The sequence below is a fragment of the Adiantum capillus-veneris genome, chromosome 7, assembly GCF_014529385.1.
Source record: "Adiantum capillus-veneris isolate H3 chromosome 7, ASM1452938v2, whole genome shotgun sequence".
NCBI classification, from domain to species: Eukaryota; Viridiplantae; Streptophyta; class Polypodiopsida; order Polypodiales; family Pteridaceae; genus Adiantum; species Adiantum capillus-veneris.
This window is the reverse complement of record NC_140937.1, coordinates 96447375-96591553: the sequence shown is the minus strand read 5'-3', so window position 1 is coordinate 96591553 and position 144179 is coordinate 96447375. Positions and strand designations below refer to the sequence as shown.

Sequence of the window (144179 nt, the reverse complement as noted above, 5' to 3'; positions counted from 1 at the left end):
TCACTTTTGAGTCTAGCTTGCCTTCATACTACTTTGTGTCTTGGGATAGCACATTGTCTACACGTTTTCTACTAGACGAGCATGCAGTTTTTCACATGATGCCACGTAGTGATTTGTTTTGCTCTTTCTCTAGTGGGAGACTTGGTTGTGTACAATTTGCTGATGGTTCAACATACGACATAGAGGGTGTTGGAGATGTATGCATGTCCTTACCTAGCGGTGCATAATGGCTCACGCTACGAGATGTACGTTATGTACCAGGACTCAGCCAGAGTCTCATTTCAATGCATCAGTTTGCAGAGTAGTGGACATTTTGTACTACTTAGAGAGCGGTCATTTTAGATGCATAGGGGATCACTGGTGATAGCCAGAGGTGCTAGGAGTGGTCTGGTATACCCTTTGCATATTTCTGACACACGAGGCGGTGTAGTCTCTGTGTATTTGCAGCCATGTTTGGAGCGAGAGACGAGGCATGTCTCTTTTGCGGATGTGTTGCATGGAGAGCATGTTGTGCATTTGTCTTGTGGTGACGTTCACACAGACATTGGTATCTCTGGGGATGCACACCTTGGTCAGTCATCTGTTGAGATGACATCAGTTGACCTAGAGATTGATGCATTGTTCTATGATGCATCTGATATGTTTGAGGACGACAGTGTCCTTCAGACAGCCGTGTGTGATTGCAGTGGTGCTGATTATTTGGTTTTGCAGTCATTCTCAGCAGATATGCCTTTGCTAGATGATGCTGACATGGTGATGCATAGTCAGGTGGTTCCTGATGAGGATGCATATGGCACCGAGGTTGCTGACAGGGATAGGTTGGCACACATAGTGCATGTTTTGTCAGCTTTTGGGTCTCTCATGTCTGACCTTTTGGTCTTGAGACCTGATCTTGCTTATGCGGTCGGTGGGTTTGCAGTGGGAGTTGTCAGTCGTGCGATGACTGACACTGGCATTGTGCATTGTGGAGCCATGTAGGTCATCACTCGATACCTGCATGAGGAGTGTCATCGTGGCTCTAGTCCTAGTGGTATGCATGTTGCATCTACACTAGAGCATGTTTGGAGTGAGCCAGTGGGCATAGGTTGAGAGCTGTCTTCTCCACCTCTTGTATATACTAGTTGTAGGCTAGTCTTCTCACCACTTATCGGCACACAACCTTTAGTGGGAGATTGTTAGGTAAAGGTGGTGTGCCTCACCGTGCTTTGCCGTGTTTGCCAGCCAGTGTCGACCGCCCACATTTAACTCCTTATTCTTTATACATACAAAAGAATAAGGAGCTCTCACTCACATTCTCACATGGTGCTCACACAGTGAGATTTGGAAGCTCCACCCCACATTTTGTGTCCTACTCTCTCTCTCCCTCTCTCCCCTTTGCACTCTCTGCACGCGCATTGCATCCGCGCACTCACAAGAAAGACGGCACATATCGTATGTGTGTCAACTATAGAGCACTAAATACGATCACTATAAAAAATAGGTTTCCCGTTCCACGGGTAGAAGACCTATTTGATAAGCTAAAAGGATCGACCTACTTCAGTAGGATTGACCTAAAAAGTGGCTATCATCAAATAAGGATAGTTGATCGACATTGTAAAGACTGCATTTCGCACTACGTTTGGTCTTTACGAATACATTGTCATGCCTTTTGGCTTGACCAATGCACCAGCCACATTCAACCGCTTGATGGAGAAGCTATTCATGCCTCACCGAACCTTCACTAGAGTATTCTTTGATGATATTATCATCTACTCTAATTCATTAGACGAACACAAGCAACACCTCCATGTAATATTTCAAGTTCTAAGAGAGAATAAACTTTATGTTAATCAAAAGAAAAGTGATTTTTTCTTGCAAGAGATTCAGTATTTAGGTCACATTATCTCTCAAGATGGCATCCAAATGGATCCATCAAAGTTAGGGGTAATAAAAGGATGGCCTAAACCAAGGAATCTTCATACACTAAGAAGCTTTATAGGTATGTGTGCATACTATAGACGCTTCATAGAAAAGTTCTCACAAATTGCAGGACCATTACATGACCTAACAAAGAAAAGTGTTAGGTATTCATGGTTTGCTAAGGAGAACAATGCTTTCGAAAAGCTTAAAGAAAAACTTATCTCTCAACCTATGCTTACACTACCGGATCTCTCAAAGCCATTTGAGGTCCAATGTGACGCTTGTGGTGATTGCCTTGGAGTTGTTTTGCTCCAAGAAGGGCACGCCATAGGCTATGAAAGTCGAAGGTTCGACCCTGTTGCAAGCTCTAGGCATATATGAAAAGGAACTCCTCGCAGTTCTACATGCCTTAGACTCATGGAAGCACTATTTATTGGGGACTCCTTTCATTCTACGAACGGATCACCAAAGTCTTAAGTACTTCATGACGTAGACCAAGCTTTCAGACAAACAAATGAGGTGGGCAAATTTCCTTTCGCAATTTCATATTGCTCACATTGCTGTCAAGCATAATCAAGTAGCCGATGAACTCTCAAGACGGTCGAGAGTGAATGCGTTTTTCATAGCAACTCACAATGATCTATCTTCAATGATAGATGAGTATGCTATTGATCCGGATTCTAGAGATGTGATTTCAGCCCTTGCATTAGGGAAGAAAGAGGAACCATTTACTTTACAAGATGGTTATCTTCTCTATGGCAATAGACTATGCGTTACTAACTCACTCCGTGAGAAAGTAATGTATGAATCTCATGCTCCTCATTATGCGGGGCATAGAGAGATTCATTCTACCCTAAAAGGGATTGAAACATATTTCTATTGGCCTACCATGAAAGCAAAGATACAAGAGTATGTTTCTAAATGTGTGGTATGCCAAAAGACGAAGTTTGATAGAGGGAAGCAACCTGGATTGCTTCAATCTTTGCCAATCCCTAATTCACCATGGGAGAGCATATCCATGGATTTTATTTTTGGATTTCCTAAGTCTATCCATGGGAATACGGGAATATGGATGATAGTAGACAGGTTCAGTAAACAAGCTCATTTTATACCTGTCAAAAAGACTATCAAAGCCCATCAAATGGCAACCCTCTTCATTTCACAAATCTTCAAGTACCATGGCTTACCAATGTCCATAGTGTTGAATAGAGATCCTAGAATGACCAGTAATTTCTGGAAGGGTCTCTTTGAGAATTTAGGGACAAGGCTAAACTTCTCTTCGGCCTACCACCCGCAAACGGATGGCCAATGTGAAATAGCTAACCTAACAATTCTCGATCTAGTAAAATCTTATGTAATGGAAATAGATCAAAGATCCCAATGGGAGAAGTACTTACCCTTAGTGGAGTATGCTTACAATAACATTGTACATACTTCCACAGGAAAAGCACCTTTCGAGGTAATTGAGGGAAGATCAAAAAGTCCCTTGCTACTTAAGGTACATGGGAAGATCTTCATTGCAGATGAGTATAGCCGAGACCTACAAGAATCTTTCCAAAAGATTAAGGATGCTATCTTTATCTCACAGCAAAGGCAAAATGCTGCTCCTGACAAGCACAGAAGAGCCCAAGCCTTTAAAGAAAATAATTGGGTCTTATTAAAATTTCCCAAGGCTCGATTAAGGCACACGACGGGCAAGAATCCTACGGGTCACCAAAAATACTATGCTAAGCTAGCAAAAAGGTACTATGGTCCCTTCCAAATTCTTAGGCCGATCAATGAGATGGCCTATCAACTCAAGTTGCCCAGCCATTGGCTCATACACAATGCTTCCATGTGAGCCTACTAAAGCCTTACAAAGGAGAGCCACCTCAAGAACCAACTATTGAAGACCCACCAGAGATCGAGGACCAAGAAGAGGTGCTGCAGCCCGAGTCCATTCTCCGACATGAAGACAAGATACTAAGTTTAAGAATTATCCTTTTGAAGATGCTAGATGGATGCAAGGCATACAACTAAAGGATAACCTAAACCTTATCAATGCTTACAATGCTTCCCTAGAGTAAGGAAATGTACAAATGTTAAAAATGAACAATTTTTTTTTCTTATAAGACTCTCTTTTTCTTTATTGTTCACAAATGTGAAGTAGTATGCATGCTTAGATCAAGTTTGTGGAGACGACGTCTCCCAAACACCAAGTAGAGCTTGTCACTCTACTATGGAAGATTGATATAACTAATGTGTAGACATGCTTGTGGCAGCTTAGACTCTCAAGCGCCAAATGGACTAGTCATCCATTCTGGAACGATGTCGTAGGGTAACATAGGGATCCTCTACCCGCTAGGAAAAGGACTAATGAATATGCTTTATCTTCTCTACCCCATAGTCGAGGACGACTATGATTTCTAGAGAGAGGTAATGTCATAATAACTAATATCTAATTCTCCTGAATGATTTTCTCATGTTAAACTAATCATTTAATATGGGGAAGTGCCAGAGGAGAAAAAGCTAGAATATTGGTTAAGCTGGCAGACCGGCCACAATAGGGATCCAAAGGAGGGAAAATAGGAATCCAAAGGGGGGGCCATCTACAAAAGAGCAATGTGCAACAATGGGCTTAAAAGACCCTAAGGTTTAGCCCATTAAGACTTCCAAAATGCTAAGGTTCCAAAATTTAAAGGTTGTGTCCAATGGTCAAAGGCTTAGGAAATTGGATGCTTTGTGTGTGTCCCAAAAAGTCTTCTCAAGTGCTACAAAGGAGGGGGCGAGCCCAAGAAGTAGGGGATGAGAGAGAAAATCACACACACACACACACAAACACACAAGCTCCCTTTACACAAAGGGAATGAGGGACACATGTCTGCTCTCTAGCCCAGATGCCCACAAGGTGTACTCAAATCCTATTGGATGGCCTTGGAGGTGGACCAATGAGAATTAGGCTAGATTAAATCTAGTTTAATTAATTTAAAAACATTTAATAAAAGAACCAATAAGAATTAAGCTCTCTTGAAGACTATTGGACAGTCTCCCAAGGGGTCCAATGAGCATTCCACATCCCAATGGCTTGCCTGATTCCTATTGGCCAAGAGGCAAAGGGGTCCAATGAGAGTTTAGTTGAATTAATTAATTACCTAAAACTCTCACAAAAGGGGAAAGGGGGACACATGTCAGAAGGCTATCACTTATGCTGCTTAATTCCATTGGCTAAGGTCCAATAGGGTGTGAGCATGAGCAAATAGCAAGAGGGGTCGACCAAGAGAGAGAGAGGGATGTTTTTTCAAAGGCATTATCACCTACACACTCACACTAGCTCAAGTGTGAAGTGAGAAGACTCTCTCTCTCTCTCTCTCTCCTTCTCAAGCTTTAATGGAAAGCTTATCACCTACTCCAAGCTTGGAGAAGGGAGGCCTACACCAACAACTCTTGGCTTTGTGATGCAAATCCAACCAAGATCCAAGCTTCAATGCATGCTCATCTCCTCTACCATGCCAATTACTAAGCTAAGATATGCTAATATGAGTGATTATGTGAGGAGATGTACATCTTTCTCGTAAGAATACTCCTTCTTCCTCTCAATCTACTCTCATACCCCGCTAGCTCTCACCATCTTCGAAGGTGTGTGAGGTCTTGGGTCTGAGACCGTGAGGAAATTGATGTTTGTTTGATAAGTGTTTTGCTTAGTACATGAAGTTTCCATCTTCATTGCACTAGCTAGTATTGAAGGAACACAAAGAATTGTATTGTAAAATGTCTCTCTTGATGGGAGAAACCATAATACAAAGCCTTTTGGAGGGGGGACCGGCTCCATGTAAATCCGGTCCTCAACCGTTGTCAATAGATTAATTTCTCTCTCTTTTGAAGTATTGTTCATGCTATCTAACTAGGTGTTATGCTTTTTGTTGCTCCCTCCACCCAAGCATTCTCGTTATGCTCATCAGGAATCTATTCTAATGAAATGCTCACTATGTTCATGCTATTTTCCGCTACACACAAGTTGCTAGGCCATTAATCACCAAGGTCACAAGGAACACAAAGATTTTATTGTAACAAAGTCTCTCTTGATGGGAGAATCTATAATACAAACGCCTTTTGGAGTCGTGACCGGCTCCAAGTAAATCCGGTCCTCAACTATTGTCAAGTTCTCTAATACTCTCTCCCTTGCAAAAGTATTGTTCATGCCAAGTTAATTAAGTACTATGTTTATGTCGCTGCCATCAATTAAGTTCACCCTCTATGTTCTCAAAGTGATTTCACAAAAATGCTCACCTTAATCCTCTTAATTCCGCTATTCTCAAACTTCATAGGCCATTCCCAGTGCACATGTTGACTGAACTTGTATGTTCAAGTTGGGCAAAGTGCAACTTCTTGGAAGAATTATACAACCCAACAATCTGCAACATTTGGGATTTCTTGCAACGGGAGGTAAGTATCCCAATAGGGTTTCAAGGTATGAATGTTTAAGAACAACACTAGTACCCAAAGCTCGGCTACAAATCCGAAATTTATTCTAAATTTTGACATGCAAAGGAAAGTACGACGGGCAAGGTTTCAATATTTTAAGCAAAATATCTTGTTTCAAAACGGTCACGAATCTAGTAACAATTGGTAATGTTATCCAATTGCAGTAAGGCAAGTACATGCAAGGCATGTGACTTGTAAGATAACGGTATTTGAGAGGGTCGATTAGTTATGGAAATTCATGAATCCGGCATGCATTTTTCTTTTTGGTTCAAAGTTTTGGATCTGCTAGGGTATGGCTCCTAGACAAATTTGTCAAACCCGATGTAGTCATCAGCACCCCGGTGTCTTTCAAGAGTACTTGGCAACGAGTTAATCTAAGCAATATTGGACATGTATGCTTCGTTAATGCATTATTGTCGTTATTTTTATGCTTCCAGTGTGGAATCATATATGACAAGGTCGACAATCATCAGGGTTAATTTTCTTTTAACTATGTTTAATATGAAAATGCCATAAGATGCACCACGGTACATCAATTTTCACTAGGGAGCAAGGCTCCATACAAAGATGCTAAGAACCGGTTTGTGTATTATGTCGGCCAGTATCTCTTTGATATGTTCTCTTTGTACTATCGAGAGGAGGGATAAGCGAGGCTTCCAAGAGCACGGCCCCATATACATGTATATGCATTGGGTGCATGTTCACTCCAAAGCAATTACAACTTGCCAGATTGCAAGCAAAATAAGCACACAAAGTACATTGAAAGCACAATCATGTCACGGGATGCTACAACTTTCGATGCCCCAAGGGCAGTGGTTACAAAAACTTGGTAAGTAGCTTAAATTTAAGTTTCATTTTTAAACTTACTCCATCTTGCAGGATTTTCTACAATGCCAACTTGACAAGAAAATCTTGCTTTGTTCAAGCAGAATTTGGCAATTAGATGACATTTGATTGCTACACTTCAGGAGCTATCTCTTTAATATTGAAAAATCTCATGATTCTTAACAAGCTGCATGATTCGACAAGGTTGTTCCTCTATAAAAGCTCGACAATGTAGATTCTCTTCTGGCTTTGAGATTTGTGTGTCAATAGGAACACTTGTTAGCTATGAGCACTCAGGTTGCAATCTGTCTCACCTTTCAATGAGCATGCAAAGCAAGGCTTCACTTCATGACAACTTCCAAAGTTTGGAATGTGCTATTAGCATACAAACTTAGGGAAACTTGGCAATATGTCTACCTAATATTTTCTTGGAAGTCGGTATGAACCAAGCCATGATGACATGCAAGGTGCATCCGATAGCTCTAAATTCCTCAGCAGACATGGCTATGAGCCACATTCAAGTGAATGTAATTGCTTCTAGAGGGGCAACAAGGTTAGACAATTTCAAGTTCTACTTGTATTTCTGTCTTTAAAATTTCATTTGAAAAGGATTTCTCTGCTATTCAAAGCAAAGTGCTTTGATAGACTTACTACAAAGCAAGTCTTCTATTACTTGCCACAATACTATCCATTGACTTAGGGTCAAGGATAATGACACACAAGTTTGGCAATAAGAGGATATAAGCTCACAGTTATGGTTTGAAATGACCAACTGTGATGTATCCATGCCAGTAGACATCGTGCAAGGCATGTATGGTATCTGCTCACATTGTGGAGACCGTCATTAAAGCCAAGGGCTTATCACACTATTTTTTTGATATGCATGCATGGCATGCCATTATTATGGACTCATTCCACTCAAGCATGGTTTATGCTTCCACTATAATATCAACTACTTTGTTCAAAAAGAGTTGATGCTCGTATATTTGCTAGTGGTTGTGTATATGACTATAACGGTGGGCAATTTTTGTGCACAAGGTCCTGACAATATAGATGATGCTTTCTGTGGATAACAAGTAGGCATGGCCTCGCATCAAGCAAATAATTTATGGGATGACATGAATAGACTAAGAGAGCCTCAAAGTAGGTGATCTCATGTTTGAACACCCAAGAAACTTTAGTATGACTACCTTGTTTGGGCTGTTGAAATTTTTTCTCTTTTGTTCATGGAGAGATACAATTCCATCAAGATTTATTTGCAAAAGATTCCAACTTTGAGACGATCTATGCTTAGTTGCAGCACTGAATGTGTCTCTACTAGTGGTAATTTTAGGGGTATGACCCACCTAATATACAATCACTCCATAAGTATTGAGGGTCACAATTTAATATCCTCACAGTTGTACTTTCAAGGAAAGAAGTTTGCAATCTGCCAAGGGGTAGTGGAAAAGTGCAACTTCCCAGGTTGATTCCAAGCACTATAAGCCACAGTAGACTGTGTTGGTCAACGTTGGTTGCTAGTTTAAGCAGTTTTCATATAGAGTCTAACCAAGGGGTTTAACATTCTAGATTTTAACCAAGGGTTTGGATTGCAAAGGCAACACACATGGTTACGAGTATGATACTACTTGATTTTCACTAATCTTTCAATTAGTGTTACTAAACCTTTTAAGGTGGGAGATTTGGTCATGTGCTTTTGACTATGGGTAAGTGAACGCTATGTTCAACCTTTAGATACGCATGTGATTTGGTTTTATTCCATTTTTTCATATGTTTTGCTTGAATTCTCTGAGTAGGATGTGTCAACTCGAATGCTTTCATCCATATTTCTATTCAGATACATGACAAGGTCATGCAAGAGCAAAGTATTTTGGGAGCGTAGTGTCGAAATACATTTCTGCATTATGCAGTTATGGACCTACATGTAGGGTTTTTTTTGGCACATGTTGTCACATGGGATACAACATGGTTTAGGAACTCATGGAGTTCGGTTTAGCCAATGTGGAGCAATGATAACCATGGTCCCTCTCACTCATGTCGTAGAGTGTTTACAATTACCTCCACACACAAGTACATCTCGTACCTGAAGGATGTTCTTTTTTTGGACATCCTCATATGAGACATATTCCACATGTGGAGAATACGAGTCTCTGGGAATTATGTGTCTTGATAGAGTTCCTAGGTGCTGGTCAAATCCATTTATTAGACCATTCTGAGCACATCATATCAGAAACAATTTCAGTGGAAAAAAATTGTTGGATACCTAGTAAGACTTGTTAAAGTTATAAGTATTGTTAAACAACTCTAACTATGGTTATTTATACACATATAAAAATGATGTTCAGTTAATGAACAAGTTCATTTGGTACCTAGATGTAATGGATTTTCACATTCTATTGGTATTCTATTAGGGTCCAAACATGTTAGCATGTTTTTCACATGGGAAGTATTTAATTCTTTCTCGGTGAGCTGTGAGCATAACATTAGCTATACGCATTGGAAAGTACAATTATGGATATGCAGGTTCGGATCCATTTTTTGCTAAATGCATGCACACTAGGTGTTATGGGCCGTGCTCTTTAGCAAAGCCTTGATTTGGAGCGGCATGCACATTCATGACATGAGTAGCTTCTAAAGCATTTCACACTATATGTACAATATCTCTATGAGATTAATTGTGGATATACCAATCACCAGTAGAGGTCATGGATTGGTTTGGTGTCTACTTGTAGATTAGTTGACTAAAGTCAACCAAGATGGTTGTTCTTAACATTGTTGATTAATCAGCAATGTTGCAAGGAATTGTGATCCCTGCTTACCGGTCATTTTGGAGGACTGTTTGTGAACGGTGGGGATACACATATCAGTATTGCCAGTCATCCATAGAGGATAGGTAGATTTCAAGTGTTAATCTTGTGCTAAAGCATATGCGTAGTGCGTACGCTAGCACCAAGCAATCCAATTAGAAAATTTATCTCTCTAGTTGGAGTTTGCTTACCATGAGGCAAAGCATGAGGATAGGCAGATTGCAAGTGTTAATCTTGTGCTAAAGCATATGTACAACGCGTACATTAGCACCAAGCAATCCAATTAGAAAATTTATCTCTCTAGTTGGAGTTTGATTACCACGAGGCAAAGCATGTTGCGAGACTACGTTTAGTCCCTTCGTGTTTACATCGGGATCTCAACCTCAATCAACAATTATAGTGGGGTTGTTTATTGATGAAGAATGATATTAATTCAAGGACTTATACGTTGCTTCTGAGTTATGTCAACCATTTACTTTCATGGAAAGTGAAAAGAGATACTCTTTTCGATACATCTTACTTCTGATAACTTGTTTAGCATACTCAAGTGAGTTCTAAATGGAGTTTATACGCTACGTTGGCAGATATGGGCCGATTACACAAGACGGTTGCAAAGGGACAACAATGTGGAAAACCGAGATGCTCTTCGTGATTTCATTGAACCTCCTACTAAACCGTGTTCTTGTCAAATGGACAGGTGATCCATGAAGGATGCAACTACAAAAACCATTATTGTTCTTAAGAAGAAGTTTCCCACTTGTGTTTTAAAGGATGAAACACTTCTCCAAGGGTCGGGGAGTAATGTAAGGCCAAGTGCAAATCTAGGGGGGTCATGGACTGCTAGATGTGGTTAGGGGATTTTAGATATAGATGGCCAAGGGCTTATATAATAGGGTGGTACGATGGAGACTCCTCAAGGCAATTCCCTTGGGTCTCACAATTGCGGCTTTAGGATGGGTGTTGAAACATATGGATGTAAATAATACTTTTTGAATGGAGACTTATAGAAAGTTGTGTATATGGTGCATCCACAAGGTTATGTGAATATGAGGCTACATGACCTTGCACATAGGTGAATGAAAGCACTATATGGGATGAAGGAAGCACCTAGAGTTTTTCATGAGAGAATTATAGTATTCCACTTGTCTTTGGGTTTTGAGATGTCTGATGCAGATCATTCAATATCTGTGCAAAAGAACGAAGCATGAATTGTGGTGATATGCATCTATGTGGATGATTTGATTGTTGGAGGTGATAATGTGACTGAACTAGAGGGTGTATATGCCCTACTGATGCAGGAGTTTGAGATAAAAGACTAGGGAGACATGATATTTCTTGGGCATTGAAATTGTTCTCACAAAAGAGGTTGTATGGCTGTCACACATATAATATGTTTTGGATATGTTGAAAAAGTATGGTATGGTTGATTGTAAGCCAAATATGACGCGTCCCCTGCGTCAACCAAGTAACTAATAAATCACATGCATTTTTCATAGCTTAAACAAATATAGATCACATGTGCTTTTTAGAGCCAATCAGTTGTGCAACACTTGGATGCTTAACAACATCCAGCATGAGGTGCGCTTTTGAAATCAAATCAACTGCGTAATGCTTTACAAAGCCTATTTAAACTATAGCATATAACCTGCACATCAGTTTTAAAAGAGTAGTCCGTGCGATAACCTGTTATGAAGCTCAACCTCTAGCATAGAGTAGTCTATGCGATACAGCACAACTTGCTATGGAGCTCAACCTCCGGCATATAACTTGCGATAAAGTCATAGCAACCTAAATTGACCTTTTGTGTCACAACAAGTAATCTGCACAAAACCAGCAATTGGCAAACTTTTGACAAAGCACTTAGGAAGGCTCCATAGCCACTACTCTTGTGTTGTTCATTGCCTCATCTTGTCTCTGATGACAATGGAAGAATTCAATCTATGCAAAAGGAGCTTGAGCATGGGGCGAGGAACAACACAAAAGCAATGGTGATGGTAGACATGATAGCAAAAGTGAACACAAGAATTAATTTGATGGTAGAAGAAGGAGAAGAGATAATGATGTAGTTCACAATAGACATGATTGGCATGATGATGGAGATTGTGGTAGACATGATCGGCGACAAAGAGACAATTGCGCAGGGAGGCTGAATGTAGAAGGGATGTTAGCCAAAAGTATGGTAATCGAAGGACTCACAGAGAGCGTGATGTATGGTGATTGAAGGACGCACATTGACAAACGAAGCTCAACGCCAACAACTTGTAAAGGTTCAATATTTGCATCCAAATATCCATGTCTATGCATTTTCTTCGAGCAAGGAACGAATCTCGTTCCTTATAACTTAAAGGATACATAATGCTAACTCTCCACCATACTTCTGTACGACATTTTTGTATAGCGTACACTATATGGCATGTAGTATGTGTCATTTTCTTATTGCATGACGAAAAGTTTAACTAGTCACATGGTTTTCATGTAGCCTAACAAAACAAAGTTTTTTGCTCTCACTTGAGACACTTACTTGATGGGTAACTAGGTTAGTATTGTAATTTAATTTTTACATATCTCTACACTACAATCTACTGTATGTAAACATATTGTTTCTAGCCTACAACAACCATCAACACTATACCGCATCAACAAATTTCTATGGCAAGGCCAACCAACCTAGACTAGTTTGAGTAGTTTTGGCATGCCTAAAATCCTAATTCACATATAGTTCACTTTGGGTTTACGTCGAGCTCACATCTAGTTCACACCACCAAATGCAATGCACATAGCTTGCAGAGATCATATGTAGTTTACATCTAGTTCTTCACATCGACTGTGACTTTTGCCTGAGTTCACATCAATTTCACATTGTGATCAATGTGATCAATGGTTGTAATCTCCGTTGACCCTTAATGCTGATGGGCAACCACGGATTGCCCCCAAAAATGCACTGTCAATTACTAACTAAGTGATCATGATCGTAATCTCCATCGACCTGCGACTCTGATTTTCAACCATAGGCTGGATACAACACCAAATCTTTGTGTTCCCATCCCTTTTCAGGACGGGCAGGCATGCTTTACGCATCAACATGTTATTTGCTTGTCTATTAGCAGGGCTATGTAGCATAATGGTAGAAGAGGCCCTTTTATGCTAGCAGTCAATAGCTCAATGCCTGCCCAACTTGGGCAAGGGGTCATGGTTGCCCACACTTTTTGCCACTGCCAGCTAATGCTTTTTGGCCGACTGGCTTCTACATCTATGTGCCCAAGCTTGGGGACACGATGTGTCCATAGCCATAGATCCCCTCCAAAGTTGCGCTGACACTTACTGAGGAGACTTGGATAGCCACGACACTAGTTGACACCTCCTTTTTTGGAGAGGATTTACAGTCCCAAATTGTTGTTGACCGTGGACCATCCAATCCATTTTGAGGAAAAATATGGAATGGACAAAGTTTGACCTCATGACATGCATGTCATGGAGTGAATGTCTTGCCACTACACTAGCACGCATGTTTTGTGTAATGGAATTGGCCTATTTAATTTGAGAGTAGCGGAAATTAATGAGAGTACTTTTGAGAAATGACTTTGTGAGCATAGCGGGTGAACATAATTGAAGATAGCAACATAATCACAGCAATTAGTTAACTTGGCATGAACAATACTTTTGCAAGAGAGAGAATTTAGAGAACATGACAACAGTTGAGGACCGGATTTATGTGGAGCCGGTCCCCCCTCCAATAGGCATTTGTATTATGATTTCTCCCATTAAGAGAGACTTGTTACAATACAATCTTTGTGTTCCTTCTGACCTAGGTGATGCAATGAAGATGGAAAGCTTCATGCATCACAAACATAACATAAACTTGAAGAAAGATTTAACTATCCCAAGCCTCAGTCCCAAGACCTCAAACACCTTCGAAGGTGTAGAGAGCTAGCAGGGAATGAGGGTAGGGAAGAGGAAGAAGAAACATTTCGTAGGAGAAAGAATTAGTTCCTCACTTATCATAACTCTTGTTGCTAGCATACATAATAGCATAGTAATGAAGAAGAAGGAGATGGCAAGCTTAAGAATTGAAGCATGGCTCTTGGTTGGATTTGCATTCCATATCCAAGAGTGTTGGTGTAGGCTCTCAACCTCTACTTGCTTGGAGAAGGAGAGGGAGCTCTTGCACTTTGCATAGCACACAATGAGAGTGTTTGTGAGTGTGTGTGGGTGAGTATACAACCCCCTAGCTTTCTTGGGTCAACCCCCCCTTGTAGCTCATGCTTGAAGCTCATTGGACCCCTCCAGGCCTAGCCAATCACAAACAGGAGGCATTACAAGCAACAAGGGTAGCCTTGGGACAAGTGTCCCCCTTTCCCCTTTGAGAGAGAGGACTTGATAAATGAAAAATAAATTAATTAAATATCCTAAATTATCATTGAACCCCTTGGGTGGCCAACCAATAAGCTTCAGACACACCATGAGGGCAACATGAGGAGGAACTTGACAAGTGTCCCTTCTGCTTTCTTTGTACCATGCATGCCTTGTGTGAGTGTGTGGGTGTTCTCTCTCATCCCCCCTCATGTAGGGCTTGCCCCCTCCTTGTAGGGATTGCATATTTGACTTTTTGGCACCTCAAGCCCCTCATCCATAGGCCCACTTCCCTCCACAAGCTTGGCCCTTAAACACTTTAAGCTTGGGCTGGGTTCTCACCTCAAGTGCAACCCTAACATTTCAAGCATGTCAAGCACCTCATCTCAAGAACCTCAATCATCAAGCACCTCAAGCACCTCAGTCATCAAGCATGACAAGCAAGACTAGCACCTCGAGCTGGGTCGGGTTCTCGCCTCAAGCTCAGCCCTAGCTTACCTAAGGTCAAAGGACTTTTACACACATTATTGGAGGTCTTCAATGAAGCTAACCCTAAGGTCTTATGCTCCATTGTTAGCCTTGTTGTTTGATAGACCATCTCTCATTTGGGCCCCTTTACCATTGGCCCCGTGTTGAGATAGATCTATAAGCACATGTCTATATCTTAACACTTGTTCCCGTTTATTCTCCCACATTAAGTGACCAATTTAATATGAGAAAATCATTTGGGTTGGTTAGATATTAGATATTAGATTTTATGACATTTTGTTATGCGAGGAAACATGTAGCACAATATTAAGTAGTTTCGACATGCTTGTTATATTAGTTCACACCGAGTTTACACCAAGTTCACATTTAGTTCACACCACTAAAACGCAATGTACATACCTTGCAATGTTGACACCTAGTTCACAAAGAGTACACGTTTGCGTGAGTTTACACTTAATTTACATCAAGTTCACATTTGAGATCAATGCTTCTGACCTTCACAAACACGCTATGTTGATTTTCAACCATAGATCCCCTCTAAAATTGAGGTGTCATTTAAAGCGGTGTAGATTGTGCGGAATCTACATATGCTTCCATCCTGGCTTAAGCTGATTGGCACAAAAGTTGAAGCTCGGTTGTCTGGCCCCACAAGTCTTCGAGCGACATCCACTCCCGGGACTCAGAGCTTCCACACACTTTTGCAGCATTGATCGCGGGACACAATCGATATCACGACGATGCTTGCAATATCCATGCGATCTACCCACAATGCCTTCACTCATTTGCCGATAATTGTGAGTCAGTTTAAGGTTCAAGGTCTTTTGTGTAGGTGTTTTCCACAAAACGTGAGTATGGGCTGGTAGTGGGTGTAGTTTGAACAGACCCTTAGGTTAGATACACACTGCTTATGAGCCTGCCCATCACTTTCGAGCACAGACGGGTATGTGTTGCTCACTTTTGCAACACTGATCGTGGGGCAGAGTCGATCTCACGACGACGCTTGCAATATCCATGCATCGACCCACGATGCCTTCGCTCATTTGCTGATAGATTTGCGTCAGTTTAGTCTTTCGCACAGGTGTTCTCCACAACGTGAGTACGAGCGGGTAGTGGGTGCAGTCTTAGGCTGGATACACACTGCCTATGCGCCCGCCTGTTTTTTGTTGTGCGTCATTCTTTGCCAGTTGTCTTCCACGTACGTACGCCCAAGTACAGACATGCCGTGTGTAAGGCAGGTTTCACACGAAGTAGCGAGACATGGTTTATGCTGTCGTAAGCGGTTGTATCGCTTTGCACTTGAAGGGAGAGAAAGAGTGCATTTCGAAGGAGGGAGAGTGGGCAAAGTTGAGCTAACTCGGCCAAAATTGGTAGAGTTGGCAGTTTGGACCAGCGTTTCGAAGAGCAGACAAAATAGTGAGACGTCAAGTAAACACTTCTTGACCTTCCGTGTGAAAGCTCTCTGAGTAGCCTTAAGAGTGCCTTCCCTTAGAGCAGCTAAAGCTGTTGTTATGAAAAAGGTCCTCGAGTTTATGACGGGCCCTTTGAAAATCCCTTGCAAGCTCATAGACTGCCAAACATCGTTGTATAGAGAAATGACCTGCAATGTGGAGGGGCTGCACGATTGAGGTGACCAACAGTGCATGCCAAAATTAGGTTGGCGACGAAGGCAAGCCGGTAAAGATGCTCAACCCTAAATGTAGAGGGTTGTTCAACCACCCTCGTGTCCAGCGGCCGTTTCAACCTAAGAGGCGATTCCAATGGACTATGGGTATCTTAGCAGCCGGGCTAGGCCTATGAGAAGGCGCTCTTAGTGACGACGCCTTGATAGGGCAAGTCTAGCGTAGAGATGCGGTTTCGACTCTTAGAAGGGCCATATTAGGAAGGGTCACGCTTCTCACCAGCCCGCAGTAGCTCGACCATGGCAGATTATTGGCGCTTCCAAGACGGAGGGCAACCTGTTTCGGCTCATGTGAAGAGGCCGCGAGCAGATTACGGTATGTCTGGTGCCGACACATGCAATTCTGTGTCAATTCGATTTTATTTTTACATCTGCTTTCCATTTCGACGCACACAGCTTCAGATCGCGCCCTTTTTTCTCTGCAATTTTTAGTACATGAGAGTGCCAGTTGTCTTAGATAGGCATTGTCTTTTTGGGTTCAGTTCTGAGCAGCCCTTTGAAAGTTTTTTCCGCTTTAAACTGACAAGGAAGCTCCCACTGAAGGTGTTGGCACTTAAGGGTTCCCTCCGCCACCCCACCCCACCCCATCCCACCAGCGCTTGTTATTGGCCCATCAGTCATTCCTGTTTGGATGTTTTTTTGGATCAAGTCCACTCTCTATGTGCGAGTCAAGGCTCCTTGATGCCCAACATCTGCTGAATCTTCTGTCTTTTTAGGGCTTCTTACATCTCACAATGGTTCTTTTGTATGCAGACGACGTACCACTTACTGGATCCATCTACTTACCCAGAGAAGAGCCTCGATTTGATACTCGAGATGGTCGTTATCCATGGATGGAATCCAGTTCTCTTGGGATGGGTCTTGATGGAACTAGAAATACGGTGCTGTTCTTGTTAAGCAAGCAACACTTTGCACTTGATAGAAGAACTGTGAAATATTTTGTAGTGTTGAAGGTAAGTGCTTTTGGGAAATTTGTGCTTGGCAGATGGCTTACGCTCCAGGTAGCATTACCAGCTCAGATATGTCAGGGGCAGCTGGAGCTCCATACATGGGTTTGAATGGAGCAGGGCAGTTTGGGGATTCAAAGTTGGGTATTGCATCTTTGAATGATCCATCTTTGGCACCTCAAGGTGGTCGTATGATGGGAGGAATGGATCTTGGGGTACAACATGGTTTGAATGGGGCCCCCAAGCAAGATGCACAACTACGTGGGCTAGCAGTCCCAGGGATGGAAGCTACCCACACTTTGTATGTTGAAGGTCTTCCTGCAGATTGTTCCCGCAGAGAGGCAGCTCGTATCCCTCTTTGTTTATGCTTTTTGTGCACCTCTTGTTTGTTGTTAGAGGCTTGTAATGTGTGGATGTCTATAAATCCTTTTGTTGAACCTTGATATTGAGTGTAGACATATTCCGGCCGTTTCTTGGGTTTCAAGAGGTTCGTCTGGTTCGCAAGGAGGGAAAGAGGGTGAGTGTTCGGGATGTTGTTCTGGGTTCTTGAAATTATTTCCTGTAGAAGTGAACCAGAAGCTGCTGTTCTATATTGACGTTTAAGACAGTTTAACTGTAAGTGATTTTTGTAGAGCTTAAATTTTTCCTCTTCTACGGCAAAGAGACTCTTCTTGACAAACAGGGTGAAGCTGAATGCATGTCTAGATTTCGGATTTTACTCTCCATAGATTGTCTCCTTTCACATGCATTTAATTCAATGTGACATCTCACCAAACACTATATGGGAGTCCTACATGTAGCATAGGGCTTTCATTTACCCTTCTTGTATTTATTTTACTATCTTTCAAATTCAGATTTGAACTTTTGTCTTTTGATTCCGTAAGTGGCTGAAAACATTTGAGATACTGTATAGTCAGGAGCTTATCAAGTATTGGAGTTTGAAAATGGCCGCTATAACTAAATTACTCATACCTGTTTTCAGGATGGTGATCAGTTTATACTGTGTTTTGTGGACTTTACGGACCCAAAGAGTGCCTCTATCGCATTGGAGGCTTTGCAAGGTATGTGTTTAGGAGGATTGTTCATGAGTTTGTGTTATGTTGTCTATGGTTTTTCCTCGGTTTTACTAATGTGGGCTATCTCTGTTTGAGTTTTCTTATGCTTGTGAGGTATCACAAGGTACTCCTCGTAGATATGGTGGCTGTGAGTTACGTATATTGGACAAAATTTGACGTCAATGATTATGAGTTGTCACTAAATTCGTTTTCTTTCTGCAGCATTTTATGGTGTGTATTGTATCTTCAAGATTGAAGTACTGCTCTTAGTTGGACTTGGAGGAGTGCTAATTTTGTCATTTTCAGTATTTATTGTCAGAAAACACTGCTTTTTATTCACAGGAAAATTTATTTTATGTCTTGTCACATTCTCACCAAGCCTGGTGAGGTTGATCATTAATATTGTACTAGCTTCATCTGCGGGTTATGTGTGGCTATCCGGTGCCAATATTGTGGAGGGAATATATAAATCTTGTCATGCGTTGAGAGCTTCAGAGCCTTTCGATACATAGCTGCATATTGCCAGCATATTGCCAGCAACTGAGAGATGATTAACGAGGGAAAGAGAGGGGAGAGTCCACAACAGGCGATGGGAGGGAGGAAGCAGTGTTTTGTCAATGTCGGTTAATTTGACTGGCCGCGTAGCGATGTGGTGAGCTGTTATCGGATAAGCTTTTGAACTTAACATGGACCCCGTTTCATTTGGTGAAAGACTGAGTGTTCATGTGGAAGGGGTAAGATCGTCAGCATGGCTAGGATCCTGCGATGCCAGCGGGCAATTGTGTTGTACCTTTGCTGTCTGCATAAGGAGTTGGCTTGTCATTTTGTCAATTTTAAAGCGTCGATATTGGTTATTGCGACACTCGGTCGGTTGTTGCACAAATCGCTTGTGCTGTTCTATTCTTGTAATAGTGTGACGGTTGACTTCGATATTTTTTGTCTTTTGCATGAGAAGGTTTATGTTTTGCTCAATTATCACGTAAACAACTGTTTCAGGGTATAAATTTGACGAGAATGATCGTGAGTCGCCTGCGCTACGGTTGCAATATTCTCGCTACCCTGGATCTCGTCCCGGGGCACGTGATGGGCCGCGGGGGCCTCGTGATCGCGACGCTAACCGACCTTTTCGACGCTGATTGAAGTGCAGAGGAGTTTAGGCTCGGACGCTTTTGTGAGCCCAACACCGCTGCTAATCACCGCTCAGTTATAGTTAACTGTAGTGGGTGAGCTTGGCGATTGTGATGGCTTAATTTGCCAATTCCAAGAGTAATATGAAATGTTTAACTTCAGTGCTTATTATCTTATTAAGATGTAGCTGTGTTATGTTTGTGTCACTTTTGGTAAGAAATATCATGAAATATATTCATATGAAATTCTGGTGCTTGCCATTGCCTCGCTTATACTGGCACATTTTTACAAGGTGTAGGTGCCATCATGAAATGTCTATGGCTTCTGTGGTGGCTAGAACTTTGTGTGTCATTTTGTGGGCTTATTTTCGTCGATGGGCAGTGTTCTACTACTGGTACAACTGTTGTTTCTGAAGAGGTTTACTATTGTGGTCATAATAGCTGTAGTTTCTCTGTCGCCAGGTAAGACAGGCCATGTTATTTTCTGTTCTCACTGTGACTTAGATTAAAGTGAGGAGATCTGTGCAAGTTCTTTTGCTTTGGAAGTTTTTTGTTGCACCCTGTAATGTCCTTGTGTGATGTAGTATTGAAGACTACTGGTTCTCTGGTTGCGAGGCTTCAGGACAGGTTTGGTAAGGCAAAACATGACACAGGTAGTTGTGTCCGGAGTGCTGGAGGTAAAGTCTATTGATCTTGCTTTGCATGTCAGTATTTACAAATTCTGTTAGTACCACATTGATTGATGGGCATTACAGTCGTGGGTTCCCTTTGCACTAAAATGGCAACACCGGCTGCAGTGCAGTGGATTGGCAGTTTTGATAGAGTAGACGGTCGTGCAGTTCTTTTGTATGTTGGTACCCTTCGCACTAAATGGCAACACTGGCTGCAGTGCAGTGGTTTAGCAGTTTAGTGGAGTAAATGGTCTTGCAGTTTTGGCATTTCATAGTTGGTTAGTTCTGGGGTAGTCGCTACGAAGATGAGTCGTAGATTGGTGGGCAGTACGCGAAGAATGTGTGTGCAAGGTGCGTCTCCCTTATGGCAGCATGGTAGTTTGGTGATTGTTTTCTTGTGTGGTGGCCAAGTGCCGTGATGCTTACTGTATTCATGCTGCTGCAGTGTATATGGGTGAACTATTTAGTTTTTGATCATCTCTGCCTCAGTGGAGATCTCCAGTGGCCTCATTTGCCAATAGGAGGTGCGTCACTGTGCATGCAAGGTAGTTTGGTGATTGTTTTCTTGTGTGGTGGCCAAGTGCCGTGTTGCGTACTGTATTCATGCTGCTGAAGTGTGCATGGGCGAACTATTTAGCTTCCGATCATTTTTGCAGCCTCATTTGCCAGTAGGAGATACAACGTGCTAAATTTATGCCTGCTAGTTAGAAGCTGTGCAGTTAGAGCAGCTGGAATGTCTTTGCAAATGTCCACTGTGTTTCATGTTCCACCAATGCACTTCAGTCAGAGTGGAGGACATCCAGGAGGAGTGTTCAGAGGAGGAATTTAGCCTTCAAAGGTTGTTACCTTCAGCCTACCTCCATCTAAAATTTTCTAGGCCGGCTGACATCATGCCCCGAGTGGCCGGTTCAATCCCAACCAATGGAGATCGCCTTTCATCCAATCAATTTGTGCAATAACATCATCTCCCGTGAACCTTATGCTCTCATAGCTGCACTATCATCAACACCTCATCTTCACCTATATCTTTTGCCATAGTACACATCAGGACAGGAGAATGAAGCAATAAAGAGGCACAAATGATCAAGAGAGCATCAGGTTCCCATCTCTTGCTTGGGTCAGAGAGTTCTCCCAAGAGAGAGAGGGAGAGAGGAGGTAGAAAAGATGAACAGGTGAGGGGCAAGAGATTTGATGGGTGCGTGCACTACAACACTCAATTTTAGACTGTTGAATCCCAAGCTTGCTGTTATGATACATGAATGTTATGTTAGTTTTTTGGGATGAAGCTTGGAAATCATATAAGGAAATATCAAAATAACTAGTCTTGCTTGGTTGGCCTTGCTATAGGTATTATAAGGATTGGAGATATAAATTAAGGGATAAAGAGAGTAAAATATTGTAATGACAATTCAACAGCTTAAAAGACAAATAGGTTTTTGCCCAAAAGTAGAAGATTACATCAATCATTAATGAGAGGATGAATTTATCCAAGGAGTAAGAGTGTTGTGTTGTTATCAGTTATGTTGATAAAAAAAAGGTCAAATATAATGTAGAGGTTTAGGACAAAAATGACTAAACATAGGAGTTATTGACTACACATGGAAGAAAAATTGACAGCATACTGACATGAATATCGTATCTTAAGGATAGAGTAATGCTAGAACACTATTCTAAATGAGGCATAGATATTGGGGATGTAGTCAACCTTCTTTTTTTTTGGTAGTACATGTAAGTCTTGTAATATGGTGAGTGAGCTTGCAAGATGTTATATCTTTTAGAGCCTGTGGCTTTGTACCTATCTACTAATGAATGGTTTTTTTAGTATTCGAGCTATATGTAAAGTTCTAGAAGAGGGGAGTTGTTCAAAAAAGAAGTTTTAACCAAGGGCTTGAAGCGTTCTATGTGGCTATGCAGCTTAAAAGGTGGATTTTAAGTGTGTTCAGTTTTTTGATGTAGTTGCTAGGAACGTCTATATTTATATCTATTTTTTTGATTTTTTTGATCTGCCATGATGCGATAGATTGTGTATTTGATGTTTGTTGTTTCTTGTTGCTTGGATTGTCTTGTGCAATGATACAATCGCTTCCAAAAATGGTTTGCACATTGTCACACAATTGCCAGGTAATGAAAAAACAAAAGAGTGATTTATTTGCCACGTCGACTAGAGCAACAACAAGAAGACTCTATAGCATAGCATTCATAATTCATTACTAATTTAAAATACCAAGAAGAAGAATGGCCGAGTAATAGGTCGATAGTTCATCCACTTAAAGCAATAAAGATCTAGAATTGAAACAAGGTTTAGTTGGATATTATATGCAAATCCATACTTGCACTTCTCACTGATGTTGTGTGCATGATATGCATGGCGATAGACATGCACTCGCTTTTTGAGGATAAGTTCATGAAGTGTCTTTGCATGTGTATCATTGGAAGTTGCTATTGAAATATGAGTAGTAATCTCTTATGCTCTTTGCTTGATGTCAACTTCATTAATTTATGAGATAACATGGAGATCCCCTCATTTAAAACTCATACCGTATAAGTTGGTGATGAACGTGACCTAGAATTTGACTTCCATGTAAGGTGTAGCGATGTATGAAATGTCTCAATTGATCGTGGCAGAGTAGCATGCATTAAACTCAACATTCTTTCCAAAAAAATTGTAAATTCGTTGTTTGGGCTATATCCTTCATTTTGTGGAGGTGGCTTCGTTTATTTTGAATGTGACGCATACATTTGATAAACCCCATGCATCAACCTCGACGATCAAATCCTTTAAACAATATCTATGCCACGATGTAGTGCCGTCAATAGCCATTGGACGTGTAAAGGAAAGTATATCCCAGATGGCCGCCTCTTCATTTGCATGGTTGTGTGTTCTTGTATACTTGTTAATATCACATTGCAAACCTATAGTTGTTGTACGGTTTGCCATTAATATTTCTTGCTTCAATTGGAACATTAGGAGGTATCACTTTTGTAATACATATAAAGAAAATAACATTGGATTCTCACTCTGATATGGTCATTAAATCAAATATTTCCATTGTATTGCTCGTGCCTAAAGAGAACATAAAAGGAAAAAATGGCGACTTAATTGCCATGTCTCTGAAGGTATAGTTGCAACTAGAGAGTTCATTGTACATGAATGAAGCCACACAGTTCACTAGCATATTGTCATTGTTAAGGTCTATGAAATTAAACTCGTGTGTGCGAAATGTGCTATATGTGCGCCATTGTGATGGCTTGGCTATTATATGCAGAATTAAGAAGACTGTTCTCTACTCGATTCATCATATCAAAAGCCCGCAGTTCAGCGTGATGTCGGATTTTTTAACCTAGAATATCTACAAACAATATGGATAACCCTAGTCTTCTGTGTGATCTTTTGACCATATACCTGTACCTCTATAGTTCAAGATTGTTCTCAATACTGAAAGCAAGCACATCTAAGATGATTGAAGTAGAAATTTCAGAGCGTATGGTAACACTAATTGTTCACAATATCAATGGATTATCTAGCAGTGGCGTCCTTTTTAGTAATTTGCATGCTAAAACATGCATAGTCTTTGCCACATTAATTAAAACGTAGGCAACACTGAGCAGTTGTACATGCAATTTTATAGAAAATAACCGTTGAATGTAGTCAAGGGTGTGGATGGCAATATATCTTGGCGGGATTTATCTTTCTTGCAAGAAGCACAAGACATCCATGTATATTTAACTTGTGTGCAATCCAATGCATCAAGCAATAGTACTGAAGTATAGGCAGTAGAAGTATGTAGCTTGGTTGTTGGGTATTGTTGATTATCGTGGTACGTAAAATTTGTCACTGTGTAGAATGTACATATTTTCAAATTGTCGGCAAAAATTTCACACCATATTGCCCAATCTCTATGCAATGCAATTACTTCAAACCATGATCTATGGTATGGGTGTTGAGCTAGCTTCAATCTGGTCATAACTCGGTGCCTAGCTTTTTTATGCTTGGATTGTAGTCTTGCACGAGTGTAGATCCTCATTTTCAGACTAAGACAAGACATCGTAGTGTTTTTTGAAAATTTATGTGCATCAAAATAACATGAAGGCCTTAAGTATCTAGTATTCAAGAGAAAATGTAGTATCCAACACATGCGATTTTGACATAGCATACAACATCTATGAGAACATGTGGCGACAACAAATGACCAAAAGTGATATCAAAATGCAAAATTGAAAGTGGACTACCAACCTAATATCTGAGTAGAAATCTCATCGAAATGTGACACAGAGAATTAGTTTTTTCAAGCTACCAAAAAAAAAACATACAACCAATTAAACTTTTCATCATGCAATAAGAAAATCAGACAAAGTCTAAACCAAACAGTGCATATCATGCAAAAGTGCCATACATAAGTATGGTGGAGAGTCGGCACTATGTCTCTCAACCAGACTTAGAAGAATTGTAAGCCATGCCCTGCTCTATAGATTAGTTGCACCATCCAAGCAAACTCATAGACATGGAGATTTGAATGCAGATGGAAAACCTTTTGGAAGTATTGCGTACAATAGTGTTTTGGATGCTCCCAACCTCGAGTCACAAAGTTTACCATGAAGGTAGACAAAGTTAGCTACAAAACCTTTTCATATAGAGAAGTTGTGGGTTTAGACATACAAAGAAGGAAAGATTTTGATATGAATTGGCAAATTTAGTAGCTCAGTCTAGTTAACAAGAAGAAAATGACGACCTGTTTAGTAGAACACTTTTTGCTATACTTAGTAAGATCTACTTGCTAAGCCAACTCGTCTTCCTAACAATAGGTCACTCACTGTTTGTTAATTTTGGGGCTTTTAACCCGTGTATTCTCAAACTTACAATCAATCTATTTTCACCCAAATTAATTTAAAGTCTTCAATATTTTATTGAGTTGTTTAGCTGTATGTGTGTGTATGCGTGCGTAAACACGCACGCGCGTGCACACACACACACACATACATGACGTTGGTTGACCCTGAATTGTTGTAGGATTAAGAAGTATATGTAACACTATTATATGCTGATTTGACCACAAACTATATGCATTATGGATACATAAGAGACCCACATACATACTTCACATGTTGATGCTAACAATATGAATTTTTAACACATGTTGCATGATGCAGTAAAATCTTATATCTGGGAATTCCAAGTCCACCAACAATCTCTCTCTCTCTCTCTCTCTCTCTCTCTCTCTCTCTCACACACACACACACACACACACACACACACACACACACAAACAATAAAGACCTCATGTACGAAAATGCATGACGCACATGCACACATACCCATGTTCTATAGAGAGAGTTAGACCATCACCACTAATTTTTACTATTATTATATGAAATTGTATCCAAATTTTTTAAGCTTATACCAATTTATTTGATTCACAAAAATAGTAAGAGTATGATTTGCACATGTACACACACACACACACACACACAAAGCACACTCTCACTCTTATTTTTATTATTATTATTATTTGTTTATGAAATTTTTTGGATGTGACTTTCACTCAACCCTCAAATTTGAATGGTGGCCCTAGTTTGCATTTTGAAGGCTCATTAAAACTACCTTTTCACTAGATGCACAAAAAAGAAAGTCATATAAGTGCAACCGTTGAAGGCCTTGAAAAAGCTCTCATTTTCTTTCTACACAAATTGGAAGGGTATAAATAGGATATCCAAATACTTTTTTGAATATCTTTCACTATGTAGTGCCTGCATTGACAAGGAAACATGTAGGACCATCACCTATACTTTTTCTTTTAAAACAAAGACGAAAGATGGGAAACTACTTTCCCTACCCTCTAAAAACCTCTCCCTCTAGCTCTCATGCACACCAAACAAAAGAAGTTTTGGAGACACACACACACACACACACACAACTCCCTCCTAGGCACTGGTTTTTAAATAAAAGGGTATTGCTAAAAGAGGAGGAAACAAATTGCAGCTTTGTTGTCTTTTATGATTCTCTCTCCTTCTCACATGTACACACATACACTCTTACAATATTGTCTCTATGCCAAACAGAAATTGTTGTATCTAATAATAGGTCACTCTACTCTTCAACAGATCGAGGACATATGAGGATAAAACGAGAAGAAGAGTGATGGATGCAAACCTTGAGCATACACAAGCTTGAGTTGTACTACATAGTAGAGCTTGAAAGACTATTTGCTTACTTTCAATTTATCATAATTCTATGATAGCTACATATGTTGTGAAACCAATCAAAGTATAAATTGTAGCACTATATCAAAACATCTGTGAAGTTGTGACAAGAAGTAATTCCATGTTGCAAATCATCTCCAAGACTATGATGTCCAAGGGGTACCTTGATGATTGTTTCATTCATCGTTTTGTCATCAATTTTAAATTTGATGAAGAAATTATTACAATTTTTGTACAAATGTTTTCATATGTATTCGCACACCCCTGGGTACATGTGTGCATGCGTGCGCGTGCGCGCGCACGCACACACATACACACACACACACAAATTAAAACACACCCTCACTTGAAAATACACTATACCTACAAAAATGCATGCACATGTATATACTCCTGTGTGCATGTGCGTTCTTGTGTGCGTGTGTGCACACACAATCACTCATTCAAATGTAAGAAAGCAAAGCTAAAGATTATAACTAGATATACTTCTAATTGACAGGTGCACACACACACACACACACACACACACACACACACACACACACACAATAAGAAATTTTGACATAGTGCATATGTATATTGGTTTATTTTTTAAATCCATGCAAAATTGAAATTTAGGGTTTTGTGATAAATACAATAGAGGATTTTATACTACAAACGTGGTGATGGGTTTAAATCTATAAGCTCCATGGACACACCCTCTACATTTATAGACATGCATATTCACAATAACATTTTTGTTGTGAATTCCATGTCTTGACTCTTGAGAAGATGTTCTCAACTTGTGTGATTACAAAATAAGAGATTGCTGGAAGTTCTACTTATCAAGATAAAACTCATCTCTATTAAATGGTGATTCTTTTTTGCTCTCGCGCTCTCTCTCTCTCTCTCTCTCTCTCTCTCTCTCTCTCTCTCTCAGAATGGATAATTTACCTCATTATTGGAGAATACAAGATGCTATGCATTGCTAGATGTGACAACTGTAACACGTGGATGGGAGGCGCTTTACACCTGTCACCCATTCAATACATGATTAATTCTACCTATGTGTTGTCTGGTTGGTTGGCAGGTGAGTCTCTCATCCCTCAGTAGGAATGCTTGTGGCAGAAAGCATCTCCTACAAAATCCAATTTCTTTGTGAATTTATCTTTGTAAAATTGATTAATGCTATGCTCTTTTGTAATTTATGATTCGAAAGATAATTTATTTTGTATTGAAACTTCAATCTAAATTGTACTTAAGCATATGATTCCAATTGTGGTTAGGATTAAATACATTAAACACGTGCACGTGCGCGTGCACGCACACACACACACACACACACACACACACACACACACACACACACACACACACACCTTACACTAGTTGACCTCGAGTTGATACATGAATAATAACACCAACAAAATGTACTAGCTAGACAAAACATATGTACACAAATACTCCACATATATACACAATCTTTTCATGATACTTCTAACTATTTGATTTTGACATACGTTGTTATGCGATGCAAAAAGATCTCGTATTAGGAAGCACCACGTCAACCAACAATATCACATGAAGTGTATGAAGAAATGATTGGTTTAATTCCTTGCATGTAGCAATCCAGGCAATGATGTTCTACATGAACTGGCTTTGGTAACAATACAAACACCATTACTGCTTTGGTTGTTTTTAACTTTCAAGGTCTACCTATATGCCTCCCATGTACTCGAAAACAATTCCTAATTCCGGTGGGCTAGGTATTCTTGGGGCGGCAAGTTTTTATTTAAAATAAGGCACTTTGTAGTGCTCCAATATATTTGGTATCTCAACCACTTGGAAATGTTGAAGTTAAAGTTATATTTTATTGGGTAATTGCAATTTGGCATATGCTAACTCACCCTTGGTAAACCCCTATGAACTGGCTAACCCTTGGCTGACAACTTCCCAAAATTTCTACCAGATGTATACCACACCCACACACACCCTTGCTTATTAAATATAGATATTATTCTCTATTTTGGCTCTTCTCCAGTCACTACCTTTGTCTCACTCTATGAGCTGACAGTATCGATTCCTATATCTACGCTATGACGGCATTCTGGAAGTCCTTGTGGGATCCCTTGGTTTGGTGATACATCGTGGTGTTGCCCGCCCTTCTCAATGATAGTCGCCCAGATCTGCTAAATACAGATCACATGTACTTCGACACGAGCAATTACTGCTAACCACCCACCCACTCACTCTATGTGGTTTGGTGCATGCATTATACATCTTAAAAATATTACCTCACTACCTCACTCATAATCTAGTGATTACATCCTAAGCTAGTGGTATAGCTGGTAGGGGCTAGTTTTAACTAAGAGCCCATTTGGCATTCAATTCTAAATACTTTATATGGTAGGTCAACACACACACACACACACACACACACACACACACACACACACACACACACACACACACACACACACACACACACACACACACACACACACACACACACACACGCACTGGAAGTCGAGCGTGCATAATTACAACACCCCCACTGGTTGGTTCTCGCAGATAAGCAGCCTATCTTTATTTCCCGTTCTGGTTCGGTTCTGTCCCGCGAGTGAATGCAGGAGAGAGCACGCACACATAGACATTAGGTACTCGCATGCGCTCACACATACCTACCCATAACTCAATCTCCCTCTTCTCTTACTGATAGGATGGGGTTTGCTGCTCATGATACGCAGGCTACGACTCTGTTCATGAACTCATTCTTGCTGATACGCTAGAGCATACTTTTCACCTTGCTCAACACACACACACACACACACACACACACACACACACACGCACACGCACACGCACACGCACACGCACACGCACACGCACACGCACACGCACACGCACACGCACACGCACACGCACACGCACACGCACACGCACACGCACACGCACACACACACACACACACACACACACACACACACACACACACACACACACACACACACACACACACACACACACACAACCTAGAGGATGGTTCAGCTACTGAGGATCTTCCATGGTGCGTTCTGCCAAGATGACCTTCCTATTGGTACATGCAGTCCATATTCGTTGTACTACAATGGAGGCAATTCTGGCCACAACCAATAGCCACATTTCGACGTCAACATAACAGGTAGGTGCCTATGCACCTACTCAGATGGGTAACATGCTTTGGAAACGGTACAAATCTCTAATGTTTGCAGGCTCACTAGATATATAATAGCGGAATAACTTTGCTTTGATTGATGAGGCATATTCCTAATACCGGATAATGATAATGTTTTGTACTTTCTGATACAGTTTTTGATACACTTTTTGGGTCCTATAATGCATTGTTTGATGCACTTTTCAAGGTTGGTCTAACTGATTATTTTAGCATACATAGCTAGTTTACTGCATCATAAAGAGAATTGTTTGTAGACTTCAGAATTTGGTGATAGATTTTTTGACTTGAAAATAACACGTATGTACTAGTTGCTAGAGCATTAAATCTCAGTAGAGATGGCACTGATTGGAAACTTGAAATATTTTCCGTTTTACAAAGGAGATGCTACCGAATTTTTTCTGATAGAGTTCTTTAATACCGGAAGCTGGAGTGATGCTACCTCCCTTCTATTTTAATAATGATTGTAGACTTTATAGGCTGACTTTACAGAAGAAATTAAACATCCCCCGTATATGGTGCATACAACTTCCATTGTGCTACCTCCATGAATTGTAGCTCGACACTCAGATCTAGTGTACACAGATTGGGGTATTTTTGGATTTTTACTTAATAGCTTAAGATAGTATCGATCTTTCGAGCTCAATCAAATTATATAAATATGCTTATGCCTCTGGTAAAGATTTTCGAGGAAGTGGTAATGACTGGAACCTTTGAGATACAATCTGTATGTAAAGTATATGTTGTCCAACTTAAACATCCACCTAGCAAAATGGTCTTTTACACATGTACTTCTATCTTTGTATGCAGGTAATCACTTCTGATGAAGGTAAGTATATAGTGGTGACTTCACAATTACAAAGTACTTTTTGATGCTCTTGGATAAATGCATAATTTCTAACACAAATGTTTTACTTTGAAATTAGTTCAATTAAAAGAGCCTTAATCCTCAAGTGGGGGTCTCGGAAGAGATGGTAGTAGACTGGACTTTTGAAAATTGATCCAATTTACAAAGGAGATGCTGTCCAAGAATTAAATGATGCAAACATTAGCATAAATAAATGGCTCAAACTTCATATTAGATCTTCGTTATGGTGGTAGTTTGTGTTGTAATTTTTGACACCAATAACAAGGGGAGGGAGTCGTTGACACCTGTCTTCCCAAGTAATGCTAGTTCTGACAGGCTTGTGTTTCTTGGATGGTGGCAGGTAAGAGATTCTTTCCTTGGGATTACAATGAAAACTACAGTAGTAACGGAAGATTGTCCAATTTACCAGCTAATGTACCAGTTGGATCCTTCTACATGTAGATGTAGTGGAAGCTCATCCCAAAGGATGGGCACATAAGATACAACACTAAGATATTATATTGTAATAATCAAATATCAAATTTAGGATATAAATGATTGTATTATCCATTAGATACAAAAAGTTGTATTGGTGTATATGAAATGATTTATGACATCTTGTTTTAAAACATTGTTATTTAATATATTATTTAATACAATTGTTTAAGTATGGTTCAAAATGAGGGGATTTTTCATACTTAAACACACACACACACACACACACACACACTCTCTCAAAGTTAGAAGACCCCCCTCCCCCCCTTTTTTTTGGTGGGTATCTTATTATTATTTGCTTAGGAAATTTTGTTGGATGTGACTCTCACCCAACCCTCAAATTTGAATGGTGGGCCTAGTTTGCATTTTGAAGACTCATTAAAACTACCTTTTCACTAGATGCACAAAAAAGAAAGTCATATAAGTGCAGCTATTCAAGGCCTTGAGAAAGCTCTCATTTTCTTTCTACACAAATTGGAAGGGTATAAATAGGATATCAAAATACTTTTTTGAATATCTTTCACTTGTTTTGAAATGTAGTGGTGCATTGGCAAGGAAACACGTAGGACCATCACCTATACTTTTTCTTTTCAAACAAAGACAAAAGATGGGAAACTCCTTTCCCTACCCTCTAAAAAATTCTCCCTCTAGCTCTCATGCACACCAAACAAAAGAAGTTTTGGACACACACATATACACACACACACATACACACACACACACACACACAACTCCCTCCTAGGCATCGATTTTTAAAGAAAAGGGTATTGCTAAAAGAGGAGGAAACAGATTGAAGCTTTGTTGTCTTTTATTATTCTCTCTCCTTCTCACAAGTACACACACACACACTCTTACAATATTGTCTCTATGCAAGACAGAAATTGGTGTATCTAATAATAGGTCACTCTACTCTTCAACAGACTGAGGACATATGAGGATAAAAGGGGAAGAAGAGTGATGGCTGCAAACCAAGAGAGCCTTGAGTATACACAAGCTTGAGTTGTACTACACAGTAGAGCTTAAAAGACTATTTGCTTACTTTCAATTTAGCATAATTCTATGATAGCTATATATGTTGTGAAGCCAATCAAAGTATAAATTGTAGCACTATATATCAATCATCAAAGTACCCCTTAGACATCATAGTCTTAGAGGTGATTTGCAACATGGCATTACTTCTTGCCACAACTTCACAGGTGTTGTTTAATTCATCGTTTTGTCATCAATTTTAAATTTGGTGAAGAAATTGTTGCAATTTTTGCACAAATGTTTTCATATGTATTCGCACACCCATGGATACATGCGTGTGTGTGTCATATGTGCGCATGCACGCGTGCACGCACACACACACACACACAAGCAAATCAAAACACACCCTCACTTGAAAATACACTATACCTATCAAATGTAAGTAAGCAAAGCTAGAGATTATAACTAAATATACTTCTAATCGACATGCGTGCGCGTGCACACACACACACACGCACACACACACACACACAGAGTAAATTTTTTTGACATAGTGCATATGTATATTGGTTTATTTTTTACATCCATACAATGAAATTTAGGGTTTTGTGATAAATACAATAGGGGATTATATACTACAAACGTGGTGATGGTTTTAAATCTATAAGTTCCATGGACACACCCTCTACATTTATAGATACATGCATATTCACAATAATATCTTTGTTGTGAATTCAATGTCTTGAGAAGATGTTCTCAACTTGTGTGATTACAAAATAAGAGATTGTTGGAAGTTCTACTTATCAAGATAAAACTCATCTCTATTAAATGGTGATTATTTTTTGCTCTCTCCTTGTGTGTGTGTGTGTGTGTGTGTGTGTGTGTGTGTGTGGATAATTTACCTCATTATTGGAGAATGCAAGATGCTACGCATTGCTAGATGTGACAACTATAACACGTGGATGGGAGGCGCTTTTCACCTATCACCCATTCAATACATGATTAATTCTAACTATGTGTTGTATGGTTGGTTAATAGGTGAGTCTCTCATCCCTCAGCTAGGAATGCTTGTGGCAAAAAGCATCTCCTACAAAATCCAATTTCTTTGTGAATTTATCTTTGTGAAGTTGATTAATGCTATGTTCTTTTGTAATTTATGATCATAAAGATAATTTATTTTGTATTGAAACTTCAATCTAAATTGTACTTAAGCATATGATTCCAATTGTGGTTAGGATTAAAACATAAAACACACCCCCCTCAATTTCCTAACTAGCCTTTGGTCGGGCTAGTATCATATGCTTAAGTGTCAATTTAGTTGAAATTTGTTTAGAGAACTAACTGTTTACATGTATTATTTAGGAGAAACATTGGTTAAACTTGGATATGCTGCTACTAAAGCTCCTATTCCCATTCCTCCCATTGGTACACAATGCATTTTATTTTGTTTTAAGGGTCCTGATTTTCACAAGAAACTCCTAGATTTTGAAGAATTATCATGTGAAAACAAAACCCTGTCTGCTCTTAACATTGCATCTATAAATGATTGGATTTCTCTTCTCGTAACATCACAAAAACCCCACTGATTGTCTTGAGACATTTAATAAGCTATTAATCTCGTTATCATTAATAGATTTCCAAGATTCATGTGATTTGAATTTTTACTTTTCATCCCTACCTAATATTGTAAATAAGCTTTTACAAATAAATGGTATTCCATCTATTCCTATAGAGCTTAAATCTCAAGTGGAAGTTGTCAACCCTCTCTTGGATTTAGACTTATTGGACCCTGAAGAGAAAGAAGCATTGTCTAGTCTAGCTTTTCATTCTTCTGACTTATCTCCTTCTAAAAACATCTCTGTAGCCTTCTCTAGTTTAGTTCCTTTACTTCCTTCTAAACAAGTGGAATTGGACTCTATTTGACTTGATCACAAGCTATGGGATTTTGAGCTCATCAATCATAGGGCTCCTTTCTCACTAGAATCCTTAGCCCTTATTTATAGCATCTCCCCTGATCTTGTAGAGAATTGTAAAGCCACTGCTATCCAAGCAAAGCACTTACTATCTTTTGATTTCTTTTTTGAGCTTAGCCAAATCAAGCTTTCTGATATAGATTCTTCTAAATGCTCTAATTTGGCACTTATAGCACGAACAAAAGGGCCCAGTAACCAACACAAATCCAAGGATCCAAAAAAATTCCTTGAGAATTGTTGGAATACCTTTAGACCCTTTTTAAAATGTCAATGCAAGAGGGCAGACCCTAACTCATCTTGCACAGCCTCTATCCTTTGGCTAGACCATCTTTTATGGTTTATCTTCCAAAATTTACCCAAATTTTTCTCATTCTCTTCTGGACCAGCACAAGTCTATGCATTCATTGGGTGGGTAGCAACTATTTCCATTGAGGTAAGTACTGCTCTTATTGTGTACTTTTGGTTTCATGAGCATATGCTAGAGGCAGCCCGTGGCCTAGTCCTCTATAGTCCCAATACTCCATTACTCCCAAAGCTAGTGAATACTCCTATTGCAAACACCATTGAGTCTATTCTTAAGCCTTCTAAAAACAAAGAATCATTCAAAAGGCTTCCTTATACCCCTAGAAGTATGAAATCCACTACCAAAAATCCAAGACAATTTTGTGGATCAGAGGAATTTTGAGAAACTTCGAAAGCTTTGGATTTAAATGATGATGATGAGCAGGTTCGCTTCTTAACTAGAAAAGCTAATCATCTCTTCTCTTTTTCCACTAAGAAGAATCGTAGTAAGAGATTTGTTCATGTCCTATTTGTTAATAAGTTCTTTGATTTCTTATCCCCTGAAACTGTGTTTAAAGAGGCTTTGAAAGAATTTAATATTAACAAAACATTTAAGGAATTAAACATTGGGTTTGCATGGAAATACACTAAAAGCTTATCCAACTTACTATACAAACCCTTAAAAACTTTTTGCAACTTCTCTTTCCCACTAGTAGAATGTATTTGTTCCACTTCAAAAAGATTCAAACCATTTCTCAAAACTTTTGATAACTACAGTTGCCATGTAGTAACTACAAACCAAGAGATATGTAGACATCCATTGCTTAAATAAGTGGTTAGTAAAGGCTTAAATCATATTCCATATGAACCAGTGAATCCCAAAGCAATCATTAAGAGATATCTTTTCATTTTGATGATTTTATTAGCATCAATGCATTTGTCTTAGATAATTGCTATACCAAATTAGGTTTCAATGTAGTCAAACCAATTAAGGGAATCCCTATGGGATATTCTTGTTCCCCATTGTGGTGTAATTTGTATTTGGCATGGTTTGAATTAGATTTTATTCGACATCTATCGCGATTAAATTATAGTAATAGACTAAGATTTCCTTATCTCATTTAGGTTTATGGATGACTTGTTGTTTATCAACAATGAATTTGTGTTGCAAAGTTTAGGACTTACAAATCACACTGATCACACAGATGTGGGGACCATATACCCATTGGATATCATTACCATAAAGAATACCACAAACACTTATATTTCACTTACTCTACCCTTTAATGGTAATTATGAAACATCGACAACTTGGAAAAAAGAAATGCTTCCTTGTTCAAGTGTCTCATTTATACATGCTCTTAGCAATAGACATAAGAAAATGGAAGATAAAGTGTGTATATCTCAAGTAATGCCCATTATTTATAATCCATCACACACCTCAATAGCATACACGGATGTAATGCATCTTATATCATAAAGAATTACAAGTAACATTCTTGAATTTTTGAAATAGAATTTCCTTGTTTAAAGATTGATAAAGATATGCTAATAGCATTTCTTGGTGGGGGGGAGGTCCACATGGTGGACTCACCCCCCACCATGTTGACCTTTCCCTAGGGATGGGGGAGGGCCACACACACACACACACTAAACTGAAAAAGACCTCATGTACAAGAATACATCATGCACATGCACACATACCTATGTTCTATAGAGAGTGAGTTAGACCATCACCATTTTTTTACTATTATTATATGAAATTGTATCAATAAATTTTAAACTTATATCAATTTATTTGATTCACAAAAATGGTAAGAGTATGATCTGCACATGTACACACACACACACACACACACACACACACACACACACACACACAAGGTTTTGACGTTTTGCAACCATCACTCTACTCTTCAATAGATTGAGGACATATGAGGATAAAAGGAGAAGAAGAGTGATGGCTGAAAACCAAGAGAGCCTTGAGTATACACAAGCTTGAGTTGTACTACATAGTAGAGCTTGAAAGACTATTTGCTTACTTTCAATTTAGCATAATTCTATGATAGCTACATATGTTGCAAAACCAATCAAAGTATGAATTGTAGAACCATATCAATCATCAAGGTACCCCTTGGATATCACAGTCTTGGAGGTGATTTGCAACATGGCATTACTTTTTGCCACAACTTCATAGGTGTTGTTTAATTCATTGTTTTGTCAAATTTTAAATTTGGTGAAGAAATTGTTGCAATTTTTGTACAAATGTTTTCATATGTATTTGCACACCCATGTGTACATGCGTGCGTGTGCACGTATGTGCGCATGCGTGCATGCGCGCACGCGCACACACACAAAAAAAAAAGAAAAAAAGAAAATCAAAACACACCCTCACTTGAAAATACACTATACCTATTAAATGTAAGTAAGCAAAGTTAGAGATTATAACTAAATATACTTCTAATTGACATGCGTGCGCACACACACACACAAACACACAATAAGAAATTTTGACATAGTGCATATGTATATTGGTTTATTTTTTACATCCATACAATGAAATTTAGGGTTTTGTGATAAATACAATAGGGGATTATATACTACAAACGTGGTGATGGTTTCAAATCTATAAGTTCCATGGACACACCCTCTACATTTATAGATACATGCATATTCACAATAATATCTTTGTTGTGAATTCAATGTCTTGAGAAGATGTTCTCAACTTGTGTGATTACAAAATAAGAGATTGTTGGAAGTTCTACTTATCAAAATAAAACTCATCTCTATTAAATGGTAATTATTTTTTGCTCTCTCCTTCTGTGTGTGTGTGTGTGTGTGTGTGTGTGGATAATATACCTCATTATTGGAGAATGCAAGATGCTACGCATTGCTAGATGTGACAACTATAACACATGGATGGGGGGCGCTTTACACCTATCACCCATTCAATACATAATTAATTCTAACTATGTGTTGTCTGGTTGGTTGGAAGGTGAGTCTCTCATCCCTCAGCTAGGAATGCTTGTGGCAGAAAGCATCTCCTACAAAATCCAATTTCTTTGTGAATTTATCTTTGTAAAGCTGATTAATGCCATGTTCTTTTGTAATTTATGATCATAAAGATAATTTATTTTGTATTGAAACTTCAATATAAATTGTACTTAAGCATATGATTCCAATTTTGGTTAGGATTAAAACATAAAACACACACACACACACACACACACACACACACACACACACACACACACACACACACACACACACGAGCGGATTGGTTGTGACTTGCCAACGACACAACTAGTCTGTAAGCAGCTCCACAAGCACACGACACTCGACAACTCAACTACCCCGCATTGGGTGACTCCTACACAAGCAATTGCATCACAAGCATATGGTGACAACGTCAAACATACAGGTAGGCACTAATGCCTACTGAGATATTTGGATTGTTGATCTTTGAACATGCATTTGGACTGATTGATGTAATAATATGATGAAATCATGGTAAAATATCTCAATTTTATGTGACTCTCGGAATGGGTTATGTGCTGCAAACATAGAATACAAGTATCATAAGGAAAAAACAAACATTTTTTTTGAATAGAAGTAAGTAATGGTTTGCCCTTGACACAATGTCTACCTTATCGACAAAGCCTCACCTGCGTTATGGATTGAAATGACTTATATACAAAACATTTGAAGCGTAACATCAGCTGGAACATATGCTTATTGGTTTTTTTATAAAATAATGTTAAAACAAACAAAGTGCTGACAAAATTTTTAGGATTTTCAAAACAAATAAATAGTGTGCTAGTTTGCTTCATTTAAAGTTCTTTTCATACGGTTCTTAAAAAAGAGAGGACAATATCGTCGACAAACTACATTGATCAAAAATTATGAATGGAATCAAGGAATGCAATTATAAGTGTGGCTGTCTTTTTTACTTGTCTTAACAACAACATACGATTTGAATGATTAATTTAAGGAAAGAGGAACTGCTACCTAGGCTGTACAAGGCAATTATTTGCGAAATATTATGTATGATAAACATAACATTTCATAATTGATTGTACATCTTCAACATAAACTTACTCGCTTTTTTGATAAAATGTTGCTAAAACAAATGAAACGTTGACCAATTTCTTACAGATTTATAAAACAAATAAATAGTAAGTTATGTTGCTCCATTTAAAGTTCTTTTGATACGGTTTTATTTTTTTAAGAAGAGAGAAAGGATAGTATGTCGACGACAACATTGATCAGAAACAAGATAAACGGATTCTAAGAGTGCAATTATAAATGCGTTGGTCTTTTTGATTGCTTGTCTAAACAACAGTATACCATCTGAATGGTTGATTAAGGAAAGAGGAAGTCATACCTAGGCAATAATATGCAGGTACTTGCAAAATATTTTGTTCAATAGACATTGCACTTCATAATATTTTCACTAACAAGAGCTCATGACATGTTCATATATAACATTGCATGTTATGGGATGATTCTTATAAATCATTTTAATTGATGGCTTGGTTTTTTAGTATATAGTTTTAAACTAAATGGTTTACGGATATCACATGAATAGATGGGTTCTTCATGCCAAAACAATAACCATTGATCTCACCTATAGAAACACAACTAGAATGCATCTATGCACATGCCTAGTTTAGGTGTGGTAGCTATCAATAAGAAACTCGCATTAGAATGTGCCAAAAATGTTCAGACTACTTGTATAGCCGAATATCGCACAACCAAATTCCTCCTCCTGGGACTAGATCTTATTTGGATAAAAATGCTAAGAAAAATTTTCTTTATCCAGAATAAGCTTCATTATGTGTACACTTGAGTGCGTGAGGGGGTCTTCTTGGGATTGACAATGATCACAAGCGGTTTGGGTATCCCTGTACCTGTCTTCCCACAACGTCAAAATGTGCTCTAATACATATGTCTTGTTAGATGGTGGCAGGTACAAACTTCAACCTTGTTCAATTCAAGTTCCATTGTCACACCTGGTATCTAAACCTGATGTATTGAGTTTTCTATGAATATCAAATGAAGTTATTGTCTCATGTTTTTCAAATGTATTATCTTACTGACCTTGCTTGTGAGCTTCAACAGATTTCACTTGCAGCTGTCGACTCCAAAAGATGTTCTAATTTCTCTCTGATCGCAAGGAATAAAAGTCTATCTACAACTGATCGGCGGGCAAAAAATACAAAAAAGTTACTCCGCAACTACTGGAATACGTATCAACCATTTGTCAATTGCTCATGCAAAAAATAGGATCCCAGTTCAACCTGTAATGCTGCTATATTATGGCTTGACCATTTATTATGGTTTGTGTTTCAGAACTTGCAAAAGTTTTTTCCTTTCAACTCTAGTCCAACAAGTGTATGTATATATAGCATGGGTAGCTTCTATACCTCTAGAAATACGCCATAATGTGCTATTATATTATCACTTCCATAAACATATGCTTGAAGCTGCTCGTGGGTTAGTACTATATTCTTCAGGTAATGCTCTGGCCCCTAGGTTGGCTAACACACCTATAGCCAACACCATCGAAAACATTCTTTGACCAATGAAAGTAAAAAAACCCATGAAGAAAATCACACATACCGTAGGAAGTGCATCTTCCTCAACACACAAGAAACCTCACCAATTTTTGGGAGGTGGAAGATATCAAGAGATGCATTAAAAACTTTGGTTGCGAGTTTTTTCCAAAACATATTAAATGCACTGGGCATACCAAGAACATTAGACTACCTCAAAATTAAGTTCGACTATAAATATTCTAGGAATCTATTAAGCACATTTTATAAGCCTTCTAATATAATGTGCACTACATATTAAATGCACTAGGCATACCAAGAACCTTAGCCTACTTCAAAATTAAGTTCCACTTGAAATATTCTAGGAATCTATGAAGCACATTATATAAGTCTACCTTTTCAAACCCCATTGACTTATCTATAGAATGTGGTTGTATTTCTTATAAAATCTTTTCTAAATTTTATCAGAATGTAGAACCATTTGGCTCACATGTTTTCACAACAGACGTTACCATTGGAAGACATTTTATGTTACAAGATTAGTTCCTATGAACCCTGTGGAAGTTGCTAAGGAACTTATATCCCGATGGTCAGAAATTTGCAAAATTATTGACAGAAGTGTGCCATGAGAATGAAACTGTACATTAAAAAATGTCCTGAAAGAGTTTCTCCTAAGCAGGAGAGATTAGTGTTTGTATCTTGATAGGTATACGTTGATGTTTATGGGATGAAGCATAAGACCTTGAACGAGCATATCATGATGCAATAGATTTGGATAATAAATATGATACTTATGGGAAATAATCTAGAAAAGTCAATGATTAAAGAGAGCAAGCCACATCTCTTATGAGAGATAGAGTGGGACTTGTTTTGATTCTAAATCCCATTAACATTGTAGAAGAGGCGGCAAGAAGAGTTACACAACTCAAAAGACCACCTCAACAACCAAGGAACCCATTGTTTCATGATTGCACCAAGCACATCAAGGTGCATTATAATGATGTGAATGATAGCGCTAAAATCTTAAGTCAAGAGGATAAAAAAATATTTTTTGACTTTTTCAGTCAAAAGCAAAAGGTGACAAAGGTATAGGTTGAAACAAGAAGGGAAAAACATGTGCAAGACAAAACCGATGCCGATTATAAAGGGAAAAAAATGAGTTTTAAATGTTGTGGTAAACTCCCAAGATTGTGTGAAGGAGAAAAATTGTTGATTGTTACCTAGCACAATCTACCAAAACAAAATACAAGAAGAAAAAGACTTATATGCGAGTCCAAAAAGGATGGGCCCATAATGTCAAAGCTAGAATAAAAAGGAAAGTTTATAAATTTCAAGATGACTCTTAAAGAAACTTGAAAAGGCTTGAAAGTGAGAATGTGAAAAGAAAAGTTGGGATCATCATGATTTCAAATGACATAATTAAGATATATGGATTGTGGTGCAACAATCCATGAAAGATTTGGTAGGGCAAAAAGTCTTGCGATACATGAAGAACTTTAAGCAAATAAATATTGCAAACTCTAGAAAAGAACCAAAATTGGATTAGATAGCCATATATTTCTCTCCAAAGCAAAAAGAATTGCTAATCAAAAGTCTTAAAGAGTATAGAGACATATTTTCTAGGTCATATGAGGATCTCAAGGGTGTTGATCCAAAAATATGTCAATGCACAACTAAAAAATGAGAAGATGTTAAGTCAAGTCAACAAAGGTTGTATACATATGATGAGACCTTTTCTTAGAAGATAAAGGCGGAGATAGAAAATCTCAAATAGCTAAGTTTATTAATAAGATCAAGCATACAAAAAGTTTGCGAATGTGTAATAACCTTAAGAATGTGAACGCATTTGCGATGAAGAAAAAATATTATCTCTCTATAAGTTAATGTGCCTTAGAGGCATAGGGAAGGAAACACATAGTTTCTTGAATAGATCCTCTAGTTTTAACCCACTAGACATTAATTCTCAAGACCAATATAGAATGACATTCTCAATGGAATGGGGCATCCTTGTTTATCCAGTTATAATGGTTTTGCTTGAAAAATGCACTTGCTACTTTCCACAAACTAATGAATCTTTCTTTTAAAGGATGTGTATATCTTCTTACAAGTATACATAGATGACTGATGTGTTCACATTTTTCTTGAAGGGATCATATTGATCATTTGACACTATTTGAGAAATTTCAACTTTATAGAGAAACTACTTTAATCTTGAGAAAACTACCTTAATATTTAGAAGTATGTATTCATGGTGTCCCAAGGCAGAACTAGTGGGCATAGAGTGCAAAAGAATGGGATTTCTAGAGATATAGAAAAGCAAGGTAATGGTTGATCTACCTTGACTAACTTCAATTGGAGAAGCGCAAGCTTGATGGACATTGTGGTTGGCTGTCATATATTTATTTTTATATATTCCATAGTAGCTAAGATTTTGGATGACCAACTTGCTAGCTTTAGTTGGACTAATCAATGTGAGGAATCTTATCAAAAGCTTAGGACTAAACTAGTTTTTGCTCAGATATTGAAAGCTGCATATTAGTATAAAGTATTCCATGTCCATGTATGAGTGTCAAATTTTGCAATTGATTGTACTCTAGCTTAATAGTGTTGAAAGGGACTTAACCACTATTGAACAAGAGGGCTTAGGTATGGTATATATGAGATTTCAACATTACCTCCTCGCAAATAAATTCACATTTTTCATGGATCACCAAGCTTTGTTGTATTCGGTCAGCAACCCTTGCAACATGGGTCCTATAGTTAGAGTTGGACTTTGCTATTGTAGAGAAGAAACAAATTACACACCAAAAAAGGGCTGACCATCTTTATAGAGCTTCTTTTAGAGAAGATCCACATGGACTAGATGATGACATACCAGATTGTTCCATAGTTGTCATAGTCACTAGTTACCTTGATGACTATTTCACAATTTAACAATGAGATTCCAAATAAGACTAAATTGGTGACTAATTGAAAAACAAATTGCAATTATTTTTTCTAAAAAATCAATATGAGAATTTGTGTTGATCTACACAAAGTCCCTTGAGCAAGATTTCTATTTGCAGTAAGCTCATGCCACGCTTATGGGTTTTTGTCATGCCAAAGATCAAATTGTGAGAAGATTGAGATGGTTTGGTGTATATTGATCTACCATAAAGTTGGATGGTAATGATTATGTTAATGGTTGTGCTCAATGTTAATAGTGACCACTTGTAACAATGCCACACTCTTCCAAATCTCATCAATGCCAAAGTGGAGAAAGTACGTGATGGAATATCTGTCTAACCAAAGTGGAGAAAGTACTTGATGGAATATGTGTCTAACCAAACATTCCCTAAAAGCATGGAAAAAATAAGACAAAAATCTATGAAAACAAATGATCAAAATAACACATTGATAGGAAATCAATCGTATAGCAGGGTAAGGATAGCCAACTTATGTGTTAGAAAGGATGGTGCCATTTCTTAGCAACCATGTCCACAAGATCTATCATGATGATATGATGTGGTTTCCTAGTCTCTTTGGAGGTGCTAAAGAGTCCATTAAATGTTGTGATGCTTGCCAAGGGTTGGATACCATAAAGATATGGCATTATGGCATTGTTATATCCGATGATGGAAGCTCAAGATTTTTGCCGAATGGGGCATAGACTTTATTGGGCATATTTAATCTCCCACCAATAAAACTCAAGTCCAATACATTATTGTAGAAGCTAACTACTTGACAAGTCTAGCTACAAAAAGGAGGATATTTATTAGGATAGCCAAAGTGAAAAATATGAAATTGAAGTTTTCACGCACTTTACATGCTTTACTATGAAGACCAGCCTTGTGCAACTTACACATTACACATTGTTATGTATGTCTTTGGGTTTATACACTGGGAGAGATACATTCCATGGAGGCTCATTAGGACTTATGTATGTTATTCTCCTTGCTTTGAAGATGTCATGATTACCTATTGCATCACAACAAACAATGGTGGAGGGAGGTCAAAGATTTTTGCCTACCCAAAAAAGATTTGTTACATATTTGACATCCATTGGGTGATGTAACACCCATTATGTACTCATTGATGTCACTCATTTCTATTCCTATATAAGAGGCATATTTGTACACAAATTTCAAGTTAATATACACAATTTTCTCTCTTTGTCATGGAGAATGGTACTCTTAATTATATGCTATTACCCAAAATTTGCCAAAATTTTGCCAAAATCCTAACACGATCTCTTGCCTCTAATCTCTTGTGGATGCAAATAGTGCATGGGGAGGGGTAGAGAAGAGTGGGGATGGTGTAAGACCATCACAATTGTTGACATGTCCAAGGACACTTGCCTATGATCTCTATGTAGATCAAGCACAATGGTCACTAGATCCATTTCATCCTCCTCTTGCATAAAATTATAAACTTGGATTCTAATGGTTTGTGCAGATAAGCAATGTGTAACCCATTGCGACGTGTATATACATCTGGTGGAACATTAATTTTTTTCTATTTTTGTTGAAATATATATACAATATTAGAACCCTTGAGAGAAATGTGTAACCCATTGCGACGTGTATATACATCTGGTGGAACATTAATTTTTTCTATTTTTGTTGAAATATATATACAATATTAGAACCCTTGAGAGACAGTGATAGACCCTGGTGGAACATTACGTTTTTTTTCTATTTTTGTTGAAACATATATATAGTGATGGAAGAAAGTGCAATCAAGGCATGATCTGACACATGTCTACCATCCCAAGGAGCTCGTTCAACACTAGGGAAAACCACTAAAATTGACAAAGTTCCGAGAGCCTCCACCATTATCAATAGACAATTTATCCAAAGAAGTTGGGCATATCTTAAATCCCTCTATAATGTTTCAATTTTCCTTTGGAACTAGAACATGTTCCATCACGTAAGCCCATAATAGGTCCGTTTAGTTTGTCCTCAACAAAAAAATTATGCAAAAATTATCTTTGTTGTCAACCGCGGCCATTGGATGCACATGAGGCAAAAGTTACCAATATAGGCAAAAAACTACAAAAATTCATATATGTTATATGCCATAATTAAAAAATATTAGAAAGTGATTTGTAATGCACAAAAGGAAAATATTGCATGTGCAATGCTGCTTAGTGAAAACTAAGGTTGTATATACATATGTGCGTGTATGTACACACACACACACACACACACACACACACACACACACACACACACACACACACACACACACACACACACACACACACAAAGCTCGACGATATTATTAGTAGATTATGTCGACAAGGAACGCATCAATCACAGAAAGTGAGACAAGAGGGTTCTTGCAACTTTACCCCAGATGCAAAATCCTACTTTGATACCAATATTAGAATTTGGATTGTAGAAATGCAAACATAAATCTTGAAGAAGAAGGCTAAGCTCAAGGTGTTAGTGGGTCGCTCAATGGACATCCATAGAATAGATTTTTGGCACTAACATACTCATGTCAATACTCAAGGAAGTGACTCGGATGGGGTATGGAGACTCTTTGAAGGTGTCAGTTCTCAAGAAGTGAACCTAAAAAGCAAACACATCAACTCAACAAGCAAATCACCACTCTTAGATCAAAAAATCTGCCTATGTCCTATCTCGCCACTCTAGGTCATCACACCTTTCAATGACTAAACGGATTTGAATAGCCACGAAACTTTAAGGGAAGCTATATTAGGTATAAGGGGACCCGTCTACAAAGTCTAGTTGCAATCTGAAAAAGTAACAAAATCACGATCCATCATGTATTACGTCAACAAAACTACAATCGAACAACCCAAATAGGTCGCCCTAAGGTCTGGTAGCACTCCCCTCTGGTCAAAATGTCAGAAAACAGTGTTTTAAGCACTCAAAATTAAAGATTAGGCTTGCATATGCGTAGTCACAAACCACAACAGAACCTGAAATGCTTACATTTGATTGAAAGAGCAAGAAAAGAGGAACAAAATGCAAGTTTCAGAATTAAAATTGGATTACCCAATCATGAGAAAAATTGATTACAAATTTGAGTTGCTTGGCCGCTTGAGCGTACGTACACAGAGCTTTCTTTTCTCCAAAAGATGAGCCTCCTTTTCATACTTCGGTTATTGTCTTTTATACCTACGGCTTTCTAAATGGCCAAGGGCCATGCTTACATGGAATTACTACTCATAGAATAGACATACTACTCTGGAATCATGATTTACACAAAGTATAGCTATAGTAGCTTGGAAAAATAACAGAGTATAAATTGTCCGACTAGATGGGTGCCTGTGTGCTAGAATGGCCAAACACTCCCCCTTCCTAGCTCGTGTTGTTCCTTGAGAGGACCATTTGCAATCTTATCATTGGGCATGTCGTCAAGTTTGTCTTTAAAGATGGTCTTTGGCTTTGAAACTACTTTGTAGTTGATGACACTCCCCCCTTCCTTGAGTGATTTATATCTGATAGGTTTTGGTTGATAGTGAGTTGGGGGCTTCTATTATTGAGGCAATTTTGCATTTTTGCATTCTCCTTTTCTTTTGCTAGTGAAGATGGCTATTGGTGTTTCCTGCTTTTTTGGGAATTGAGCGTCTTTGGGTCATTGAATGCATGATGGATCTTGCCCTCGGGTTCCACGACAATGCGAGTCCTCTTGCGATATTTCACCAACTTTGAAGCACTGTGCGAGCTTCTCTCTCTTGCTAAATTTGTCGCTGATTGTCTTTTTTTTTGCATGCCCTTCTTTGAATTGTCACTATTCAATGGAGCTTTGTTGTTGTCTTTGAAGATAAGAGTTGCTCTCGACAAGCATGTGGAGACCTATAGTCGGGCCTTAAATTGACTCCCCACTAGCCAAAGGTAGGGTCATCATGTGTCTATCCATTGAGATTCATATGAAGCTTCCCACAAAGATCTAAGCTTCCCTAAAATTTTCAATTATTGCAAACAATCTAGTTATCGAACAACAAGTAATCTTGCTGATACCATTTAAGCAAAACTAGCCAACGAAACTCATACAATTTAGATATGGAAGATAACCTAATTACGACATACAATTTAGTTATCAAAAATCATCACACGTGTATTCAAGTATCAATTTTGAGGCTTAAACTTACCTCTCTTCGCAATTTGGTGCTGTATCAAAACAAGAACTCCTTGGCTAACACCATTGATCTTCTCATATGTTCTGCAAACCTACACAAAAACACCCAATTAGTGAGTAGCATTATGTGGTCATATTGGTTGTGGACGAAACAAATTGCTGACATGCAATCTTAGATACTTGCAACTAAAAGAGCGAGTTGTTTGGATTACTTGTTGTCACATATATTTGGCACTTGAGAGTACCCAAGATCTTTTATAAGAGAGCAACCTAACAAGTAAAAACTTTTACATCTCAAACAACTACACATTGTCGTAACAAGCTTACAAAATTAAATGTATCTCAAAAGTTCCAAAACGAAAAGAGCAACAACCAGAAGTTACCTCATTACACAACGATTGACACCAAACCTGAAATTACTAAAATCTGATAATGTAAAGAGCCTGCTTGGAAAAGAGCACTTTGTTGAATTCTCATTTAAAAAACGTGAACGAGCACACTATCTCATAAGTCATGAAATACTAAATGCTTGGCTGAAAAATTCCACGTAGAAATGCACAAAATACCAAACGCACTACCTTCTAACATGACTCAAAATTGGTCCTGCATAAAAAAGCATAATTAAACATAAATCTAGCACATGCTGCTGATCAATGACAAGTTATGCCGAAAACTTGCATTCTCTACAACAAGTTGATACACACCATCTCACTTGATCCATAGCTGTAAAAAGTAAACAATAGCACTAGTTAGAGCTATGCAATACATAAGATCCAAATCATTCCATCCGTAATCCTTGAAAATTAGTTTTCAACCAGATAGATCAGTATTGCAATGCAAGCATCAACAAGTTGTCTATGCATCTGTTTCTTTTCGACATTCTTGAGCTCCCAAATTTTATACACAGACATCCAATCAATATCATCTTTCTTTGGAACTATCAAGGAAATACACATAAGCATCTCAAGTGTATCCACCTTTAGGCATTAATGAGTACAGGTTTTTATAGAATTTTTCTTTAAGAAACCTCTTTCACAAGATACATATGACACTGGAAGGAAAGAATCAACTGCCACAACTTTAGTAAGTTTGGATAAGTACGTTGCCAATGAGCATTAGATGCAAAAAGCTACCATGCATCCTTCATAGACATTGTCTCACATGCATAATACAACGTATCTGTGAAAGACAAAACTTCATCTCTACATCCTTGCGCATCCACAAGGGAGCCTCCCAGCTTCTCCAACAGTCTACTCAACCATTCATTTACTTTCTTCTCTGGCTCCATTGAGGACTTGGAGCTCTTAGCATCCTTTGCATAAAATTGTGGAGAAAACAATTTCGTAGCATTCAAGAAAAATACATAAGGAAATCGATCATTAACACAATCAATTACTTTCTGGACAAAATTCCTTGCAAGCTGCTTACATGTGTCTACATCACCACCTTCAGGATCAATATAGTTACCTTCTTTATCTTTGCCAGGTATTCTCTCATATGCCAAAGTATGCACATACTCCACCCCCATTTCATTTACATACATCCATGTCCCATTTGCACTGTCTGACATAAACTTGTTCAAAAATTTTGTACCTTTTGCAAAATTATCCGCAAAGAACTTTCGTCTCTGCGAGGACAAAGTGATCTCAATATATGCACTTATGGAAGCTATGTCAACATCACCTTCTTGAAAATGTTTGCTAAGCACATTCAAATCATGAAGTACATCAGCAAGCAAATGAATGACAAATAGAACCTTGTATATGCATAACTTTTTATACCAAGGAGGGGCTCCCTCTTTCCAAAAAGTAAGAACTCCTGGCATCAATGCAGCCAATCTCTCCATAACATTTCCATGAGAAGGCCATCTAACATCATGAATCTGTAAGACTTCAAGAACATGTAAGTTCATCTCTTTCAAAAGATTCTGAAATCCTGTATGTCGTAAACTGGAACCATGAATCCAAGAGTAAATCTTATTTGCAACTTATCAATATAAGACAAACAAGGAAAACACTTCGATGCATCAAGAATAGCCAATGCTTCTCTATGTGCAATGTCGTGTGTGCTGACAAGATGAGGGATGTCTCTTCTCAATTTTGCCACTAAACCATCATGACACCCAAGTATTGAGCTATCATTATCAGTTGCAATACCTACCATGTGATGTATATCAAGACCCAACTCATGTAGCACTTTCTTAAGTGCATCATACTTTGTTTGGGCTGAACCATCTGCAACAATAACCGGCCTTGCAAACTGTGTTTTACAAACACCCAAGCCAGCACATGACAAAAAAGAAATGTAAACAATGAGATGTTTCTCTAAACCTCTGTCCGTGGATTCATCAATCATCAATGAGAAGAAAGGACTTTGCTTCACTTCACCTAATTGCATGTTTTATAAATAATCAGAAATGCAAGAAGAAAAGTCTTTTCCTGCCATGACATTGGTATATGAAGAATAATCATTTCTGATAGGCATGGTTTGCACATCTAGAGCATATGCTAAGTCACATACTTTTTTGTACTTCTTGCATGCAAGGTATTCTTTGGCAACAAAATACATCAACTTCATGCAAGTCATGACTCTTTTTTGTACTTTGCTACTCAAGACTTCCATATGCTCTTTGATTTGAATACCTCCCTCATTAAGCACTTTCAATGTTGCAAATCTGTGCTCGGGGGATCTTTTGTGCTTGCAAATAGCACCTATCTGAATTGTTTTGCAGCCCTTTCCTTTTCCCCATGGCCCTTTCTGCTTGTATTTCTCACACCAAATGCATTTCATAAATTCCTTATCTTCAATGACAAGACGTTTCAAAAATTTGACTTTATGCAACCATCCATCTCCAAACTTCCGAACTTTCTTTTTCTTACTAGTGTTTGGTGCATTTGTTTCCACATTACTAGAGGTTGGATTAGCAGATGGCATACCATGTAGCTCCATGTCATCTTGGAATGCATTCCCAGGGTCCTCCATATCAATGTCCTCGTCATGCCCTTCGCAAATTCTTGAGGAGCCAAAAATCTCCAGCATAACTTAACTATTAGACCCCATGTCTTGTACATTTCTTTCTTGTCTCTTATTGTTGCCATAAGAGTCAAACAAAGTTCATTGCTTTAGCTAACATAAGTTAAAACAAAGCATGTTTAAGCATTATAGCATACATGAAAACAATGGCTATATGGAGAAAATATTCATACACCACAAGAATACCTTGGATGAGCTTGAAGGTACTTGATGCCCATGTGAAACAAGCACACCAAATGCTTCCATGTGTGAGTTTTCTTGGATTATCTTCAAATAAAAAGAATAAGCTTATCTCCTCTCTCTCTCTCTCTCTCTCTCTCTCTCTCTCTCTCTCTCTCAAAAAAAATAAAAATCAAGCAAATCTTGTTTTTTGTTTTGGTCCTTAAAAGGTTGGAGTTTTAATGTTTAATTTACTTTGGAGTTCATAACAAAGCTCCACTTCTTTCAATAGGAATGATATGAAAGCAATAAGATACACACATCTTTTTTTAATCCTCAACAGTCATGCTTATGTTTTGGCTTTTGAAAGTTTTCTTATCTTATGCACTTTTCACAGTTTCATGTTCTTAAGATATATCTACTTCATTCCAATAGGATGCATATAAAAGCAATAACATATAAAGGATTAAAACAAGTACTGACATTGGAATTTTATATTTATTTGGTTCTTATCATAACACAACTTATCTTTTGGTCTTCAAAAGTCTTGAGTTTGCTTATTTGACTCAATATCAATGTGCATGTACTTACCAAGAAGTCTACCTCATTTAAATAAGAAAAACAGGGAATCAAGTATTATGGGATGCCGAGAACATCATAACTATTTTCCTTCTCACATCTATTTTAAGACACCAAATGCACCAGGTTCAAAGCGTGAAAATAGAATGAGCATGCACCTGCTATATTACTCCTTGGCTCCCTCACACATATGTACTCAATGCTTGCCGATTTGCTCTCGTAAGGCGCATCGCACCTCTGGCGAAGGCTTTTAGGCACACCGTTCACGCACCAATACAACACACATAGCAAGACACGCAGTCGACCTTTGGATTGGAGGTTTGAAGAGCTAGGCTATTGTAGGAAACGCGTGAGTTGTGAGGTTCAAAGGAGAATAGGATATTTTGAGTTAGAAATTATTTTCTTTCACACTAAAAGATTAGATGCCGGTGGGCCTTGGCCCTCTACAAAAAAAACATCTGCTTTACAAACGTAAAATCAACCCTCTACTTTCTCAAACTTAAAATTGACCCTTGGAGTTGGATGTTTACTCTCTCAAAGCTATTAACAAGTTAGCAACATATAAATGTGTGTGTGTACATACTTGGGACGCCTAGGGTATATACTCGGACCTTCCTTTGAAGCTTTGCAAGAATCCAAGGGCTTCGAAATGAAGTCTAGACTCCTAAATGAAAGCGTCAAATGAAACCTCATATCATTGGGGAAGCCCAACTAGGCTCAATTTTAAGGCCTGCCTGTAGTTGTCGCTTTGATTCTTCGACGAATGATATGGGTAGCGATTTCCTTATTGCGAGTATGTGATGTAAAAGAAATTTATACAAGAGGATAGTGATGAGTGTTTTGAATTAGGGTCTAAAACCTAGATGACCAAAGGGAAAAAAACCCGATGGCAAAAAAGTACCTTTGGTATACGCTCTTATTGGAGTTGAGCAGTTGGACTGTAAGTACCTATTCATGTAACGTGAGTGCTTGGAGAAACAAAGGAAGAGTGTCTAATGCAAATATCAATTATGAGACACTCTATATGCGTACGAGAAATTTGTCAAAACAAAAGCATGCACTGTGCTCCGAAAGTTCACTATGTGTAAAACTACCATATCACGTGCGTTCAAGAAATGTTTGTAAAACCCCTTATCTGTGAATTTTGTTAGGAATATAATATACCCTTTTCTTTTAAAATCTCTAAGTTTTTTTCAAATTTGAAAAAACAATGCCCTTCTATATATATATTTCTGTAAGTTTCAAGAACGTTAAATACCCTTCTGTTGAACTCACGTGATAGGTTACATTTTTATTAGGTGACCTCCCTGAGGCAGTGTGAAAGATGGAGTTGATGGGTGCTTCAAGGAACAAATGTAGCACATGTGACATTAAAGGATGTCGCAATAGATTCCACATAGGGTTTTCAGTGTAGAAGCTTCTCGACTCATACCTCAATGTGCTCAGTGCATGAGTGTCTTTTGGACCTTCTCCTTCACTTCACCAGATTTAAAATACATAGGCTTCAACTCCTATACCATCATGAGTGACACAACATAAATATGCTCAACTCTTCCAGCTTGAGTAGTACCTAAAATAACTAAGACTCTTAGACCAGACATAATATTACTTGAAGCTTTAGGACTAAAGCCTCGCTCATTTAGTGGCTTCGCTATCCGACTCTGACTCTTATGCTATGTATTTTTAATGGCGACTTGGATGTACGTGCTCAAGCCCAGAAACCCAATTCCATAGGTTCTTAAGATTTATGTCTCTTCCATTGTTTTGGTGTTTGGATGCCACCATTTTGTCTAGTAGGTTGGCATACTTCTGCTCTTGATTCATTTGTTGTATATTGACTCTGTTTTGTGAAACAGGTTCTACGATTGTAGTAGGGACTGATGGAGCATTTGCTTTATCTGCCATGAGAAGCGGTTGTAGTAGATGTTTGTGGGTTCTTTGTGATTGAGTTTCCAATAGCAATTTTGAAACCCACCTTGTTTTTATTCTCGATGTGACCATCTTTTGCATTTGCCTCTTTTGATCTATTACTTGATGGACACTATACTTTGGTATCCATATCTAACTATTTCCATTGTAAAAGCCTTGCTTTTGTAGTAGAAGACGATGTGTCCTTCTAGAAAGTTGTGTTGTGATTGGTTTCTGTTGGCTCTTGGTTGTGATTGCTTGCCTTTGGGTGGAGCCTTGTGCTACATGAGTGATCTTAGTTGTTCCAGGTTGAGCTACTACTTTTGGTAACCATATTTGAGATTTACCTTCATAAAATCCTTGTACTTCAAGTAGCTTGGATGGAATCATCCGTTGATTCACATGTCTTTGTTGGGTAGCTTGGTAGACGTTTGACTTTGGTATCCATAGTGTCACATTACTTGTTTCTTTGAAGATCTTTTCTTTTGCTTTTGTGGTTGATGTTTTTCTGGATTGAGGTGTTTTTCTTCAGTTGATAGCTCGACTTTCTCTTTGTACAACTTTTCTTTTGAGGTGATTAGATACATGCTATTACCTTAGGCTTAACATTAGTGCTTCTTTGAAAGTAGCCTTGAGTAGTGATTTACTCATTTGATGCTACCCACCCTATTACCTTTGGTTGCTGAGGTTGAACTTGTGATTGGTGTATCCAAACTGGATCTTTGATCTGTGATGTGCTCTTTGTATACTAACACTTGATTGATTCTTTTTGCTTTTTCTAGAGGCTTTGTTGTGATGGAAACTTTGGTCGATAAAACTTTTTGCTTAGGTTTTAATTAATTTTTTGATGGTTTGGCTTTTGATGTAGGCTGTGTAGGAAGTTTGATGAAGACTCGTTGAAGGTAAAGTTGACTTGCGAGGTAGATCTGCTTTAGTGTCTGCTTTATCTCTACCTTTCTTTGCTATGGTTGGTTGTTTCTTTTTTACATGGACTTGAGATGCTTTTGGGGCTTTTATCGTTGTTGTTTTTTGCAATTTTTGCAATTTTTGACTATCTTCTGATTTAAGCCCCTTTTCATTACTTTTCTCAACTCTTTTTGCAAATTTGACTTCGGGAATATATTTCTATATATCTTTGCTACTCACTATTCAATTTTCAATCAAAATGTCAAATGAGGTACATGGATCACGATCCCTATTTAACCTCCCTTTGACATGAAATCTGATGAGATTTTAGTCTATGCTATTTGGAAGCTACTCCCAAAATCTTTTTGGATTTGAATAAGAAAACGTTAAAATCTCCCAAATTTTGGTCAGCCACTAACTTTGAGTAATTTCTCACAATTTTCTTCTTTTGAGTGTGTTTTTAACCATAATTTGATCCCAAACTTTGGTTTCAATCAAATGAAGCCAATATCTATCAACTGATCTCTGTTATGCCCAATTCTGTCTCAAGGGTTTTGATGAGTTTGTTGAGGCCCTTGATCACTAACTTTTTGGTTTTGGATCAAATTTGAGGTCTCTGCCATCAAATTTTCAATATTTCAGAGTTATGATCGTTTTTGCCCAAAATATGGTTTTCGGTCTTTTTTTCCTTGATCCTTTCAACCCACTTTGATGGTGATGGTTTCTACTTACCCTACTCCCATGTGTTGAAAAGAAACACAAAACAAAAATGAACAAAACAATGCAAATAAAAACCGTAACAAAAAACGATACAACACCCTGAAAGTAATGAGAAAATCGAAGGATGAAATGCTTTTGGCTATCTCACTCACAACTGTTTTTACCTCCCAAGAATAGATCTAGCAAGTCCCCGACTTCTAGACTCTATCAAGTACTAAACCCCCATTTAACTACTTTGGTGCTACTGTAAATGGAATGGAAAGACTAATCTTTGGTCACCAAACCTCAAAATACACACTAGGTCACTTACCACCTAAGGATGATTCCCCGGTAACGGTGCCAATGTTAGCGGGTCGCTGCGACGGACGTCCATAACATAGCTTTCCGGATCTAACATACTCATGTCAATACTTAGGGAAGTGACTCGGATAGAGCACGGAGACTCTTTGAGGGTGTTAATCTTCAAGAAGTGAACCTGACACAAGCAAACACATCAACTCAACAAGCAAATTACCGCTCTCAAATTGAAAAATCCGCCTATGTCCTATCTCGTCACTCTAGGTCATCACGACATTTCAATGACTAAACAGATTTGGATAGCCACGAAACTTTAAGGAAAGTTATATTAGGTCTAAAGTGACATGTCTACAAATTTTGTATGATCCATCATGTACTAGGTCACAGAAGCTGTAATAGAACAATCCAAATAGGTTACCCTAAGGTCTAATAACACTCTCCTATGGTCAAAATGTAAAACAACAGTGATTTAAGCACTCAAAACTGAAGATTCAACTTGCAGACGCATAGTCACAAACCACAACAGAGCTTGAAATGCTTACACTTGATTGAAAGAGCAAAAGAAGAGGAACACAATGAAAGTTTTGAAATCAAAATCAAATTACCTAATCATGAGAAAATTTGATTAAAAATCTGAGCTACTTGGCAGTTTGAGTGTGCGTATACAGAACTTCCTTTTCTTCGAAAGATAAGCCTCCTTTTCATACTAAGGTTATTGTCTTCTATATTTTGGGCTTTCTAAATGGTCAGTGATCAGGCTCACATGGGCCTCTTCAAATATCATGAAAGAATTATAACTTGTGCACTAGATCTGCTACTTTGAAATCAAGATTTACACACAGTATAGCGATAGTAGCTCGCAAAAATAACAAAGTACAACTTGTCGGCTAGGTGGACGCTCGTATGCTAGAATGGCGAAACACAAGGGTAAACAACGTAAGAACTTGTTTAGTTAATGCGCTGGTATAAAGATAAGAGAAGCACTAGGGTAATGGAAATATGCATAGCTTGGAGGAAAACAACCTCCTAGAGTGAGGGGGAAAAGTGCCCGATTTTCATAAGTGTATCTACACACATCACTACCATATGATGGAAATAATTTTATGCTTACAGGAATGTGCATAGCTTGTCTTATGATAGGAAGAATTAGCGTTAGTAGCTCTTGTGGTCACATCCTATGAAACACTTAGATCCTCAAAGGAGAGAAAAAGTGGTCAATGATAAGAAGAATATGGGAACTAATGAAAGGTGATCTCTCCTAATATATCTACTCCAAACATATATGTATTTTCTTGTTTGGATTGTGAAATCATTGTGTTGTTGAAGGTGTATCTTCTTGGAGTTTATGCAAGTGATCACTCTATTGAATTGTGAAAAGTGAAAATGAGGAACTATTGGTCTAAATTGATTTTCATGAATTCATGCACAATTACCAAAGGTAAACACCCTTAGTTTGTCACCACTTTTAATAAGGGAGAAATCAATCAGTTTTCATCCCTAAGCCACATGAATCATTCTTTACTACTAGCCTTTACTCAAAACTTCAACAACCACACAATATTAGGAGAGTTCACTCTAAAGGTCACAACCCACAATATCAAACGATGACAAAACAAGGTGAACTAATTATGCATGTACCTTTGACACACCACAAGATTAGAGACATGCAACAAATAGCATGTTAAGTGTAGATTAAACGCAAACACCAAGCTAGAAGCTAATTCAAATGCCAATGGTTCTCTCAAGGAATGAATTATCATTACCTGGTCACAAATCCACAAACACTAAGAGAGAGACCCTAATAAGTTCCTTCTCACACTGTGTATGTGTTAATGTGCTTCACATTTGAATTGTATATCTCATAAATAGATTGCAATTTGTATAAGTCAATTCATAAGAAACCAATGTTGAGCCCAATACCATTTGGTGAATTTGCACCAATAGATGCCTTCAAGTGCAAATTCCAATGTGCAACCCTACCTTCAACTCAACTTTATAAAGAGAAACCTATTTAGATAGGATGAAGAGGCTTTGTATATAGGTAATATCAAGCACGTAGGAAAAAGGAAAGAGGAAGGAGCGAAGGAGAGAATGTGCAAGTAGGTTTGATGAGTTTGAGGAATATGGAAATTAAGTATTACTCTGAAAAAGAAGAGAATTAGTGAGGGAATGGAAGTGGAAGGGGAGAATAATACTCATGTAGAGTGAAACTCCCACCTTCTTTCAAGTGTAGATGTTAAAATTTTGCTAAAGGTGTGCTACAAAGTCCATCTCCTCGATGTGTACATGTTATATTTTTGCCAAAGGTTTTCTACACTCTATAATGAGCCTTAATCTTTGTTTTATGAAAATTACCGTCACCACTAATATGAGTGCCCTAGTGGTACAATTACAATTTCTGATGGACACGGGCCAAAGTTTCTTGACCATTTGTACCACCCTCTTTATGTGCCTCCCTTACCTTCATCATTCCTATTGGGGTTCCCAATTACTTGACAAATTCATAAAAAATGGTTGAAATGGCTTCTCATAATAAAACATACTATAGAATCACCTAATCACAAAATCCTTAGATGGAGAGAAGAATCCTATGCAAGAGGACTTCATATATAAAACAAAGCTTATAGAGGCTGCTAAGAAATTCTTTCTCGATCAAGTCGAAGTTGCAGTTTATAAGGATGGAGGAGGCACCTGGTATAAAGCTTGCAAAGATATTGGTTGAAATTGTTTTTTTGTAATTTGCAGTGAACATATATGAAACAATGAAAGGAAAGGGTGCTCATTAAAACACAAATGCAATTAATAATTAGAAGTGGTGAGTACTTTGGCTCCTTGTAGAGACTCATAACGAGAAAGTGACCATACTATACCCAGCTAGTGTGCACATAAAATGCTGAGCTTTGAATGACCCCTCACATGGGGCTCCTTTCAAAGGTTTGAACCACTTTCTTCAAATTTGGAATTGCAAATTAGAATCATCACACTAGAAACAAGGTTAACAGTCAATGAGCCCATAATAGATGATGAGAAAGAGTGTGGCCCCAAGTTAATACTCCCTCTTAAACACGAATTAAGAAGAGAGAGAGAGAGAGAGAGAGAGAGTGAAAAAGGCCCAAGTAATATCTCTTGAACACTCAAAAGTAGGAAAAAAACATTTGACCTTGCCCCATTTTGCAAATTCCTTTCTTCCTTACATAAGGTGGATCTTGAAAGGTAGAGAGTGGTAAAGCTCATCACCAAATTTTGTAAATGCTATTTCAAATGATGTCAAAAAACTCTTTGAACAATAGCCACATGCATGAAACAAAACTTTTCATGTGAGAATGCTTTTGGGGACAGCGGATGGTCTCACATTAAGTAGGCTCATCATGCCACAAAAAATGCAAGAAGAAAAGTCAGTAATAATGTATTACTCAATGGATAGCCACAAAATAGCAAGGTAACTTGCCTTGTAAGTAGTTGCCTTCACCGGTCTAGCACGTCCGGTGCAAAATCTGTTTTAAAACACTTTAAAACAAGAATAATCAACATTTTAAAATAGGGTAGCCACCGGGGGGAGGGGGAGAGAGTATATGCACCCTTCAACAGCTTGAATAGTGCGCAAATCGTATCCACTTAATAAAAGATGGGATCAAATAGAGCCTCTGTTCTTGACCAATTTGAATTATTCATATAAGACATCCAATTTGGCTTTATAGCACACAACTTGTATCAAAACCTTGTGTGCACTCCCTGAAAAAGGAATTGGGTTACAAAACTGGATTTCTTGCATTTGGCAGATTGGTCGTCATACATGGCTTATGCAAAACTTGATACTGTGCATCTGTAAAGGGCATAAACAATGTGTCACTGGCAAAAATATGGACTTGAGGAGACTCTATTTACATGTTTGTTTGTATGCAATGGCTATATACATGGAATGGTATATCAGCTCTTCAGCAAAATTTCACAACCGTGCGGTCATATGATCTCCAAATATGGCAAAAAATGTGTTGCTCCATTTCATTACCCAGACTCACTCTTCCAAACAATGTCTTCCAAACCCTTGGAAAATTTTTGGTAAAACTGCAAACCAATTATGCACACATGACTTTTAACATATAGCAAATAATCAAAGAGCTGAAAAAGTTTCTCATTGATGAGCAAACAATACCTTCTGATACTCTAGTGTGTCACCACAGGCCTTCTGTACCTCTACCACAAACAAGGATGGAGCGACCTCAAACACCTGCATATAGGAAACCTTCAGTAATTGAAACAAAAACATCCTACACAGCTGAAGCAGTGAAATAATCATAACCTCAGCAGCAACAGAGAGATGACCCTTGCGCCCTGCCTCGGAACCTTGTAACCTCATCTATAAGACACAAGAGAAACAACCTTAACCTAGCCCCCATTGTATTATTATCAGTTTCATTGCGAAGGTCAGTTGGTTCAGAAGTCTCTCTCTCTCTCTCTCTCTCTCTCTCTCTCTCTCTCTCTCTCTCTCTCTCTCTCTCTCTACGATGTGCTATTGGTCAGATACACACATCCTCACATCAGCTAGAGATCAAGACAGGGAGATTTAGAGGAGTACCCGCTGAGTCCAAGATTTGTCAAGTGATGTAACCTTTTGGTCTCATAGGTCATTTTACGTTAATATTACATTTCATTTCATCTCTCTCTCTCTCTCGTGCTTCTCTCCTTGGTTCAAGTGCTTGCACATCGTCAACTTTGACACGGTATCAAAGCTTTGGCAGAGAGAATAGGCAGATGATGATGATGAAGCCTCCTATAAAAGCCACTACTCCAAAAGTCATTGGGCAAGAGCTACAATAGAAACCTTAGTCAAGGTGGGTGATCTTGAGGAGCCATACGTTACATTGATAGATCATGGCTCTGAGATCAATCTTATGTCCAAGAGTCTTTACATGAGGGGTAAGTGGCCAATAGACACAGACCATGGGTGGATGATTAGAGCTGCAAATAACTCATCAGGAGAGTTGTATGGGGCTTGTCCAAATGTGAAAGTGACGATTGGTAATGTGAAGGATGAGCAAAACTTCTTTGTGCAGGAGATGTCTACCTATCCTCTTATCCATATTATCCATACATCACAGCCGTTCGCATGGAAACAAAGGTCTTGGATGATGGTTCTGCTTATGCTAGGGTAAAGAGCAGAGATGGGAAGCGAGTTGTGCAATTTTTGACTGTGTGTGTGAATCACGAGAGGAACCGAAATAGTCTTCGTGAGTATCCTCTACCAAAAGCCAACAAAGAGTTCAAAGAGTACAGGGAGACAAGGGGTTTTGGCCATGTACCATTGTGAAGCGGGATTGCAATGGTACAAGAAGAAAAAGATTCTTGCTTGACCCAAAGCGAGAAGAAGCTTTTTCTACAGGTTTTCAGGGATTAACAAAGCATGGGTCAGTATGTTTTATGAAGCTTGAGGATACGAAAAGAAGTGCACGACAATATGTATATAGTGTACAGAAATACATGAAAGAAAATGGTTTCATAGAGGATAGTGAATGCATTTCAGGTTTCTTTGAACAAGTTTCTCATGTAGATACTATGCTTGAGCTTGAGGCTATAATGGACTCTAGCATGCAAGATGGAACCCACGTTGTGGAAGTATGCTCTATGGAAATGTATGATGTGATTGAGGCTTTTGAAGATCAGAAAGATTTTAATGCTAATGAAGGACCGGAAGTGAGTGTGGAGACTAAGTACAAAACGGTGGCAAAGAAAGTGAGACCAGTGGCCTTACCTTTACCATCAGATTGCAGGAAAAAGCTAGAGCAAGCTTCTTTGCAGCCGAGTCTCAAGGATCCAAAATGAACTGGACACAAGTTCACAATGGAATCCCTAAAAGAGATAAAAGTTGGCTGTGAGGAATTTCTAACAGAAGAAGAGAAGAAAAGTTTTAAAGAAATGCTTCAAGACATGGTAAGGCTTTTGCTTTTCAGCCACATGAGATAGGGTGTGTTGATCCTAATGTTGTTGCACCTATGGTGATCTTCACTATCCCTCATGTACCTTGGAATCTACGCCCAATTCCGGTTCCGAAAGCACATTTGCCAAAGTTAATAGAACTACTCAATGAAAAGATTAGCATGGATATCTTGGAGCCTTCTTGTGCGCCATATTCAAACAGGTGGTTCACTGTGCGTAAGAAGAATGGAGCTTTGCGGTTCATACAAGATATGCAACCTGTAAACAAGGTTACCATCAGGAATGTGGGTACAGGACCTATAGTGGATGAATTTATAGAGGCGTTTGCAGGAAGGTCAATTTACTCAATGGGAGATCTCTATTCAGGGTACGCAATTTCAGCTAGATGTTGAGAGTAGAGATCTGATAACTATGAAAACACCTTTGGGATCTGTACCTTACCTCAAGGAGCAACAAATTTAGTTGCACATATGATGAATGGGATGAACAAGATTCTACGTGACTTCATACCTCAAATCACAATGCCATTTCTTGATGATGTGCCCATCAAAGGATGTGAAGACACAGATAAAGATGAAGCTATGGATTCAAGGGGGTGTCGTAAGTTTGTTGCAGACCATATTGAAGATTGTGAGAAGATTTTGTCAAAGCTGGAAGAAGTTATTTTCACCCTGTCAGGGCAAAAATCTGTATTTGGTGTTAATGAAGTGTTGATTGTGGGACATATGTGCGGTCCTTATGGTAGAAGGCCTTGTCCAAAAAAGATGGATGCAATAAAAAACATGAAAGAAACATGTACAACTATAACTGAAGTTCGAAGATTTCTTGGTGCTTGCGTCTTCTATCTTATTTGGATACCACATTATGCACATGTAACAGATCCCCTTTATAGGTTGTTGAGAAAGAATTAGAAGTTTCTATGGGAAGAAGAGCACACAAAAGCCTTGAGAAAGCTAAAGAAGCTACTTCTTTCCTCGCCAACCTTGAGAAAGGTAGACTATGCATGTGAGAGACCTGTCATTGTGACAGTGGACACGAGTCCTACAGGGATAGGATGGGCAGTACGACAAGATGATGATGAAAGAAAAAGGTATGTGGTGAGATTTGGAGCCAAGATTTTGAGTTCTCGCCAACGAGATTATGCACAAGTAAAAAGGGAACTATGGGGGGTGATTACAACATTGAGGTGTGACAAGGAGTACTTGATAGGGGCATCAGTGGTTGTAGAAACTGATTGTTTGCCTCTTCTTGGAATGATCACAAACTGTTCGACTCTTGATATTGCAATGCTGCGATGGATAGCCTACATAAAGTCCTTGAATCCTGAGTTCAAGCATATTACAGGGAAAGACAATCCAATGGTACATATGCTATCTTTGGCAAGGTATGAAGATGAACAGGACATGATTATTGAGGGAGATGATGTAGGCACAAAGTTTTATACTATTGATCATGCAAAGAGTAGTCATGCACGTTTTGTGTCTTCACTTCAGTCCTTTTCAGAGGAACTATATGAGGATGAATGGATCTTGATAGGTCGCTACTTAAGTACTCTGTAGAAGCAGGATGATTGGACTGAGCAGGAGTTTAAGAGGATAAGAAGAAAAGCATATGGATATTTCTTGAGGGATGGCTACTTATGGAAGCATCCTAAACAAAGAGATGGAACACCATTGTGCGTAGTATGCGATAAGGTTACTTAGCAAGCAACAAATCATCAAGGAGTTCCATGAAAGTTTATGGGCAGGACATCGAGGTGTATGGGCAACATTTGCCAAGGTAAAAGAAAGGTATTGGTGGAAAGGGATGTATAAGGATGTGGCTGAGTTTGTTGAGTCTTGTGTGACATGCCAAATGTATTCAAATGTACGGCATCGTGATGGATTACATCCTACTTATCCATTAGCCATGCATTACAAATGGGTTATGGACTTGGTCACAATGCCTTTGGGACTTTGGCAAATGAGGTATTTGGTGCTTGCAAGAGAAGATTTGTCTAATCAAGTTGAAGGGCGTGCATTGAGGACAAAGAGTACACAAGCTGTATGTAAATTTCTTCTTGAAGATGTGATCTGTCGCTATGGGTGTGTGGGAAAGATAGCTGCAGATAGAGGAGAATTGGATGTTGATGAAGCAAGGGAATTCTTCTCTAGAATGGGCATCAAACTAGCTTTAACTTGTGCTTATAACCCAGAGGGAAATGGAAAAAGTGAAAGAGGACATCCTCCAATAATCAAAGCTTTAGCTAAGGCTTGTGAAGGTAAGCTTGGGGAGTGGCCAAGGTTACTGCCATTTGCATTGTGGGTTGACCATACAACACATAGTTCAGTCACTGGCTATATGCCTGTTGAATTAATGTATGGTCAAAAACCTGTGATGCCAATTGAAGATGTAGTTCTTACATGGAATGTATTGCCATGGGAAGATGGAATGAGTAGAGAAGACCTTCTTGCATTGCGCATACGGCCATTGGAAAGAAGGCCTGAAGACATTGAGCTTGATTTAACAAGAGTCATAGGCTCAGACCAAAAGACATTGAAGAAGGTGATTGGGTGTTGGTGTACGATAGTAGCCTTGAAAACCAGCACTCTACGATAAGGAAGCTTGCAAAGAGGTGGTTTGATCCTTATGTTGTCAAACATGTGCATGGAAATGCAACTTACACCTTGCGTGAACTCGATGGGACAAAAATGAAAATTCCCATTGCAAGAAAAAGAGTTACATTATTCAAAAGAAGAGGGGATGCTGATCCATTTGATACACAACCAAGTGAAGAGGATGATGAAGTCGACTATATGCAAACTCGGGATGAAAGTGAAAGTATGGCGTCTGACCATGAGTTTTAATGCTTTACAAATGTTGTTGTGGCACATACCGGAGGATGTACAGGTTCAGAGGGGGTGGATGTCGTGCCATGGCACGTACATAGTGTGAAATAAAAACATTTGCCTCACTCTTGACACTTCTCGATGTATGCAAATAAAAGCAATCATGTACATACTGTGATATATGTTGAAGCGTCTACTGCGGTCATTATCATGTACATACCTATCCGCGGAGTCGTGGCCTTGGATGTGGCGCATTTGCGTGCTTTCCCACTTGATAAAATGCTTAATTTGGTTTGACAATGTACATAGTCCAAGTGTTTCATGGTGGCACACTCATCTGGCCTATAAAGATTGATGCGAGCAAAAACTACCAAAAATAGCAGCTAACAAGCGTCGTTGCAGAATTGCATGGAAAGTGACCCAAAATGGTATATTGATGAAAAATGATGCTTATCTATGCTTTTTATGCTTATGCGAGTGATCCCACAAATTTAGGGATTTTTCTGACTCCGTTTGGGATTTTTCGTATCAACAATGGCATTTTTTTGGGTCAAAAATGAGCTGAAAATGACCTAGTTTTGGTCCAAAGTGGCAAAATGGCCCATAAATTGACACATTAGCTGAAAATGCCGTGGGTAAGAGAGAGAGAGAGAGCTTCTTTTTACAAAAGAAACCAGCAATTTTGCTCTACTGTACAATAGCTTCCATGGTTGCCCAATCTATGTGTGCTGCAATCCCGCCTCTTCGCAATCTTGCATCTAAGCCTGTGAGGGAGTTTCCCCTTATCAAAATGGTGTGTGGGCTTCAATATAGAAGCTCTTAAATCTCTGCAAAATCAGAAAATGGTCGCCAAGAGGTGGAAGCTCGAGCATTCCTTTCAACTATTTGATGTTACGACTATGTAATTGGGGGCGAGGCTACATGATACCATGAAAGAGGTTTGAGTTTTGATTGAGATTTGTGCTTGTATGAGCATTAAGGTTTCATGGCTGAAACTTTAGTGTTTTTAAATGGTCTTATAAAGTGAAATTGAATGTGATTTTGTGATCCTCTCATCATAATCTCGACTACGAAAACAAGCAGACTCCAAGCACGATAGGAAAGAGGATTTGTGACTTTGCTGTCACGAACGCTCTTAGATTTTCTTTCACCCTTAGAAAGAGGGTTGGTGATTCTCCACAAACGCTTTCCACAAAGTGTTTGTGACTTTCATCACGAACTCTCACAGCCAAAGGTTTTGCACCTTCCCAGCTAGACCGCACACTTTCCGACAGCGTTTTAAAACATTGCTTGCAGAACGTGGTGGACACCTTAGGGCATTGAAGAGGACCCCCATCGACAATGTCTTGGTGATTTGGAGTGAGGATTTTGGAGCTCCTTTTTTGCAAAATTTGGTGAAGGCTTGGAATTGTTCGACGCCTTTGGAGTACGAGAAGGAAGCAACAAGTTTCCAGATCTTGCACCTACAACATGGTGTTGGGCATATGGTATTTAGCCTATGCACCGACTCAAGTCCCTAGTCCAATTAGCGCCTGTGTGGCAGAATCCATGTGTAAATCCATGTGATAACATATATAGCTTTCACCTAGGATAAGTAATGTTCGGCTGCGTGTGCAACAACTCTTAGTTGTTAAAGCCTATGTGGAGGATAAGTGCTTGTGTGGCAAGATTATGCTATATCTTTTGTATGTCTCTAAGGCTCAACAATCGGATATCTTTTTAGCCTTATAAGTTAAGCCTATATTGTACATATTCTATTCTATGCTAAATGTATTGTTGTACATTTTGTATATTGAGTCTATTATTGCAAGTTGGTGATTTCTCTCTCCCTCTCTCTCTATTGTGTAGCTATGGCTACCTTCAACTTCAAGCCCCCTTGAGTTCAATGCACCCACCATCGATCCGTACAATTGGTATCAGAGCGCGCAAGTTAGGGTGCAGCTAAGATTAACTTGTCCTATCTACTTAGCCCTCCTCCTAATGATCATTACTCATTGATCATCAATTTAATTAGTCGTGAGCAAGCTCATGGGTTTGAGTCCCGTGGACGACTACTCTCACTAATCAGGCTCAATGATCCCTAAGCTTAATTAGACTTTAATTCCTTGCATTAGTGTGTATAGAGTGAGTTTTCCCTCTCGTTAATAATCACTTTGGTTTGGGTTCATTGTTGTGTGTGTGAGTGTACACAACAGCGTGGACATTATTAGGTTCGTGTGGAATCCCCCTCTTGGAGCATCTTTTGCAAAGCCTGTTGTGCTACTCCCTCCCAATTTCTTCAATCAGGAGATCGACGAGTTTTACAAGTGACAAAACCTGGAATTGAGCTCAACATTAGCTAACACAAAGGAAGCAAAACCTTCAACTTTCCCAGCAAAAGCTTGGCATCTGCTCGAATCCCAAGTTGGGTACCGTAAAAGGGCAAATAAAAAACGTAGGGCAGATTGGTGAACAATTGAAAGCAAGAGGCATTGAAAGCATCTGATACGCGTGTGCGAGCAATTAGGCTCTTCGCAGACTGCCCATGCTGGTCGATCTTTGATCGACTGTGTTTAAACTTTATTTCAGCCACTGCAATTTTAATTAGTCCAGTAGCACTCGGTGTCACGAGAACGTGGCAACTGCTAACCTTAGTTGTTGGTTTCTTTCCAATGATTTTTGATTAATTTTTGAGACCCTCATTTTGAAGTTGCAAATGGTCGGACATTGTATGGCCAATGTGAACGGTAGTTTCACCCGCAGACAGGAAGTGCTCAGCACTGGAATTCGTATAGTAAGAGGATGTCTAGGCTCAGAGCAAGATCATATAGGTCCCCCCGTCGCACTTAGCAAGTTGGTGGATACTAGGAAGTGAACTCAATAAAGGCATAAAGTCAAGGTGGGATCACCAATAGAAAGTATCCGACAGTTGGGCCACATTGCACTTTTGGATGCGGTCCCAATGAGGATTGATGGTCAGATGACCAGTGGGAGCCCAACGGAATCATTTCCTAAAATTTAGGGAACTGCTATTTTGGGCCGTGAAATGTGTTCGCGTCATTACCTTCGATATGACCATGGGAACATTTTATTACTTTGCTGGAAAGTCAACTGATGCACCAGTTGAGAGATTTTTAAGCAAGAAGCCCAATGCGAGGAAATTGCATGCATGAGTGCCAAGTGGCACTTTTTGGTCAATTTACCAAGTCTGGGAGAAGAGAACTCGTAACTGACTTTTTGGAGCAGTTTTGGAGGCTGTTAACTCTGATTTTCAGCCATTTGTCTCCATTTTTGAGCTTCCCATGACTTTGCCTAGGTCCAAGGAGCTCATTTTCAGCATTGGAAGCCATCATATGCGTGTTTACAGGGCTGTTTTTCTGCGTTTTCAGCGATATGCAGGTTTTGGCAGCCATGGAAATCTTTCCCTTTTTGCATCTATTTGTTCACAAATACATTACAAGTTAAGGGTAGAAGAGGGGGCGCTCGATTTATGCTCGGGGGATGCTTCATTGAGAACTGGTCACAGGTTAAGAGATATGGAGTGCTTCCTTTCCCTCTATGTACAATGTGGTGCTAGGAGTGATGCCCTGCACACTACACACTGCTCTCTCTCTCCCCTACGTGCAGTTATGTGATGCCCCACAAGAGGGCTCTTCATTTGACTGATGTACAGATGTGTGGGTTCATGCTTTTGTGTTAAGGCAAGAGCCTCCTTGATCAGGAACAAGGGTAGCTAACTGCTACTCCAAAGCAGGCACCGGTGAGGGTCATAACCTCACCGTACAGGTGCAAATTCAGCGCTATGTATGCGCTGTAAATTGACTGTTTTTCAGCCATACGGACCCCAGAACCATTGGGAATAGTGCCCCACTGGCAGAGGACAGTTAGGGGACTGTTTGGGGCTGAAAACAGGGCAAAAACCAGTAAATACAGCGTGCTGAATTTACTGTTTTTGGGTAGGAATCAGAGGGTTTATGCCAGTGGAAGTGAGTTCCAACAGGGGAATTGGTTTCGTGCAAGTTTTGGGGCTGTTATGCTGCCGAAATTTGGCCAAAGCAAGTGGTATCTAGTTGGATATAGACAAAGGATTCCCAGGACTCTACTTTGTAAATTTACCCTCTCAAAGAATAGAGAAATACAGAAAGGGACGCCAATTTTGGGGCCTACAGGTTGCCGGCGTCTGCTCAGAGCATTCTAGCTCTCTAGCCATGTGTGTGTACTAAGGTGTTAATTCCCGTCGCAGGTTTCCTTTGCACGTTCTCTGTGTGTGTATCTGAAGTAAAGAATTTCTGGTGAAAGCCAACGCCTACCGCCCCACCATGGGCCGGTTTCACGGTTCCGTTGCCGGGATATCAATCACTTTTTCCTCAAGAAGTGAGCCTCGGATGTTTTGGGTAAAGACAGAGAGTACAGGAACTTGGAATTACACTATGGGTGACAGGACAGATGACACCATGGAAGAGGGTTCCTCTTCACACGACAGACGGGAGATTCCGGATGTTCGCCCTACCAAAAAGTGGTCAAATTAGGGCTGATTTTCTGCAGCGTTTTTAGGGTTTGCAAGTATGAACCAAGATGAGATAGGGAGAGGTGTCACGGTGGTAGATTGGCCACTAGATCTTCTGCGGGAGTGATGTGGGTCTGCAAGGTGACACGGTGCTCGCCGATTCTCTGAGGCGATTGCTTGGATTCTTTGACGCATTGGTAAATCATCTTGAAATTTGAGCTTACTTGGTCGTGGATAGTACGCTACAGTATTGCGGGATTACGCTCGTTTGCAGAAGCAAGAGCCTCTTGCACAGGTAAAAAGTTAAGGGACAGGTTGCAAGATGCTATGTGGTGAAGTTCAAGAACTGTCCACCTATGGATGCAAAGTGGATGGAAGAGCATAAACTGTCAGAGTCACCAAATGTATTGCAGCTTTACCTTGAGGCCTTTGGGTTACAGCCTACGTATGCCCCAACCCAATGTCTACAAAGGAGGGGTAATGATACATCAAATGTACTCATGGATTCAGTGCAACACCAGTGTACAGTTTGACAAAAGTACGAAGGTCTCATTAAGTCATTTGTACTATGTTTTGACAGTCTTTCTTGCGGATACATGCGATGATAAAAGGGTGCTTACCACACAAGATCGTTTGTGGCATGTATTTATGGTATGCAATCGAGGACGTTTGCAATTTCAAGAGGGGGGTATGTCACGAGGACGTGGCAACTGCTAACCTTAGTTGTTGGTTTCTTTCCAATGATTTTTGATTAATTTTTGAGACCCTCTTTTTGAAGTTGCAAATGGTCGGACATTGTATGGCCAATGTGAACGGTAGCTTCACCCGCAGACAGGAAGTGCTCAGCACTGGAATTCGTATAGTAAGAGGATGTCTAGGCTCAGAGCAAGATCATATAGGTCCCCCCGTCGCACTTAGCAAGTTGGTGGATACTAGGAAGTGAACTCAATAAAGGCATAAAGTCAAGGTGGGATCACCAATAGAAAGTATCCGACAGTTGGGCCACATTGCACTTTTGGATGCGGTCTCAATGAGGATTGATGGTATAGTAAGAGGATGTCTAGGCTCAGAGCAAGATCATATAGGTCCCCCCGTCGCACTTAGCAAGTTGGTGGATACTAGGAAGTGAACTCAATAAAGGCATAAAGTCAAGGTGGGATCACCAATAGAAAGTATCCGACAGTTGGGCCACATTGCACTTTTGGATGCGGTCTCAATGAGGATTGATGGTCAGATGACCAGTGGGAGCCCAAAGGAATCATTTCCTAAAATTTAGGGAACTGCGATTTTGGGCCGTGAAATGTGTTCGCGTCATTACCTTCGATATGACCATGGGAACATTTTATTACTTTGCTGCAAAGTCAACTGATGCACCAGTTGAGAGATTTTTAAGCAGGAAGCCCAATGCGAGGAAATTGCATGCATGAGTGCCAAGTGGCACTTTTTGGTTAATTTACCAAGTCTGGGAGAATAGAACTCGTAACTGACTTTTTGGAGCAGTTTTGGAGGCTGCTAACTCTGATTTTCAGCCATTTCTCTCCATTTTTGAGCTTCCCATGACTTTGCCTAGGTCCAAGGAGCTCATTTTCAGCATTGGAAGGCATCATATGCGTGTTTACAGGGCTGTTTTGTTGCGTTTTCAATTGATGTACAGCTGTGTGGGTTCATGCTTTTGTGCTGAGGCAAGAGCCTCCTTGAGCAGGAACAGGGGTAGCTAACTGCTACTCCAAAGCAGGCACCGGTGAGGGTCATAACCTCACCGTACAGGTGCAAATTCAGCGCTATGTATGCGCTGTAAATTGATTGTTTTTCAGCCATACGGACCCCAGAACCATTGGGAATAGTGCCCGACTGGTAGAGGATAGTTAGGGGACTGTTTGAGGCTGAAAACAAGGCAAAAACCAGTAAATACAGTGTGCTGAATTTACTGTTTTTGGGCAGGAATCAGAGGGTTTATGCCAGTGGAAGTGAGTTCCAACAGGGGAATTGGTTTCGCGCAAGTTTTGGGGCTGTTATGCTGCCGAAATTTGGCCAAATCAAGTGGTATCTAGTTGGATATAGACAAAGGATTCCCAGGACTCTACTTTGTAAATTTACCCTCTCAAAGAATAAAGAAATACCGAAAGGGGCGCCAATTTTGGGGCCTACAAGTTGCCGGCGTCTACTCAGAGCATTCTAGCTCTCGAGCCGTGTGTGTGTACTAAGGTGTTAATTCCCGTCGCAGGTTTCCTTTGCACGTTCTCTATGTGTGTCTGAAGTAAAGAATTTCGGGTGATAGCCAACGCCTACCGCCCCACCACGGGCCGGTTTCACTCGGCATAGCTGAGGTTCGGCAACTCGGCGCCCTCCCTCCCTCTTCACACAAGCAATAACCATTTTCGACAGTCAACTTGAGGAGGCGCACAGTACAGCATCGCATTTGGAGAAGCTCCTAAAATCGGTGACCTCCTTGCCATTTGCGCTGGCGCTTGAAATCTTTGGCCCTTCGACAATTTTTTTTGAAGCTTAGCGTGCAGCAAGTGCAGAAGCGGTGAATTTTACACACACACAGAGGTTTGGCATCTGATCCTTTCCCGACTTCTAGCAGGCCACCGTCAGGCTTTGCGAATGCGATCACGAGACCTTGGCAACCCCATCTGCACCGTCAGATCATGCAAAAGTAGCAAACTCCATCGCTTCACCATTGGACGGCTTCTCAACAATCATCAAAATTTCGCCATTTCTTTTGATTTTGTCAGCTTATGAAACCTCATCTTTTCAGATTGAAATCATTTTTTGTTTTAAAAACAACTGTCCAGAAGAAAGGCTACTTCCCACGGTGTTTTTTTTCCCTTGGCTCACACAAGCCTTATTCAAACCTAGGGGCTTTTTCCCACCAGCAGAAGCTACAAGTAACAAAAGGGCCACACTCGACCCCATGCCCTTGTAAAAAACTATTTCCCATGAAGAGATTAGAGCATACCTCTCACTTAGAGGAACTAAACGCAAAGGCTTGCTCTCCATAGCAAGCAAATAACAAAAAGTGTTCGAGGATTTTTTTTTAAAGATCTTTTCAAAAGACATCAAAAGCTTTCAAATGTGAAGGGAGGCTTCATTTTTAAAGTGAAAAGATACTTCACACGAGCAAAGCAGAGGGATAGTCCCTTGGGGAAACTCAAAAGTGAAAATTGTTACATCCATGGCACAATACCCTGAAATGTATGCGCTATGCATCACATATGGATTTGATACTATATGCATGCTCTATGTAAGCGGACTAGACACTGCCCCAAAGACATTTGGTGGTAAGACCTTCCTCGCGAGCAGATTTTGTGCTAACACCATCCACATGTCGTTATGTATGCAAAATATCTTCTTCAAGAAGAAATCCAAAGGTGGAGCTATCATCGACAAAGCATGGACGAGCTGCTGCTACCGCAACAGATGGATAAGAAGACTAGGAACAAGGGGAGGTGCACCTATGAGTAGCCTCTGGCGTCTGCCCAGAATATGGATAGTCTCCCGCTTGAGGGGAGGACGCTTCAGTCTATGTGATGCCATATCAACTTATTGTAGCCTGTGTGGCAATAGTTTGTGTGACTACCAATTTGTGTGACTTTCATTAGCCTGTGTGGCAACGGATCTCTATGCAGTTGGTCAGTAGTCCAAATCCCAAGGGGAGGCTTGTTGGACATATGGTATATGGCCTATGCACCGACTCAAGGTGTGCACTGTCCCTAGTCCAGTTAGCGCCTGTGTGGCAAAACCCATGTGATAGCATGTATAGCTTTCACCTAGGATAAGTAACGTTCGGTTGGGTGTGCAACAACTCTTAGTTGTCAAAGCCTATGTGGAGGATAAGTACTTGTGTGGCAAAATATTATGCTATATCTTTGTATGCCTTCTGTAAGTCAACGGCTCAACAAACGGATACCTTTTCAGCCTTTTAAGTAAAGACTATATTGTATATATCCTATTCTATGCTAAAGGTATTGTTCTACATTTTGTCTATTGAGTCTCTTATTGCACGTGTGTACATTTCTCTCCCCCTAAGGGTATTCATGATCAACTATCAAGCATGAAAAGTGCATTGATTAGTACTCAATTGCCTGAGGAGTACGAAACGGTGTCTAGGACACTTCGGCTATTTGCTAGAATTTGATGATCTCAGCACATTTCTCATTAAGGAGGAAGCCGCGTTGATCACTCAAGGCAAAATTAGAGTTTCTGCCTAAGGTGGTGAAGCACTTGCTGCTTCGATTCCACAAAGAAGTCCAATAGCCATTGTTACGATTGTGGGAAGCGTGGTCATTTGTCTAAGGATTGCAGATCCAAAGGCAAAGACAAAAGCTGTACAAAGGACAAAAACAAAGGCAAGCATGATGAGGAAAGCGAAGGATACCAAGGGGTCTGTGGGTATGCTAGAGAATACATTGGCAAGGGCTCCAACCTTCTAGTCAAATGGATGTTGTGGCCGCCACTAGCTTCAGCCAAGGAGAGGTTTGTGAGTGGCAAAGAGGGGCAAACAGTGCTCCCTCAAAATAATTTGGACCCTTGGAGTTCAAGTTATCGGTGCTTGAACCCATGGGTTGGTGTAGCACGCTTGGACACTTCAAGCGAGAATAAATAACAACACACGAACAAAAACCTCAAAATCTCTGAACTTTAATAGAGAGAGAGCGAGTGTTGACACAGCCCGACAGAGTTCCGTGCCCAGAGGTATTGGCCCTGTAACAGACTTGGACACTCCAAGTCAAGAATCAATCACCACAACACCAAATAACCACTTCAAAACAATTCAAAGATCACAATATATTTGCACTGGCCCGCCGGCCCAAAGATTGGCGCCCCTTCGGTATTTCTTTATGTATTAATCAATCATCAAAGTACAAGAGAGCGGTTAGGGTTTCACTCTCAGACTCTGCGTCCAGATGCTCGGAGAAGTGAACCCTAATCCACTAATTTAAAAGTTACAAGGGATGCCCAAAAGCAGAGCCCCAAAAGCCTTCAGTTCCAAAAAGCAGTTTCTCTCTCTCTCTCTCAATGAGAGTCAGTAAAAATAAAGCAAATTCAATCTCTCTCTCTCAATTCTCCTTTGCGTAGCCAAAAGCATGCTTTTCCAGCTTCCGCAAATTTCGGGACGTCCGTACACTGTTGCCACGTGGCACTGGCACCAAATTTTAGGGTTTCCAACCACTTAGGGTTTCAACCAGCAGTTAGAGTTAGGGCTTCCAGAAATTAGGGTTTCTGGCTGAAATTAGGGTTCGCAGGATTTTTAGGGTTTATGGCAGAAATTAGGGTTTCTGCTGTCGGTAGCCACGTCATCACTTTGTGACATACCCCCCTCTTGAAATCATTGTAATCGACCGCGATTACGCCTGCAAAACCGACAAAAGCAATAAACCGTCTTAGCAGACACTGACTGTTAGTATCTACGTACTAGGAACGCACATGTAGCAAATCGACAGTCACATCACAGGCTATCACAGGACATCACTAGACATCACACGACATCACATGACATTCAACATTCATTCGGATCTTAGACCATGATTTATTGGCAATGTAGCTAGCAATCGCATCTAGGTCCAATTAGGACCTCATCGATGTTCGATTGACTAACCCCTATTGCAACCATGTCTATTCGAGATCAATCAGACCAAAATGCTACAGTCATTTCGTCTATCAGTTCCTGCACTTAAAAAGAAGTGAAGAACAAATCAGTATCATAATCAAGAATTCCATTTCATAAAGTCATCTAGCAGAATACTGTCAGCTCTCAGTATCCCTAAAGCTCAAAGAGACATCAGTGACTTTAGTATCAAAATCAAGGCATCTGTTGACAAAGGAGCGGAGTGACTCCCCTCTTGTGCATCCCACTGCACCAGATCTCCGGCCAAGCTGAATTCTGGGTTCCATTTGGAGTAGACCATGCTAAACCAAAAGCATCGAGGTAAAGTTTCACAATATGAGGAGTATCTGCTAGGTCCTCCTCCTCCATCCACTTCGCATCAAATGCAGAAAAGTTCTTGAACTTAACCAAGAACCGCCTTCGGACTTTACCTTTCTTCGTATCCTTCTGTGCCAAAATCTGTTCAGGAACAAGGATCTCCTCGTTTTCTTCCACTTCGGGTTGCTCATTAGGCTCCCCATCATCAGGCACATCACCCTTAAAAGGTTTCAAGAGACCCACATGGAATGCATTGTGAATCCTCCAAGTATCTGGCAGTTTTAATCGGAAGGAGACATCATTTATCTTTTTAGTAATCTGGAAAGGTCTGTAGTATCGCATACTAAGCTTTGGAAAAAGCCTGTCCTTTCCCTTTTTCTTTCTTAGGCGTGCCTTCTCAAAACGTAAGAGCACCCAATCATCCTCCTTCAATTTCAAATCGCGACGATGGCGATCCGCTGCCTTTTTCGGGTTCAGAGAGAAAGGGAAAGCCTCATTTGCTTTATTTTCAAAGCTTATGATTTTCAGCTTTTGGGACAGCTTTTGAAGCTTTTGGGGCTCTGCTTTTAGCATCCCTTTGTAACCTTTAAATACGCGGGTTGGCCTCTCATAACTCAGACCATCTGGACGCAGAGTCTGAGTGTGAGCGCTTGCCCGCACTCCTGTACTTTGAACATAGATTAATACAAAAAGAAATACCGAAAGGGGTGCCAGTCTTTGGGGCCAATATCTCCAGGCACGGAACTCCGTCGGGCTAGTGTCGAATCAATTGTGAATTGTTAACTGTTTGAAGTCATTATTTGTGGTGTCGTGGTAGATTCTTGACTTGGAGTGTCCAAGTCACAGCGTGTGCTGCAAAAAGGATTGGATCCTCCGTACAAGAAGAATCTCTGATAGCACTGTAACAGGCTTGGACACTCCAAGTGAGAATGAATAACAACACAAATAGAAACTTCAAAATCATTGAACTTTAATAGAGAGAGAGAGAGAGAGTGTCGACACGGCCCGACGGAGTTTCGTGCCTAGAGGTATTGGCCCCAAAGTCTAGCTCCCCTTTTGGTAACCTCTACTCTCAGACTTTGCGTCCAGATGCTCTGCAAAGTGAGGCCGCAAGGGCTCTTTTAAACAGTACAAGGGATGCCAAAAGCAGAGCCCCAAAAGCAATCAGTTCAAAAAGCAGTACATGAAAAGCTTGAAACTCAAAAGCTTCTAGGTCCAAAAGCCGGTGCTAATGGTTGCCAGTGCAAATCACGGAATTTTGTATGGCTGCCACGTCATCAGTCAACGCAAAACGCGGAGCGTCCGTACAACTGCTACGTCAATGGGTTCCACTCTCTCTCTCTCTCTCTCTCTCTCTCTCTCTGTGTGTGTGTGTGTGTGTGTGTGTGTGTGTGTCTCTGTCTCTAGTGTCCTCAAGGCCCCATCGAACGAGACCCTATAAGTTGGAACAACTTATAACTTTAGGGTTTCGTCAGGACATGTCACGTCATCAATTTGTGATAGTTGGAGTTCAATGCACATGCATCTGGCAAGGAACCAATGTGATCTATCTAAAACACTATGGATGTGTGCACCAATCCATTGTTGTTGGCTGGATTATGGACAGTATGTGTTTCAAAGTTGATTATCTAGGAAAGTTTGGACGTGATGTGTTCATAGTTCATGAATGGGGATTCTTAGACGTAGTGTGGTCTACAATTCAATTTTCTATGAGGCAACTCGTGCTCAAGATGGCAATCTTCTCAAGTGAGACGTTGATAATAGCAAATCCGAGGTGTATCCAACATGACAGCTGTTGCTAGAGTGTCCATGGTAACTTCTTCATCGACTTGGTCTCACTACTTATGTCCACTATGAGCTGCAGAGAGGGTGTTAAAGTTTATAGCATCTCAAGTGAACAACCCAAAGTGATCCCAATATTTATTTTGACTTTAGGTATTTATTTTACTTATTTATCAAATCTTGGGTAGGGCAATTTTCTAAGGTGAGTATATAAGCACACTTAGCCCCCATTGTATTATTATCAGTTTCATTGCCAAGGTTGGTTGGTTCAGAAGTCTCTCTCTGACTCCCCAAGGGGATGCACAGTCACTTAGATGCTTTGTACACATTTGCTCATGATACTGTTAACCTGGGGAAAGCCAAGGTTATGGTGTTTAACACCACACCACACTGGGTCAGGAGGTCAATACCCACATTTACATATGGCCAAGAGACGATAGAGTATACACATGCATCCACCTATCTTGGGGTAGTCTACAGTGGACCGGCGTTTTCATTGAGGAGAGCAGCAGGGACTAGATTGACAAGAGCTTATGCAGCCTTGGGAGGATTGGAGAGGATGTGTTCGCAGGTTCAGTTTTAGGAACCTCGAACAAAGCTTTGGCCTTTTGACACTCTAGTGGCTTCAGCTATGCTTTACGGAATTCACATTTGAAGAACCTCAATGGACCACCATGGTAGATCTGGAAGCACTGAATGGAGAGGCCTTTAGTCTCTATGGTCTCTCGGATGATTTGAGCTAAGGTATCAGTGCCACATGAGATTAATCGAGCCGAGCTAGCTACCCCCCTCTCGTGGTCAAGGCACTTACTAGATTAGTATCCTTCATGCATGGTTTATGGGACCTCCCCAGAGACAGATATGCTCGGCTAGCCCTTGAGTCATCCCAACAGCTTGCACTACAGGGGGATATAGCACGCCGGTATGGGCAGATGATATCATGGTTTCAACATGGATAGACTACCTCCGTTCCAGTACTCCTTGGATGCACCCTCCCTATCTCTCACACAAACAAAGATCACTGGACTCATAGGTCAGGATCTGATTCAGCTAGATACCAGGAGCACATGGATACAGCTGACACAAGAGTTGGGCACGAAGATGGCTTTCTAAGAGAGCATCTTCTCCAACTAACAGAGGGTGGATATGTGATCAGACCGGCCTATATGGACACTCATTTATCCCATGGGATACGATGTGCTATTGGTCAGATGCGCACATCATCGCATCAGTTAGAGATTGAGACTAGCAGATTTAGGAGAGTACCAGTAGAGGCCATAATTTACCAGTTGTGTCATATAGAGCCAGAGACAGAGTTACATCACATTTTTCATTGTCCGGTATACTATGAGATATGAGACCACTTTCATTGTCTATTCAAAGAGGGCTTTGGGCCATTGGCTAGAGTAATGAGATATCAGGATCAGAGATGCCTCAGGTTATTTTTGCTAGAGCTACGCAGACACAGGGAGAGTCACTTGAGGAGACCAAGTAGTGGGAGACATTCACAAGGGGAGATCAGTGACTTCTTCAGAGTGGGGACTCTGCAATCAGATTAGTAGAGCCCACCTACGCCAGAGGTATATTAGTTGGCAGAGCCATTCAGCTCGGGAGAGCTAGACGAGGGCGACCACGACATCAACGGAGGCTCCATCAGAGGATCAAGACTATTCTAGCACGACATGGGAAACGTCCAGTACGACTATGACAATGCTCTTCAGCGACCGATGCAATACTTTCTCGAACAACGTCCCATGCCACACATCCTCGAGCATTGATGATGATGATTTTAATTTTTCGCTTTACTTCATTTTAATTTTTTTTACACAGACATTGTATTAGGTCCACCAAGTGTTTATTATTTTCATTGGCCCGGACTTGAAATACGTTATATAGGGGTTGTTATGATGGAGGTCATGAGCGCTTCACCAGTCTGCAAGTCCCGTACAAAGGCAACCTTCATGCGTACAAACAAGCGGATAACACAAGTGGAAAGGGAGATGAAGGAATGGTAAGCAGAGATGGAAGGATGGTGGAAGGACAAGGCCAATCTTCTTCAAATGTTCCTCAACGAATGTGCGCAATGGAAGAAGGAGAAAGAGGACCTGCACGCAGAGATACAAGCACTCATAGAAGAGCTCTCAACCCTCAAGCGAGAGCTTGCTGATAGAGCACGCAGTGGACTAGAAGAAGGTGAATTCCAACCCTCGGTGATAGAGGAAATCAAGGTCACGAAGACATAGAAGAAGGCGGATGAGGCCGCGAAATGGATAGAAGTCGCTAAGAAAGGGAAAGAGAAAGAAACCACATCTATCCCCACTCCTACAATCATCAACATGACTTTAGAAGAAGAGCAACGAAGGAAGACTACAGCTTTGCAAGTACGAGTAACTGGTCTAAAAGACCGAGATGATGTGGATTGGGAAGTCAAAGAATTTCTCCGCATGATGGGTAGTGAGGCTACTCATACAAAGGCATGGAGGGTAGGGAAGAAGTCACAAGGAAAGGGGGAGACTTCAAAGGAGAGAGCTCTAATCATGCGTTTCCCATCCATGGAGGCAAAGCAGGACTTCTTGAAGAAGCGTCCTACACTAAAGAAAACGGGCATATTCCTTGGTGATGACCTCGCACTCTCACAACTCGCTCAAATGAAAGAAGTTATGCCCGAGATAATAACAGCTCGAGAAAAGGGGAAAGTGGCCTTCTACATGGATGGACGAGTGGTTATTCTGGAGAAGCGCCCTGCATGACAGCGCGAGACCTATGGGACCACACTCAAAGTCGCTACATGGAATTGTAATGGATCTTTGCGCCTTGATGTAGGGGCCTTTGAGGACAATTTCACAAGGAGGGACATCATTTTCTACTATGAGATGCATCAGGCCCCAAGGAAGTCCATGCAACATGTAAGCGGATACAAATGGAAAAAGAGAGCATCTTCTCCACCTCACAAGAGATGGGTTTGTGATTCGACCCAGCTACATGGACACACATATGTCTCATGGTTTGCGGTGTGCCATTGGTCAGATACGCACATCCTCACATCAACTAGAGATTGAGACTGGTAGATCCAGAGGGATACCAACAGACAACAGGATATGCCGCTTATGCCAGCTCGAGCTGGCGACAGAGCTACATTACATATGTCATTGCACAGTGTACTAAGAGATACGGGGCCGTTTCCACTGCTTATTCAGAGAGGGTTTCGGTCCTTTCTCTAGGGTCATGAGTTATGAGGATCAGAGATGTCTTGGGCTATATCTACTTGAGTTAGCCAGATATAGAGACACTTTACTGGGGAGAGATAGAGGGAGAGAATCCCAGAGACAGATTACAGATTTCTTTTCACTAGATATGGGACAGCCAGAGGAGCAGCCATCACTGCAGAGCTCGGCCCACACTCATTCGACCACTACCAGCATTCTCATTGACCGAGCTACGGAGATCCAGACGGCCACGATTGAGGAGAGGGGCTACACAGCATCGACGGAGACTACAGCAGAGGATTCGAGCCATACTCTCTCGACATCCAGGGTGCAGATGAGGATGGATTCTAGTAGTAGTATCTTTGTTCTAGTTCTTTTGTACCCAGACGTGGTATTAGATTCACTATTTTGTAATAGATTGGTCTCATAGGTCATTTTGGCCTTTGAAGACGTTAATATAACATTTCATTTCATCTCTCTCTCTCTCTCTCTCTCTCTCTCTCTCTCTCTCTCTCTCTCTCTCTCTCTCTCTCTCTCTCTCTCTCTCTCTCTCTCTCTCTCTCTGTGGTTCACGTGTTTCCGCATCGTCAACTTTGACAATAGCTTCCCCCACCAACAACACTCTTAGAACACTCAAACTCCCTTCATATCACTTTAGTACATGAGATTCAAATAGATTTTTCAGCCTTAATCCATAGTCAGATGGGACATGACATGAAAGCCACGTCCGGGGAATGAGGGAATGGCATCAGGCAGGCCTCTAGTGTAGTGTATCAGGGACCGTAGCCAAGGCAAATGGTGTGGGGGACAAAAATCTGTGCGTGGCCAGCAGTCATATATTTGAATTTTGACCAATTGTGCTTTTTCGTGTTAGCAACGAAGGCCTCATCATCCATGTCCCCCAAAGTCTTCTCAAGGGAATCGTGTCCTAGCAATGTGTGGGATGAGACTCTCGAGGGTGGCCAATTTCTGCTTTTTTTTGGCAGGCCTCCATCTAAGCTTTTGAGTGTCATATGCACAACCTCTCAAGTTTCATATAGTTTAGAACCCTAAACGTGCTTTTGAGGCATGTTCTCAGAATCTTTATTAGATATGAAGGGTACATTATTTGACTCTACAAAGATCTATCATTCTAATGTGTACCTTGAAAATTTGGGTAGTACAATTGTGTTAAAAAAAAATATTAAAACTCACAAAAACAAACCACCACAAAGGAAATGGCAGTTACTTGGAGGCCTCAAACATCATTATATCACCAAAGAAGAACCTCAATACAAATAGGAAATATCTGAATCCAAAAAGGTGTGACACGCCCTGGACTCTAGGCACAAGCGTCAAAGAGGAGTATAGAGGCTTAGAAGGGGGGCCTAGAGGAGCAAACCTATAGCTATATATACCTTCATAAGTTCAGAATAGTCTGAACTCACGAATTATAAGAGGGAATAAAGCACTCATAAAACTATAAAAGCAAGGGACACAAGAAAAGAAAAGAAAAACCAAAAACCAACAAACAAACAAACTAAATCACTTTGTTTGCTACAAAACAAAACATTATTAACTTAAAAATGTTTTTAGAAAAGGCATGCATAAAATAAGTTGACGCGACTTACTTGGCTTAAAACAAGTACTCAATTTTAAGCAAAAAAGGATAAGACATCTTAAAAACTTAATCCTAGAAATCAAACTTCACACAACAACTTCTAAAGGAACACATTCTTAAATCCTCAGGTAAGCTAAATACGAAATCGAAAAATGAATACTACTACAAACCTACGAAGAGCAAAGATCCAAACTTGACAATATGTGACCTCAACTTCGCTGCTTGTCCAAATAGGAATAATAAGATTATCACCTTTATCATGCATAGCTTGGACACAGCTATGACATCCCTACTCACGTCATCAGTGCCCGTAGGTGCAAGTTTGTATAGAGGTCAATCATGCTTTGAACGTACTCTACAAAACCAACGAGCTGAGTTTCTATCACCCTCCGGAGGTGATGGGCATCCTCAGCCATGATAAAGGCTAGCATTTGTTAAGCTATAGTAAAAATACTAGAAGAGCTAGAGATCAAAACAACAACGTAAGGTGTTACTAAGTCAAACAATAAGTGGGTCTTTTAGCTCCCCAATTTACTACCGATTATCTTGAACATTCCAAAGGAAGAAACATTAAAAATAAACTTACTACAATGCAAAAATGAACGAACGTTTTTCATGATTCTTTTGAATGAGTATCCTTTTTCAACTAGTAAAGAAATAAGATGGCAAGATTGAACAACAAAAGTAGATTTACTAGAACAAAGACGAGAAAATCTAAATAGTTGATAGCAAATGACACCGTACTTAGCTAAAAGAGAAATGTTCGAAGAAATGTGAGGCATACGGATGATATTTAGATTGGCATATTCTGGTTCAAGGCGCTTATCATAAATATCTACTTCTAATAGATTATCATCATCTCTCACTATCATCCAACCTATAGCTATATAGATTATCATCATCTCTCACTATCATCCATAGCAATGACACATCACCTATCAAGAGACTTATGAGGAGTCTAATGTGAGAGGAAAGCTCATCCTCATTCTTGACTTGCTAAGTTCCTGATGTCATCAAACTTGTAGGGGACTGGGATACCATCACTTGACTAGGATGGGAGCTACTGGAGCAATATCCAACATGAATACTACAAGATGACAAGAAATCGCTGCCACATGCATTAGAAGTGAATGTCAACCACGAATGATAGCTGCATGGCCGTGTCTCGAGTAAATGCTCATGTTGGGAACAAAAGCAGAGATGTTTGCCACTGACCATGAGTTCTCAAGAGAGCATCCTGCTCTTGTCAGCTCCTGAAAAACGTAGTGAAGGTTCTTGCAGCTCCTCCTTTTTGGTGGGCATAGCTGATGAACTACTCTCAAAAGGCGATGTTATGGGATGTGGGCAAAGCTGTGAAGTGGTAATTATCTCGATATATGAGAAGCTCCAAATTAAAGGCGAAGGCAAGAAACTCGCAGTCGAATATCATGTTGCACAACAATGAGATTGACATGTACATTTACTTACATCTCTGCTCTCCAATGATGACTATCTACCCTTGTTATTTATCAGGAATGACTAAAAGCCCATGACGACCATTGCCGCTCTAAAGTACATGAGGATGTCGATTCACAATCCTTCATGTGCCATGCCTGAAAAATGGAGTCATGGCAATGACAGTGTACCACATTCCCTGTAGTATTCGTATTTCTCATATCCACATTGTCACTGTCACATCGCTTCGGCCTTTGTGTCTCTCTCCTCACACTCCTTCCATAAGGTAGAAACCACTACATCACGGAGGTGCTTCTTAAGATAGGAGAGGAGATCTAGTCTACAGCATAGTCAAGACGGGTATTTGGCGTCAAGGTGAATGCAAGTACCAACATGGCCTGAGTGGCCCGTCACTCATAGGCCTCATTCTGTGGCGATGACTCCCACAGGTAAGAGCTAACAGTGAGCCCGTGGGGCAGCGTAGAACGAGGTCACCCCGAGGGGATATCAGGTGGTATAGGGTGCTTGCTTAAAGTCTTAACTGTTTTATCATCTCCCTAGACGGAGCTGTTGGTGCCCTGGTATCTCCTAGGGGGACATCTTAGGGAGAGGGGGCTATTTTGTAGCTGTGCCCAGCCTATGTGAGGTATTCTCTCTCACATCAGGTCATGTGGGCGATGTATATCCGGGCATGTAGTGCTCACAAGGTGTGTATCCCAAATTTGGCCGATCAGAACCAGATGTAATCCTATTGATGCCTGGGCAGCCACCCTACCCCCCGAATTATAGGAGCGAGGGGGCACATTGTATCATTCATTGAGCACATCCACCAGCATTGTAGCGAGGAAAAGGTGTCGTGCTCTCTAGAGTGGGTGCTCCTCAGTGCAATATGCATGAAACCTCACTCCAACAGAAGAAACATCACACAGGAACATGACTCAAACACAGAAGTGAAATATGACTCAAGACATGATATGACTCAAAACACAACTGCAGACTCAACTCAATGGAACTCGACAACCTCAAACAACTCTGGCTGGCAGCCCACACAGCTCCAAGCTCAGGACTCAAGGTACAATGGGGGTGTTGAGGCTCCAGTGTGCAAGGAGAGTGCCAATGGCGTGCAGAACTAAAGACTCAGGACTCAAGACTAGACGCTAAACCATACAAAAGTGGATGATGATGTGTCCCACCAACTGGAACCAACCACTCATATGTATCTCCTAAAGAGCCACCAACAGTTGGCCGATATCCCAATCCAGCTAAGCCTATCTCCTAAGTGAGGTGGTGGTGATTTGGCCACGGTGTCCACTGGACCTCCATCCGTAACACTTGCCACGTGTCACTGCCCAAGCGAGAGTCCGCCCAGTGTGAACTCAAGCCCAACTGCAACTAATTGCTTGTCCCATGCCAGTGACACTAGCCCTGCTACAGATTGTTGCCCGCCACAAGACCACTCACCGTCCCGGTGAGATAGAACAGTGAAACACCAGGAAAAACGCAATACACTCTAACTGAAGAAGGTGATGTTTGGAGAAGATTCTGAGTTCCTAGGAGGAAGTACCACTGAAGCAATGCCGATATTTGCAAGATATGCTGAAGAAGTAATGACCCCCGCTCAATGAGGTAAGCTGTCCACAAAGTAGAAACTGAAGACTGCCAAGATGAACAAATCCCACAAAGCTAGTGTAAATGCAGCCAATCTTGAAATACAATGGTTTGAGGGGCGTCCGCAACGATAAAACTTGTGAAAATTTCCCTGATTTCTTCAAGGCAATGCTCAAAATCTAACTTGAATGCGGAGGTGGGTGAGGGCTAGGGAAGAGGGGGTAGGTAGGGGTGAGGGGCTAGGGGAGGGGGTAGATATGGGCGAGAGGGGGAGGGGGTTGGGCTAGATAAGGGCGAGAGGAGGGGTAGGGGTGGGTAGGGGCGAGTGGGTTGGGCTAGATAGGGATGAGAGGAGAGGGGGTAGGGGCGAGGGGGAGGGGGTGGGTAGAGGTGAGGGGGTTGGGCTTGATAGGGGCGAAACGAGAGGGGTCTAGACTCTAGATTGGGGCGAGGGGGTAGGGACGGGTACCTACAGAGGCACCTTGTCCGCTATGCCCACTAGGTAGACTGTCCTCTGGTCGGCCAATGTAACTGTGAAGGGAGCAGGGCGGGTAGGTTGTAGACCTAAAGCCAACATAGTGAACTCGAGCATCAGGTTGATGCTAGATCCACCATCCACTATCACTCCTGAGAACTGCCACCCCAAGATGGACACGGTGAGACGAGGGCTTCTATAATCACTAAGGGGGGCAACGGGATGGGATATCATATAGGACTCTGATGGTTGCACCGGGAGGTGCCCGCCACTAGGAACTGCTCCCGGGTAAAGTGACTGAACAACTGCAAGGGTGTCACTCCTAAAACTCGCATCTAGCCGGAGTATGTCATAGAGAGACACTTGTTGGAAGTGTTCTTCAAGATTGTCTCTGCTGTAAGCTTTTCTTTTTCTACATGTGGTTTTTCTGGTAGCTTGATGTAGCGGGCTATAGTGTCACTTTCACAAGACACAGTTAGTACAATTGGTATGGTCCGGTTCACACTGGACGGACTCTCTAGGCTGGGCAACGACACGTGGCAGGGATACGACGGTGGTTCTAGTGGACATCGTGGCCAGGTCACCACCACCACTCAGTCTGGAGATAGACTTAGCTGGCTGACATTTAAGAGCCGTTGGTGGCTCTTTATGGTGGGACATGAGTAGTAGTTGTTGGGTCATAGAGATCATCTTCTAGATATATGGTCCAACGTCGTCGTTTTGAGTAGGGAGCCTATACGACAGAGCACATCTTCACCATAACTGCATATCTTAGCCTCGACACCCCATTGTACCTGTGAGTCCTGGGCTGGAGCTGAGTGTGCTGCCACGCCAGAGTCTGTATCAGTTCTTTGAGATAGTCGAGTCATTTGTTGTGGTCTGCTGCTGTTGTGTCTCTGTCTCTGTGAGCTCAGTTGTTGTCTAGTATTTCCTGTTTTAAGTCTGTTTGAGTGAGATAGTCACGCACATTGCACTGAGGAGCACCCATTGTAGAGAGCACAACACACTATCTGCGCTACAGGTGCTCTCATTTTGGCGATCACGATGGGACCTCAACTGAAATCTCACTCTGTGAGTACAAATCTTGAAGCTAGTTGGGTCTATCTTGCTGCGCCTTGCCTTGCACTATTCTCTTCTAGCCTGGTCCAACTGGTTCTAGTCATCTCTCGCCCTGGTCCAGCTTGTCCTCGACACTGGTCTAGTCCTCCTCGTCCCTGGTCTAGACCTCTTCGACCCTGGTCCAGACCTCCTCGTCCCTGGTCCAGCCCTCCTCGACCTTGGTCTAGTCCTCCTCGTCCCCTGGTCCAACCGGGTCTAGTCACTTAGCTGGTTTGGTCTCGTGGAGTCTAGACCTGTCTTCAACTACTTACAAGTTTAAGCTTGGTTGGATTGGTGGTCACTGCATGATACATACAAGGCGGTCAGTCGAGCGTCAAAGTGCACTATTGAGCCCTCTGAAGTACTATCACAGAAGACGACCTTTGGTACCTTGTAGAAGTCCATCAACCTCATCACCTATACCTCCACCTACGACATCACCCATTCCTTCATCCGGTTCCGCATCTTCCCGATCACCTTCTCTAGTCAAGCTCTCTCCTATTCTGCTACAACAGGCTATTGAGCAACACGCTCAGCAAGGGGCCATGGAGCCGTTAGCTAGTGTTTTGGCCAAAGTAAACATCAAGTTCCCTACCTTCAAAGGACTCTCTTCAAAAGATGCTGACGACCATGCAAGAAGGTTTGTATCTCTCTGTAGGGGTCGTGGTCTGAACAGAGAAGATACTTATTTGGTACTATTTCTATCCACCTTGGATGGCTTAGTAGACAAATGGTACAGCCAGTTTGCAGAGAACCATTTTGCAACTTGGGCAGCCTTAAGACAACAGTTCTGTGCAGCCTTCAGGCCAGGAGACTACCAGGAGAAGGTGTTGGATGAGTTGGCCAACTGGTGCTCCAGCCAGAGGAGACTTTTGCAGAACTTATGACTAAAACTAAGTCTCTGGTGGCCAAGCTCCCCCAGTAACCCGGTGAATTCATGGTTAAGAAGTGGGTGGAGAAGGCGCTCCCCAAAACTTCTCAGCAAAAACTCCGAGAGAGTCTCCGACCCGACGCCACTCTGGAGGAGTTCATTGCAGCTGCTACTAGGATAGAGGGGGCTAGGAAGCTGTTCAGCAACTCCCCTCCCATAGAGACTCCTTCTGTGTTTTCGGGAAGTAGTTTTGCTGATCCATTGACTTCTTTGCGCAGGGAACTTGAAGCCCTAAAACTACAACGTCCTCTTCAAGAGGAGAAATCAATTCCAATCAGACAAGAGAAGTCCCCACACACGAGGCTTTGGATCAAATCAAGAGAGAGCTAGAGGAGCTTCGGTCGCAACGGGAGACTAAGGCTATGGTATGGTGCAGCTCATGCCACTCTCCAGGACACCCTCCACAGGACTGTCCCCTTCGGATTTACTGCCACTTCTGCGAAAAGTCGGGGCATGAAGACAAGGAAGACAAGGATTACTACTACCTCAAGGGGTTGCGACAAATATTGGTCCTACTTTTCAACAAGGGCCAGCACCTGCATCCAACAAGGTCTCTCCATGTGGCCATCCACACCACATGCCACCTTTATTGTCAACCCCTCCAATGCAAGGTATGCAGAGCACTTTTCCATCTCAGAGCTTTTATCACACCCATGCTCCCTCCCCACCTCACACGTTCTATGCCTCCACCTCCAACTCCATGGAGCAAGGACCACCTCGTCCTTCGACTCGTCCATTGAATCGGCCCATTTTGTGCTACAGATGCGGGGAATATGGTCATTACCAAAGCAAATGCCCTCTGCCCGAAGGGTCCCCTCCCTGCTGTTATTGCCCTGATATGCAGGATCACTACAGTAAGGATTGCCCTAAAATTCGTGCATCCACGGCTTCAAACCCAAGTCAAAGCCAGACTGAGTTTGCCTTTCCCAAGCTCAATTTGATAGCAGTTAGCACTGTTTCTCAACCGCCCCCTTCTACCCACGTGGTTACCCCTAAAAATAAGCCGCCGCAGTTGGCAGAGGAGCCATCGCGCGTCCTCACCCGGGCCCAGAGAGCCACTTTCGTACTTAGCATTGCAACAAGTTCAACTCCCCCACACATTCTCACACCTGTGGATACCCTGCCTTCAGCTGTTAACAAGCCATCCCCCAGTGCCATGAAGGAATCCAAATCTTTACTCTCCGATATTGATGAAGCTTTCTCAGAAGCAGTTTCAGATCTACAAAAGATCAAGGTACCAAAGAAACCACTGCTAGAACAAGAAAAGCTTACAGCTGTAGCGCGGATAATGTGTCGTGCTCTCTACAGTGGGTGGTGCTCAGTGCAATGTGCGTGACAATCTCACTCGAACAGACAGAAAGAAAGGAAACAATAGACATCAACAGAGCTCACAGAGGCACAACAGCAGAACCGAACATATGAATCGACTATCTCAAAGACTAATACAGACTCTGGCGTGGCAGCACACTCAACTCCAGCCCAGGACTCACAGGTACAATGGGGGTGTCGAGGCTCAGATGTGCAGGGATGGTGAAGATGTGCTCTGTGCATAGACTCACTCTAGACGACTACGTACAAGATGATAGGAGAAGATGATAATAGAATGACCAACCGCTACTACTCATAGGTACCACCATAAAGAGCCACCAATGGCTCATAAATGTCAGCCATGTGGTGACCTAGCCACGAGGTCCACTAGACCAGCGTCGGTACCCTGCCACGTGTCACTTCCCAGCCCAAAGGGTCCGTGCAGTGTGAACCAGCCTAGACCAAATGTACTAACTGTGTCCTGTGAAAGACACTGTAGCCCTGCTACAAGTTGCCCGCCACAAGACCACTCACCGTCTCGGTGAGAGGAAATACTAAAAAAACTGTGAAAGAAAACCATTAGGTACTGCATCTGTACATCTTTCTTGAAGCAGGTTCTAGGCCCTAAAGTGTAGTTTAGACACACTGCACTGCTTGCAACCTGATCCATTCTTGCAGATAAGCTTGGCACACTTTGCAACAACACCTCCTCGAAAGGAGGGATGACCATAAGCCCGAGTAACACCGCAAGGAGGGATGACCATAAGCTCGAAAGAAGGGATGACCATAAGCCCGAAAAACTTGTTGAGGCTTAGGGGGTGGGGAGGGCTAGGGGGGCTGGCTAGGGACGAAGGTAGGGGCGAGAGGGTGGGTAGGGACGAGAGGTGAGGGGTGGGTAGGGGCGAGTTTGAGGGAGGGTAGGGGCGAGGGGTGAGGGGGTGGGTAGGGGCGAGTAGGGGGAGGGTTGGGGCGAGAGAGTGTGAGGGGGTGGGTAGGGACGAGGTTGAGAGAGGGTAGGGACGAGGGGTGAGGGGGTAGGTAGGGGCGAGTAGGGGAGGGTAGGGGCGAGGGGGAGGGAGAGGGTGGGTAGGGGCGAGAGGGGGTGGATAGGGGTTGGGCAAGGGAGGTTAGGGGCGAGTGGGGGTGGGTAGGGGCGAGGGGGTGAGGGGAAGGGACTAGGGCGAGGCGAGGGGGAAAGGGGGTAGGAGGCGAGGGACTAGGACTAGGGCTAGGGATGAGAGCTGGGCAATGGAGAGGGATAGACAAAGGGGACGAGGAGTGGCGGGGGATGATGGAGCTGCTCTCCTCTACCAGCCATTACTGCTTGCAAACCAAAGTCAATATGAGAAAGGATATGCCAAGGCGACACCGCCCTACCGCACAGGCGATCATCATGCTTGTCCCAGTGGAAAGCGACAATTTCATCTACTGAACAACAAAATGCAGGAACCAACACCACAAGAGGATTCTGTAGGAGCCGGCACCAATGGAGGAGGGCCTGCTGCCAGGAGCCTACAGCAGCAGGGGACAACATTGGGGAGAACATTAGTGCCTGCTCTATATTGTTTTGGTGACTCTCATGTGGATGATGGGAACAACAATGTTCGGCGCTCTTTGAGATCTCTTTGCCATAGCTGTGAACCTTAAGGATGTGGGCATTCTGATTTTGGGTAAGGTCGAGGGGGTAAGGGTAGATAGGTACGAGTAAGGAGCAGACAGCTATCATGAGCAAGACAGCTATCATGATCTTGGAATTCATCTTGCAAGACGGGCTCTGAGAAGGGAGTTTGCTAGACACAGAGGAGAGCTTTGTTCTGGTTGGAGAAGCAGACACCAAAGGGGTTGATGTTTGAGGGGGAGCGAACTCTTGTAGAGGAAATTTTTTGCTGCTCCTACATCATAGTTGACACGTACGGTCACGTACGATGGTTACACGTACGAAGACGTGCGGTACTAATCGAACTAAAAAAAAATTAGACGTACGTTGAAGTAACGTACGATGCAAAAAAAATAAATCATATATTTTTCAGAGCTTTTACTCTATTATGAGTAACTACTTAGTATTAAGTACATACAACTTAAAGGACATGTCTTACAAGTAAGAACATTAAAGATTTGGCCATGGACATTGGAAACGGCAATGTTCGAAAAAAGATGATCATGATTGCATTTGATTTCATAATTCATTACATAAGTAGAGAGTCGAGGCTCGAGAGATACAAGTGACAAAAAGTAGTACAAAAAAGTAGTGACACGTTACACAACTCATAGTCTCATGGGTGCAAACTTTAAAGCATAAAGAGAGAGTTCTAAGTGCTCATATCGCTCTCATCACCGGAGTTGTGGTCCGAGCTTGAGCTAGAGCTTGAGCTAGAGGTAGCTGCATCATCCTCATCACTACTTGCATCAGATGCACTAGATGCAAGACCATAATCTCCCTCACTAAGGATGTTGCCCTCATCATCAAACTCTGGCTCTCTAGGATCCGCAGGCCTAGAAATGGACACATTCTCCAAAGTGGTGTCCACCATAGTAGATCCGCTACCCGAGCCTCACCGCACATAGGACCTGGGTGTCCGTGCCGACGCTCTTCCACTCCCACGAGCAACCAAAGTGGAAGCTCCTCTACCTGTAGTTGCCAAAGCTCGCACAACCACCGTCTTGCGGGACCGTGTGCGAGAGACACGGCGATCAATCTCCTCCAACTCCAAGTAGAGGTCTCGAAATATTTGCTCCTCCTCTGGATCGCGATCTTTGTTGAGACTCTTAAGAGTCTCAATGGAGAGCTTGCATTCATCTACATTCACCTATTTGTCATTTACAACATGCAAGAAGATTAATGGAGTTAGCAATTTGGCATGCCAAAAATATGAGCACATGATACATCATACATATTACATCATACATGTGAAAGCATAAATAAAGAGTATGATGTAGCCAACTCAATTACCTGCCTAGCCATGGGCATCTCATGCATGGACCTCAACATGCGTAAATTGGAGCGACAATAGATAAGCCGCTCCAATTGCTTCGTAGAAAGCTTGTTGCGGATCTTGGTGTGTATAAGAGAATACGCCGACCAATTCCGCTCACATGCACCCGATGAGCAATCCTAGAGCACATAGATGATAGAAGAGAGGCATGAGATTTGAATTGTGGGAATTTTCAATTGAGAGGTGACTTATGTCACATGAATGATGAATATCAAATGATGACATGATTGAGATTATAAATTTATAATTTATGGTATGGTATTATGTATAATTATTAATATATATGATATACCTGTCCAAGAACCCTCAATGCCACCCTTTGAAGGTGAGGCAATTGATAGCCAAAACATTCCCACCAAAAAAGAGGCTTCACTAACGAATCCCTCTTCCAACACACCAAGGAAGCGAATGCCGTGCCTCTTTGGTCTCCATAGTTGATGAGCTCTTGGAGAAACTCTCCATGGTGTTCTTCATTGAGTATCTTTGGAAGGTACTTGTCGCGCTCCTCTTGAAGTGCTTGATCCGCAAAGATGGATGGCTTTTTGAAAGCCGGATGCAAGAGGGCGGCAAAGCCATGGATTGGTCGCCTCATCCAATCCCACCGCTTTTTAACAAGGAAGAGAATGTCATCTCTCTTTGGAGAGTCCTCCAACACATCACTACAAAGAGAGAGAGAAAGATAGTCAAGCATGGAAGGGTAGAACCGTAGATAGAAAAAGACAACTTACAATGTACATAAATCATAAGGTGATATGTTTACCGTGAACCATCGGGTGCTCCATCAAGAATGGTGGATCTCTCAATCTCCTTGTAAGCCTCCTCCATGAAGTGGTAAAGGAGACCTATGGTAGACCCTTCCATGTCGGTCATCCGAAGCACCTTATACAATGGCAATACCACCATGACAAGACCCTTGACCTCTTGCCAAAACTCCTCCTTCAAGCAAAGCCGTTGGATGGCCTTTGCATCTTGTTGGGATGATTGGGTCTCTTCTTCAATCCATGCTTTGAACTCATCCGAGACCATTGTCTTTTGCAAGTTGGTTTGCACATCATAGAGGCGCTCAAGGAGGAGCCACATAGCGGCAAAGCGTGTTGCAGAAGGCTTCTTCAACTCCAAGCCGGAGTAAGTGCGATATATCGCAAGTACTCTCACCTTTTTGTTGATGAAGTTGACGATGGAGAGAGCTTGGGATAGAATGTCCTTCACCCAAGGTAGGTCACCAATGTCCTCCAAGAGGAGGTCAATGCAATGTGATGCACATGGAGTCCATACTATGTGTGGATACTCCGCCTCTAGCTTTTTGGCCATGGAAGCACAATTGGAGGCATTGTCGGTGATTACTTGAATGACGTTGCTTGGACCGATCTACATATGGAGAAAGAAGGGAAAGTGAGAAGAGCCAAGGCAAAAGACAAAATTGAAAATAGTAGATACTTGAGAGTGGAATACAAAATTTTACCTCTTTTATGGCTTGACGAATGTGGCGGTAAATGAAGGCACCCGTGACCTTTTTCCCCCTTGCTTCCGCATCAACCGCTCGCAAGAAGTAGGTGCCAAGAGGGCATGAGACAAGGATATTAATGATTCTCCTCTTCTTGCGGTCACTCCATCCATCGGTGAGAATAGAGCAACCATACTTTACCCATCCGGCACGCACGGGGTCAAGAGACTTGTCAATTCGTGCCCTCTCTTCATCAAGCTTTTTGGTGCGCATGTCATGGTATGACACTCCCGTCCACCCTTCACATGGACCAACCACGGCAATAGCCTTCACCATGCGTTTCCAACGATTCGTGCGAAGAATATGAAAAGAGAGATTGCACTCAATGATGGTGCGTGCAATCTCTATCTCCGCTTGTCGTTGCCTCTCTTTGAGGAAAGACAATGGACCGGAAGTTCCACCCACCGTTTGTGCAAGAGTAGCTTGCTTTGGAGGCCCCCCACCATGACTTCTTTTGCTCTTCTTTGAGACACTACCACCCTCAGTGGAGGCCATGGTAGCGCCGCCGGATGCAACGGACATTGATGGAGAAACATCCTCTCCCGAATCGGAGAGATCATGGTCGGGCGGAACCACCTCTTCCGATGCCTTTGCAACCGCCTTGCGCGTCTTCAAGGGGAGATACTTTGCTTTGCACTCTTGGAGAATGTCGTCGGGGATATTCGGACAAGGACCCGCTTCCCCTCCCATCTTGGTCAAGTGGATGATAAGGCGGGTGGAGCTTGAGGTCATGGTCTTCGGGCAATATTTGCAATACCATTTGCAAACATTTTGCTTGTTCTTCACCCTTTCAAAGTAGCGGCAATGCTTGTTGAAGGCTTCATGAAGAGCGGGCGGCATTATGGAGAGCTTGAGGGATGGGGAGTGCTGAGAGAACTTTAGAGTAATGGAGAGCTTGAAGGAGATGGATGGAGATGAAGGGAGCTTAAGGAATAATGGAGAGCTTGAAGGAGATGAAGAGAGCTTGAAGGATTAATGGAGAGCTTGAAGGAGATGAGGGAGCTTGAAGCCTTGATGGAGTGCCAAAGCTTGAAGCCTTGGCCCTTGATGAATGGAGAGAGCTTGAGGGAGCTTGAGTAGGTAAGGAGATGAATGAGAGAGCTTGAGGGATATATGGAGAAGAAGAGAGGGTGGGCAACCTTATATAGGTTTTGAGGAGAGAGGGAGAAAAGGGTTAAAGAGAGAGCATGCTTCAAAATTCAAATTCCATGTGCCATGGCCATGGCCCATGTGGCTTTGTGTGTGTGTGTGTGTGTGGATGTGGGGGGGGGGGGGGGGGGGGATGGCACATTGGCTTATGATGCCCCAAGGGCCAAGGCTCCAAGGCCCCCAACGTTCAAGTTTTAGCTTTCAAAAACTGCCAGCACGTGGCGCTACAAAACGGCTGTAAAAACAGTCAAAAAAGTCCACCAACAGTCATTTTTTCTCGATCGGACGGAACGGACGGATCGTTCCGTTCGACGGACGTAGACAACCCTGTCCTACGTTTCTTCATAGGCTCAGGTGGCTCATTAGGTTTAGTTACTATGGAAACATTTGAAAAGGGTGTATCTGCAGGCAAAGAGTGAATAGAGACTCCATAGCAAGGCATAGATTTGGTAGCCTCCAGCCACTCCAGCAGATCTTCGTCTGACCCTTCAGGTGTAGTAGGCTATTCTTGTTCAGGTTTGGTTTCCATTGATAAGGAAACTTGCTGCACCACGAGATCCATACCACCTACTAAGAGAATGGGTTGCATCGAGGAGCCAGAAGTATGTATCCACATTGCGTCGTTTCCCCAATCATGAAGTGCTTTAGTGTGTCGCAGCCATGGTCTTCCAATGAGCAAAGGAAATCCGCCCTCAACCTGGGGAAGACGAACCACAACAAAATCCAAGTTAAAAGTAAAATCTTGTACCTGCAGAGGCACATTTTCCACTATGCCCACTGGGTAGACTGTCCGCTGGTTGGCCAATGTAACTGTGAAGGGAGCAGGGTGAATAGGCTGTAGACCTAGAGCTAACATAGTGAACTCGAGCATCAGGTTGATGCCAGCTCCACCATCCACTACCACTCCTGAGAATTGTCGACCCAAAACGGACACTGTCAGGCGAGGGCTTCTATAATCAGTGAGTGGAGCAGCGGGATTTGATATCATATAGGACTCTGATGGTCGCACTGGGAGGTGCCCGCCACTAGGACCTGCTCCAAGATAAAGTGACTGAATAACAGCAAGGGTGACACCTCTAAAACTTGCATCTAGCCGCAGCATGTCATAGAGGGACACTTGTTGGAAGGTGTTCTTCAAGACTGTCTCTGCTGTAAGCTTTTCCTGTTCTACCTGTTGTTCCTCTGGTACCTTGATCTTCTGTAGATCGGAAACTGCTTCCAAGAAGGCTTCATCAATATCTGAGAGCAAGGATTTGGATTCCTTCATGGCACTAGGGGATGGCTTGTTTACAGCTGCAGGCAGGGTACCCTATCCACTGGTGTGAGAATGTGTGGGGGAGTTGAACTTGATGGAATGCTAAGACCGAGAGCGGCTCTCTGGGCCCAGGTGAGGACGCCCGATGGCTCCTCTGCCAACTACGGCGGCTTATTTTTAGGGGTAACCACGTGGGTAGAAGGGGGCGGCTGAGAAACAGTGCGAACTGCTATCAAATTGAGCTTGGGAAAGGCAAACTCAGTCTGGCTTTGACTTGGGTTCAAAGCCGTGGATGCCCTAATTTTAGGGCAATCCTTATTGTAGTGATCCTTCATATCAGGGCAATGACGGCAAGGAGGGGACCCTTCAGGCAGAGGGCATTTGCTTTGGTAATGACCATATTCCCTGCATCTGTAGCACAAAATGGGCCGATTCACTGGACGAGTCGAAGGACTAGGTGGTCCTTGCTCCATGGAGTTGGAGGTGGAGGCATAGAAGCTGTGAGGTGGTGAGGGATCATGGGTATGATAAAAGCTCTGAGAGGGAAAAGTGTTCTGCATACCTTGCATAGGAGGGGCTGTCAGCAAAGGTGGCATATGGTGTGGATGGCCACAGGGAGAAACCATGTTGGATGCAGGTGCTGGCCCTTGCTGAAGAGAAGGACCAAGACTTTGTTGTATTTGTCGCAATCCCTTGAGGTAGTAACAATCCTTGTCCTTATGTCCGGATTTTTCACAAAAGTGGCAGTAAACCCGAAGGGGGCATTCTTGTGGAGGGTGCCCTGGAGAGCGGCATGAGCTACACCAAACCATAGCCTTAGTCTCTTGCTGACACTTGAGCTCTTCTAGCTCGCGCTTAATCTGTTCCAATGCCTCGTGATGTGGAGGCTTCTCTTGTCTAAGAGAGAAGGACCTCTCCTCTTGAAGAGCTCGTTGTAACTTTAGGGCTTCCAGTTCCCTGCGTAAAGAAGATAAAGAATCAGAAGGATTTTCCAAAAACACGGAGGGGGTCTCTATGTGAGGGGGGTTGCTGAACAGCTTCCTAGCCCCCTCTATCCGCGTAGCAGCTGCGATGAACTCCTCCAGAGTGGCGTCGGGTCGGAGACTCTCTCGTAGTTTTTGCTGAGAACTTTTGGGAAGCGCCTTCTCTACCCACTTCTTAACCATAAATTCACCTGGTTGCTGGGGAAGCTTGGCAACCAGAGACTTGGTCTTAGTCATAAGCTCTGCAAAAGTCTCCTCTGGCTGGAGGACCATGTTGGCTAACTCATCCAACACCTTCTCTTGGTACTCACCGGGCCTGAAAGCTGCACAGAACTGTTGCCTTAAGGCTGCCTAGGTTGCAAAATGGTTCTCTGCAAACTGGCTGTACCATTTGTCTGCTAAGCCATCCAAGGTGGATGGAAATAGTACCAAATAAGCATCTTCTCTGTTCAGACCACGTCCCCTACAGAGAGATACAAATCTTCTTGCATGGTCGTCAGCATCTTCTGAAGAAAGTCCTTTGAAGGTAGGGAACTTGATGTTTACCTTGGCCAAAACACTAGCTAGTGGCTCCATGATTCCTTGCTGAGCCTGTTGCTCAATAGCTTGCTATAGCAGAATAGGAGAGAGCTTTACTGGAGAAGGTGATCGGGAAGATGGGGAACCGGATGAAGGAATGGGTGATGTTGTCGTATGTGGAGGTATAGGCGATGAGGTTGAAGGACTTCTACAAGGTGTCAAAGGTCGTCTTCTGTGATAGTACTTCAAAGGGCTCCGTAGTGCGCTCGTGACCGCCTTGTATGTGTCATGCAATGACCACCAGTCCAACCAAGCTTGGGGCAAGAAAACTTGTGACAGGTCTAGACTGCACCAGACCAGACTAGGTAAGTGACTAGACCCGGCTGGACCAGGGAAGAGGAGGACTACACCAGGGTCGAGGAGGTCTAGACCAATGACGAGGACAAGTTGGACCAAGGCGAGAGAGGACTAGACCAGTTGGACCAAGGTGAGACAGGACTAGACCAGTTAGACCAGGCAAGAGGTGACTAGACCAATTGGACCAGGCTATAGGAGAACAGTGCAAGGCAAGGTCAGCGAAGCTAGGCAAGGTAGGCGAAGCTAGATAAACCTAACTAGCTTCAAGATTTGCGTCTCACAGAGTGAGATTTTAGTTGAGGTCCCACCGTGATCGCCAAAATGAGAGCACCTGTAGCGCGGATAATGTGTCGTGCTCTCTACAATGGGTGGTGCTCAGTGCAATGTGCGTGACAATCTCACTCAAACAGACAGAAAGAAAGGAAACAATAGACATCAACAGAGCTCACAGAGGCACAACAACAGAACCGAACATATGACTCGACTATCTCAAAGACTGATACAGACTCTGGCGTGGCAGCGCACTCAACTCCAGCCCAGGACTCACAGGTACAATGGGGGTGTCGAGGCTCAGATGTGCAGGGATGGTGAAGATGTGCTTTGTGCATAGACTCACTCTAGACGACTATGTACAAGATGATAGGAGAAGATGATAATAGAATGACCAACCGCTACTACTCATAGGTACCACCATAAAGAGCCACCAACGGCCTATAAATGTCAGCCATGTGGTGACCTGGCCACGAGGTCCACTAGACCATCGTCGGTACCTTGCCACGTGTCACTTCCCAGCCCAGAGGGTCCGTCCAGTGTGAACCAGCCTAGACCAACTGTACTAACTGTGTCCTGTGAAAGACACTGTAGCTCTGCTACAACAGCAGAGACAGTCTTGAAGAACACTTTCCAACAAGTGTCCCTCTATGACATGTTGCGGCTAGATGCGAGTTTCAGAAGTGACACCCTTGCAGTTATTCAGTCACTTTACCCTGGAGCACGTCCTAGCGGCGGACACCTCCGAGTGCGACCATCAGAGTCCTATATGATATCCAATCCCGCTGCTCCACTCACTCATTATAGAAGCCCTCGCCTGACACTGTCCATTTTGGGTCGGCAATTCTCAGGAGTGATAGTGGATGGTGGATCTGGCATCAACCTGATGCCCGAGTTCACTATGTTAGCTCTAGGTCTACAGCCTACTCGCCCTGCTCCCTTCACAGTTACATTCGCCGACCAGTGGACAGTCTACCCAGTGGGCATAGTGGACAATGTGCCTCTGCAGGTACAAGACTTTACTTTTAACTTGGATTTTGTTGTGGTTCGTCTTCCCCAGGTTGAGGGCGGATTTCCCTTGCTCATTGGAAGACCATGGCTGTGACACACTAAAGCACTTCATGATTGGGGAAACAATGCAATGTGGATACATACTTCTGGATTCCCGATGCAACCCATTCTCTTAGAAGGAGGTATGGATCCCGTGGTGCAGCAAGTTTCTTTGTCAATGGAAGCCAACCCGGACCAAGAACAGCCTACTACACCTAAAGGGTCAGACGAAGATCTGCTAGAGTGGTTGGAAGCTACCAAATCTATGCCTTACGGACTCTCTAGGCTGGGCAACGACACGTGGCAGGGATACGACGGTGGTTCTAGTGGACATCGTGGCCAGGTCACCACCACCACTCAGTCTGGAGATAGACTTAGCTGGCTGACATTTATGAGCCGTTGGTGGCTCTTTATGGTGGGACATGAGTAGTAGCTGTTGGGTCATAGAGATCATCTTCTAGATATATGGTCCACCGTCGTCGTTTTGAGTAGGGAGCCTATACGACAGAGCACATCTTCACCATCCCTGCAGATCTTAGCCTCGCACCCCATTGTACCTGTGAGTCATGGGCTAGAGCTAAGTGTGTTGCCACGCCAGAGTCTGTATCAGTTCTTTGAGATAGTCGAGTCATTTGTTGTGGTCTGCTGCTGTTGTGTCTCTGTCTCTGTGAGCTCAGTTGTTGTCTAGTATTTCCTGTTTTCAGTCTGTTTGAGTGAGATTGTCACGCACATTGCACTGAGGAGCACCCACTGTAGAGAGCACAACACACTATCTGCGCTACACTTGATTTGTTGTAGATTAGCAACTGCTTCCAAGAAAGCTTCATTAATATCGGTGAGCAAAGATTTGGATTCTTGCTTGGCACTGGGGGGGTGGCTTGTCAACAGCTGAAGGCAAGGTATCCACTGTTATGAGAATGTGTAGGGGAGTTGAACTTGCTGGAATGCCAAGACTGAGAGCGGCTCGCTGGGCCTGAGTGAGGACGCCCGCTGTCTCCTCTACCAATTGCAGCTTATTTTGAGGAGTAACCACATGGGCAGAAGGGGGCGGCTGAGGAATAGTGCTAATTGCTATCAAATTGAGCTTGGGAAAGGTAAACTCATTGTGGCTTTGACTTGGGCTCGAAGCCGTGGATGCACGAAGTTGAGGCAATCCTTACTGTAGTGATCCTTCGCTTCAAGGCAATGACAGTAAGGAGGGGACCCTCTGGCAAGGGGCAATTGCTTTGGTAATGACCATATTCCCCGCATCTGTAGCATAAAATGGGCCGATTCAATGGGCGAGTCAAAGGGGGAGGTGGTCCTTGCTTCTAGTGCATGGAGTTGGAGGTGGAGGCATAGAAGCCTTGAGGGGATGAAGGAGCATGGGCATGATAAAAGCTCTGAGAGGGATAAGTGCTCTGCTTACCTTACATAGGAGGGGTTGTCAACAAAGGTGGCATGTGGTTTGGATGACCATAGGGGAAAACCATGTTGGATGCATGTGGTGGCCCTTGTTGAAGAGTAGGACCAAGACTTTGCTATATTTGTCGCAATCCCTTGAGGTAGTAGCAATCCTTGTCCTCGTGTCCACAATTTTCACAAAAATGGCAGTAAACCCGAAGGGGGCATTCATGTGGAGGGTGCCCTGGAGAGCGACATGAGCTACACCAAACCATAGCCTTAGTCTCCTACTGAGACTTGCTCGCGCTTGACCTGATCCAAAGCCTCGTGATGTGGAGGCTTCTGTTGTCTAAGAGAGAAGGACCTCTCCTCTTGAAGAGCTCACTGTATCTTTACGGCTTCCAGTTCCCTGCGTAAAGAAGTTAAAGGATCAAAAGGACTTTCCAACAACACTGAGGGGGTCTCTACTTGAGCTCCTTCTATCATAGTAGCAACCGCGACAAACTCCTCCAGAGTGGCGTCAAGTCGGAGACTCTCTCTGAGTTTTTGCTGGGAAGAGCCTTCTCCACCCACTTCTTAACCATAAATTCACCCGGTTGCTGAGGAAGCTTGGCCATTAGAGACTTTGTTCTGGTCATAAGCTCTGCAAAAGTCTCATTTGGCTGGAGCATCAGGTTGGCCAACTCATCCAGAACCTTCTCCTGGAAGTCCCCTGGTCTGAAAGCTTCACAAAACTGTTGTCGTAAAGTGGCCCAAGTCGCAAAGTGGTTCTCTGCAAACTGACTGTACCACTTGTCTGCTAAGCCATCCAAGGTAGATGGGAAGAGCACTAAGTAGGCATCTTCTCGGTTGAGACCACGACCTCTGCAGAGAGAAACAAACCTCTGGGCATGGTCGTCAGCATCCTCTGTGGAGAGACCCTTGAAAGTTGGAAACTTAATATTCACCTTAGCTAGAACGCTTGTGAGCTCCTCCATGGCTGTCTGTGCAGGAGCTTGTTGCACTAGAGCTTGCTGTAACACAGGGGATGACAAGTTTATTGATGGGGGTGACGGGAGAGGTGTAGAACTGGTTGAGAGGGAAGGTAGGGGTAGTGGGGCTGGTGGACAACTGCTTGGAACGAAGGGTTGACTCTTCCTGTGGTAGTACTTCAAAGGACTTAGTAGTGGGCTTTGTCGCTCTTTTGACTGCCTTGTATGTGTCATGCAGTAACCAAAAGCCCACTCAAGCTTTGGGCACGAAGACCTTTAACTTACTCCACACTGGTCCAGACTCCACTAGACCACGGCGAGTGACTAGACCTCCTGGCTAGACCTGGACAAGAGAGGACTAGACCCAGCCTAGAGACTACTAGACCATGACGAGAGACTAGACAAGCACGTTGAAAACTAACCAGGTCGAGGGAAAAGTAGACGGGACCAAGCTGAGGCAGGCCCAGATCTGTGCAAACAAACTGAGTGACACATGGAGCTGAAACCAGGTAGCTCCTCGACTCGACTTCGACTTCGACGGAGTCCAAAAATGAGAGCACCTGTAGCGAGGAAAAGGTGTCGTGCTCTCTAGAGTGGGTGCTCCTTAGTGCAGTATGCATGAAACCTCACTCCAACAAAAGAAACGTCACACAAGAACATGACTCAAACACAGAAGTGAAATATGACTCAAGACACAATACGACTCAAAACACAACTGCAGACTCAACTCAATGGAACTCGACAACCTCAAAGAACCATACAACTCTGGCTGGCAGCACACACAGCTCTAATCTCAGGACTCAAGGTACAATGGGGGTGTGGAGGCTCCGGGGGGCAGGGAGAGTGCCAGTGGGGTGCAGAACTAAAGACTCAGGACTCAAGACTAGACGCTAAACCATACAAAAGTGGATGATGATGCGTCCCACCGACTAGAACCAACCACTCATATGTATCTCCTAAAGAGCCACCAACAGCTGGCCGATATCCCAATCCAGCTAACCCCTATCTCCTAACGGAGGTGGTGGTGATCTGGCCACGATGTCCACTGGACCTCCATCCGTAACACTTGCCACGTGTCACTGCCCAGCGCGAGAGTCCGCCCAGTGTGAACTCAAGCCCAACTGCAACTAATTGCTTGTCCCATGCCAATGACATTGTAGCCCATGCCAGTGACACTGTAGCCCTGCTACAAGCACATGCCATGTTTTGTTGACAAGAAAAATATTTACAATCCTCGAACTACCTGCTATCTATGATCTAGGTCATAGGGATCCTGATTCCTGTCCTATAACACAACCTTGTCCACTGAGCTTACACTTCAGAACAGATAATGCATTTCTTTCATAACGGGATTACCTGGTACTGTGAGTATAGATACATAGTTAGAGAGGAGGAAGAAGATGCACCGCACTCTGGCTAGTAAAACTGGACGGTGCATTCTCAGTGTGCCAGATGCACATTAGTTACTATACAGGAGTCTCATAGCTAAAGCATTTATCGGAAGAGACCTAGTATGTAATAGAAATTATCGAGAGTACCTTATAGTTGTCCCTTAGAACACGAAACCCAAGAGGCTTAGCAGTTTCTTCCATCTTTGTTATGATCTCTGAAGCTGGATATCTTGATGTAAAGTGAGCCTGTTTCCTAAGACCCTGACAAAAGAAACCTTACAGTCAGAAACCAGTATTACATACTACAGCATGCACTAGCATCAAAATGTCACATGAAATTAACAGCTAAATTCTTGTTAAAATTTAAAGGACGAATCGGACCTGGATTTTCCCCAAGACTTTGGAAAGACTCAATTTGTTAGATAAAGATATAAGGTCAAAAGCATTCCACTGAGCTGGTCCTTGCGGTCTTTTGTCATCCATTCCCACTGCAATCAGTTCCTGCTATGCCATAATTTTTTAAGACATGCTCAGTAAGGCTGTGAGGCTGCTAAGAGCCATAGCAGTGAAAAGACAAAATTGAGATACCTTAGAGACATTGAAAACTTCCGTTGCCTCATTCAAACCAACATCTATATCCTCTTTAATGTTGGGTGTTGCAAAATTTATCGTAAACCAGGAATCCTTAAGAATCTCTGGAATGGTAGCCCTCTGCCATTGACACGCCAAAAAAAAAAAAAAAAAGTTTCTAAAAACATTACTCTTCTTTACTTCTATAATCTTGTTTGTGAAAATCTAAATAAATCCTTCTCTACCTTGCACTTCGCACATGAGATTAAGATTGGTTTTTCTGGAAGCGCCCCTTTTTTTCTTTGAGTGGGTGGGTGTTGAGAAGGGGGGGATGGGTGGGTGGGTTGTAGTACATTTTTTTTACATGGACCGCTCAAGATTGATTTTGCCTCAGCTTTACCAGGTTCTTCCACACAGCATAAAGTATTGCACTATCACTAGTAGTTGCTTCAAATGTGTAAAACAGCAAGGCACAGCCTGAAGAAATAGCAAGCGCTGTGGCAATCGTGCAAGAGAAAGAACTCGGCAGTGATCCTTTGTTTGCACATCTCCACCAAGTCAGCCAGACTACTCGGCAGTGATCTCTTGTTCGCACACCTCCACCAACGTTAGCCAAACTACCCTGTATAGCTGCAGTTCCCCCTAAAAGCACTCACTAGCCTTTGACTGGCTGCCGCCTTCCAGCCTCATATCCTCATATCTGGCCGAACCTAGCTGCCCACGTTTGTTATCCATGTCCGCGAGTGTGGGTCTGCACATGGACCTCTGCACCTGCTCATGCTTCAGAGCATTCTACGAGGTATCATCATGCTTACCTCGCTTCTTCTACCGCATAGCATGATTTTTTTTGTTGGACACTGGTGTTACTACTGAGCAGATGCAACCATTCTCACAAGGCACAGCACACACACAGAGGGACCAGTAGAAATGTCAGTGCCAGCTCCCATGAAGGGCAATAACGAATTAGATAACCAATAAGAGTAGCAGCTTGGTCTTTTGATATCAGTAGGGGATGGGGCATTCCCTTATCATACTCGAGCATGCAAGACGCCCATTCTCTCTAGCACACGATTGCCTAAATATACAGTCAAAGTAGTGACAGAACATGCAGTTAGGTGGCACGAAACCAGGACAGCTCTCAGTCAGGAACAGCCAAACTCCATTGCATTCCTCACATAGGCACAAGAATTTTGACATACTAGCAAGCCGGTAATAGGCGGTGAATGTTAAAAAGGCTACTCTAGCTGTACGAAAGTGAAAATTTTTGACATTATAGCAAGCCATAGGTAGTAGGCGATGTGTGTTAAGAAGGCTACTCTAGCTGTATGGGAGTAAAAAAATTATCATGTGTCTTGATGCCTTTGTGTGTAGCTCTCACATGGGTCCCCTTGTTCGATGGCGTCCCATTTTAGCTATAAGATGAAATAACAACAAAGGTAAGATCTCGTAGTAAAAAGAAACAATGCATAGTAGACAATGGAGAGCATCAAGAAATTTGATTATCAAGATGATATAATGTGATGGCATTGTGCACCTATGCGCTCTCAAGGTAGAGCTTAGATGGCAACTCAACACAACTTAAGCCAACAAGGAATAACAGTAGCAAGGGCGGAATATCCATAGCATAGGATGCCTTGGCTCACACGATGCTACGCATCCCTGAGAGGATCTTGTTGGACTCAGAGCTCAGAGAGCAAGTGGTGGCTCTTTGGACAGAGGGCTTGGACACGCAGGACTCTCCTGTTGATAGAGTGGCCTCTGGACTTGCTCAGCTTAGTCATTTCTTTCTCCAAGAGTCTATGGCTCGCCTGGCTGCAGGGAGAGAGGAGGAGCAGTGTCTCTGTCGGGGCGTTGCTTCCTTGCAGAGGATGCAGGAGCAACACCCAAACAGTCCTGGGTTGGAGGAGCCAACATAGAGGAGAGGCGTCACGAGTTTGCTTTCCATCGACGGGCATCTCAGTGGACCCAGGTGGGTGACAAAGTGACTGGGTCGTTCTTTGAGGTAGTGGGACCCCGTCATGCGCACACCAGTGTCAACCAACCAATTGAGGAGACCTGACGGGTTAGTTGCTTCAAAGCCAGAGGACATGCATGCAGTTGCTACTGACTTTTACCGTGACCTGCTGTCAGCGGAGCGTCACGATGCATGCAGAGAGCAAGTTTGGGCACAGATGCCTTGTCTTGTGATTGAGGAGATGCGTCTGAGACTGGAGCTGCCTCTGTCACAAAGTGATGACGTGGCTACCGACAACAGAAACCCTAATTTTTGCCAAAAACCCTAAAAATCTTGCAAACCCTAATTTCTGGAAACCCTAACCCTAACTGCTGGCTGAAACCCTAAGTAGCTGGAAACCCTAAAAATCTGGTGCCAATGCCACGTGGCAGCAGTGTACGGACGTCCCGGAATTTGCGGAAGCTGGAAAAGCATGCTTTTGGCTACGCAAGGGAGAATTGAGAGAGAAAGAGATTGAATTTGCTTTATTTTTACTAACTCTCATTGAGAGAGAGAGAGAGAGAGAGAGAGAGAGAGAGAGAGAGAGAGAGAGACTGCTTTTTGGAACTGAAAGCTTTTAGGCTTTTGATTTTTAAGCTTTTGGAGCTCTGCTTTTGGGCATCCCTTGTAACCTTTTTATTAGTGGTTTAGGGCTCACTTCTCAGGGCATCTGGACGCAGAGTCTGAGAGTGAAACCCTAACCGCTCTCTCTTGTACTTTGAACATTGATTAATACATAAAGAAATACCGAAAGGGGCGTCAGTCTTTGGGGCCAATATCTCTAGGAAGGGAACGGCCAGTGCAAATCTATTGTGATCTGTGAATTGTTTGAAGTGGTTATTTTGGTGCTGTCGTGATTGATTCTTGACTTAGAGTGTCCAAGTCTGTCACAGTGGTATCAGAGCACGGCCGAATTCTCTTCTACGGGAAATCCGATCCCCAAAATTTTTTTTTTCCGCGGCACCTATGGCTTCACGCAAGGATCAGTCGACTCCCTCTGCATCTGGAGGTGCGGGCTGGGATCACAACGAAGATTCAGGCAGAGAGTATGGCCCGCCTCGGCCTACTTAGGCGGAGAGACAAGAGATGGAGCGTCGCCAATTGATCGGCGATGCAACAAAGATGATGCTCAATTTTGCGAAGGACCCAAAATTTGCAAAATATATGAGCGAGACTTCTTTTCAGGAAGTGCATGAGCAGTGCCCGATTACCACTACACCACCCCCGAAACCCGCTCTCAAGAAACCTTCTGAACACAAGCAATACTCAGAGAAGGAATTAGAAGAGGTGGTTGATGCACGGATTGCTCAGCTTTTTGACACGCAAAAGAAAGCCAAAAAGCACGGCAAAAAGCAGAAGAAAAGCATTGACTTCCCGGGTTATTTGGGTTGTCAGTCGACATTTGACAAAGCAAAGAAACAGAAGAAGCGTGTTCGATTTGAAGGAGTACCCAATTCTTCTTCTTCTTCTTCTTCTTCTTCTTCTTCTTCTGACAGTTCTTCTAGCTCTTCAGATTCGAGCGAAGAAGACAAGAAAGGTAAAAAGCAAAGCAAGAAACAAAGCTTCGGAAAGGGCAAGAGAAAGGCAAAGAAGTCTAAATCTCGCCCAGAGACTAACAGTTCTACTGAGGACTCGTCTACAGACAGCTCAGATTCCGATGACGGAAACTTTTATGCGAACAAGAAGAATTTTTATAAAGCCAACCAATATGACTTTCTCGAAGATAAAAGCAAGAAAGTCCGAGAGTTTAAGGAAGGTGGCCACTCGATCAAGTTTGATACTTTTTCAGGATACTCACATGCTTCAAAGGCTTTGTCTCTTATACAACAGCTTGACATCGCTTTCGCGGGAGGACGCTATTCAGAGCACTCCAAGATTCGGAGAGCTGCCTCTTCCTTTAAGGGGAATGCTCGTACTTGGTGGTCCACGCTTCTTTTAAACAAGACTGCGTCAATTAAATGGCTGAAATTTAAGAAGCTTTTTATTTCTTCTTGGTTGACGCAAGAATATGAACGAGATATACGAGCTGCTTGGAACCATCTTCGGATGACCAAGAAAGATACAATCAATGCTTATTGTGAGAGATTCTGGAGCTCTTTTCTACCCGCCTCTTCATTCAAGAAGATCTCGTTCAGAGAACAGATTGAGCGGTTTACCTTGGGTCTACCTACAGAGATCCGAGATCACTGCTTGGAACAAAAGTCAGCTTCTATTCGGGAGTTGATGAGTCATGCGAAGCGGGGTTTTGCCATTCACTCTGGTAGTCTCACCTACCCCACAGATGAGGCCATGACACAACGAGCCGAACAGACTTCTGGGAATGAAAGTAGAAAGAGAAAGAGCAATCCAGACAAAAAGGATGCACGACCCAAGCTTACTCCTGAGGAGAGAGCTCGCCTCATCAGAGAGGGAAAGTGCTTTGGATGCGGGGAACATGGACATATCTCCGCGAAGTGCCCTAAAAAGGCACCGAAAGAACAGAATGATAAGGACGACGACAGGTCTGAGAGTTCGAGAGCAGCTGCGGAACGTGGCAGATAGAAAAGCAAAACTGGTACCACATGGCGTGGGACTTGCACCGAATCAAATGAATGAAAGTACAAACTTTGCCGCTTTTTGGGGCAAAGTGAAGGATCAAGAAGCTCTTTTGAAGGAGCCCACGCCAACTTCTTTTCACTTGGAATTGGCGGCTCGATTTGGAATTACGCCGGACAGACTGACGCCACAGGCGGAGGTAGTTCGACTGGCACCCGCGGATGGGATGTTGCCATTACACCGGGCATTGGCAAACTTCGTTTGCAATGACACGAGTGTTCAGGGCACGCGAGTGACATTCTACTCGGAATCCCTTGGTACCACCAGAACTACGCCGTGGTTGACTACCGGGCGAGAAAGCGACTTTGACAAATGAAGGGCTCAGAGATTGTACTTTATGAACTTCAGTTTCTTTACTCATTCTTTTGGGAGAGAATTGAACGATGGATAAAGGTTGAATATGTTTTGACCTGAACAAAAGAACACCAAGATTTTTCTCCACACTCATGCCGATTGCTTTTTAGAGGGCCTGAAGATCAGACCACTGAACTGATACCTGGAAGGACGTCACCGAACCGGCCACCTTACCGTGTGAGCCGAGTACAGACTGAAAAGATTATGAACCAAGTGAAAGACCTCTTGGACAAGGGTCTTGTCCAGCCTAGTACTTCACCATATTGCTCTCCACTGTTGTTGATTTGAAGAAAGATGGATTTTGGAGAATGTGCATCGATCATACAGCTCTCAACAAATCACCATCAAGAACAGGTTACAGGGATCCTCGTGCTTTAGCAGGATTGATCTGAAGAGTGGATATCATCAGATCCGAATCGCAACGGGAGACGTCTACAAGACAGCCTTCCGAACTACCTTTTGGATTATTTGAGTTTTTGGCGATGCCTTTTGGTTTAACCAATGCTCCTACGACATTTAATCGGATGATAGACAGGATTTTTCGAGAGTACAAGCTATTTGTTGGCACTTTCTTTCATGATATCATTGTTTTCTCCAAGAATGAGGCAGTACACAGAGATCATCTGCTTCAGAGATACACTTTTTGGGACACTTTGTCTCAGCAACAGGAGTGCAAGTGGATTCGGCCAAGATAGAGACTATACGTGATTGGTCCGATTTGAAGAATGTCCATGAAGTTGGAAGCTTCTTGGGACTATGTTCGTACTACAGGCGGTTCATAAGAAAGTTTGCAGAGGTTGCTTCCCCTTTGCATATCTTGACACACAAAGGAGTCCCTTTCTCGTGGGGATCCACAGAGGTGACTCCCTTTCAGACATTGAACAAGAAATTGACTATAGGACCTGATTTGACTTTGCCGGGCTTGCAAAAGTCATTTGAAGTATTTTGTGATGCTTGTGGTCGTAGTCTGGGTGCGGTCTTGATGCAAGAAGGCTATGTCATTGCTTACGAGACTCTAGGCCGGAGATGACAGCACAGATTTATGAGAAAGAGCTTTTGGCGGTTATCCATGCTCTTACTCAGTGGCCGCATTACCTACTCGGAACGGATTTTACTATCTTTACAGACCATCAGAGTTTGCGCTACTTCTTGTCACAGAAGCAGCTTTCGGAAAAGCAGATGCGGTGGGCGAACATCTTGTCACAGTTTCACTTCCAGATTGTCCATGTGCAGGGACAGAAGAATGTGGTGGCAGATGCTTTGTCTCGAAAGCCGTTGGTTCTGGCTATTTCCGCAATACATCATAGGATCTTCGAGGATATGGTCGATCAATATGCCTGAAGGTCAAGTTTGACAGGCATAAGGCACAGGGATTGTTACAGCCTTTACCCATACCCACCCGCCCCTCGGAAAGTATTAAAATGGATTTCATTTTTTTGATCTCCCGAGAACACGGAATGATCACAATGATTTTCCGATTACATGGCACGTTTCAGACGATTGTCTCCGACAGAGACCCCAGATTTATGAGTTTGTTTTGGAAGGCAATTTGGGAGAACATTGGCACGCGGTTGCAGTTCTCGTCATCGTTCCACTTGCAGACCGACGGGCAATCTGAGATTGTCAATTCAGTGGTTTTAGATTTATTGAATTCTGGTATCTCGGATCAGAAGACTCAATGGGAAAAGAACTTACCTTTGGTGGAATTTGCCTACAATAACACGATACACTCTTCGACGGGGAAGACGCCATTTGGGATTGTTGAAAGTGCTGCGAAGGTTCCATCCTTTCTCACCACGAAAGATTAGATATTTCAAGCGGATGAATATTCGCGAGATTTGAATACGGCTTTTGCCAAGGTTCGCAAGACTTTGCAGAAGTTTCAAGAATGACAGGAAAAGGCAGCGGATCGCCATCGTCGCGATTTGAAATTGAAGGAGGATGATTAGGTGCTCTTACGTTTTGAGAAGGCACGCCTAAGAAAGAAAAAGGGAAAGGACAGGCTTTTTTTTCCAAAGCTTAGTATGCGATACTACGGACCTTTCCAGATCACTGAAAAAATAAATGATGTCTACTTCCCATTGAAACTGCCAGATACTTGGAGGATTCACAATGCATTCCATGTGAGTCTCTTGAAACCTTTTAAGGGTGATGTGCCCTATGATGGGGAGCCTGATGAGCAACCCGAAGTGGAAGAAAACGAGGAGATCCTTGTTCTTGAACAGATTTTGGCACATAACGATATGAAGAAAGGTAAAGTCCGAAGGCGGTTCTTGGTTAAGTTCAAGAACTTTCCTGCATTTGATGCGAAGTGGATGGAGGAGGAGGACCTAGCAGATACTCCTCGGATTGTGAAACTTTACCTCGATGCTTTGGTTTAGCATAGTCTATTCCAAACCGAACCCAGAATTCAGCTTGGCCGAAGATCTGGTGCAGTGGGATCCACAAGAGGGGAGTCACTCCGCTCCTTTGTCAACAGATGCCTCGATTTTGATACTAAAGTCACTGATGTCTCTTTGAGCTTCAGGGATACTGACAGCTGACAGTATTCTGCTTGATGACTTTATGAAATGGAATTCCTGATAATGATACTGATTTGTTCTTGACTTCTTTTGAGTGCAGGAACTGATAGACGAAATGACTGCAGTATTTTGGTCTGATTGATCTCGAACAAACATGGTTGCAATAGAGGTTAGTCAATCGGACATCGATAAGGTCCCGATTGGACCTAGATGTGATTGCTAGCTACATTGCCGAGAAATCATGGTCTAAGATCCGAATGAATGTTGAATGTCATGCGATGTCCAGTTATGTCTGGTGATGTCCTGTGATGTGACTGTCGATTTGGTACATGTGCTAGATGTGTGTTCCTAGTACGTAGGTACTAACAATCAGTGTCTGCTAAGACAGTTTATGGCTTTTGTCGGTTTTGCAAGCGTAATCGCGGTCGATTACAGTGCTTTCAAGAGGGGGGTATGTCACAAAGTGATGACGTGGCTATCGACAGTAAAAACCCTAATTTCTGCCAAAAACCCTAATTTTTGCCAAAAACCCAAACCCTAACCCTAACTGATGGCTGAAACCTTAAGTGGCTGGAAACCCTAAAAATCTGGCGCTAGTGCCACGTGGCAGCAGTGTACGGACATCCCGGAATTTGCGAAAGCTGGAAAAGCATGCTTTTGGCTACACAAGGGAGAATTGAGAGAGAGAGATTGAATTTGCTTTATTTTTACCGACTCTCATTGAGAGAGAGAGAGAGAGAGAGAGAGAGAGAGAGAGAAATTGCTTTTTGGAACTGAAAGCTTTTAGGCTTTTGATTTTTAAGCTTTTGGGGCTCTACTTTTGGGCATCCCTTGTAACCTTTTTATTAGTGGTTTAGGGCTCACTTCTCAGGGCATCTGGACGCACAGTCTGAGAGTGAAACCCTAACCGCTCTCTCTTGTACTTTGAACATTGATTAATACATAAAGAAATACCGAAGGGGGCGCTAGTCTTTGGGGCCAATATCTCTAGGCACGGAACTCCGCCAGGCCAGTGCAAATCTATTGTGATCTGTGAATTGTTTGAAGTGGTTATTTTGGTGCTGTCGTGATTGATTCTTGACTTGGAGTGTCCAAGTCTATTACAGCCTCTCCAGCTCGAGGATCTCCATGCGACCCTCAGAGCACTTCCTCGTGGTAGTAGTCCCGAGGAGGATGGTTTGACTCCTAGTTTTTTCTTGAAGTACTAGAACTTGCTGGGCACAGACCTTTGCAGTGCTTTTCAATACATCTTGCACACAGGAGAGATTCTGGCGTGGCAGCACTCTCAGCTCCAGCCCAGAACTCATGGGTACAATGGGGGTGTCGAGGCTCGGATGTGCAGGGATGGTGCAGACGTGCTGTGTGTATAGACTCGCTTCTCAAGACCACGATGCTGGACCATATATGAAGAAGATGATCCTCCAACGGCTCATAAATGTCAGCCACCTAAGTCTATCTCCAAACTGAGTGGTGGTGGTAACCTGGCCACGATGTCCAGTAGACCACCGTCCGTATCCCTGCCACGTGTCACTGACAGCCCAGAGAGTCCGTCAAGTGTAAACCAGACCAGACAAACTATACTAATTTTGTGTCCTGTGAAAGTGACACTCTACAGGTTGCCCGCCACAAGACCGCTCACCGTCTCGGTGAGAGGAATACTGAAAAACTGTGAAAGAAAACCACTAGGTACCGCATCTGTACATCTGTCTTGAGGCAGGTGCTAGGCCCAACCACGACCTTACATGCCTCAAAAGTGGAGTTAAAAACACTACACTGCTTGCAAACGCCTTAAGACTTTGAATAGGCAGAAACCCGGTATGATTGCATAGTCCAAGAATCCCAATTGGCTAAACAGAATGAGGCTCCACAGCAAAGAAATATGCTCGGTTTGGACCCAGCACATCTTTATCTTCCATAACCATAGTGAGAGGAAAATGACCTGGTCAATGCTTGCAAATGAACCTTGCAACACTTTCTGCACAACACTCTTCTCGAAAAGAGGGATGACCATAAGGTGGAGTAACACCACAAATAAGGTTAAGCTCCGTCGTGATGGCAGAACGAAAAGCATTAACAGCAATGGGATGGCAACCAGGTGAATGCTTGAAAGCCACAAGGAAACCAGGTGAATGCTTGAAAGCCGAGGGGTGGGTAGGTAGTAGGTAGGGGGCGTGGCCTAGGTAGGGGGAGGGCGAGGGCGAGGGGCATAGTCACAAGGGACACATTCCGAGACGGGGAACAGGGAATGGGGGATGGGGCTCAAATAGATTTTTTAGTGTAAAAAAGAGGGCGGGACGGCAAGTGGGGATGGAAAAGTGGGGACGGGAAGCCCGAAAAAGGGTGTCCCATGTTACTATGGCGAGGGGTAGGTAGGGGGGCGAGGCCTGGGTAGGGGGGTAGGTAGGGGGCAAGAACTAGGTAGGGGGAGGGCGAGGGGTAGGTAGGGAGCGAGGCCTAGGTAGGGGGAGGGGGAGGGCGAGGCCTAGGTAGGGGGGGGGGGAACGAGGGCGAGGGGTAGGTAGGGGGCGAGAGTGAGAGAGCAGGGGACGAGGGGGTGTGAGGGGGAGGGTAGGGGCGAGGGCTGGTGAGGGGAGGCGAGGGTGAGAGGGGGGGACGAGAGGTAAGTAGGGGGTAGGTAGGGGGCGAGAGTGAGAGAGCAGGGGACGAGGGGGTGTGAGGGGGAGGGTAAGGGCGAGGGCTGGTGAGGGTGAGAAGGGGGGACGAGAGGTAAGTTTGGGGGGGGGGGGGGGGGGGGGGGGGGGGGGGGGGGGGGGTGGGAGAGGGGGCGAGGCGGGAGGGGTAGGGACGAGTTGGGGGGTATGGCGAGCTGGGAGAGAGGGGTTGGGCGAGTTGGAAGAGGGGGAGGGGCGAGTTTGGAGAGGGTTGGGCGAGTTGGGGAGGGGGAGGGGCGAGTTTGGAGAGGGTTGGGGAGGGGAAGGGGGACGAGTTGGGAAGGGGGAGGGTAGGGCAGGTTTAAGGGGATAGGGGTAGATAGGGGCGATAGCGCTCAAGCAGAGAAATAACATGATCACGATCACGGAATTCACCAAGCTTGAAATCACCGTTGTTGAGGCAGCTTTGTGAAGGGAGTTTTCTAGACACAGAGTAGAGCTTTGTTCTGGTCGGAGAAGCAGACACCGATGTCGTTGATGTTGAAGGTTGGTGAACTCCTGTATAGGGGATTTCTTGCCCCTCTATGATTCTTTATAGTCTCACCAGATCCAAAGGCTTCCCCCAAGGGCACACGGGGAGTAGCTTCTGTGACCCTTACCCTTTGAGTTGGCTCAGGTGGGGGAGGGCGAGGGCGAGGCCTAGGTAGGGGGGGGGGAACGAGGGCGAGGGGTAGGTAGGGGGCGAGAGTGAGAGAGCAGGGGACGAGGGGGTGTGAGGGGGAGGGTAGGGGCGAGGGCTGGTGAGGGGAGGCGAGGGTGAGAGGGGGGGACGAGAGGTAAGTAGGGGGTAGGTAGGGGGCGAGAGTGAGAGAGCAGGGGACGAGGGGGTGTGAGGGGGAGGGTAAGGGCGAGGGCTGGTGAGGGTGAGAAGGGGGGACGAGAGGTAAGTTGGGAGGGGGGGGAGAGGGGGCGAGGCGGGAGGGGTAGGGACGAGTTGGGGGGTATGGCGAGCTGGGAGAGAGGGGTTGGGCGAGTTGGAAGAGGGGGAGGGGCGAGTTTGGAGAGGGTTGGGCGAGTTGGGGAGGGGGAGGGGCGAGTTTGGAGAGGGTTGGGGAGGGGAAGGGGGACGAGTTGGGAAGGGGGAGGGTAGGGCAGGTTTAAGGGGATAGGGGTAGATAGGGGCGATAGCGCTCAAGCAGAGAAATAACATGATCACGATCACGGAATTCACCAAGCTTGAAATCACCGTTGTTGAGGCAGCTTTGTGAAGGGAGTTTTCTAGACACAGAGTAGAGCTTTGTTCTGGTCGGAGAAGCAGACACCGATGTCGTTGATGTTGAAGGTTGGTGAACTCCTGTATAGGGGATTTCTTGCCCCTCTATGATTCTTTATAGTCTCACCAGATCCAAAGGCTTCCCCCAAGGGCACACGGGGAGTAGCTTCTGTGACCCTTACCCTTTGAGTTGGCTCAGGTGGCTCATTAGGCTTACATATTGTGGAAACATTGGAAGAGGGTGTACCTTCAAGCAAAGAGTGAATAGAGACTCCATAACAAGGCATAGATTTGGTAGCATCCAACCACTCCAACAGATCCTCATCTGACCCGTCATGTGGAGTAGGTTGTTCCCATTCAAGGCTGGTTGCTAGGGACAAAGAACTATGTTGCACGACGGGATCCATGCCTCCTTCCAGGCGAATTGGTTGCATCGGGGAGCCAAGAGTATGTATCCACATGGCATCGTTTTCCCAATCATGAAGTGCTTTAGTGTGTCGCAGCCATGGTCTTCCGATGAGCAAGGGAAATCCGCCTCCACCTGTGGAAGACGAATCACAACAAAATCCAAACTAAAAGTGAAATCTTGTACCTGCAAAGGCACCTCTTTTCCACTATGCCCACAAGGTATACTGTCCTCTAGTCGGCCAATGTTACTGTGAAGGGGGCAGGTTGATCAGGCTGCAGGCCTAAAGCCATTGTAGTGAACTCAAGCATCATTATGATGCCAGATCCACCATCCACTATCACCCCTGAGAATTGCCGACCCAAAACGGACACTATTAGGCGAGGGCTTCTATAATCAGTGAGGGGAGAAGCGGGATTGGATATCATATAGGACTCTGATGGTCGCACTGGGAGGTGCCCGCCACTAGGACTTGCTCCGGGGTAAAGTGACTCAATAACAGCAAGGGTGTCACTTCGAAAACTCGCGTCTAACCGTAGCATGTCATAGAGGGAAACTTGTTGGAAAGTGTTCTTCAAGACTGTCTCTGCTGTAAGCTTTTCTTGATCTACCAATGGTTTCTATGGTACCTTGATCTTCTGTAGGTCTGAAACTACTTCCAAGAAAGCTTCATCAATATCGGAGAGCAAAAATTTGGATTCTTTCTTGGCACTGGGGGATGGCTTGTCAATAGTTGAAGGCAAGGTATTCACTGTTGTGAGAATGTGTGAGGGAGTTGAACTTGATGGAATGCTAAGAGCGAGAGCGGATGGCTCCTCTACCAACTGCAGCTTATTTTGAGGGGTAACCACGTGGGTAGAAGGGGGCGGTTGAGGAGTGGGGCTCACTGCTATCAAATTGAGCTTGGGAAAGGTAAACTCATTTTGGCTTTGACTTGGGTTCGCAGCCGTGGATGCACGAAGTTTAGGGCAACAATCTTTATTGTAGTGATCCTTCGTTTCAAGGCAATGACGGCAGGGAGAGGACCTTCTGGCAGGGGGCATGTGCTTTGGTAATGCCCATATTCCCCGCATCTGTAGCACAAAATGGGCCGATTCAAAGGGCGAGTCGAAGGGCGAGGTGGTCCTTGCTCCTGGTGCATGGAGTTGGAGTTGGAGGCATAGAAGCTTTGAGGTGATGAGGGAGCATGGGTATGATAAAAGCTCTGAGAGGGAAAAGTACTTTGCATACCTTGCATAGGAGGGGCTGTCAATAAAGGTGGCATATGGTGTGGATGGCCACAGGGAGAAACCATGTTGGATGCAGGTGCTGGCCCTGGTTGAGTAGGACCAAGACTGTTGTATTTGTCGCAATCCCTTGAGGTAGTAGCAGTCCTTGTCCTCATGTCCAGACTTTTCACAGAAGTGGCAGTACACCCGAAGGGGGCATTCACGTGGAGGGTGTCCTGGAGAGCGGCATTAGCTACACCAAACCATAGCCTTAGTGTCCTGCTGAGACTTGAGCTCTTCTAGCTCGTGCTTGATCTGTTCCAATGCCTCGTGATGTGGAGGCTTCTCCTGTGTGAGAGAGAAGGACCTCTCCTCTTGAAGAGCTCGCTGTAACTTTAGGGCTTCCAGTTCCCTGCGTAAAGAGTTAAAGGATCAGAAGGACTTTCCGAAAACAATGAGGGGGTCTCCTGAGGAGAGTTGGTGAACAGCTACCTAGCTCCCTCTATCCTAGTAGCAGCCGCAACAAACTCCTCCAGAGTGGTGTCAAGTCGGAGACTCTCTCGGAGTTTTTGTTGAGAAGTTTTGGGAAGAGCCTTCTCCACCCACTTCTTAACCATAAATTCACCAGGTTGCTGAGGAAGCTTTGCAACCAGAGACTTGGTTTTAGTCATGAGTTCGGCAAAAGTCTCCTCTGGCTGGAGCAGCATATTGGCCAACTCATCCAAAACCTTTTCCTGGTAATCACCTAGCCTGAATGCTGCACAGAATTGTTGTCTTAAAGCTGCCCAAGTTGCAAAATGGTTCTCTGCAAACTGACTGTACCATTTATTTGCTAAGCCATCCAGGGTAGATGGAAAGAGTACCAAATAAGCATCTTCTCTATTAAGTCCACAACCTCCATAGAGAGATACAAACCTCCTTGCATGGTCGTCTGCATCTTCTGAGGAGAGTCCCTTGAAGGTAGGAAACTTGATGTTTACCTTGGCCAAAACACTGGTCAACGCCTCCATGGCCTCTTGCTCAAGAGCTCGTTGCTCAATAGCCTGCTGTAACAAAATAGGAGAGAGTTTTACTGGGGAAGGTGACCTAGAAGATGTGGAATCAGATGGAGGAATGGGTGATGCCGTATGTGGAGGTATGGGTGATGAGGTTGATGGACTTCTACTAGGTACCAAGGGTCGTCTTCTGTTGTAGCACTTCAGAGGACTCAATAGTGCGCTTTGACGCTCTAATGACCGCCTTGTATGTGTCATGCAGGGACCACAAACCCAACCAAGCTTTGGGCAAGAAGACCTTTAATTGGCTGAACACAGGTCTAGACTCTACTAGACCAGGGCAAGTGACTAGACCACCGGGCTGGACCAAGGACGAGCAGGGACTAGACCAGGGACGAGGAAGGACTAGACCAAGGACGAGGAAGGCCTAGACGTTGGACCAGGGCGAGAGAGAACCAGACCAGCAGGTTGCACAATGCAAGGCAAAGTAGGCGAAGCTAGGTAAAAACCAGCTAGCTCCTCGATTTGTACCTCAACAGAGAGTGAGACTTCAGTTGAGGTCCCACCGTGATCGCCAAAAGTGAGAGCACTTGTAGCGCGGATAGTGTGTCGTGCTCTCTACAGTGGGTGCTCCTCAATGCAATGTGCGTGACATCACACTCAAAACAGAAGGAAAACAAAGAAAACAATAGATAACAGCTGATCAACATAGAGACACAACAACAGACCAAAACATAAGGACTCGACTATCTCAAAGAACCGATACAGACTCTTGCGTGGCAGCACTCTCAGCTCCAGCCCAGAACTCACGGGTACAATGGGGGTGTCGAGGCTCAGATGTGTAGGGATGGTGCAAACGTGTTGTGTGTATAGACTCGCTCCTCAAGACCACGATGCTGGACCATATATGAAGAAGATGATCCTCCAACGGCTCATAAATGTCAGCTACCTAAGTCTATCTCCAAACTGAGTGGTGGCGGTGACCTGGCCACGATGTCCACTAGACCACCGTTCGTATCCCTGCCACGTGTCACTGCCAGCCCAGAGAGTCCGTCCAGTGTGAACCAGACCAAACCAACTGTACTAATTGTGTATCCTGTGAAAGTGACATTGCAGCCTGCTACACAAGGCTCTCAGCTAGAGGATTCAGCCACTTCTAGAGAGCATTATACATGGGACCCAAATAGGTTTTGTCAAGGAGCGCAGTATCCTTGACAACATCTTGACTTTTTGGGAGGCGTCTGCCCTTGCGCACCTCCGAGGTGAGGATCTGGTGATACTTCTCCTCGATTTTGAGAAGGCCTACGACAGAGTTGATTGGGACTTCTTGGAGGGTACTCTACGTAGGATGGGCTCCTCAAATGCTTGGATCAGAGGTGTGTCAGCTCTCTACAGACGTGCACCTAGTCAAGTTCTTTTGGCAGGAGGTAGAGGAGACCGCTTCATGCTCACACGCTCGGTCAGACATGGCTGCCCTCTAGCCCCCTTCCTCTTTTTGTTCTATGTTGAGGCGATAAGCAGATTCTTGGTTTCACATCAGGTTGGTTTACGTGGCTTAGCGCTCCCTATTCGGGGCGATGAGCTATTGGATGTTGAGTTTGCAGACGACTCAGCTTTGTACTTAGAGGGCCAGGAGGCCAACCTGCACAGGTGTGAGCAGGCTCTAGAGATGTTTTGTTGTGCATCAAGCGCACTGATCAACTGGAGGAAGACAGTGGCTTTCTGGGTTGGCACTGCTCCTACACCTGCTTGGCTGCCAGGTGAGGGTTTTAGATGGATTCCCCCAGGGACTACAGTTCGCTTCTTGGGTTGTCAGGTTGGCCCGGACTTGTCTCCTGAGCAGCAGATTGCTCCCCTCCTCCTGTCCATCAGGAGGAAGTTGCTACATTGGAGTTCGGCACGACTCTCTTTGGCAAGCAGAGTTGTAGTGGCCAACTAAGTGTTGTTGGCTACTATGTGGTACATTACATCTTGTTGGATCTTTTCGAGCTCTTGCATCATCTAGGTAGAGAGGCTGATCAGGACCTTTCTTTGGTCAGGGCGCGACACTTAGATAGCCTGGGCCAAAGTAGCATGGCAGGTCATCACTCTACCTTGTTCTCAAGGGGGGGGTTGGGGATAGTAGACCCAGCACAGCACAGTAGAGCCCTCCTTGGGAAGTTTGTTATCAAAGGACTACTTCCAGGGGAGGAGCCCTGGAAGGAATTTTTGCTTCAACGGCTTCGAGCTCGAGTGCCTCAAGCAGGAGGCCCTTGGAGACCTTCCATTAGATGGATCTTTACAAAGATGAGCTGGATGGTCTGAGCAGGAGAGTGGAGGATCATTTTGTTGTGAGTCTACTTCACTCTTGGAAGCAACTGCGGAGAGGCCTGGAGTAGCACCAACCCACCTGCACAGAGGAGCGTTTGAGACAACCCCTTGTTTGGAACCCCATGGTCAACACTTAGAGAGGCCACTTGGTTGGTAGTAGGCTTGGAGGCTTTGGGCTTGGGAGAGCTGTCCACTGGCACAAGTGCAGTGGTATCCTGGAGAGTGCCTTTCTCCTCAGCTGACCATCCAGGGGTCCCTTTCTTTCAGTACACTGTTCGACTGGGAAGTCACATACTGGCAGCACGGAGAGAGGCTCGTCTTGCTACAGCACCTCATTGGCAAGAGGAGAGTCTCACAGTTGAGTTCTTGTCAACCTTTTGGGCGAGGTTGTGGGACCCAGACAGCTACGGCGAGTCACATTGTTCCAGTGGCTAGTTTCACATAGAGCTACAACAGTGGGGAGCTGGCTAGTACATAGTGGCCTTTCAGCAGCATGCGCAGCTTGTGACCATCATAGTTACCCGGAACGCGGAACGGGAACAGCGACGGGATCCCCGTGGAACGGGGGAACAGCTAGGGGTCCGGAACGGGAACGGCGCGGAACGGGAGGTTAAAAAACACCCAAATAGTGCATTTTTTAGCTCCTTGTGTTTAAATACAAGGAGTATTAGAGTGCTTTGACTCTAATACTCACAAAAAACACGTTTTGAAGACCATTCAACCTTGCTATGACTAGATGAAGATGAGAGAGAGAGAGAGAGCTTGAGAGAGTGAGAGGGAGAGACTCGAGAGAGTGAGAGGGAGAGGGAGAGATTTGAGAGAGTGGGAGGGAGAGGAAGAGAGCTTGAAGGCTTGAAGCCTTGAGCCTTGAGAGAGTGAGTCTTGAGAGGGAGAGATCTTGAGAGTGTGAGAGGGAGAGAGCTTGACCCTTGAGGATTAGCTTGTGGAGAGAAAGGGGGAGGGGGGTGCATTTTATGAGTCCTTGAGGCCTTGCACACTTCAAAAAGAAGCCCAAACATTTACTTCAATTTTTCCAATTTTTGCCAAATTTGTTTGTAGCCGTTGGCCATTCCAAGGGCATTCCGGAACATTCTGGGGGCGTTCCGGAACGTTCCGGAACGGCCATTCCGGTTTGCACTGGCCACCTGGAACGTCATACGTTCCGGGACGTTTCAGAACGTTCGGGAAGGGAACTGCCCCCCAGAACGCCGGAACGGGGGCTAGGGGGCGTTCCCCGGTAACTCTGGTGACCATCCTTTGGAGAGTCAGCGTCACTGTCTATGGGACTACCCTATGGCACAGCAGGTTTGGCTTTGGGTCCTTCGGCTGATGCCAACTCTTTCCACAACACAAGAGTACACTTGGGGGGAAAATGTTGGTCCACTCTCACGGGCCCTGCGCTACAGTTTGAGCTATCCTCCTCCAGCAAGATGATAGTGATACAAGGGGGTCGACCTACTCTCTAGCCTGCTACAGAGCTTCACCACAAAAGTGGTGCAATGAGAGAGAGGTGTGTTGGGAGCTTGTCTTTGGCCTGACACTCTGGTTCATTTGGCGGGCCCGCTGCTTCCGCATCTTCGAGGCTCGCCTTGTGCCACCAGCGAAGACTGTTCAAGATTTTTAGCTGGAGTTGATCCATACTCTCAAGGGACAATTCGAGAGACTTCAGGGCAGCTCCGACCGCATGCGGGAGTGCATAGAGGAGTTCCTTCGACTCTAGCGCTCTGGGCCTTTCTTCACCATGGTCCGGGGTGAGCTCAGATGGCACTACCGTCCACCTGTGTGTTTTTTCCCTCCTCCCATCTCTTGATTTAGCCCTCATTGTACATATGTTGTTTTTTCATTGGGAGAGTCTCCCCTTATGGTTGATGTAGATCTCTCTAGTAGAGGTGGTTGTAGCCCTATGGGCAGTTTTATTAATGAATAGAAGGATCTTTTCTTGGAAAAAAAAAGGATGCTTGGCTCATGGCAACGGCCTCTATTTATAGTGTTGAGCAAGGGTGGTAGGTTAGTGTATTTAGCATGGGAGGCTAACAACCTAACACGCCATTGACCTTGGCAATACACTGCCGCCGCCATTGGCCACCAAAAGATTGGCCACAAAATGTTGACCATCCATTCACTAGTATACACTGCATATACATGGTATAGATTTGAAGGGAACCTTCCCTATCAAAATTTGGGCACAGCACATTCCGATCCGTGATTGTATCCAAAATTAGCTCATTGTCATCAATGATCGCAAAAACGACCACATGGCCGAATCCCACCAAAGATATGCACACTAATGGCTTCTTCTCATAAGAAAGCCTTACAAATGTGCACCATACATCAAGGTGAGATACATCATGAGAGACGGGCATTCATATTTCTGCACAATTGTGATCTTTAGTAGGAAAATACTCAAGGTCTGCAATGGCATCCTCAAAAAGCTCTCTAACATAAGGATATTCAACCTCAATACGCTTTGTGCGTGCTTGGAAAATAGGATTTTTGGTAATGGCCATGTAACTTTGGTTGTCACAATGAAGCGTTGTTGTGGTCTTCGTTAGAATTTAGAAGACCCAAATTTATAAGAATTCTCCTAAGCCAAATTGCTTCACAAGTTGTAAGACAAGCACCTTTATACTCAACTTTTGTTGAACAAAGTGCCTGTCACAAAATGATGACGTGGCATGTCCCCACCTTATGGGGTCCCGTTTGATGGGGCCCAGGGGACACATTAGATTAAAAAAAGAAAGGAGAAGAGGCAATCGCGTGAATGTGTTGACGTGGCAAGGTTGTACGGACGCCTCTGCGATTCACGCTGGCTTCTGACATGACACTGTACGGAATTCCACGATTTGCGCCGGTAGCTTTTGGGTGCCAATTTTTGGGCCAGATGCTTTTGGGACTTGAAGCTTTTGAATTGATTGCTTTTGGGGCTCTACTTTTGTCATCCCTTGTACTGTTTAAAAAAGCCCTTGGGGCCTCACTCTACAGAGCATCTGGACGTAGACTTTGAGAGCAGAGGACCGAGGTCCCTCGGGAGTTGTACTTTGCAATAAAAGGGGCGCCAGATTTTGGGGCCAATACCTCCAAGCACGGAACTATGCCGGGCCGTGTCGTCTCTCTCTCTCTCTCTCTCTCTCTCTCTCTCTCTCTCTCTCTCTCTCTCTCTCTCTCTCTCTCTCTCTCTCTCTCTCTCTCTCTCTCTATTAAAGTTCAATGATTTTGAAGTTTCTATTCGTGTGTTGCTATTGATTTCTCGCTTGGAGTGTTCAAGCCTGTTACAATGCCACTATTGGTTGTCACAAAGTGATGACCGCATGTTAGTACCATACAAGAAGAGGAGGAAAAATAAGCTATTGCAAAATGCATAGTCCAGTGCGAAGATTGACACTAAAGACATAGCCAAACTAGTTGATTCCAATGATGGTTAACAAATCCCTAAGAAGACGGCTAAGCCTAGACTTCCATCAAGAGACTGTGTGCCTTCTTCTGAAGGAAAAAATGGTGGACACTTTGTATCCGCTTCTCATGATCACAAAACACTGGTTGAAGCATGGGATAGAGTGGTCCATTCTTGCAAGGATGCCTTGCTTAATACCACAACCTCATCTTCAACTATGCAAATCACTCCTTCACAAAAATGCAATTTGATTCTCCTTTGCTGATTGTTGGCATGGATGCAGATGTGCCAATGGGCACCACTTCTTGATGTCTACTTCCTGCGATTCTCCTGTTTACAAATGCACACTCCTCTCAGATGTTTCACATATAATGTCTGTGGATTGTGCAACCGTGACAAGTGGAAGCTCACTTGGCATATGTACATACATGCAAAGCAGATATTGTAGTTTTACACCAACATAATCAACATGAATTTGTGGACAATATTATTACTTTGTGGTGTTTGGGATTGCTTATGCTAACACAGGTCATTATTCGGGTGTCTTGCTGATTATACGGCATGAATTACATCCAATCTTAGCTCACAATGACCCTAATGGGAGGTGGATGGTTGCTTATACTACTTCGGCTCAAAGAAGTCACCTTTGGCTAAATACCCTTGGCAATTGCATACATTCTGGTGTGGTGAATTTAATAATGCTCCTTAATGCACTAACAACACATCTGATCATTCCCATATGCTAAGTTCTAATGTTCTTCTTGGAATAATATGGTCCGTGATGTGAGTCTTTTGGATTTGTCCACCATCACTCAGTCTATAGAGAGGGGTTATACTTTCACTCATGACGTACACTCAATGTATCGTGCACCGTTGGATCGCTAGTATTTACTCGATGCTCAACAATATGATATGTTTGTATGCAAGATGAGAATTGATCATTCCTTTACCCTATCTGATCATTTCCCTCTATGGCTCCTTATGTATTTTGATGCTTCTCTAGATGATTCACCTTTACCCCAAAACGGTTATTGCATATCAATAATGCATAACTTTCACATGAAGCCTTCCAAAATATGGTTGTAGTGATTCCTCCTCTTATCTCTCAGATGCCTAAAGATTTGGATGTGGCTTGGTTTCGTTTTGTTATGCATGTACACATAGTCATACAAGATTATGGCACATGGTATATGCAACAACAAAGGAGCAAGGTACAAGAAGCTAAGGCCGCCTATCATGAGTTAGAAGTCCTTGTGTATTCCCGATTGCTTACTACTTTTGAGCAAGAGACTTTATGTGTTGCTAAAACATCTTTGATGCACAATAACATGCGGAAACTGGAATAATGGAAAGGTAGATCGCGCCAATCTGCTTTCATAGCCAAGGGTTATTCGTCAAAGAAATTTATTAAGAATTTACATCATTTGTGACAATCCACCACTGTGAAACGGACTTGGACACCCCAAGTCGGGAATCTGACACGACACACGAGAAAATCAAAACCACTTAACAAAATCTTATCACAATTTAATAGAGAGACGACACGCCCCGGCGTAGTTTCGTGCCCAGAGGTATTGGCCCCAACGTTTGGCGCCCCTTTTGGTATTTATTTTTATATTAATGCTTGAGCAAAGTACAAAGTCCGAAGGTCCTCAGTGCTCTCGGACAAATCTGAGAGAGGAAGTGACACTAATTACATCTTTATAGGCCCCATGGCCTTCCCAAAGCAAGACATGAAAAGCTTCAAGTTCTAAAAGCATCCTGGCCCAAAAGCTAGCGCTTCCAGCAGCCAGCGCAATTCACGAAAAATCCGTACGCTGCCACGTCAACTATCAGTGCAATTCACAGGCCATCCATGCAGCCTGCCACGTCATCGCATTTTACGAAAATTCTAGTGTTTTGTGTTCACTGTGCACATGTAGACAATTTGCCCACAATTTGTGTGATTATGCAAAATCTAACAATAGGTATATACACAAAACTCCACTAGGGTAGTAGACAAGCTTTGTACCCGAGGTAACCGAAAAACTCCTTGTTGCTTGTAGTCGTAGGAGACAGGGTTGAGATTGTGGATGGCCCTTGGTGTGAAGGCAGCCTGTGGGAAAGAGCTTTAGGGAAGGGCTTGCCTTGAAGAGCCTGGCAAATGCGAAGCAAGGTCTTGAGTTTTTTTAAAAATTGATTCAACCAATTTTACCACTAAAACAAAATGCGATGATGTGGGATCTGCACGACTGCGGGCTATGACAAGGTCGGCACTTATGAGGTTGAGCGTCAACGCAGGCAGGCAATGCAAAAGGATGAGGGTGAGGGCCCATGTGCAGGGTCAAGGCAATAGGTTTGCGAGGCAAACTCGTTGACAATGATGTTGTTCATCTTTTGGCACAATGCAACGACAGCGACCATGTGGTCAATGGCATGCTGTAAAGCGTGAGGATGGTGTTGTGAGAAGTGACGACCACGAGGAGTAGAGTGGGACATGGCAGAGTGTGTGTGTGTGTCTCGATAGCAAACAATGGAGTAGTGTGGATCCCAACAAATCGTATGTGTGTGATACACCATATTTGCTACGAAGTGGAGTCAGAAGCAAGTATTAAGCATGGCAGGGACAGCGTGAGAAGGATGGCGCTCTAGGAAGCACCGTGGGGCACCTGTAGTTGACGTGCAAGCCTTGATATTTCGCTCGTTAGACCCCAAGCCGTGTGTTGAGGCTGTTGATTATCACCTTGAAAGAACTATTAACAGATTGATCGTGATGCTTGCAGCAGATTCTGTATACCAGTGATGGCACTTCCAACTGGCTGTCGATTTTTGAATTGGCCCTAGACTTAGCACAGCAAGGGTGAGATCAAGTCACAAAGATCTTCATGAACACCGCCTTTGGAGCATTGTTGATGTTGGCGAGCCTCCTGATTAAGTTAACGAATACCAGCACGAGGCCTCAGATGCTAGCAAAAGGTGATGAGATGGTTCCTCATAATTAAAGGAGCAAATGCCACACTTGAATTTAATAACTCCACCGTTGATGATTTATAAACTAATAATGCAAATTAGGACGCGTGTATGCCGACTTTGCTTATTAGAAATTACTAAATGCAAGTTGCAAATCTAAACACTAATCACAAGATACCTAAAGAAAGATACTAATGCAATAGATTATATGTAATCAATGAAGGTACTCAATGATGATCTAATAGAGGGATTTATGGGCCTAGGTATAAAACCGTCTGCTCTAATACCACATGTAGAGAATTGCAACTACGGCGGAAACGTTAACGAGCCATTCATGGTGCAATTATTAGAAAATTAATTACAAGAGATTAGAGAGAGATTAACGCTAATGGAGATAGCAAATCATGAGTAGATTAATAATGATGCAAATGTGTACAACGTGGGCTAGAATAGTGGGTAATGAGTGGATGCAGAAGTCGGATACAAATGGTGGATACAAAACATGCAGCAAAAGCTTCTTTTATAAAGTTGGAAGAGAGTCTTCAAAAGATCTAAGACATGATGTCAAACTGTAGACTTCCACTTTAGCGAGCGTTCTCACGTGTGGTGGCGCGCTTGTGTCACACACCCCAACACAACGTGTTGAGCAATCACATCTAGATCTATCCCAGATCTTACGGATGTCTCGATTGACTAATTCTTATTTCTATCATGTCCATCTCATCTGGAATCACAAGACCGAAATGCTGCAATCATTTCGTCTTTCAAAAATGCACTCAAACACTACTCACATGAGAGCACGTGTAAATCAGATTCATTTCAAGAATTCCCATTTTGAAGTACTTCTTTCATAAAGTCATACAACAGAATACTGTCAGCCCATCAGTATCCCTAAAATCCAAAGAAAAATCAGTGACTTTATTCCATCTACGTAGCCTGTGACAAAGGAGCGGAGTAAATCCCCTCTTGTGCAGTCCCGTCTGCACCAAATTCAACCCTACTGATCTGTGGGATCTCTCGAAATAGTCGAAGCTAGACCAAAAGCCTCAAGGTAAAGTTCCAGTATCTAAGGAGTATCTGTCAGGTCCTCCTCCTCCACCCACTTCGCATCCAATGCCGGATAGTTCTTGAATTTAACTAAGAACCGCAGTACCACTTTACCTTTCACTTTCCTTTCCTTGTGAGCCAGTATCGATTCAAGAACGAGAATCTCCTCGCTCTCTTCTACTTCAGGTTGCTCCTCAGGCTCTCTGTCGACTGGCACCTCACCCTTGAAAGGTTTCAAGAGATTCACATGAAAAGCATTGTGAATCTTCCAAGTATCGGGCAGCTTCAGTTTGAAGGATACATCATTTATGTTCTCTTGAAGGACCATAATATCGCATACTTAGCTTTGGAAAAAGCTGCTCCTTTCCCTTTCGTTTCCTCAAGCGTGCCTTCTCAAACCGTAAGCACCCAATCATATTCCTTCAGCAGCAAGTCACGTCGATGTTTATCGGCTGCCTACTTATGTCGTGCTTAAGACTTCTCAAGAGCCTCATGAACCTTGGCAAAAGCAATGTCCAGATCTCTCGTATATTGATCCGCTTCAAAAATCTGATCTTTAGTGCTTAGAAATGGAGGAACCTTCTTAGGACCCTCGATTACTTCAAATGGTGCCTTCCCCATCGATGAATGAACTGTGTTGTTGTAGGCAAACTCCACCAAGGACAAGTACTTTTCCCATTGAGTCTTTTACTCCAAAATGTAAGACTTCAATAAATCCAAAACCACGTGACCAATTCAATACTTTCACGGACAACACCCGATGTCGAGCATCCTCGGGCACTGATGATGATGATGATTTGAGTTTTTCACTTCAGTTCATTTTTATTTTGTACCCAGACATTTTCACCAAGACTCTATCAATTTGGTCTCATAGGTCATTTTGGCCTTTTGAAGACTTTAATATAACATTTCATTTCTCTCTCTCTCTCTCTCTCTCTCTCTCTCTCTCTCTCTCTCTCTCTCTCTCTCTCTCTCTCTCTCCACCTTTTGTATTAGCTGGCACATCCATACAGTCCCAGCTTGTAGTAGTTGTATTTTTTGTTTCAGTTCTTTTGATTCCGGACATGGTATCAGATTCACTATGTTGTAACAGCTTGGTCTCATAGGTCATTTTGGCCTTTTGAAGACGTTAATATATCATTTCATTTCTCATTGGTCAGATGCGCACATCATCGCTTCAGCTAGAAATTGAGACTGGCAAATTTATGAGAGTACCAATAGAAGCCAGGATATGCCATTTATGTCATATAGAGCCAGAGAGAGTTACATTGCATTTGTCATTGTCCGGTATACTATGAGATATTCAAAGAGGGCTTTAGACCGTTGGCTAGAGTCATGAGATATCAGGATCAGAGATGCCTCGGGTTGTTTTTGCTAGAGCTACGCAATCACAAGGACAATCTCTTCAAGAGACTAGATAGTGGAAGACATTCACAAAGTGAGATCACTGACTTCTTTAGAGCAAGGACTCAGCAGCCAGATGAGCATGCTTCACAGCAGACTTCACAACCCACTTCTATCAGAGGTATATTAGTGGACAGAGCCACTGAGCTCAGGAGAGCTAGAAGCCCACGTCTACGGGGGCGACCACGACATTGACGAAGGCTCCACCAGAGAATCAAGACTATTCTAGCACGACATGGAAGACGCCCAATAACAGAAGCGGACATTGACAAAGCTCTTCAGCACTGATGCAATACTTTCTCGAACAACGCTCGATGCCGGTCATCCTTGGACATGGATGATGATGATGATGATTTTCATGCTGACGATTTTAGTCTTTTAGTTTTAGTCTTTCACTTTACTTCATTTTATTTTTGTACCCAGACAATGGATTAGATCCACAAGGATTGTATCAGTTTGGTCTCATAGGTCATTTTGCCATTTGGCCTTTTGAAGACGTTTAATATAACATCTCTCTCTCTCTCTCTCTCTCTCTCTCTCTCTCTCTCTCTCTCTCTCTCTCTCTCTCTCTCTCTCTCTCTCTCTCTCTCTGACTCTGAGGTAGCGGCATTGAAGAGAGACGCAATAGCTGGGTCCGGGGTGTGTTAAAATACATGCAAGGCCTTTTAGCTGTTGCTTTAACTCTTGATCGGCTGCCAATTGCGTTGGATTTGCGACGGATGCATTGCAACGGTACCCATAGCTTAAACATGCATGAAAGTTGAACTGTGAGCTGCGTTGACCTGCTCCTTTGTACGCTGACCTGCTCACGTTGATCAACCTTAGTCTTGCAACAGAGAAGGTGTGCACCTGAATCAGCCTGCGCAGCAGAGGGGCTGAAGAGTGCAGAATGCGCACAGCCACAAAGTAGAACAGCGCGAAGGTGAAGGGGAGGCAAGCGAGGCCTGCACACGAAGCAGGGAGAAGTGCAGGAAATTGATGCGCGCAACCCAAGACGCGACAGGCAGAAGCAAGCAGGGGGAAGGAGGAGTGTGAGCGGAAGAAGCAGAAGCGGGGGAAAGGGGAGCACGCAGGAAAGGAGCAGGCACGGGACTACAGCTGAAGATACGCAGCAAGGGAGTTTTCTCTCTGAGGATGGACCAACCAGATGAGATGGATGATACAAGTAGCTTCGTCACCCCACAAAAAATGCAAGCGACTTTCAAGTGGAGGAACCGAGAAAGTATACTCTCGCCAGGTTCTTTACGGGCAGGGAAAACCATCAGAGTCAAGGATGATGTATTAATGGAAAGAATTCAAGTAATGATTAAATCAAAGCTCAGCTTTATGAGAGATGATATTAGGAAAGAGATGTATGTAAATGCGGATAACTATAAGAATTCTATGTATGCAGATATGAGGAAAGAATTGGATGAAGCGATGCTTGGTAAACATGATGAGATGTACGCATCCTTGAAAGGGGAGATGCAGAATTTAGTGCGGGCAGAAGTGAATGTTATGGAATGTATTATGCAGAAAAAATTAGATGAGGCAATTGCAAGCTTTGATGCCTGGAAAACAAATGTGGAAAAGTGCATAAAGGAAAAGGATGCAGTGATTGAAGAGCTTAAAGGGGAGCTTGCAGCTTGCAAGATTATGCCCAAAATGGAGAGGGAAAATCAGCCTTCGATGTTGAAGGAGCTTGAGGAAATTAAGGAGCAAGTGAAAACTTTGCGCAAAGGGGAAGAGCAAAATTCGAAAGCGGCCTCTTCATGGGCGGAGCACCTTTTTAAAACACAAGAGAAGGTTGACGAAGCAGAAAAATGGATTGCGGGTGCAAAGAAAGGGAAGGCCCAGATGCCAGAAGCCGTACAGACTTCTACCATTATCAATATGACCATTGAAGAGGAAGAGAAGAGGAAGAATAGAGCCCTACATGTGAGTATTACAGGTATCAAAGACACTAGAAATGTAGAGGATGAAGTGAAGGAACTCTTGCAACGCATGGGCATCCCGGAACCTACGCATACAGGTGCTTGGAGAGTAGGAAAGAAGGGAATTGATGGAAAGGGAAATGTCAAAGAGAAAGCACTTATTTTGCGATTCCCAACTATGGAATCAAGGAAGGAATTCCTAAAGAAGAGACCAGCACTTAAGAACACAGGGATATTTATGGGGGATGACCTTACTTTGGCGCAAATAACACATATGCAAGAGTTGATGCCAGAGATTAAGGCAGCAAGGAAGAAAGGAAAAATTGCATTTTATAGAGGAGGGAAAGTAGTGGTTTTGGAAAAACGCACAACATGACGGTACGAGACCTATGGGACCACACTCCGGATGGCGGCATGGAATTGTAATGGATCTTATAGGTTGGATGTGAGTGCTTTTGAGGATAGCTTCAGAGATAGAGACATTCTTTTTTACTCAGAAACACATTTGATGTCTGGCAGTTGATGCCACGTGTGACTGGTTATTTATGGGAAACAGCCTGTAGACCAGATGCTAGATCCCAGCACGGGAGCCGGGGTTCAGGAGGTGTAGCTGTCTTATTCAAGGAGGAATTGCAGCCGCTATTACAGATAGTTCGGAGAGATGACCAGGCGAGATACATGTGGGTGAGACTAAGAGCTGAGACGGGCAGATTCTTATATATTGCTATATGTTACTTTCCCCCTAGTACTTCAGTCTATGCCTCACCCAGAGGACAATCTCCTTTCTCTATACTTGACGATGACATATGGGAGTTTTCTAGAGATGGAGATCATTCTCCTGGGAGACTTTAATGCCAGGACGGCCAACTCCCAAACGGTATTCTATGATACCTCAGAGGAGATACTCAGAGAAGTGGAGATTTCGGAGATGGGGCTTGACAAACACTCAACAAATAGGGAGCATACAGAGTATGGGAGATATCTCATGGAGATGACGGCTATGCATGGTTTGGCCATACTTAATGGAATAGAGATTTTTCCTTCTTCTGGGCGATTCACATGCTTTCCGCATAGACATGGGGCTAGTACAGTGGATTATGTCATGACTTCACCGAGCTTCATTTCTAGTATTCCGGATCTTAGTGTGGGATCTAGACCTGTTGGAATAGCAATGGACCATGCTCTTTTGACTTTTTCAGTCTCCTTCCAGTACAGTGCTTCTCAGACACCACAAAGGATTGCACACACACGATATGCTTTTACACCAGAGACCGACTCGGTGTATGTAGAGGAGATTTACAGACGGATGTGGGCAGCCGAGCCAGTTTATACTGTGGAGGAGATTACTACTCTATTGACTGAGATCTTGCATGGGGCAGCAACAGAGGCATACCCACATACTCGACCAGATCAGAGAAGACGTTCTGGGAGCATACCTCAAAATAGTTGGTATGATGATGAGTGCAGAGAGATGAGAGCTCAGATTCAACGCAAGCTTGTACTTGGGGTGATCACATATAAACAGTCTCGGATTGCTCTTCGGCGTCTAGTACAACGAAAGACGCAGGCCTTTTTAGCCCAGTTGGAACGTGATTTGTATCAGCTCTTTTTGAGTCGAGATTCAGGGGAGGCCTGGCGTTTCTTCCATGAGCACTCCCCCCCTCCAGTGATTACTTCTCCCGAAATTTGGGGTCAGTATGCAGCATCATTATATACAATACCGGGGTAACCGCCTCTACCAGACCCCCAAGAGCCATGCCCAGACACCAGTACCTTCTTTACCACTGAGATGGTGAAGAAGGCCATTGACAGGATGAAGACCAGGAGAGCATATGATCATGATGGTTTGGTGGCAGAGCACTTGATACATGCTAGAGATTTATTGTCAGAGGTTCTTGCGCAGTTGTTTAACCGGGTCATGTGTGAGGGACTGCCCAGGTCTTGGAGTTTATCTACTATTGTACCTCTCTTTAGAGCAGGGGATCCCAAGGTACCAGGGAATTACCGTACTATTATGGTAGGGCACACATTAGCACGGTTGTATGCGTCCATCCTGGAGCAGCAACTGAGTAAATGGGCAGAAAATGAGGGCATACGAGCAACAGGACAGGCTGGATTCAAGAGGGGTTTCTCCACCTTGGACCATATTCTTACACTCAGAGCCATTATTGAGGAGGGTAGGGCACATGGGAGACAGATGTATTGTTGCTTTGTGGATTTCCGCAAAGCATTCGACACAGTACCGAGAGCCAGATTGATGCACAAGTTACAGGAGTTGAGAGTGCCCACAGAGATCATTTGGGGGATCATGGCTTTATACGGCTCAATGATTGGCCACGTACGCACTCCTGAGGGGATTTCTGACATTGTGCATTCCACTATTGGTGTGAAGCAAGGGTGTCCTCTGTCCCCTACACTATTTGGTATATATGTAGATGAGGTTTTTGACTACATTGACAGAGAAGGCGACAGAGGTGCTCAGCTAGCAGGGACATGGATCCCTTTGTTACTATATGCTCATGATATTGTGTTGATATCAGAGTCACCACAGGGCATGCAGAGACAGTTGGATGCATTACACAGCTTTGCGGAGGATAGTAGATTGTCTGTGAACCTTGGTAAAACCAAAGTTATGGTGTTTAACACTACTCCGCAGTGGGTCAGGAGATCAGCACCTACACTCGTATATGGTCAGGACATTGTGGAATACACAGATGCATATACATATCTTGGGGTGGTATTCTCGGGACCGAGGTTTGCTCTGAGGAGAGCAGCAGAGACAAGACTATCTAGAGCATATGCAACACTGGGAGGGCTAGAGAGGATGTGTTCGCAGGTTCAGTTTCAGGAACCACGAACAAAGCTATGGCTCTTTAATACTTTGGTTACTTCAGCTATGCTTTATGGGGTACAGGTGTGGGGACCATCTGTGGATCATGACAGGTGGAGGAACATGGAGAGGCCCTTGGTATCTATGATTTCTCGGATGATTAGAGCCAAGTCCTCCGTACCACATGCGATTATTCGAGCGGAGCTAGCAACCCCTCCTATAGAGATTGAGGCTATTACCAAATCAGTGTCCTTTTTGCACAGCCTATGGGATACACGTGGAGGCAGATACGCTAGATTGGCTCTGGAGTCTTCTAGACAGTTAGCAACGCAGGGAGACACTTCATGTTGGTATGCGCAGATGACCTCTTGGTTTCAGAGGCATGGTTTCAACCTAGATAGACTGCCTCCTTTTCAGTATTCCCTGGATGCACCTTCACTACCAGTCACACGGACGGAGATCACTAGACTTATTCGTCAGGATCTTATACAGTTGGACACCAGGAGGACATGGGTAGAGCCAGTGCAGGAGTTGGGCACGAAGATGGCTTTCTACAAGGAGCATCTTCTCCAACTCTCGGGAGATGGGTTTGTGATTCGTCCGAGCTACATGGACACTCATCTGTCTCATAGTTTGCGATGCGCTATAGGTCAGATTCGCACATCCTCGCACCATTTGGAGATTGAGACGGACAGATTCACAAGGATACCACCAGAGAGCAGGATATGTAAATTATGCGGTACAGAGCCAGAGACAGAGTTACATTACATATGCCACTGCACTGTGTATTATGAGATACGAGGGCGCTTCCATTGCTTATTCAGGGAGGGCTTTGGACCCCTAGATAGAGTCATGAAGTATGAGGATCAGAGATGCCTTAGCTTATATCTACTTGAGCTACAACGGCATAGGGATAGTCTGTTGAGGAAACATGGGACACGACAGTCACAGAAACCGATCACAGATTTCTTTGGATCGGGAAAGCCAGGAGAGCAGCCACCAGCGCAGAGTTGTGCCCGCGTGCATACCAGAGGCACCCTCACTCACAGGGCGATTGAGCTTGGGAGATCAAGGCGACCACGACCGAGACACAGGAGCACACTCCATCGACGGAGACTTCAGCAGAGGATCAGGGACATCCTAGCACGACATCCGGAGTGTCATTGAGAACTTACTCTACACTTCATTTTCACTGTCACTACTCACTTCTCATTTTTATTTTTTGCATTCAGTACCTTTGTACTTTTGTATTCAGACATTGTACTAGTTTCACCACTTTGTATCAGCTGGTCTCATAGGTCATTTTGGCCTTTTGAAGACGTTAATATATCATATCATATCATATCTCTCTCTCTCTCTCTCTCTCTCTCTCTCTCTCTCTCTCTCTCTCTCTCTCTCTCTCTCTCTCTCTCTCTCTCTCTCTCTCGTATAGAATTGGCTATCTCACATTGCCCGTCTATCTATGGGTGGAATGAGGACGAGAACTACAACCGCGTGCCAATGTTCTCCTAGATTTCCCTCCAAAACAAACTAGTGAATCGAGAGTCTCTGTCCGAGACTGTGGACTCAAGCATGCCATGTAACCAAAAAAATTGTGAAACAAACAGTCTCGCCAAATGATCAGGCTTAACCGTCTTCTTTACCAGAATGAAGTGGGCATGCTTACTGGATCTGTCGATGATTGTCCAAATGCCATCATGCCCACTTTGAGTCTTGGGAAGATCAAAAATAAAATCCATGGCAATGCTTTCCCAAGGACAAGAGGGTAAGGCTAAAGGCTATAGAAGTCCTGGTGCCTTATGCCTGTCAAACTTGACCTTTTGGCATACTAAGCAACTGCGAACAAACTCGTCCACATCCGTAATAAAATTGACAATGTTCGACCCAAAAAAAAGTATGTGCGTGTGTGTATGAGAGAAGAAGAAGAAGAGAATTTTATCGTGTGTATGAGAGAGAAGAAGAAGAAGAAGAAGAAGGAGAGAGAGAGAGAGAGAGAGAGATACAAGTCTGGGGTTTGGGTTTAATATTCGAGAAATAAGTTTGCAGGCTTCCAAAGAAAACCAGGGCGGGTATTTCAGTTCAGCTCTGTGTATCTGTAATCAAGAGAGAGAAATCGTTACTAAACCGCAAGACCATTTTCGTTTCACATTTTTTGTCATTTGTTGTGATGCTAAGGAATTAAGTTCTGTCACAGATGGCTCACCTTCCTGTAAAGATGCATGAGATTTGAATCATCAAAAGGCAAGTACCCTGCCATCAAGACGAACAAGATAACACCACAAGACCATACATCTGCTCTGGCACCATCGTAGCCTTTGTGCACAATGACCTGCAAAATATGATACCAATTTTATCACAATCACACAAGCCTATGGAGAAAATTTATGAAAGTTTGAGATCAAAATTCTCATTGCCCAGTTCACTAGATTTTGAAGTGTAGATTAGTATGTGCCACAGCTGTTTTGAGCAGATGAGTGTGTGTGCGCGCACACACACACGCTGTGTGTGTTTCTGCATGGAACTGTGCAATCAAGGAACAATGCTTGGAAGTCCAAAGGTAGACGAGTATGAAGTTTAACCAGCGGTAAAGTACGTGGAAAAGAAATGGAACATCATAAAAATGAAAACACTACAAAAAGGTGGTGATTGGAACAAGCAACCAAGGCAAAATACATGCAAGAAGAGGATCAACTATGCCTAAACACTAAAGAAGAATTATCTAAGGTGAGGCATGCTGAAATTTCACAATGGCATAGAGGAACAAAGACGAAAAAAGCAAGCATGCAAAACTTTACCTCAGGAGCAACATAGTTTGGTGTGCCACATGTTGTGTGAAAAAGTCCATCTTCCTATAAAACCAGAGAAGTTCTTGTGAGAAACTGGAACACCTGACTGTCTCAGGAAAAACAGTAATCAAAGCAAATCATACCCCTCGCTGTTCAGCAAGTGCACTAAGCCCAAAATCAGATATCTTCAAGTTCCCACGACTATCCAAAAGCAGATTTTCTGGCTGTCAAAACGATCACCAGATGGACAATGAACACAAGAACCCTCATGCCACTAACCACACCAAGCTCTTCAAAATATGAGGACATAGAAGACACGGGACAGCAAACAAAAGATAAGATGTCTCCTGAAAAGAGCCCCTTTGTGAAAATTGTGCCTTGCATGAAGCTTACACACCCCTCGTTTGGTGGACGGCGTTTTTTTTTAGGACTTAACACTATTATGCCCACTACACTGAAGATAATGCTTCTCAAAAGATGGTACTGAAGAACAGAAAGGACCAATAGCTTAAGATAATAGCATACTTTATTATTCTTTATCTGGCCCTAATACTTGCAAAAGAAACCAATATCTCAAGCAGCATACTTATGTATGGTGTTGGGCTTCAAAGTAGCAACTCATTGGGTGTATCCTGCTCAATCTCGAAGATAATCCATCTTCATGTGAGACATGCTTGCGCCGGTTGCTATGATCAAGTTTCACAAGCTAGCTGCACACCACATATTGATGCATGCTCAAATATTATTAAACTTACACAGTAAGGAAGTAAGGAAGGACCCACTAGGGCTATCACTTCAATGTCCAAATGCTACTTATCAAAACCACGACGACAGCAGTATCAAGTTCCAAATTAGAACCTTCAAATCTCGATGATAGATGCCCCGACTATGGCAGAAATCCACTGCATGTATGAGCTGCTGAAAGTACCTTCTAGCTCTTTCCTCCTTAAGCCTCCCTTTGCGTGCCTACTTTTCACACAAAGCACCACCATTTGCACCAGTATGGAATTAATCAGAAACCAATCCCGAAGAAAAGAAAGCAATGCAAGCTTCATTTAAACGCATTGAACTAATGGTAAGCACTGACTCACAATCTTGTCAAATAACTCTCCACCTGCTACATATTCGAGCACAAAGTAGATTTTTGACTTGCTCGCCATAACCTGAAACAATGGAGCTCAAAGATCCACTAACTGGAAGAACTCCTCATTGACCATCAATCTTCAAGATCATGCACCATGCCTGCATAATCACTCCTACCTCATACAATTGAATCACATTTGGATGCTTCACAAGCTTCATTGTTGAGATCTCTGTCTTGATCTGGTTATCAAACAATGTCAAATAAGCAGCCTTGTAACGATGAAACTATGGTGCTTATCTTTCATAAGTCTATTTGAACAACTCACTGAGTCTAGTCAATGAAAAATTGAGTAAGTTACTAGGTAGTACAACTTGCTTACCTATTATTTCAAGAAACTCAATACATTCCAACTTTTTGATAGCTACTCATGACTCATGTTATGCAGAACCCCAATGATGATTCTTGTGCTTAGTCGAGTCATTTTTTCTTATTATTACATTTCAACATGGTGAATAATTTTCACAAGGCGACTCAAAATTCCAGTTTTTTTTGAAGGGGGTAGTGGTTGAATCTGCTAGTCTCGGGAAATGTAGACTAAGAGAGTGATTAGCAAGTCCAAATTACTCTTGTCATGGTTTAAACTACCTGTTGCATTTGATGCGCAATGCACGTGCAACCTCATCACAAAAAGTTTTGCCCAGAAAAATTTCAAATCAAAACATGAAGCAAACATTGGCCTATAAATTTGCCCTACAAACTCAATTTTTTTTGAATTTAGTGTTTCGGTTTGGCATTTTGGTTGGTACTCGTATATAGTGAAACAACTCAGGGTGAAATCGGTTTGGCATTTTGGTTGGTACTCGTATATAGTGAAACAACTCAGGGTGAAATCGGTTTGGCATTTTGGTTGGTACTCGTACACATGGCAGTTTTCTTTCCACAACCTTTTCTTGCAGAGCTTTTACACTTGTTTTTTGGGCTCAAGGGCATGCATGGCCTTAGTGCACATTGAAACTCAGATTGTGGTGAGTGGTCTCACCCAGCAGTTTTTAAACCCGATTGATCAGTAATAAAGAAATATTTCAAGGGGCACCTGATTTGGGGGCTACTACTCTCTAAAGAGGAAGTACACACCTCTCCTGTCAACTCAAGTGTTAAACGTGAAGCTTTCTTTATATAGTTTTAGTTATGTTGGGGTAAAGGCGGTGTGCCTCTTACCCCGACCGGATGCACCAGAGGCATCCGGCTGCCCATCATTTGTACACACACCTTATTCTTTACTAGATAGAAGAATAAGGGGCTCTCACATATTGTGGTGAGCTGCTCCACCCACATCCTGTGTCTCCTACTTCTCTTTCTCCCCGCACACGCACCACATTCGTGTACCCTTCAACTGGTATCAGAGCGCATAGCAATGGCGGGGAGCATGGTGGCGTTCTAATACACCTTCAAAAGCAGGGGTAGCAAATGCCCATCTCTAGAGACCTCTGCTGAAGTACGAACCAGTCCAATCACCCCTTTCTTTCTCAGAATTATTGACATAATAAATAATAGAAGGTAAACAAACACGATGCACCTGATACACCTGGTTTCTTGGAGTACTCTTCATTGCTCATTCAAAAGCAGGAGCAAATTCATATCTTTACCTATACTGGCGAGCAAAAAAGGATTAACCACTACTTGAAATCAGCAGCCAAGACCAGCCAGAAACTACGAGGTTACATTGGTAGGAGATAGCAAAATATTTTATGATATGAAGTCATTTCAGCTTTCCAAAATTCAAATAATCTTGGACAGACTTTTGAATCGTATTCAGGATGTACGATTTTACACGTTTACATTGACAAAGGATTTCTGTGACAGTTCTCTGTGAGAGCCTAGGCGTCCCAACTAGGTCTATGGAATATTGGAATTTGTTCATTACATTCCATTTGGTTCCTTACAGTGCATACAAATCAATGATGTTCTGTGCTCTTGTTGCATCCCTTGTTTTCCTATATTTCTAAATGAAATCCAAGAAGAGTCAGGATTTACCTTTGAAGGAAAGTGCAAGTTGCAGACTAGACAATAAAACCATCAGCAAAACATGTACAATTTTGACATACGACACCCCCAATGCATCATCAGTGCCCAGTAGTGGGTGTAGAATAGGTATCAATATACGCTCCCACACATGCACACACTACAGAAGAGCACACATTAACACAAGGGTCTTAGTAGTGAGTTTCTGTGACATGGCTCTACAGATGGCGAAAATTGATCAAAGTCACAGGACAAGCCTCAAGCACGCCATCAGAGGACAAAAATGGCTCTCTCGATACTCAAAACACACAAGATGTTCCCTGGGGTTAAAGCATGTGCCCTGGAAAGCAGACCAGTTGTAACTCAAATTAGAAGCTCTCTCTCTCTCTCTCTCTCTCTCTCTCTCTCTCTCTCTCAGACACACACACACACACACACACACACACACACACACGTACATAACCTGGTGAACCAGCTTGTGCTTGAAGACGGTGTCCTTGTCGATGACCTTGATGGCAACGCTCTGTCCGGTTTCGACGTTGCGGGCATACTTGACTTTCGCAAATGTACCTTCACCCAAAACTCTTCCAAGCTCGTACTTCCCCACTCTCGTGCGCAGGTTATCGCTCCTCTCTGCTTCGAACCTCGGCATCTCGCTCTCTCTCAATTCAAAGTCGCTCCCTCCATTTTAAAAAGCTCTCGGAAAGATGGTTTGCATGATCGTTATTTAACGTGATTCTGTAAATAAGGTGCTCTACAGGATTGCATTGACCACATGTACACTACACTCGTTTTATTAGCCGGAATCTGCTCCATAGTGACGAGGCCACCCACCCTCGTCATATATGGCACGGCTCTGACCAGGGGGGATCTGGGGCCCAAATTTGGGGGCGCGAGACGGCTTTAATCTTTGCCGTCGAATCACGTAGTGAACTAAGGGGTGAACTCGGGGGGAAAATGGCGCCTCAAGTTCACTCCTAGTTCACCCGGTCCATGTTGGCATGGCACATGATTATATCCTAGTTTAGGCACCCTTAGTTCACCCACCCCTAGCTTACCCGCCACTAGTTCACCCTTAGTTCACCCCCAATTCACCCACCCCTAGTTCACTGCGTGATCCGACGGCGGCCGAGATTAAAGCAGCCTCGCATCCCCAAATTTGGGCCCTAGATCCCCTCTAGCCCAGAGTCGTGCCATATAGTGACGAGGGCCCCCCACCCTTGTGCACGCCCTATCCAAAAAATGAAAGCAAGTTTCGAACTCACGCGGGCCTCACTGATCTAACCAAGTCACCTAGTTTCGTTGTCTACAATACAACGCATCTTTTTTTTAAAACCAATCGCTTCCCAAGCTGCCAAGATGGGCATCTATCTCCCCTCACCTATCGTCCCCTCCATGGCTCACACAACGCTTGGCCTCGACCTGTCTACTTGTCTTCCGCTACCCAGCACGTTCTCTTTTCCACTTTTCTTTTTTTCTCTACAATCTTCAGAGCAGTATCTTGCGAGATTCTACTTATGTACCCTTTTCCAAAATGTGTAATATATCTTACAGACTCTTCTTTGGTTTTATTGCTGGAATCATCGCAGATTCCCATTGCTCCAAGAGGAGCTCTAAAAGCTAAGAAGCACACCTAGAACCAATTCCAGAGCTCGAACACAAGCAGGTGGTCAGGGCTCCATTAGTGAAGCTTGTGTAGCCACTATGCTCCCTTTGAATTTTGCTCACTAAATCTTCTTTTTGTAATTAGAAAAAGCAAATTGCAGCCCTTCGTGCTCTTGCTACCATCGTCTTTGCTCCTATTGTGGCCGTTGTTTCTTGTTGTGCCTGACTTCGTTGTCCAGTGCTCCTGCACTTGCTCCCAGCCAGCGCCACCTGCATCTCCTTGCCCGCTACCTTATTCATCTTTCCCAAAGGCATCTACTTAAGATTATGCTTATTAACCCTTTTTTAAAATGTGTCACACATACTCACTTCATTACTAATTGTGTCTCAAAAGAGGACATTTTTGTCTTCTTGCAGGGGGGAAAGGCTATAATGATGTATAGCACTTTTGCTAATAAATAAGAGGAACATAATGGCATTTTTACGTAAACAAAATAATTACTATGGTTGATAAAGGATTGGTTTACTAACCCAATTATCACTCAAATTTTTATTTTATTTTTTTGCCATACTCACAATTGTGTGTGGTAGAGTTGTATTATTGCAAGAAAGAGCCGGTTGAAAATCTATGATTTATTAAAAATAACTTTCTGAGTCGACATTGAAAAGTCAAGGCTGACCCAAAAAAAGTTATGTTTAATAAATCATACATTTTCAAGTGACGTAGGTTGTGACAATTTTTGAGATTTGTGTAGTTCAAGGATTAAGCTCAATCCAGTGCTCGAAAAAAACTTTTTTCCAAAAACTTGGCAAACCTACATGTGTGAAACAACAGAGGTAAATTGACAAAATTTGAAGGTTTTCTTACCTTCAAATAAAAAATTTAGAGGTAAATTTTAAAATTTGTAGGTGGGACTACACTAAACCTAGGTTTTTTTCGAGCACTGGAACTTAAGCTGTCTTGTGAAAAGGTGGTGATGTGGTGTAGAATTGCATAAGAATTTGAGAATGTTGAGCAAAGTATTTGGGAAAGTATATTTCCTAGACAACTAGGTTTCCTCCTTGCCAATATGCAACTAGAAACACAAGTAGAATTTTCTAAATTTGAAGGACTTTTGAACCATTTTTGTATATTTTACAAGTTTTTCTTTCCTTTACCTTGGTTTTGGTTTGCAACAGGCTAATTTTGATTTTCAATTGGCTCAAGGCTAAGCTAAGGCAAACCTTTCCCGAACACGGGAACTTGAGCGCCTTATGAATTCCCCACAAGACAAAAGTTCATGATTCACACGTAGGATCCAATGTCGTATTAATACATAATCAAAGACTACATAGTGCATACCCCTATCCATTCGTCTTCACTAGCATTATTGCATATGAAAACGTGTCTCTTGATTTGCCTTTGCAATTCTTTACTCTATAGATTCTTCAATTGAGACCACTAATTGTTGGAAAAGTGTAAAGCACAAAAATTTTAAATCTCTTATTTTGTTTGCTAGTGTACATTTATTCTTCATTTGTAGTGTTCTTCTTTCTTCCATTTGTAACTAGGATTTTATTTTTATTTATTTTTTGTTCAAAGTCATGGTTTATATCTTATTGTAAATTTAGCATGCGTAGTAGTAATTTTGAAGCAAAGATTAATATGGGCTTTGCAATCAAGCCTATCCAGCATCACACGTGTTTGTGCTTTACACAAAAGAACATTGTGAGCAGTAAGCAACATGATTTATCATATAATTGCCAACCAAAAAGAAGTATGTCTCACCTTCATAATCAGCTCACCTATAAAGAATCAGAATGTTTCTGAGTTGTTTGTTCAATAGACTTTTTGTTTGTCTTTAGCATAGTGACCCACTTATATGAAAAAATTAGTAGCAAATTTGGTTCAATAGACCATTTGTTTGTCTTTAGCATAGTGACCCACTTATATAAACAAGGGGAGGAGGCACAGAGGCCTTCTAAGTTAAGGGAAGGATGAGATTTATGGAAGTAAGTTTAACTTTTTTCCTACAATGACATGGATTTTTTATTATATTATCCATTATACATACATAATCAGAATAAGGTGAAAGGTGCACATTGCACATTATCATTTATTAAAAAATACACCTAATGGATAATAAATAAATATATTCACTACTACTTACATAGTGAAAGACACTTTAAAGAGAAGAAAACATAAAGGAAAACTAAGCAAAGAAAAACATAAATGTAGCAATGTGCAATAGACCATCTCTCTTTATATTAAAAAAAAATAGACCATCTCTCTTTATATAAACAAAAAAAAGCCTTTTGACTTTCCACTTCCATGGCTCTTTTCATTTCCTAAACTCACCCTTCACTTATTTCCTTTTGATGTTTTGAAAGACTTTTTAATTGAGGTTGGGGAGAGCTAGTCATTTGAAACCAAAATAAAATTAAAAATAAAATAAAAACATAGATTATATTTTTATTATACATACATAATCACGAATGGTTTATATATTAGAAAAGGCTCCACTTAAATAATAAGGTGAAAGGTGCACATTACACATTATTATTTGAAAACAAAACAAAATTATAAAGAAATAAAATAAAAATAAAAAACACATCAAAAAACTAAAACAAAAGAATTTTTTAATGCTTTCATAAAAAAAGATAAATTTAATAAGCATAAAAATTTTAAAAATAATTCAATGAAATTAATATTTGTTAAGTCCTTAAATGAAAAAAAAATCAAAATATTTTAAAAAAGTATTGAATCAATACTTCACATTGTGGATCAAACTCCTATGAATACAGTCTTTAATCTTTTGTTCTCTAAGCCTTTTTCTTTTTCAACATGCCTATTTCCAAACAAATGAATGCATCTTTGGAAAATAGCATTTGAAAGGACATGAGAGAAAGACTCTCAAGCTCTTTTGAGGGACACATGTCAAACAACTAGAATTGAACTACCTTCGCACATATGGATAGTAAGGCCTTTAGCATGCCAAAAAGATTGGCAACAAAATAGATTATACTCAAGACGTTGGCTATATAGATTTCATACATTATCTGGCAGAAGGGTTTTTCACGGTCCAGTTTAACGACCTCTCGATAGTAACCAAAGTCATGGCCAAAAGCTCACTTTTCATCAACAAATCGCCAATTTGTGTACTCCAATGAGTCCATTCTTTGAAACTCCAAACACTTTAAAGGACTTATGCCCGATATGGATGGAGTTTTTCAATCTTACACTATGGCTACAGGATAATTCAAAAGACCTGGTCAACACGCTGGGACATTCGGAAGCCCCATCCAAAAAACATGGTTGTAAATATGGGAACCAACATGAAAATAATTTCACTTAAATTTGGAACTTTTTTTGGAGCATGTTTTAAATGAAACAATTTTGCAAGAGCTTGCCCAGGTAACCATACCAATAGAATAGATCATAAGAGAGGAGAGAAGGCCCCAGAAGAACCCACTCAGGCTAATATGGAAGTTGAAAAATCCTCTCATGGGGTAAGTGTCCAACCAGAGAAGGACAAAAAAATTTACGACAACCAAACTTCAGAACTAAATACAAAGTCATAAGAGCATCAAGCCAAGGAAAGCAAAGCCTCTAATATTGGCCAAAAGGCCACCCCAAGCTTTTGATTCACATCTCAACCCATAGAATGCACCGGGGAATGCACAAGCTCCAATAATTCAAAAGATTGTCCTCATGCTCCCCTTTAAAAGGGAGGATGATGGGTGATAGAAATTCTTCAACATATCATAGAAGTACTTTAAATCACAAGCATGGGTCGCCAGACAACAAAAGGAGAATCCACCATACAAAACAAAGGCTCCAATTTAGTATGATAATCTATTCAAAGTGCTTTGAAATGCAAATCCCGATGAGCCTAGTGTTGGAATCAGGGTTGTAGGTAAACACTCACAGCTTGGCGAAGGCAAAGGAAGCTCAAGGAACACAAGAGAGAGTATATTACTTAGCGTGCAATGGAAAGATAGATAGCCGTAGAGTGATGGGCGTACAATGCACAGGGAAAAAACCTCCTAGTGAGGGAAAAAATGCCCTGATGGTTCTAAGTGTGTTCACACACATCGCTACCACATGTATATGGTAACGAGAGCTTAGGGAAGTGACGTGCCATGTGAGGACATGATCAGTCCACAAAGGGGAGTAAGCCCAAAGCTTTGCAGAAGGCTTTGAACTGCTCACGAGACTGCATACATAAATAAGGCAGCCACCAGCAGTTTGGTAAAGAGAAACATCGGCAAGATCACCAACATAATAAAGACTCAATTTCAAACTTGTTTCCATGGGAGTGGAAATAGGTTTGAAATCCTCAAGTCCAAACTTACATAGCAATGTTTCTAGGTAACTTGTCTGACAAAAGGCAATACCACCATCACACTACTTAAACTGTATGCCCAAGTAATGATGCAATAGGCCCAAATCTTTCATCTTGAAAGTAGCATTCAAATCAGCCTTAAATTCAACAATATGTCTCTCATTTAGTCCAATGATCAACAAATCATCCACGTAGAGAACGACAATGAGAAGTACATCACCCTCACGCTTTACATACAATGTGCTTTTTGTTGGACTATTACGAAAGCCTCTTTTGACCAAATGAGTGTCAGTCTTCTCATACCAAGCACGAGGAGATTTCTTCAACCCATACAAAGCTTTCTTACATTTGCACACTTTATCCTCTTGTCCTTTCTTGACAAAATCGCGAGGTTGCGTTACATAAACATCCTCAAATATGTCACCATTTAAGAAAGCAGTAACAATGTCTGACTGATGTACATCCCAATCAAAATGAGCTACCAATGCACATAGAAAATGCATAGTAGTCATATGAAAAGTGGGAGAACAATCGCATGCATTTTTTATGTGTGTAACCCTTTGCGTCAAGTCGAGCTTTATATTGATCAATCTCACCATCCAGCTCGTGTTTTAACTTGTAAACCCACTTCACCCCAATGGCCTTTTTGCCATGAGCCAAATCACATAAAGTCCATGTGTCATTTTCTATAAGTGCATCATATTCTGATTGCATGATGGCAGCCATCCAATTCTTTGAATTCTATACTTCATCAAAAGACAGAGGTTCCTCAACATCACATACATTAGACATAGCCAAAGCATAACAATCTCATGCATAAGATGCATGGAAAAAACCTGAACGAGTACGAGTAGACAAAGGTGCATCCAATTTACTATCACGCAAAGTATGCACCAGCCATTTAGGCATACCTCTAGCCTACTCATTCTCAACCCTTTCCTCATCAAGTACATCATGTACATCTGCATCAACAATATACTAATTTGTAACATTTCAAAAAATCCCATAGGTTGTACATTTGCCTCATTG

The 144179-nt window shown here is 42.6% G+C and overlaps 3 protein-coding genes and 2 pseudogenes across 6 annotated transcripts; 2 read left to right on the top strand and 3 right to left on the bottom strand.

Annotated features, from left to right (window-relative positions):
- Window positions 1–16616: 16616 nt before the first annotated feature.
- On the top strand, window positions 16617–19894 carry LOC147454270 (nuclear speckle RNA-binding protein A-like). The gene is made up of 6 exons (XM_086516303.1): window positions 16617–16825; window positions 17263–17390; window positions 17495–17804; window positions 17912–17973; window positions 18439–18517; window positions 19508–19894. Exons 1-6 carry the CDS (start codon window positions 16750–16752, stop codon window positions 19645–19647), a joined length of 795 nt encoding a protein of 264 aa, XP_086372429.1. The 5' UTR covers window positions 16617–16749; the 3' UTR covers window positions 19648–19894.
- Window positions 19895–20003: 109 nt separating this feature from the next.
- Window positions 20004–21790, top strand: LOC147454269 (uncharacterized). The gene is made up of 5 exons (XM_086516304.1): window positions 20004–20100; window positions 20223–20315; window positions 20394–20542; window positions 20755–20833; window positions 20966–21790. Exons 1-5 carry the CDS (start codon window positions 20013–20015, stop codon window positions 21136–21138), a joined length of 582 nt encoding a protein of 193 aa, XP_086372430.1. The 5' UTR covers window positions 20004–20012; the 3' UTR covers window positions 21139–21790.
- Window positions 21791–46758: 24968 nt separating this feature from the next.
- On the bottom strand, window positions 46759–49949 carry LOC147454268 (uncharacterized; annotated as a pseudogene).
- An 8157-nt stretch (window positions 49950–58106) lies between these two features.
- On the bottom strand, window positions 58107–137938 carry LOC147454266 (CBL-interacting protein kinase 32-like). Of its 4 annotated transcripts, none has more exons than XM_086516300.1 (14): window positions 137684–137938; window positions 135375–135437; window positions 135206–135277; window positions 134973–135080; window positions 134258–134338; window positions 134124–134177; window positions 133532–133657; window positions 133332–133421; window positions 101545–101667; window positions 101338–101457; window positions 101104–101217; window positions 58813–58869; window positions 58666–58740; window positions 58107–58335 (listed from the first exon to the last, which is right to left on the bottom strand). In XM_086516300.1, the coding sequence occupies exons 1-14, from the start codon at window positions 137870–137872 to the stop codon at window positions 58300–58302; spliced, it is 1308 nt and encodes a 435-aa protein (XP_086372426.1). In that variant the 5' UTR covers window positions 137873–137938; the 3' UTR covers window positions 58107–58299. The 4 variants fall into 4 exon arrangements, with proteins under 4 accessions (XP_086372426.1, XP_086372425.1, XP_086372428.1 ...); XM_086516299.1 differs by having other exon boundaries at window positions 58107–58577; window positions 137684–137936; XM_086516302.1 differs by having other exon boundaries at window positions 58107–58577; window positions 137679–137818.
- Window positions 89334–92553, bottom strand: LOC147454267 (uncharacterized; annotated as a pseudogene).
- Window positions 137939–144179: the final 6241 nt, after the last annotated feature.

Bases quoted from the DNA above. Each gene is read 5' to 3' on its own strand.
- LOC147454270 (XM_086516303.1), top strand. From the start codon at position 16,750: ATGGCAGATTATTGGCGCTTCCAAGACGGAGGGCAACCTGTTTCGGCT. The intron at 16,826-17,262 runs GTATGTCTGGTG...TTTTGTATGCAG, and splicing joins GAGGCCGCGAGCAGATTACG to ACGACGTACCACTTACTGGA. The intron at 17,391-17,494 runs GTGCTGTTCTTG...TGTGCTTGGCAG, and splicing joins TTGATGGAACTAGAAATACG to ATGGCTTACGCTCCAGGTAG.
- LOC147454269 (XM_086516304.1), top strand. From the start codon at position 20,013: ATGGGCAGTGTTCTACTACTGGTACAACTGTTGTTTCTGAAGAGGTTT. The intron at 20,101-20,222 runs GTAAGACAGGCC...TGTGTGATGTAG, and splicing joins TGTAGTTTCTCTGTCGCCAG to TATTGAAGACTACTGGTTCT. The intron at 20,543-20,754 runs GTTTAGTGGAGT...ATGCTGCTGCAG, and splicing joins TGCAGTGCAGTGGTTTAGCA to TGTATATGGGTGAACTATTT.
- LOC147454266 (XM_086516299.1), bottom strand. From the start codon at position 137,872: ATGCCGAGGTTCGAAGCAGAGAGGAGCGATAACCTGCGCACGAGAGTG. The intron at 134,178-134,257 runs GTATGATTTGCT...CTGGTTTTATAG, and splicing joins CACTTGCTGAACAGCGAGGG to GAAGATGGACTTTTTCACAC. The intron at 101,218-101,337 runs GTCCGATTCGTC...TTCTTTTGTCAG, and splicing joins AAGTCTTGGGGAAAATCCAG to GGTCTTAGGAAACAGGCTCA.